The sequence below is a fragment of the Coffea arabica genome, chromosome 7e, assembly GCF_036785885.1.
Source record: "Coffea arabica cultivar ET-39 chromosome 7e, Coffea Arabica ET-39 HiFi, whole genome shotgun sequence".
Lineage (NCBI taxonomy): Eukaryota > Viridiplantae > Streptophyta > Magnoliopsida > Gentianales > Rubiaceae > Coffea > Coffea arabica.
The window spans coordinates 15695615-15837509 of NC_092323.1; the positions used below are offsets into that span (position 1 = coordinate 15695615).

General features: G+C 35.5%; 13 protein-coding genes and 3 non-coding genes across 19 annotated transcripts; 6 read left to right on the forward strand and 10 right to left on the reverse strand.

The window, feature by feature from the left end:
- Nucleotides 1-19057: 19057 nt before the first annotated feature.
- LOC140011252 (putative late blight resistance protein homolog R1B-17) lies at nucleotides 19058-23195 on the forward strand. The gene is made up of 5 exons (XM_072060024.1): nucleotides 19058-19723; nucleotides 21266-21544; nucleotides 21659-21935; nucleotides 22045-22526; nucleotides 23190-23195. The coding sequence occupies exons 1-5, from the start codon at nucleotides 19058-19060 to the stop codon at nucleotides 23193-23195; spliced, it is 1710 nt and encodes a 569-aa protein (XP_071916125.1).
- A 32479-nt stretch (nucleotides 23196-55674) lies between these two features.
- On the reverse strand, nucleotides 55675-68528 carry LOC113701824 (putative lipase C4A8.10). Of its 2 annotated transcripts, XM_027222647.2 has the most exons (11): nucleotides 68214-68503; nucleotides 65816-65960; nucleotides 64934-65001; nucleotides 63585-63655; nucleotides 63006-63233; nucleotides 61161-61324; nucleotides 61027-61082; nucleotides 60881-60933; nucleotides 56341-56509; nucleotides 56157-56254; nucleotides 55675-56070 (listed from the first exon to the last, which is right to left on the reverse strand). In XM_027222647.2, exons 1-11 carry the CDS (start codon nucleotides 68461-68463, stop codon nucleotides 55954-55956), a joined length of 1419 nt encoding a protein of 472 aa, XP_027078448.1. In that variant the 5' UTR covers nucleotides 68464-68503; the 3' UTR covers nucleotides 55675-55953. The 2 variants fall into 2 exon arrangements, with proteins under 2 accessions (XP_027078448.1, XP_027078450.1); XM_027222649.2 differs by lacking the exons at nucleotides 55675-56070; nucleotides 56157-56254; nucleotides 56341-56509 and adding an exon at nucleotides 56516-56723 and having other exon boundaries at nucleotides 68214-68528.
- Nucleotides 57798-57869, reverse strand: TRNAQ-UUG (transfer RNA glutamine (anticodon UUG)). Its single transcript has one exon. It is a non-coding gene; the product is annotated as a tRNA-Gln (tRNA).
- Nucleotides 58140-58211, reverse strand: TRNAQ-CUG (transfer RNA glutamine (anticodon CUG)). The gene has a single exon. It is a non-coding gene; the product is annotated as a tRNA-Gln (tRNA).
- TRNAQ-CUG (transfer RNA glutamine (anticodon CUG)) lies at nucleotides 60481-60552 on the reverse strand. The gene has a single exon. It is a non-coding gene; the product is annotated as a tRNA-Gln (tRNA).
- Nucleotides 68529-70195: 1667 nt separating the features above from the next.
- On the forward strand, nucleotides 70196-72072 carry LOC113701195 (uncharacterized). Its single transcript, XM_027221726.2, has 2 exons — nucleotides 70196-70699; nucleotides 71510-72072. The coding sequence occupies exons 1-2, from the start codon at nucleotides 70445-70447 to the stop codon at nucleotides 71879-71881; spliced, it is 627 nt and encodes a 208-aa protein (XP_027077527.1). The 5' UTR covers nucleotides 70196-70444; the 3' UTR covers nucleotides 71882-72072.
- Nucleotides 72073-77709: 5637 nt separating this feature from the next.
- LOC113701510 (uncharacterized) lies at nucleotides 77710-81013 on the forward strand. Its single transcript, XM_027222216.2, has 2 exons — nucleotides 77710-78212; nucleotides 80548-81013. The coding sequence occupies exons 1-2, from the start codon at nucleotides 77967-77969 to the stop codon at nucleotides 80860-80862; spliced, it is 561 nt and encodes a 186-aa protein (XP_027078017.1). The 5' UTR covers nucleotides 77710-77966; the 3' UTR covers nucleotides 80863-81013.
- Nucleotides 81014-81873: 860 nt separating this feature from the next.
- On the reverse strand, nucleotides 81874-84490 carry LOC113701266 (WAT1-related protein At1g25270). Its single transcript, XM_027221833.2, has 7 exons — nucleotides 84294-84490; nucleotides 83984-84046; nucleotides 83523-83639; nucleotides 82739-82976; nucleotides 82500-82655; nucleotides 82149-82300; nucleotides 81874-82045 (listed from the first exon to the last, which is right to left on the reverse strand). Exons 1-7 carry the CDS (start codon nucleotides 84488-84490, stop codon nucleotides 81874-81876), a joined length of 1095 nt encoding a protein of 364 aa, XP_027077634.2.
- A 4444-nt stretch (nucleotides 84491-88934) lies between these two features.
- On the forward strand, nucleotides 88935-96707 carry LOC113701226 (uncharacterized). Of its 2 annotated transcripts, none has more exons than XM_027221776.2 (7): nucleotides 88935-89397; nucleotides 90626-90655; nucleotides 91395-91493; nucleotides 94083-94209; nucleotides 94749-95049; nucleotides 95151-95205; nucleotides 95308-95781. In XM_027221776.2, exons 1-7 carry the CDS (start codon nucleotides 89230-89232, stop codon nucleotides 95311-95313), a joined length of 786 nt encoding a protein of 261 aa, XP_027077577.1. In that variant the 5' UTR covers nucleotides 88935-89229; the 3' UTR covers nucleotides 95314-95781. The 2 variants fall into 2 exon arrangements, with proteins under 2 accessions (XP_027077577.1, XP_027077576.1); XM_027221775.2 differs by having other exon boundaries at nucleotides 88938-89397; nucleotides 95698-96707.
- Nucleotides 96708-97777: 1070 nt separating this feature from the next.
- LOC113702448 (uncharacterized) lies at nucleotides 97778-98526 on the reverse strand. The gene has a single exon (XM_027223665.2). It carries the CDS (start codon nucleotides 98400-98402, stop codon nucleotides 97815-97817), a length of 588 nt encoding a protein of 195 aa, XP_027079466.2. The 5' UTR covers nucleotides 98403-98526; the 3' UTR covers nucleotides 97778-97814.
- An 8665-nt stretch (nucleotides 98527-107191) lies between these two features.
- LOC113701036 (peroxidase 5-like) lies at nucleotides 107192-108942 on the reverse strand. Its single transcript, XM_027221484.2, has 4 exons — nucleotides 108635-108942; nucleotides 108208-108399; nucleotides 107963-108128; nucleotides 107192-107869 (listed from the first exon to the last, which is right to left on the reverse strand). Exons 1-4 carry the CDS (start codon nucleotides 108851-108853, stop codon nucleotides 107454-107456), a joined length of 993 nt encoding a protein of 330 aa, XP_027077285.1. The 5' UTR covers nucleotides 108854-108942; the 3' UTR covers nucleotides 107192-107453.
- Nucleotides 108943-112194: 3252 nt separating this feature from the next.
- On the reverse strand, nucleotides 112195-113701 carry LOC113700397 (peroxidase 5-like). The gene is made up of 4 exons (XM_027220834.2): nucleotides 113487-113701; nucleotides 113167-113358; nucleotides 112872-113034; nucleotides 112195-112781 (listed from the first exon to the last, which is right to left on the reverse strand). The coding sequence occupies exons 1-4, from the start codon at nucleotides 113685-113687 to the stop codon at nucleotides 112363-112365; spliced, it is 975 nt and encodes a 324-aa protein (XP_027076635.2). The 5' UTR covers nucleotides 113688-113701; the 3' UTR covers nucleotides 112195-112362.
- Nucleotides 113702-115675: 1974 nt separating this feature from the next.
- LOC113702359 (trihelix transcription factor DF1-like) lies at nucleotides 115676-118805 on the reverse strand. The gene is made up of 2 exons (XM_027223529.2): nucleotides 117835-118805; nucleotides 115676-117417 (listed from the first exon to the last, which is right to left on the reverse strand). The coding sequence occupies exons 1-2, from the start codon at nucleotides 118107-118109 to the stop codon at nucleotides 116061-116063; spliced, it is 1632 nt and encodes a 543-aa protein (XP_027079330.2). The 5' UTR covers nucleotides 118110-118805; the 3' UTR covers nucleotides 115676-116060.
- Nucleotides 118806-127849: 9044 nt separating this feature from the next.
- Nucleotides 127850-130818, forward strand: LOC113702424 (protein BOLA2). Its single transcript, XM_027223636.2, has 3 exons — nucleotides 127850-128187; nucleotides 130233-130255; nucleotides 130336-130818. The coding sequence occupies exons 1-3, from the start codon at nucleotides 128125-128127 to the stop codon at nucleotides 130529-130531; spliced, it is 282 nt and encodes a 93-aa protein (XP_027079437.1). The 5' UTR covers nucleotides 127850-128124; the 3' UTR covers nucleotides 130532-130818.
- A 978-nt stretch (nucleotides 130819-131796) lies between these two features.
- Nucleotides 131797-134221, forward strand: LOC113701237 (fibrillin-5, chloroplastic-like). Of its 2 annotated transcripts, XM_027221790.2 has the most exons (7): nucleotides 131802-132221; nucleotides 132331-132446; nucleotides 132549-132671; nucleotides 133224-133322; nucleotides 133615-133659; nucleotides 133795-133868; nucleotides 133992-134221. In XM_027221790.2, exons 1-7 carry the CDS (start codon nucleotides 131954-131956, stop codon nucleotides 134059-134061), a joined length of 795 nt encoding a protein of 264 aa, XP_027077591.2. In that variant the 5' UTR covers nucleotides 131802-131953; the 3' UTR covers nucleotides 134062-134221. The 2 variants fall into 2 exon arrangements, with proteins under 2 accessions (XP_027077590.2, XP_027077591.2); XM_027221789.2 differs by having other exon boundaries at nucleotides 131797-132221; nucleotides 133795-134221.
- A 3245-nt stretch (nucleotides 134222-137466) lies between these two features.
- Nucleotides 137467-139778, reverse strand: LOC113701031 (uncharacterized). The gene is made up of 2 exons (XM_027221481.2): nucleotides 139116-139778; nucleotides 137467-138089 (listed from the first exon to the last, which is right to left on the reverse strand). The coding sequence occupies exons 1-2, from the start codon at nucleotides 139577-139579 to the stop codon at nucleotides 137651-137653; spliced, it is 903 nt and encodes a 300-aa protein (XP_027077282.1). The 5' UTR covers nucleotides 139580-139778; the 3' UTR covers nucleotides 137467-137650.
- Nucleotides 139779-141895: the final 2117 nt, after the last annotated feature.

Genomic DNA, 141895 nt, shown 5'->3' on the forward strand with positions numbered 1-141895 from the left:
TCTGTAGACAGGGATAACTATGACCCTCGTCTATCAAAGGGGTCCTATCTGAAAGACCCGGCCTCTCGCTATATCCACCGTTTTTTGGCTTACAGTTTCTCTGGTAGGCGAGATAGTTCGGGCATTCTGTCAAAGCCCGAATTTTTCTTTATATGGTGCATGCAAAACAACAAAAAGGTTAATCTTGGGTGTTGGCTCGCGTCTCAATTCAAGTCCATTTTGCCTAAAAAGAAACGCCCCTTGATTCTTGGTTCTTACATTACTCACTTGGCAATTAATTTGCATGTACTTGATATTTCTAACCATAACTTGCATATAGCCTGCCAAATGGAGCCTTTGGATATCCCGTGCCTAGAGAAAATGGGCTTAGTTCGGGAGGGCGACAATGGTTGGGAGGTTGTCCCCCCGGGGCCTCTACGCCCTCCCCCTCGGTCATCTTCTGCCCGAGCTTCCACTGAGGGCGGCGATCCTGGACCGTCTTCCTCCGTTCCCCCCCATTCCGGCCATACGGATGAGGAATGGAACCAGCTACGCAACACAGTCGAGCGGCTTGAGATTCGGCAGAAACACATGGACGTTAACATTCACAATATGGCGCAGAATCTAGCGGCATTTATGCAGCAGGCCGGGTTCCCTCCGCAGCTTCCGCCCAACCCCCCCTTGTCTTGACGACGTCAGGGAAGTACCGTTGCCCCTTCCGTTTTCTCTGATATTATATTATCACATTGGGGGCAATGTGCCATTTAGGTGTGGGGGGGGTCTTTGTTTGAGTGCTCGATATTTCCCATTTCCGTTTCTGGGGTGTTTTCCTATGTCTTTAGTTCAGTGTTTTCTGTTTTGTGTTTTCCGTTTTAGGCGTTGTTCCTTTATCCCTTTTGGGTGTTTGTCCCTTACTTTTGTCTTGGTGAATATGTTTGGCAGCTCACTTTTCCATTGCTAGTGGTAGTTTATACTATGAATTGGGTTTTAGTGGCGAGTAAAAGCACGCTGTCTTGGTGAATGCTTTGAGTTTAACGACTGGGTGCAATTTATGGCTAACTTGTCTAGGCAATGCAAATACTTTGCTGGCAGTGTTGTCTGGATTGGTCTCCTGTCGACCTTAGTTCTCCATATTTAGGAAATGACGCAGGCTATGATCTTTAAATACCTGGTATTTTGGTGTTATTGGTGAATAACGTATGGCTTTACTCCGCTAGTGTCGCCACCCAGTAACCGGGGGTCTTCACCACACGTGTCGGTTCTCGCGTCAAACAGTGGCGATATCTATGAGTAAGTGGTCCTGGAGCTGTGAAAAGTTGAGTAACTGGGCTCTTTCATCTAAAAATGTCAGAGTTCACGTCAAAAGACTTGAATAGCTCGGGACTAAGCATTATTCGCGCAATTTATTAATAAAAAAAAAAGAAAAAAAAAAGAAAAAAAAAAGAAAAAACAAAAAGGGAAAAATCAGATGTGGAAAATGTGAGTTTATGATCATGTTGGCCTGCCGATCCTTGGTTCGCACTGTTGAGATTTTGGTTGTCAGTTGACTGAATTGCTGACTGTTGCTAGTTAATATTTGAATTTCTTAGGTGAGTTAACCATGAATTGGACAGGTCTAGGAACTTGGGAGCTAACCGGGAGGGATATGTCTTGACACTTAGCCACTAGATCTTGATTCCGGTATACACACAGCTGGCAATGATATTGTTGAAGCTGGCCATTGTTGGGTTGAATTGTCCTCATGCTTGAGGGCAAGCATGATTCAGGTGTGGGGGGAATTGATAGGGTGTAATTTGTTAGTAATTGTTATTAGTAATTTCCCCTTTTATCCCTGATAAATAGTGTGCTAATTTCTGATATTTACTCATATTTGGTATCTGGACTTCATTTCAGGAATGAAGCAGAAAACCACTAAAAAGGAAGGACTTTATGGAAAATAGGGAGACTTCTAAGGGCTTCAATTCTTGGGCCTTTGAATTGGTGGGGGACCACAAGCTAAAAAGGCATCTACTCCTTTGGGCTCTTAAAAGAAAGCTACGGAAAGAGACTTGGGGGCAAGAAATACTTTGAAGGTTTTGTCCACATGTGTGGGGACCACCTAGAGAGCCTTGAGTCATCTTTCTTTTATTGCTTAAATAGAGAGAACGTAGGGTAGGAGGGACATCTCTAGTTTTAGTCTTTTAGTGTAGCTTTACTTTTTCCTTCTTTTGACTGGCCTCTGACACACGCCAGGTGTTCGACAAAATCCCCCAACGGGAAAAACACTTTTTATTCCTTGCTTCTTAATAGAAAACGCTATGCCTTTGCGATCCATTAATTCGTGTGGTGATTTAATTATGCGGCGTGGCTAAATCTTCCATCTAGTCAAGGGTCAACTCGACGGCGCATTCCCGAAAATCTGTGAGATCTAATTAGTTTTCACGTGTTCCTTTATTTATTAATATTTGCACGTTATCTGCTTGAATTTTCATGGGATTATTTTATTAATTGGATGTCAAGGGCCCGATGTTCAATGTGATTTATTAATCTCGTGCCAATTTAATCAATTAAATCCGTAATTGTTTGATTGATTACTGTTAGTGGCAACTGGTGTGTTTACACATTAGGGGAACGTGCAATCTAATTTAAATAACCCTCGTAGCGTGTTATTGGTTAGAGCTAGGTTTTTCTAGTTATTAATGCAATTAGGAAATTAATTCCTACGGTCGTACCTAGGAGTAACTTTTCTGGTTAGAGGTGATTAATGGTCGTACCTTGGTCATCTATAATTTAAGGAAAAATTGGTCGTCAGACTATAACTAGCCTATTAATACATTAAGTGAACCTCTCTTGCATCAATGATCGGATGATTGGACTGTGCCTGAATAGTTGTACCCTTGGCTAGAACTTATTTATTCTTGATTTAATTCCTGTTTTACTTGTGCTAGTGATTTACTTATTTTTAATTAAATTGTTTAATTATTTTTAGTTTCATTCCGGTGAAATCCCCCCCTTATCAATTGGACTTTAAAAAGAGACAGATATCCCCAGTCCCTGAGGAGACGACCCTACTTGCCACTGTCTACTATTTAGTAATTCTTGTCAATTAATTAATTCTGGTATATCGGGTTAAGCAAACTCTTCGGGAACAGGGTGAATCAAGTAACCCATTGCACACCTAGAGTCCCTGCTCCAGTACTTAGGATTGATTATTGACTGCTTTTAGTGGTATCTAGGTTCTATATTTATTCTTATTATTGCACAGGCCGACGACCTGTCATGAATCCTACTAGTGAATCCACAGGACACCCTCCTCTTTTGCCTGATGATGATGTTTCATTCAGTGACAATTTCTTTGTTAAAGATGAACTTTTGCAGGGTAATGGGCTTTCTTGGGCCTTACATCTTGATATGCAAGTAATAGAAGAGAAAGAAAAGCCTTGCAAGGATAAAACCGATGATTTACATGCTGAAGGAGGTGCAACTGCAAGTGAGCAAGTCAAATCTCCAGAGAAGTTAGCTTCTGAAATTGAAGCTGAATTGTTTAAGTTGTTTGGTGGTGTAAACAAGAAGTACAAAGAAAAGGGAAGGTCTCTTCTTTTTAATTTGAAAGATCGTAATAATCCAGATCTCAGAGAAAGAGTCATGTCTGGCGAAATTACCCCTGATAGACTCTGTTCAATGACTGCTGAAGAGCTTGCTTCAAAGGAGCTCTCAGAGTGGCGGATGGCAAAAGCAGAGGAGCTTGCTCAAATGGTAGTTTTGCCTGAGACAGATCTTAGAAGACGATTGGTTAAGACTCATAAGGGTGAGCATCAAGTGGAAATGGAGGATGATGGTATTTCGGTAGATGTCTCTGGCGGATCTTCTTCACCTTCACGGGCTCCATCTAAAAGCACGGAAACTCGTTCTCCTGAATTAGATGATACGAATGACAAAGAAAACACTGCAAGTCAGAAGAATGCTTCAGAAAACCTGGATCCCTCAGGTAGCTTTATTATTCCAAGTGACGGAAGTGTACGGATTGTAATATTTCTTACCGTATAATGTGTACGGATCAATGAATTCATCCCTTTGCCTTTTCACCCATTTCGCTGCCATCGATGACCGATTCTTCACTGCTAATCTTCGTCTTTTGCCAGTTCTTTGAGTCTTGTCACTGATTACTGTGAGAAGAATGGATCAATTTTGATACTTTTCACTGTCATTGTCCACATTCCAAAAAATTTTACCAACATTCCAAAGCCCCACAGTTAAACCTTTCACTTACCAGATGAAACTCTTCCCACTAAGGCTGTGCAGACGAATTTGCCCCTCAAAAAGTTGATTTCCGTCTCTCTTGACGGCACAAATACACGGAGTGACCAAAACGGTACAGATTTACTAGTTCAGTGACATTTCGCGCTAATAAAAAAGTTTAGTGACCAGAACCGGCACTTTGAAATAATTTAGTGACATTTCGCACAATTCGCTCTATTTAAAATTACTGCAAGAAAAAAGGAGTCTTGTCGGCAATATTTGATTATTCAAGAGGAATTTGTAGATCTTGAACTAAATTCATTCAGCATCATTTGCTGCACTAGACAGAGATCTGTTATCAGAGTGAAAAAGAAGACACCATAATGAAGATGGCCTCCAGGAGAAGCGGCAATAGTGTCTTTGATTCTGTTTTAGAGCGTCTGCACTGGATTGTGAAGATGGGATCTATGGTGAATTCGGGATCCGGGTTGTTTGTCAACACTTGGCCCTGGAGAAGGTGGTAAGCGTATTGATACCCTTTGATCTGTATGTTACAAATTGCAGGAGGAAGCAGGAAATGTGTTAGGAACACGATCTGGAGGAGAAGGGTAATACTGAGTCCGACAGTTTGAGACTTAGTATTATTTTGTCGAAGATTCAAGGTCTGGCTAGGACGATAATGCCTGGTCTTAAGTCTGCTGTTTCAACATATTTTCAGTCCGGTGCACCAAATCTCAGTGACATCACAGCTGAGCTCACCAGAACTGAGGAAAATAACAGGTTATTTTTTGAGACAGAAATCCGACCATCGTGCATCATCAGTTTGTTGCACCACTACTCACTAGGAGATCCACGACTAGTTACAAATTTGATTGACTCTGTTTTAGAGAGTCTAGATTGGCTTACCTGCTTGTTTCACACATATGACAATGCTCTGCGTTTTGTAATGATGACCCTTGAAGCGAAGCTATCGTTTTTGAAGAGTTTCATTTGCTTTGCCACAGCGCAAGGCGTTGTGGGTAACCAATTGATCGATCTGTTGATCCACGCTGAAGTTGTGTCAGTCAAATCTGCACGCCTGATTTCTATATGTTGGTTTGACAAAAAAAGTGCACAAGTTCTCAAGGAAATGGAATTTCAAATTTCCCAACTAATACGCCAGGAGATTGTGTCGGGTTTTAGGGATACTACGCAGTGGAAAAATAAAAATTTTTCCCTAAAACCATCCAGGAATCACCCTAGATTTTACGTATAATGTACTAAAAGAGGGTTTTAGGATTACCTTAATCCAAGCGGCGTCTCCCTGCAGCGTTGTTTGAGGATGGTCAGCCCTTGAGCAGTCCAGTCGTCCTGCCTCTACTGATATCCACGCTAGAGCAACCCTGGATCGTCTCACGAACTATGTATTGAAGAAAAAAAGGTGCTAGCCTTCTTACTCTTTTCAAACGTATATTTTTTCTCTCTCTCGTATGTGACGCTCACAAACTCAATTTTTCTCCCGTTTTTCTTTTTTCCTCATTTCCTGTATCTGTACCTCAGCCCCAAATATCAATTGGAGGGAGAGAGAGATATATGATAAGATAGAATGATGAGTCTTCTTGTCTGATTCAAAATCAAAACAATAAGACTTCTCATCACACAAGACTCTATCTATCATTATCTGATAGATGAGAGATAACCATTTACTCTTATCTGCTCAAATAGGCCTGGGATTAATTTTCTTTTAAAATTAAACCCCGATAATTTACATAGTTTCAATCCAGGATTAAATCTCTATCGGTGTGACCCAATAGGTCTCGAATGCATTGGTAATAATTATGGTTTAATAATTAGATAAAATAAACTACTTTATTTTATCATAACTTATAATAAATAATTAATCCATAATTATAAATCACGAGCGGTGTCTAGCAACACATCGCGATTGCCCAATTATTCGGAATTAGTCAAGGGAATTTGACCTAACCTTTCCGTGAAAAATTACCGTGTAATTATTATCCTTTCACCAAAGATATCCAATTAGTCAGGAATAAGGAATAAGTGCCAATTCCCTGATGACTAATTAAATTTTCTAGTTCCCGAAATTTCCCCTTAATTAGGTTAAATTGAAGACATTCTTCAATTTACCTAATAGTCGACTTTAGGGTTAATTTCTCACTAGTGGCCATCCGGATATCAACTCCTTCTATCAGAGTGGTAAATCCTATCTTGATCACCCATTTTCTTTACGTGCTTCACACTACATCCAACTTCTACACTTTAAGGTACTCTCAAAGAGTAACATGTAATTAGAGTCAAAATGTAGTGATTCCCACTGAAAATTCTATGGTGATCTCAAGTCGTAGGATTACTTACACAATTTTTCACTAGAGATACACCATTGGCACTAGATAGATATCCTAACGGGATCTCTAAACGGATCACTCCAATGCATTTGTACTTTTCAAATCATCTACACATTAGTCTAAGTATCTTCATACCATAGTTGATGAGAACAACCACTAATTACATTAATTAGAGGCTAACTGTGTACTAGTTTTACCGTACTAAAGATGTCCTATTTCATTAGTACAAAAACTAGGAAATTTTAATAATATTACTATAAATGCGATAGATATTTCATAGTCACCAACTCTTGTGACTATCATCACATTAGTAAATATTCTAAGAACTTTATCGGTTGTATCTAATATTTAACAGATAAATAAAAAGTTATTAAAATACAAAACATATAATAAGGAATGTATAAAATAAAAACAAATATATTATTTTAGGGCATACATTCCAACAATCTCCCACTTGCACTAAAACACATTGTCTATGTTTTTCATCCCATAAGATAATACATGACTATCATACTTCTTTTGAGAAAGAACTTTAGTAAGAGGATCAGTTATGTTATCCTCTGTGGAGACTCTCTCTATCTTTACATCATTCCTAGCAACGATTTCTCTAATCAAGTGAAATCTTCTAAGCACATGTTTGGATCGCTGATGAGACCTAGGTTCCTTGGCTTGAGCTATAGCCCCATTGTTATCACAGTATAAAGTGACCGGATCAACAATGGTTGGAACCACACCAAGTTCAGTTACGAACTTCTTGATCCAAACTGCTTCCTTAACTGCTTCCTTAACTGCTTCCGCGGCCGCAATATACTCAGCCTCTGTTGTAGAATCTGCTGTGGTGTCTTGTTTGGAACTCTTTCAACAGACGACACCTCCATTAAGAGTAAAAATGAAACATGACTGCGATTTACAATCATCCTTATCTGATTGAAAACTTGCATCAGTATAGCCTTTGAGTTTTAACTCACCCTTTCCATAAATTAAGAACAAATCTTTGGTCCTTCTTAAGTACTTAATAATGTTCTTAACGGCTATCCAATGACCCTCACCTGGATTAGCCTGAAATCTGCTTGTGACACTCAGAGCATAGGAGACATCAGGTCTTGTACATAACATAGCATACATAATTGATCCAATTGTCGAAACATATGGAACATTGTGCATCTTATCAGTCTCAACTTGTGTCTTTGGACACATGTTTTTAGAAAGGCTTATACCATGAATCATAGGTAAATTACCCCTCTTAGACTGATCCATGCTAAACCTCTTTAGCACTTTATCAATATATGTAGATTGTGAAAGACCTAGTAGCCTATTAGATCTATCCCTATAGATCTTAATTGTAACGACCCCACCTCCCCCTAAGGCGAACCAAAGGGTTTAGCGGACCGCCTGCCCAGCTCTCGCCGGGACTCACTCACTTACTACATTTCTCAAGTAAATTACAAGGTACAACTCAAATAATACATCCAATTCTCCAAAATTACATATCATAAGCGAAGCGGAAACTAGTTCTAAGCGTAAAATGTAGATTTACATCCGATTCAATTCCAAATATTTATACAAGCCCAAAAGTACATAAACCAAAACCAAAACTAAACTATACAAGATGTACGCCATCCAGCCATACAAAGATCCAAAAACAAATTCTTCCTTTACTTCGATCCCTGTGGGGAGAAGAAGATAATAGGGGGTGAGCTAGAAGCTCAGCAAGTGACCAGTAAAATCAACAGCCAAGTATATTTTACAATAAAGCATTGATATGATGTCATGATGCAGTAATCAAATGTTCATTTATTGCTCATGTGAGCCAGTGAAGTTCTTGTACATAAATATTCAATGCTCGTTTAGATCAGGTAACCATGAAACAGAAGTAAGGAGCCATCGGGCTCCAAAGAATGTGTAAACAATAGTGGAGACATTGGTTCTAAGCACAAGACTTTTCAGGAACTCATTGGAGCCAAATTATGTCATGGCACACACCCGAACCCCAAATGATATGCAAAGGAGTAATAAATGCAAGAATTAGTTCAAAAGTAACTTTGGGAACAGTCGAGGGATCACTCACTCAAACTATAGTGCTTCAAGTAGTCACGTTCAATTATACTCCAGGTTTGGAGTCCAGATCTGCGATAGAAATCCAATTTGAGAACTTTGAAACACGAGTAAGATTTGAAACTTAAACGTTCCGTTCATAAGAATCAACCAATTGAAAGGCATTCGTGAAACACTTGCTCGCTTTTCAAATCATAAGGTTTTTGTAGCATATATACTTGGAAACAATACTTGAGTTGAAAGTACAAGGAAATACAAGTTTACATTGGCCATTATATCTTTTCCTCAAGAGTACAAGTTCGTTTAGGTTTTTAACGTATAACCATCGATAACAAAGTAGCAAAAGTTCTCGTTAGTTCAAGTGGTAATCACTTAACCTTCACTCAAGTTGCAAATATAGTTTTCTAGTCCTCGAGTAAAAATTCGGACAGCATGCCCTTTGTGTTTACCTAATTTTTCAGCCATTTAGGCTTCATTATTTTCCTCAGCCACAACCCAACATCACATATATCATCAATTCATGTCAAGAGCCGTTCCATAGGCTCACAATATCATAAGAACAAGAATTACAACAATAACAAGTGCAGAAATTCAATTTAGTAAAAGACAGATTCGGCGTATGAATGCGGAAATAACATATCCGAGGCTACGCTTATCGGATTGAGGTGAAACCTATGCCGTTTCGAAGCTAAGACACAGGGTAACAATGTTCATGAAGGTCACTTAGTCCAGTTCCTAATATAACTTAGTCAAATCCTCAAATTACAGAACCAAAATCCAATTTGTCGGCTACTTAACCAAATTACACTGTAATGGACATATCTCAGGCTACAAAAGTCCAATTCAGGTGTTCTTAGAGGCATTTGAAAGCTAAGTCAGAATACTACAACTTTCATGTTTTGGCCAAGAGCTAAATCAGTACGGATCCTAGTCAAAAAATGTGATAAACTGGACAAACTGATCACACGGACTGCTGGGGAAAAACTTAAAACAGTAAGGGTATTTTGGACTTTTCACGACATTCGTTGCTCCGATTGAGCTGAAATTTTGTAGGCACCTATAAAATACCATTCTATACAACTTTCCTTCTTTGACCTAAGGCCAATTCGGCCTCTAACATACAGTTACAAATTCGGACAGAATGTTGGGGAAAATTTCCAGATTCTGGAATTTCTAGTTTTTAGTGGAACTTTCTTTAATTTCTTGGTCTAATCATTACCAAAGCCTCTCTTATAACCTTAATTTCAACATATATACATCATACCTCAATTTGGGCAGAAATTCCTCAAGCCCTAGTTCATCATATAAAAAGGAGAAAAACTTCCAAAACATGATAATATCCATGATTCCACTACAAAATCAAGTTGCTAAGCTTAATTTAACAAAATTGAAAGTAAAATTTAGAGAGATAAGCTTTCTTACCTTGACTAGAGTTCACTAAGTGTAGCCCAAGCTTTCTCCTTCCAAAGTCTCACCACAAATCACTAACTAATCACTCAAAGACAAGTTTAATCGGTTTGTTTTGTTTGATTTCTCACCTAGTTGTTGGATTGAAGAAGAAATGGAGTGTTTTCCCTTGGTGTTTTTCTTCTCCTTCCTCTCGGCCAGCAGCAGCAGAAATAAGGGGTATAAGATGTGAAAATTGGGTTTAAATGGAAGGACCAAGTCTTGGTCAAGAAGCCTTAAGGTGGCGACAAGTGTCGCCACCACCACCTTTCTTTTTTTCTCTTTTTTTCTTGTTATTTTCTAGCCTCAAATTCGGTCAAGCTTGCTGCCAAGAGAGAAGATATTTTACTCAAGTTCAATAAATTTGTCTGGTAAGAAAAATGGTGGTCAAACGGTGCGTTCAATCGATAGTGCTCGGGACCCGCCGGTTCGCGCCGTTTTTCTTAAAAACTCACGTACTAGGGTTTTTACTTCCCATTCACTAACCTTATATCATTGCTACTACTCACATATTATTTTTCACTTAAGAGTCACTTTTAATCACCAAATTTGATCCTTGCTCCGTACCGAAAATTCATCCGGCGGAAAAATCGCGAAAACCCTAATTTGCTCAAATCTTGAAACCGAAGTGTGAAACCCTATTTTTTAGGCTCATTGACACTTATGGTGGGGTGATTGAGTAGTAGGGCCACTATAAAGTGGTATTTGTCAAAGAAAAGGGAATTTTAAGAAAAATATAAGGAATTTGCACGGCTTCTGGCCGGATTCCCCACAAAACACTATTCACCAGCAATTTTTTCCCTTTTCTTCTGCCTCGGGGCGTTACATTAATGCCTAATATATAGGCCACTTCTCCTAAATCTTTCATGGAAAAGTTCTTCGACAACCAACCCTTTACCGATTGTAACATTGGTATATTGTTTCCCATTATTAATATGTCATCTACATATAAAATAAAGAAAACAATCGAACTCCCACTAACTTTCTTATACACACAAGATTCATCCGGATTCTTGAGAAATCCAAACTCTTTGATCGTCTCATCGAATCGGATGTTCCAACTCCTAGATGCTTGCTTAAATCCATAAATAGACTTTTGTAGCTTACATATTTGACTAGGATTTGTAGATGTAAAGCCTTCAGATTGTGTCATATACACATCCTCATGTAATGTCCCGTTAAGGAACGCGGTCTTTACATCCATCTACCAAATCTCATAGTCATGATATGCTGCTATGGCAAGCAATATCCGAATGGATTTAAGCATAGCTACTGGTGAGAAAGTTTCATCGTAATCGATACCCTCTTTCTGCTTGTAGCCTTTGGCTACCAATCTAGCTTTATAGGTAACCACATTACCATCCATGTCAGTCTTCTTCTTGAAGATCCATTTACACCCTACAGATTTTATCCCTTCAGGTGGATCAACTAAAGTCCACACCTTATTGTCATACATGAAATTTATTTCGGAATTCATTGCTTCTAACCATTTAGAGGAGTCTGGATTACTTATTGCCTCTTGGTAGGTAGTAGGTTCGTCATCTTGAATGACTAGAACATCATTGCTATGGCTCACAAGAAATTGGTATCTCTTGGGAGTTGAGCGTGTTCTTACTAACCTACGAAGCCCTTGTGTATCAACAGCTTCAGTATCTGCTCCATCATTATGTGGTTGAAGCTATTCTTCAGTAGATCGTTCAATGTTTGTTGGATGATCCTGAATTTCTTCAAGATCTATTCTACTCCCACTGTTTCTTTCTAGAATATATTTTTTCTCTAGAAAAATAGCATGTTTTGAGACAAACACCTTTTGCTCTATTGGATTGTAGAAATAGTATTCTATAGACTCTCTTGGATACCCTACAAACAAACATTTGTCAGATCTAGCTTCAAGTTTGTCTGACTCTGCCCTCTTCACATAAGTTGGGCAGCCCCAAACCTTCATATAAGACAGATTTGGTTTCTTTCCTTTCCATATCTCACATGGTATGGAGTCGACAACTTTAGTGGATACTCTATTAAGAGTATAAGAGGCTGCATCTAATGCAAATCCCCAAAACGATTTTGGGGCACTTGAGTGGCTCATCATAGAACGAACCATATTCAATAAGGTTCGGTTTCTCCTTTCAGATACACCATTTAACTGTGGTGTACCTGGAGGAGTCCATTGTGGAACTATTCCATTATCCTTTAAATAAACTCCAAACTCGTCATTTAAGTATTCTCCACCATGATCAGATCGTAGTGTCTTAATATTTTATTGGTTTGTTTTTCTACTTCATTCTTGAATTCCTTAAACTTTTCAAATGATTTAGATTTGTATTTCATTAAATACACGTAACCATATCTCGAATGGTCATCTGTGAAGGTGATGAAGTATGAAAAATCACCTCTAGCAGTGATCGACATTGGGTCGCATACATCAGTATGTACTAGCCCAAGTAAATCACTAGCTCGTTCCCCTTTTCCAGTGAAGGGCATTTTGGTCATTTTGCCAAGTAAACAAGTTTCGCATGTATCATATGATTCATAATCAAATGAATCCAAGTATCCATGTTGGTATAACTTGGAGATGCGTTTTTCATTTACATGACTAAGCCTACAGTGCCAGAGGTAGGTTTTATTTAGTTTATCTGTTCTCATTCTTTTTTCACTCACATTGAGAATTTGATGATCAAGATCTAGAACATATAAACCGTTATTCCAACTTCCAGAACTATAAAACACACCATTTTTAGAAAAAGAACAACATTTATTCTCCTGGGTTATCCGAAACCCATTTAAATCCAAACAGGAAATAGAAATGATATTTGTAGTAAGTGCTGGAACACAATAACAATTTAATAATTCTAAAATCAATCCACTGGCAATGTTTTAAAACCCGGACCGTCAATTGAACCGGTGTGGTGAAAGGGTCGAAGTTCAACCGGTCGGACCGGTTCAACCTCGGTTCAATGATTTTTTTAAAAAATAAATTATATAAATATATATATGCACAAAATAAGACATGCAATAGACTAATTTAAAACTTTATATGATGAAAAGTTCACTATTTTTGAATAATTTGGATTTTCAAAAATAAATTTTTTAAATTATAAGTTAAAACAAATAAATTTCATCTCAATTTTAATTATATCTACCAAAAAAATCTCAAATCCAACCCAAAAATATCACAATATTTTGAAATTATACAAAATTCACGTCTATGAAAATTTGACATTGTGAACTTAAATTTTAATTTACATATTTGAGATTTAAATATTGTAATTTAAAAAAGAAAGTTTGGAATTCGAAAGAAGTCAAGATAATTGAAAATAAAAATGCAAACTTGATAAGAAACAAAAAATGAGATAAAAGTGAGTGGTTGTGGCATTAAATAATTTGGGTTAAAGAAAAATAATTCTTTTTTAACTTTTTTCAATTTAATGGACAAAAACAAAATTAAAAGATAGAAGAAAATATCAATAAATTAAAACTAAAGAGGTTTGATTAAAAAAGGGAGTGACAAAAGAAAAGATGAGAGAGAAAGAGAGAGTTGAAAATTAAAAAGAAAGAGTCACAAGAGAATGAGATTTTGTAAAAAAAATGGAAAAATGAAATATAGATGTTTGTTTTATATAAATAAATTATCAAAAAAAACAAATAAGATGTGATGGTGCAATGGTTATTACATTGGTCTTCTATTGCAAAGGTCTTGAGTTCGAATATTGATAGAAGCATTTTGCAAAAAAAAAAAAAAGGAAAACTTGAAAACCGGTTCAATCCGGTTCAACGGGTTTCACGGTTTTTACCGGGTTTGACCGATTTTCTGGCAAAGTCAACCTAAGCATGGAACCGGACCGGTGCCATGGCCGGTTCGCGGTTCGACCGTCGAACCGGCCGGTCCGGTCCGGTTTTCAAAACACTGTCCACTGGGTAAAGTGATATAATAAGTCCCTACAGCTAAAGCAGCAACTTTTGCTCCATTGCCCACACGTAGGGTGACTTCTCATTTTTCCAACTTTCTACTATCCCTTAGACCCTGCATAGATGTGCAAATGTGAAAATCACATCCGGTATCTAATACCCAAGAATCTGATTTGGAAGTAGACACATTAATCTCAATCATATATGTACCTGATGATGAAGCTTCAGCAAGCTTCTTTTGCTTCAGGCTCTCCAAGTATGGCTTGCAGTTCCTTTTCCAATGTCCAGTTTGATTACAATGGAAGCAGGTTGCTTTGGACTGGTCCGCCTTTGCCTTTTTGGGCTTTTGGGTGGGCTTGTTTTGGGATTTCTTAAATCTCTTTTCTTGCCTCTTCCTCTTCTTAGAGGAAGTAACGACAAGCACACCAGTAGAGCCTTTTTTCCTTTTTGATTTCTTTCTCAGTAGCTTTCAGCACATTCAACAATTGAGGCAAAGTGTGCTGCAGATTATTCATCTGATAGTTCATAACAAACTGTGAGAAAGAATCTGGCAGAGATTGGAGCACTAAATCAACATTCAGCTCCTGATCCATCTTAAAGCCTAATTCGGCCAGTTTTTCAATTAGCCCAATTATTTTTAAGACATGCGGAGCAACAGGTGCTCCCTCTGCCATCTTGCACCTGAACAATTCTTTAGAGGTATCATATATAACCGTCCTTGATTGTTGTTCAAACAACTCTCTCAGGTGTTGTACAATATCATACGCCCCCATGTTCATGTGCTGCTGCTGAAGCTGAGGAGTCATGGAAGCTACCATGATACATGAAGCTTCCCTATTGTCATCCTTATGTTTCTTATAAGCATTTCTAACAGCAGCAGGTGCAGTAGGTTCAGGCTCTTGAGGCATTGGACCATCAAGTACATACTCAATTTTCTCATGAGTGAGAACGATAAGGACATTACGATGCCAATCAAGAAAGTTCGTGTCGTTGAGTTTGTAATCCGTAAGAATAGTACGAAGGCTCAAATTGTTACTCGTTCTACAACAAAATGAAAGATAGAATTTGTTAGAAAAATATTTTGTTTAATAAAATCATAAAAACTTCGAAATTATGATTTTATTTCCACTATTTTTTTTCAAATCAATTACCCTCTAAAATTGAATCGGGAATTTCTAAAATTCCATAGTGGCTAGGATCCTATCTTAATTTATTTCGACCTTGAGTGTGTCCCAACAAATCGAAAATAATTATGAAAGGTAGGTACTTTTACCAATTGCAACTTATTGTAATTCCTAAATCAGTTGGGTGTCAACTCTTGACTTTAAATCTCTATGAATCAACCCAACACTTGCCTCTAAAATTGATGATTTTGAGTGAATCCCAACAAATCATAATTTTAGCTAAATCAAACCCATCATTCTTGAGAACATTTCTCATAGCAAAAACACATAGTAAGTAAGGCAGCCTTGGGTGAATCCCAACAAGCTAACACTTAATAACTACTCTAGTTTTATACTATAATAATGGAAGGCATTTTATTGATTTAATATTATAGTTGAGGGATTTGTCTCTTTTTTTCAAAAATATTTTATAATTAAAATTTTTTGAAAAAATTGCTCATTTGGTCTCATCAATAAACATGCATATAACCATTTCAAACTTATAAACATGAATTTAAATCGTGGATGGTTGTGGATATTCCTAAACTAATTTCCCCGGCCATTGGGAAAATTAGCATGTGACTAAAACCTTTAATATCGAGATGAACTCCTTCGTCGTCGTATGCATCCTTTCTCCTTTTCAAATATAAATTATATAAATTCCTATCATCTATTTCTATCTATTGTACATTACAAATAGTATAGAAGAAACCCCGAGTTACATTCGGGGGGAATTTAGATGACAAAAGAAATTACAATTAGAAAATAAGAAAGGCAGGACACGCAGGCCCTATTTTAAAATTAATCACAACCATTCAAACCTAGAATGATTGTAACCATTCAAAATATCACAATCATATTGCGTACTATATCCACAACCATCCACCATGCATTCTCATAATTTAAACAACTTTAAATAAAAGAAAAGCACGTAAAATAAGCAATCTCAATTCATGGATTAATTGGATTTAATTCCTAAGGTCCCAAACAAATTTTGGGTCCATGCATACGCAAGAAATATTGGTAAAATTAAATTTTATTAGGTCAACTTTATCCTCAACTAATTTGAGGAAAGAATGGGAAAATAATTCAAATTAATCAAATTAGTTCTAAATTAATTCCCAACCTAATAATATATGAAATAAATGATTCCAGAACACATTTTAACAATTAAAATGGGATTTAATTCAGAAGATTGCCAAAAGTTCAAAACTTCAAGTTTTAGGAAGAAAAAAAAAATTTAGTTTCCTAAACCACTCTTGCAATCGTTTTCTAGCATCACTGGCGACCACCACTGGCCACCATTTCTACTGTCACCACCACTGGGTTCTGCACTTATCACCAGTGGCAACGGCTCCCAGCAGTAGCTCCTAGGTGGTCGCAACAATGGAACTCAGCTACAGCAGCAACCTGCTGTAACTTTTTCTTGCATAGGTTGCTGCTGCAATTTGCAGCAGTTTTGATGCATTCTCACGCCTTAAAAACTCTTGGTTTGCTTACGCAGCAACCACCAAGAGCTATAGCAACCTTCCACCACCACCAAGGAAGCCTCCCATGGCCTCACATAGCAGCGGCAGCCCTTGGAAGGTCGCTTGCAGCAATGTCGGCTGTTGCAGCAGCAAAACTGCTGCACTTTGGCTGCAAACCTTTTTTTTTTTTTCATAAAACTAAGAGACCAGCAACTCTTGCAGATCATCAATAGAGATTCAGGTCTGATTCCATCTCATAAGAAAAGGAAAACCTGATAATCACGTTGGACAGCTTGACCCGCAAATGCCCGGCAAAGTGATGATCAAAATTCAAGTTTTGATTGAATGAATAACCAATAAAATCTGTAACTTTTCCAGATTTTAAAGGTTAGTCAGAGGCCTCAAAATTTCAAAAAACCAAACCCATAACGATGCTATAATCAGATTACAGCAAACTTGTTCATTCAAAGCTTTCTTGGCTAATGCAAGGGATTAAGATGGAAGAATATCAGACTAGTCGGAACCGTAACAAGAGTCCAAGGTGCATGAAACCAGTTCCAAGTTTCCATATAGTCCCAATATTTATATTCCTCCGAAACTTATTCTACACACAATTTCATATATCAATTAAATCCAACCAGTAATATTAATCCATGAATCCAAAATTGCTTAAAATCATACGTAAAATTTTTAGGGATGGCTCTGATACCACTGTCGGGTTTTAGGGATACTACGCAGCGAAAAAATAAAAATTTTTCCCTAAAACCATCCAGGAATCACCCTAGATTTTACGTATGATGTACTAAAAGAGAGTTTTAGGATTACCTTAATCCAAGCGGCGTCTCCCTGCAGCGTTGTTTGAGGATGGTCAGCCCTTGAGCAGTCCAGTCGTCCTGCCTCTACTGATATCCACGCTAGAGCAACCCTGGATCGTCTCACGAACTATGTATTGAAGAGAAAAAGGTGCTAGCTTTCTTACTCTTTTCAAACGTATTTTTTTTTCTCTCTCGTATGTGACGCTCACAAACTCAATTTTTCTCCCGTTTTTCTTTTTTCCTCCTTTCCTGTATCTGTACCTCAGCCCCAAATATCAATTGGAGAGAGAGAGATATATGATAAGATAGAATGATGAGTCTTCTTGTCTGATTCAAAATCAAAACAATAACACTTCTCATCACACAAGACTCTATCTATCATTATCTGATAGATGAGAGATAACCATTTACTCTTATCTGCTCAAATAGGCCTGGGATTAATTTTCTTTTAAAATTAAATCCCAATAGTTTACATAGTTTCAATTCAGGAATAAATCTCTATCGCGTGTGACCCAATAGGTCCCGAATGCATTGGTAATAATTATGATTTAATAATTAGATAAAATAAATGACTTTATTTTATCATAACTTATAATAAATAATTAATCCATAATTATAAATCACGAGCGGTGTCTAGCAACACATCGCGATTGCCCAATTATTCGGAATTAGTCAAGGGAATTTGACCTAACCTTTCTGTGAAAAATTACCGTGTAATTATTATCCTTTCACCAAAGATATCCAATTAGTCAGGAATAAGGAATAAGTGCCAATTCCTTGATGACTAATTAAATTTTCTAGTTCCCGAAATTTACCCTTAATTAGGTTAAATTGAAGACATTCTTCAATTTACCTAATAGTCGACTTTAGGGTTAATTTCTCACTAGTGGCCATCCGAATATTAACTCCTTCTATCAGAATGGTAAATCCTATCTTGATCACCCATTTTCTTTACGTGCTTCACACTACATCCAACTTCTACACTTTAAGGTACTCTCAAAGAGTAACATGTAATTAGAGTCAAAATGTAGTGATTCCCACTGAAGATTCTATGGTGATCTCAAGTCGTAGGATCACTTACACAATTTTTCACTAGAGATACACCATTGACACTAGATAGATATCATAACGGGATCTCTAAACGGATCACTCCAATGCATTTGTACTTTTCAAATCATCTACACATTAACCTAAGTATCTTCATACCATAGTTGATGAGAACAACCACTAATTACATTAATTAGAGGCTAACTGTGTACTAGTTTTACCGTACTAAAGATGTCCTATTTCATTAGTACAAAAACTAGGGAATTTTAATAATATTACTATAAATGCGATTGATATCTCATAGTCACCAACTCTTGTGACTATCATCACATTAGCAAATATTCTAAGGATTTTATCGGTTGTATCTAATATTTAACAGATAAATAAGAAGTTATTAAAATACAAAACATATAATAAGGAATGTATAAAATAAAAACAAATATATTGTTTTAAGGCATACATTCCAACAGATTGATACCATTGATCCCCAAGTCCGAGAAACTTATATCGATGTCCTGACTGCTTCGAAGTTATCAAGATCGTCACACAGTTTAGCGTTGGAGAAGAATAAGCATCTATTGGCGAACTTTATTTATTGTCTCCTGTATAATGTTATGGAGATACTAGAACATTTTCCCAGTTTCTCGGTTCTGGTGAAGGATCAAATGCTAATACTCCACGAGGGAGTAAGGTTCCTGCGAAACCTCTTCGAGCAGCAGCAAGAGAAATTCGACGGGCTACACGATCAAATGAAGGATCTTATTGGATTTGTGGCCTGTGATGCAGGAATTGTGATTTTATCCCTTTCCGCAACTGAAATGAAACAAGGTTTGGCCAAGGAAACAGATCTTGCGCTTTTTCATTTGGTCAAAGTGCTTAAGTTTATTATGGCAGAATTTGCACAAATTTATCCACCACCATCATTCAGCTTTCCTTGGACCAATGAGTTGGGTTGCTTTGATTTCCTCCAAGAAAGTCTCCAGGAACAATCGAATTCTGAAGCTGATTCAATTGATTTCCCAAAGGATCATATCCACAAAGTGCAAGAGGATCTTACATTCTTAAGATCTTTCCTGGAGAATATTGTCACGCAGCGCAACCAGAACGAAAAACTTCAAGCTCTTTGGGATCGTGGTATGGAGGTGGCCTATAAGGCAAAGTTACTCGTCAACTCTATTGTATATGGGGATAAATCTGAATGTTTGGATACCCTTGCTGGAGACATAAAGCTGATGAGGACTGATAGAGCCGTTATTTGGCACATTTTGCATTGTCATCTGGTCCTAATTTTGGCTATTCATGGTGCTAAGAAATGGAATTTCACTCATATTTGATATTTGTGTGAATTGTAGGTGGTTAGCATTAAAAATGATATCTTGAGGTAAATTTTCAGAAGACTTCTCATTTCAGGGCGTGGCCACGCCAGACAAGGTGGACGTTACTGAAAAACCGGACCCCGGTTAACGTGAACCTGAAGCATGAGATCAGCGCCCCTTAGGCAAAAGCCTCCTCCTGAGAGGAATACTACTTACAGCGGCTATAAAAAAGAGGAAAAAAGGAAGATTCGGGAATCACTTCTTTTAGCTTTAGTTTTTACTTTTTGCAATTTTCGGGTTAGACGCTTTTCTTTTGTTTCTTCTGCGGCTTTGGGTCAGACATTGGAGACTTTCTTCTTTTCCGTAGTTTTTGCTTTATGCGATTCTGACTCTTGAATTCGTTCCTTTCGCCTTTGACAATTCTCCGTTGGCTTTTGCTTTGTAATTGCGGCTCCAATACAAGACGAAGCCAGGTTTTTCGTTGATTGTTTCTTCGATTAATTCATCCTCCCCAATTTTTGGGCAATTGATTCTTGGGTAATTATGCGGATGAAGTCAATTGAATCACGTGAAATTGATACGATAAGGAGCGGCTAATTTCCTCCTCTACCCAAAGGTTGACGCGAGGGCGCGATCCATAATATTTGTGAGATCTAATCGAATCTTCATTATCTCTTCCAATTTATTGCTATTCGTGCGTTTCCTGAATTAATTGTTCATGGGTATTTTATTAATTGAATATCAACGGCCGGGTATTTGATTTAATTTAATAGCCTACTGCCACGTTAATTAAATAGAATCCGTAATTGTTCATTTAGTTAACATCTCGTGGCAACCACCATAATTGGCTTTATGATGGGGAAGCGTAAGATCTAGCTTAAATAAACCCGCTTAGCGTGTTTATTGGTTAGGGTTGGGTTCTTCTAGCTTTAATGCAATTGGGTAATTAAATTCCTACGGTCGTACCTAGGGTTGTTATCTGGTTAGGGAAGCAGTCAATGGTCGTACCTTGACTGCCAAAAAAGTAAGGAAGAACTGGTTGTCAGAGGTTATTGATAACTATAACCAACCTAGTGACGAATGGATGAAATATCTTTGCATCGATGATCATTTAATTGGACCGTGCCTGAGCAGTTGATCTTTTGGGTAGAATTTTATTAATTGCTACTTTTAGTAACTTGTGCTTTGTGAATTAGTTTCGAATTTAGTTTGCTTTATTTTTATTCTTATTTTTCATTTACCTCCCATTAAAAATCCCCCAATTTATTCTATTGGTTTGGAAAGAAATAATTTCCTACCCATTCCCTGTGGAATCGACCCTACTTGCCATTGTACGCAAAATTAATATTTGTATAGACAAATCTGGTATATCGGATCAAGCAAACTCTTCGGGAATATGGTGAATCAAGTAACCCATTGCACACCTAGGGTCCCTGCTCCAGTACTTGGATTTGCTCTATTAATTGTGGTTGTAATTAGGACTTTTTAGTAATTATTATTGCACAGGTTCGGCACCTGTCAAGAACTGAGGCCCTTGGAATCTTTGCCAACTACAGCAATGGCACTGATGCTCAGAGAGTCGCCAACAATTCAGCTCATACGTCATCAAAACTCAGTAGCCCAGCATTGAATGAAGCTACGGTGGGTCTTGATGAAGCAGTGAAGACAATCACCTATAGACTTACCGGGGGTTTAAAGCGGCTAGATATTGTTTCAATTGTTGGGATGGCTGGACTTGGTAAGACAACATTAGCAAACACAGTTTACCACTGTATGCAAGATTCTGTTTGTCGCCACTTTCATATTCATGCTTGGTGTACTGTTTCTTAAGCATATAGCAAGCACAATTTGTTAGCTCAGATTTTGTGTAGTATTAATCATAGTAGTCCTGATAAATAGCTTAACAAAGATGAAGATCATTTGGCTGAAGAGCTAAGGAGGGTTTTGTTGAAAAATAGGTATCTCATAGTTTTGGATGACTTGTGGGACATTGAGGCGTGGAATTTGTTGGAGAGATCATTTCCAAATGATGCAATTGGAAGCAGAATTCTCTTAACCAGTAGAATTCACAGTTTGGCATTGCAATTGAAACATGATAGTGAACCTTACCATCTTCGCCAACTTGCTGACAAAGAGAGTTGGGCATTGCTGCAAAATAAGCTATTTGGCAAAGAAGGTTGTCCTCCAACACTAACTGAAGTTGGATTCCAAATTGCAAAAAAACTGTAAGGGACTACCTCTCACGATTGTCCTTGTTGCTGGAATTCTTGTAACTACTGAGCAAGATTGCTGGAAAGAAGTTGCAAAAACTCTAAGTTCTTTAAGTATTGTTGAGATTGAACAATGCAAGAGGACACTGGAGTTGAGTTACAGTAATTTACCAGGTCATCTGAAGCCATGCCTTCTTTACTTCGGAGCATTCCCGGAAGATGAAGACGTCCCTGTTCGAAAATTGATCTGGCTTTGGACCTCTGAAGGATTTCTGCAAAAGACTGAAGGAAAGAGCTTAGAGGATGTGGTGGATGAGTACTTGACCGATCTGGTCCAAAGAAGTTTAGTTATGGTCACCCAACAAAGATCTATAGGTGGAGCCAAAGCTTGCCGAATTCATGATTTGATACATGAATTTTGTGTGGAAAAAGCCAAAGAAGAATGTTTTCTACAGATTTCTAATGGGGAAAATGATATTTTTACTCTGACTGGACCGCATAACCTTCATCGTTTATGTATTCACAATACCGAGCCAGAGAAGCTTAAAAATTCAAAGGTATTTTTTCCCAATTTACGTTCTTTGCTCTTCTTTGCTGAGCGGAAAGTGGTGCCTTATTGTCCAACTGGGGTTCTGTTATTCAAACTTCTTAGAGTGTTGGATTTGGGAAACTTTAATCTTGGGAATAAATTTCCGATGGAAGTAGTATTGCTTATTCACTTGAGATACTTGGCGATTTTGCACGTTACGTCCGTGCCATCTAAAATAGCTAACCTCTCAAGTAGAGCTGGCAATTATACCCAAAACCCAACAACCCACCCAATCAACCCACTAATTTCAGAAGTTGGGTTGGGTAAATTGGGTGTTGGGTTAATTTTGGGTTGGGTAATAAAAACCCATACATATTTTGGGCGGGTTTGGGTAATTAAGTTGGGTACCCATTACCCAACTTAAAAAGCAAATAAACCTCCACCACCGCCAACTTCGCACCTTTACTCTTTAGCAAATTAACAATCCTCTCCACGAAGAGTTCTTTTTTTCTTGCTAACAACGATTTGAACCAAAATAAACAAATTTTCAATTCCACTTTGGGTTCATTTTTGCTACCCTTTTGCAATTCTATCATCTCAAATCCAAGCAGAAGTCACAACATCTCAGATTAAAACTGTCGAACCTTAATCCCATTTGCTCCTGTGGTGTCCTTGGCTATTGTTCCTACAGGTATAAAGCCTTTATTTGTTTCTCCATAAACTGACCAGTTTCAATATTTCCTTAAGGATTATATCATGTGTTAGCCGGCTGCAAGAATGAATCGATTATGTCCGTAGTAGTATACTGGTTCAGGTTTGCAGCTCTATTATTTGGCCTGTTATAATCTGTTTTTTGTAATTTTTATGATCATTATCTATTAGTATTTTTAAATATATATATATTTGTGGGCTTTTTGTGACTTGGTTTCCAGACTTTCGTTTTTAGCCTAGTTCAAGTTTTTTTGTTTTCTTAAAAAAAAAAAAAGATTAATGGCTAAAGTCACAATCCAAGTTCTCAGATATCAGACTTTGTGTCACAAATAATAGTTACTTATTTTGGTTTCAGCTAAACGCTTAAAGCAAGACTAACACTGGTATGATTATGGGTATTTCCTTTTGGAGTTTGATTCATTGATCCAACTTTTGTTTGTATGACTTATTTCTCAAAATTTAATACTTTCATTCATTCTCACAATACACCAAACAATGTATATAGGTTATAACCAAATTAGTTCATCACATTAAATTACTATGCTATAATTAATTATATTTCTAGTGCTTACCTTATTATATATATAACTGCTTGTGTTTGTGATCTGTTTGTTGGGGCTTTAAATAACTAGCTTCCTATCTCATCATACTGTTTGTAAACTGATGACAGGATATGTCAGTTGCTTGTGATCTTGATGATGATGTCGATGATTGCAGTCATAGGAGTAATACGGGGACATATAAGAGATCCCATTCAGCAGTTTGGCCTCATTTTCATAGATTAGAACCTGATGAGCATGGTAGACGGAAAGCTATATGCAAAACATGTGGTAAGAAGTACTTAGCAGATAATGTGAGTGGCACATCTAATTTATTACGCCATTTGGCAAGTCATGCTCATAATGAGGAGCAGCCTACTGGATTAACCACGGTTGATCATGAGTTATATCGTGATAAGGTGGCTATTGCAATTGTTAAACATAATTACCCTTTCCAATTTGTGGAACACATTGGAATTAGAGAATTGCATTTATTTTTAAATCCCTCTGTGAAAAGCATTTCACGAAATACAGCTAAATCTGATGTGTTAAAGATTTATAGAAGAGAAAGAGAAAAGGTGAAAAAAGAGTTTGAACTTGTACAAGGCCGAATTTGTTTGACATCTGATCTATGGTCTTCTATTACTAGTGATGGATACATGTCACTTACAGTACATTATGTTGATCAGAATTGGAATTTACAGAAGAGAATAGTTGTGTTTCGTCATGTACCCCCTCCTCATAATGGTCCAAATTTATCCGAGAAGCTGATTAATTTTCTAAAAGAATGGGGAATTGATAAAAAAGTTTTCACCATCACTCTAGATAATGCAAAATACAATGATAGAGTGACTAGATTATTGCAAAATTATTTTTTATTTAATGGTTCTTCTATTTGTGGAAGTGAATTTCTTCATGTTCGTTGTGGTGCACATGTGTTGAATTTAATTGTGAAGGCTGGATTGGATGTGATTGATGAAGCAATTTATAAAATTAGAGAAAGTGTAAAGTATGTGAAAGGATCTGAAAGTAGGGTCATAAAGTTTGCCGAATTGGTGAAACAACTGTCATTGGAGACAAATAAAAAATTGCGACAAGATATAGTAACTAGATGGAATTCTACCTATCTGATGCTTGAGAGGGCCTTACTTTTTAGACATGCATGTTCTCGACTTCAAGATGTAGATGATGACTACAAGTTGTGTCCTTTAGAAGAGGAATGGCAGAGGGTCGAAAAGATTGCGGAGTTTTTGAGGCCTTTCTATGATATGACACTTTTGTTCTCAAGAAGTAAATACCCCACAGCTAACTTATACTTTCCCAATGTTTGGAAGATTCAATGTCTCTTAAATAAAGAGGCCAATAGTCCAGATTTTTTTGATTAGTGAAATGGCTTCTAATATGAAGACCAAATTTCAAAAGTATTGGGACTGCTATAGTGTTATCTTATCATTTGCCATTATCTTGGATCCTCGTTACAAACTCCAGTTTGTGGAATATTGTTTTTTTGTGTTGGATCCTCAATCACGGGATGAAAAGGCTCTTAGTATTAAACAAAAGTTGTTTCGTTTGTTCGAAGAATACTCTAAGACCAACACTGGTAGTACTGCCGCACCAATGGAGAGTACTTTTAATGGTGATGATGGACAAACTGGAGATCTCATGGATGTGAGTAAAATTAATTCATATGTTTTTGTATTTTGTTTCAATTTATATAACCTAAACGTGCAATATTTATGATATTTGCAGGGTTTTGATGTGTACCAATCTCAACAAGGGGCAAGTGGTAACAAATCTGAGTTGTAGTTGTATCTTGAGGAGCGACTAGTCGATCGTAAGCAACAACCAGATTTGAATGTTTTGACTTATTGGAAGGAGAGTAGAATTAGATATCCTGAACTTTCACTTATGGCTCTAGATATCTTAAGTATTCCTATTACCACTGTAGCATCTGAGTCTGCTTTTAGTCATGGTGGACGAATTCTTGGAAAATTTCGAACTTCTATGTTGCCGGATAATGTGGAGGCACTATTGTGTTCTCAAGATTGTTTGTGTAATAGTGAAGGTAAATTAGATATTTAGTTGCATTGACTGTTAATTTTCAGTAGCTTATGATCTCTTCAATTATTTTCTTCATTGGTTGATTAAATCTGCTAAATTTTAGAGAGTCCTGATAAAGATTTTGAAGTTGAACAAGAAGACGAGGAGCAAGATCTTGGAATTGATATTAGTAGATTTATTGCTGAACAAGATGCATCTACAAATGTTGATACGTAGTAAGTATTGTCAAACTTGCTTTACTATATCTTTAGCCCTGATGAGGCTGTTTCTCTGAGGAAACAATTCCTTCCTATGTGTTAACAAATGGCCTTCTTGAAGACAATGCAAATTATACAGCTCCTGAATGTTATTTAATTCGATCTTGTGAGTTAACACTTTTGACCTTCTTGAATTCTTCAACGTGGGAATTGATGCTTTTCCATGCTTAAAGTTTTTTAAGACAGAATATGAGTTATTCACATGCTTTTCAGATTGGTCTTAGCAACTAATTTGACTTTCATAACAGCATAATCTTTGACTCCACTATGGACTGTTGACTGAGAAGTCTTAACAATGTGCTACCCTCTGTGGAGTGCCTAGTTGGTTTGGAAAATTGATTTAGGATAACATGTTGTTTTCTCCTGTACGCATTTTAAGTGTTCTCAAGTGGATATCTGCATAAGCATATGATTGCTATGCTTTCTAGTTACACGGAAAGTAGTAACATGAGTTCTATGTGTTTATCCTGAATGTGGTTGTCTTTTGTGTGTCCAATTCTTCCATTGCTTCTGCTTATTTGTTGGTTGCTAATACTTGCAATCTTATTTTTGCTGCAGCTGTTCCAGTATATGTCCATTTGTTATATCACTGGGTTGAATGCTGCTCAAGTGCCATGAGCATAGTATTTTGAGTGTGTGTCTGTGTGTGAAAAGTGACAAAGATTCTTTAAGAGCTGAGGTGAACAGAGGTGAGGAAGTGATGGATGAAATGATGATGATAATGAACTAGTTGTGGAGTGAGTAATTGAAGGGGTTCATGAAGGTGGCGGAAGGATTTAATAGAGGGGAGAAGTGTGGTAGTTTAGGGGTAGTAAATGGATTCACCTGTATGTTGTCTATTGGAGTAACTCCTGGATAGATTGTCAGTGTTGTGAAAACTTTGCTTTAGCAAATTTAGATCTTAGACAAATTGCTTTTATCCTGCAAACAATTTTGTACGTATTCTATGTCTTTTTGGGTAATTTTCGTATGTACTTTTAGCCTTTTACGTTTGGTGATCTTGAGCTCCTAAGCCTCGAGGAGTACTTCTCTCTAATGTCCAAAAATCCCGGATTGAAATATTGAGTATTTAGGCAGCTTCAGTTCTCAGTTCAACAGATTTTTTCTTTTTCGTTCATTGCTTTAATTTGGAAGCTACAACTTGTATGGATAATTCTAAATATGTGCCATATGAACATGATTGTTCGAATATTTTCGTGATTAGGTATTCTTCTTGTTGCTTTTAAAAAATTTTTGTATGTAAAAATATATTTAAGAGAATTTATGTATCAAAATCTATTAATTAATATATTGGGTCATGTTTGGGTCATGGGTTTGAGATGATCCAATGTGACCCAATCCAAAAGTAACCCAATTTAAAATTGGACGGGTTGAATATAACCCATTTAAATAAAAACCCAATATCAACCCGCCCAAAATCGCCCAACCCGCCCAATTGCCAGGTCTACTCTCAAGATCAGAAGCTTTTTTGTTGATAGAAACCTGGGGAAATGTTGCGCTGCCGACCACTATCTGGAACATTCAGCCGTTGAGGCATCTATGCCTTACAAGATCCTCCCTGTATGGTTTTAGTTTTCCTGCTGACAGTCTTGCGGGCTCCCCGGATTTAAAACATTTAGAGACTTTAAGCCTTGCAATTGATTCCTCTTCTCAACGCTTGCAGAAGATATTGAGAAAGTTACCAAGCATCCGCAGGCTAAAATGCGTGCCACGAGAGCATTCTAGTTCTTCCAATCCCAGAGGCGGTTTTCTCCTGCTGGATCGTCTGAGTCGACTAGAGTCACTTAAGTTGAGTAATTTTGTCCCATTGGGGTTTAAATTCCCACTGTGTTTGAAAAAGTTGACTCTCTCACGCACTTATATGCCATGGATTGAAATTTCAACGATTGGAAAGCTGCCTGAGTCTTGAAGTGCTTAAATTACGGCATGAAGCCTTTGATGGGGAAAAATGGGAAATGAAAGCAGGGGAGTTCCTTAACCTCCGATTCTTAGAATTGTCACAATTGGACCTCCGAAGTTGGACCGCCACTTCTGATAATTTTTCCCATCTCGAGAAATTAGTTGTGCACCTTGCTGAATGATAATTATGTAAAATTTGAATTTAAAATTTAATTTTTGCACAAAAATTATAAATTCAACGGTGATAGTATGTACACTTTCAGTGTATATAAGATGTGTATATAAGATTTACTCTATTTTTATGTAAAAAGATATAGATATATATATATATATATTATTCAATAATTTAAAGCATGATAGAAAACTGTATTGTTGTATACTTGTACTTATGATTTAACATATTTCCCGGTCACATACTCATAAAATTAGTTTTTATATTTACAAGATTAATTACCATATTAAAACACAATATGGTTATATAAAACAGTACGATACTATCTAAACACAATAAATAGTTCATGCCAACTAGTTACTATATTAACACACTAAATTGCTTATATTTTTCCTTAAATAAAGAACCGCACGCTAAATTGCCATATGTTTTTCCTTAAATAATGAACGGTATACTAAATTGCTTATGTTTTTCCTTAAATATTGATAATTGAGGTTCCCAAATCTTAGGCTTGAACAGTAATTGACATAATCAGAATCTAAAATGTTTTTCATGCACTTTTCTCGTTCAAGTTTTGTAGTAGCACTCCATCATCCACTGGGATTCTCAAACTTTTTTTTTTTTGTCCACTGGGATTCTCCAACTTTGTACCTTAAGACTTCCACTAGATGTTTATAAAACTTTTCATGTGTATATAATCCATCTCTTTCCTCTGCGCTTACAAGATTTCAAATATTAATCCTACATTTTAACGTATTTTAGCACAATAGAAAAGGAGAATTTAAGTTTTTTTTGGTGTACATGATTTTCTACAATGCTCAAATGAATGCATTCTACATTTTTCAAATAAGTTGTGCCTCTGTCACAATTGAATCAGAGTTTCTTGTTAATTTATGCTATCTGCAACATCAGCAATTGCAACAACCCCAGTGAATATGAATCCCTTCGTGTTTCATTTGTGCTCAAATGACAGATTTATTTTGAAAACTAAAAGCTAGCAACCATGAATAAAAAACGTTCATATCATATCCGTGCAGAGAGCATTAATGCGTGTGTTTGGATAGGAGATTATTTGAAATTTTATTTAAAATAATTACTGTAACACTTTTTGCGATTTTATGCATGTGAGATAAAAAGGTGATTGAAAATATAAAAAAATAATGTGTTAAAAATGTGTTTATAAGGCAAGTAAATAATTTTTTGCCAAATAATTCTTATCCGAGCACATTATCAATGAAAAAAAGAAATCAATTTTTTCTGTCTTGTTTTGGACTGCTTGCTTGTGTTTTCTTTGGGCTTTTCTTTTACTGTCTATTTTACTTTGTTTGATTTTGGGCTTTGGCTGACGTCTTGGTGTTTATCATTGCTTTTGGGTTTTCTTTTTCTTTAATTTTGCGCTTTGGTTTATTGCTGATTATTTCTTTGGTTTTCATTTCTTTTCTCTTTTTTTTTGGTGTTTTCTATTTTTTGATTCTATGTCATTTTTTGTCCTTCCTATCTTTCTTTCTTTTTTCTTTGTTATTTAAAATAGAAGAAAACCAACAAAATTAATAACTTGAAGCACTAGGTAAAAATAAATAAAATTAGAATATTTAAAGTAAATAAGATTTTAGTGAAAATTTTGGTGTACATGCATGTAAAAAAGCATCCTATACGGCTTCATTATGGATTGATACTCTGGTTTCACAAAACAGTATGTTTCGATAGTTATTATTTGCTTATATTATAAATATATTTTTGACTCACATTTATATTTTTTTCAATAACCTTTTTATCTCACATACATCACATCACAAAAGTGCTATAATAATTACTCCAAATAAACTCCTATTTTTCTTTTTATGAGTCACTACATCAGTTTTTTCAAGTCTCATCTCGCATCTGTGGACCATCATTCCTCTACCTAGCTTGGACGTTGACTAAAATTCAAAGGCAAGTCTTCTAATTGTACAGTCACTCGGCATTGAACTTTCTAATTGGTTTTTATTTCTACAACTTCGAAATTCCTTTAATTCTAAAGTTCCTAAAATGATTTTTGATTGGTGCAAAGGATGTATTTCACTTTGCGTCCCTAATATTCTTTTTGTCTTTACTTTGCTCCTTAAACTTTGCTCCCTAATATTTCACTTTATGAATTCAAATTAAAGACTTTATGATTTCTTATTAATGTCACTACCAATTGAATTGGAGTTTGAAACTACATTCTTAAAAATACATGGGAATCAAATATTATTTGGGTGCTGTTGTTATACCGAGTCCATGTTTCATTTGCATCGAGAGACTTGAAGTAGGTTAAAACCCCAAAAAAATACTCTCAAAACATGCATGGGAAATGTTTTCTTGTATGTGTGTCTTTTTTCTTTTGTAGTAGCATAAGCTTTTTGATTCTTCAATGTGTAGGTTTCGGAAGTCTAAAGAAAGTAACTTTTCTTTTGTTATTTCATCTTTCCTTTCCCATTTTAAGTGATTAATTGTCCCAAACTCATCAAAGTTACATACCAAAGAAACGACATGTGTACTGTCATTAATGAATCCTTGTACTTTTATTGAGAAATTAACAGCAAACGAATTAAAATCTTAAACAAGAAGAAGAACAGGGCCTATTTCTTAATCTAATTAGCATGAGCTTGCGATTTACATATTAGTTTTATAGTTGCTCCAAGTTCCCGCGGTTAAACCAAACACGTTCCAAAAATAAGTGTGATGGAATTATAGTATTCATTTAATTTCCTTATAATTTGCATGAATTTCTACTTTACTCCCTCGTGGTTCTGACATTTATTCTTTATAATCTCATCATAGTTTTATGTAAGATGGTTAGACCGGTGCTCGATTCAGTAATCAAGTAAGAATAATATTAGTATTTCAACTAGTGACAATATGTAAGCTATTTTTCCTTAAGTTTCTACTTTACATGAAACTACAAGAGGGGTTATGTGTACATTTTAAGGTATTAGGAAAGTTCTGAATCTACATAGAGTTATACGTATGATTTGCTATTTTTGTCATGTGCCATTTAACATTAACAAGAGAAAGTGAGAAAGCCAGAATTAATTATATTTCACTACATGACTAGTTATTATTGCAAGTCATTTCTTAATTAATTCAATCCTTTATGTGTACATTTGCCATTGATCTAGGATGTAGAAATGCACTACTGATGATAAACAAATGTTTTCCTTTTCGAATTCTATACATGTACTCTCTGTTCTTCTATGACAACTGTCCCTTCAGCCTTGAAAGACACATTTAAGCCTTGTTTCTTTTTGTTTTATCTTTGGTCCTTCATCCGTCAATCATCAGCCTTCTTTACAATTCCTAAGGGTTTTTTTGCCATGGTTGGGATACTCAAGATTGTTTGCTTTGGCTCAACATTGACCTTGGGAAACTATGAGCAACCCTTCGCTCTCTCCTTTTTTCCCCTTCTTTTTTTTGGAGTGTAACTTTGAATTTCCACTTATTATGTTTCCATAGGCTGCATCATGTTGGCTTCTTAAAGATTTTATTTTTTTGGTAGGCTAACTAGCAACTTAGAACTTGGCATTAACTAGCTAGCTATGGTTCTCAGATTGCTGCTTTTCCTTTCCTTCTCTTTCATGTTTCTGCGATACAATATTGATCCACGTTAATCCCATGCTGGCTCCACATGAAAGCAAGAGCGAAGCACTGACCTCCAGCAAAATTAATCAAAAATAAAAGAAAAAGTATGAGAATGCAGGAAAGCGTCTCTGGCCACATAGTTGATCCACCTATTAATTAGTTGAAGGAATCCAATAATTAAGTTTGGCAATGATGAAATAATACGCGGATGCAACCATGTGTCTGTGCCTTAAGATTAGTTAAAACCCATTAAAGACGCAGCTATCTGCCATAATGCATAAGCTTTATGGAAAAAAGCACACAGCCTGGTGTGGAATCATGAAATTTATCAAAGGAAAAAAATAGTTTCATAAACCTCTTCAATTTTCTACTATTTGAAGAAAGAAAAGTAATGGGACAAAATAACTTTTTAATGAAGTTGGATCCAAAAACCTATCAAATCTCCTAGCAAATTTCAACAAAAGATACTTGTAATTGATCAAAACAACGTGAATTAGTCAAAAGACACCAAATGTGAAACGGCTCCTAATAATTAGATTTATTTAATAATTAATTCATTTATTCTAGTACTGCTAAAAATCTGCGGTGAAGTTGCATAATTCCAACACAACTCTTTGTCTAACCAAAAAAAAAAATGTAAGGAAAAAACTTTATACCAAAGTGCTCAGTTTTTTTTTTTCTTTGAAGCCTTTTTTTTTTCAAAGTTAGAAACACTTTTTTTTTTCCTTCTACATGTATTGTTTGTATGAAGCTAATATTCAATTTGTAAATATCATAATCAATACATTGAGGTGGGAAACAAAGAAATTTGATGCAGAATGGTTTCACATTTTCATATTGTAACGCCTTGATATTGACTTTGTTCTGAGCAGTGAAAATTCAGCCATATCGTTGTTCTTGAGAGTTAAGAAGATCAAAGTCATCTGTTCTTTCAGTCCATCATGTTCAATTATTATCCATTATCCCAGGATTAAGACCATGTGCTAACAGAAGTTAACCAAATTAATGCCATTTACGAAGTCTGCTGCATATGTTCCCTCTGTTCTTTTCCAAAGAATAGCATCTTCAGACTTGAAAGACATTTCGGAGCACCTCAAGGATTGGTTCTTTAATTTTCAGAAAAAGCATGGGCACATATGGTCCAATTAATTTACAGTTAGCTAGGTCATTTGTTAAAAGTTTTACTGATTGCCCAAATTTAAGGTTTTTGTGAATTTTACTTGTTTTGTTTTGTTGCCTTGCAAACCTGATAGAAAACAAATACATAAATCCTGTTCCCTTTTTCAGGTCCTTCAAAAATTGAATACTGATTAATAGAAAGAGCATCTGAAAATGAAATAGAAAAAGAAAGCGAAAACAAGAAATGGAGGAATAGGATTCGCAACTCAAAATCATGGTAAAAGGTATAAAAATTTGAAGTTTAACAAACTTCATTAGCTAATGGCATAGAAAATGTAGTTCAGATTCTGTGTGTGGCATCTCAGAGAATTTTATACAGTTAGGATTTATTTCTTTCTCCAAGATTTGGTAATGTAGGAGAAAAAGCATTTGGAAAAATGAAAGAAGTGAGAAAATTGATTGCACTTCTGCTCTAAATTCTAATTTAACCAGCTGCTGTAACTCATGTACTTCGACTAAATTCCCTCAAATGTTCTGTCCAAAGTTGTCATAAAATTAGCACCAAAAATTAGTACGTGATAACTGTTAAAGAACCAGCTTGGTCAATACCTTATTAGGGACATAAACGATAACTTTCCCCTTGACAGAGTGATTCCTTGACGATAAAAGAACAAAAAGAATGACTTAATCATATCCTTTCCGTTGTTAACTTTGACAAATTCTGCGCTTATCTATCTGTATTACGTGTAGTCACATGTCTTACATAAAAATCTGTCATATAATTGATGAGAAACACAATTAATTGTTCAGAACATCTTATCATATGGTAATGAGATGTTCACCATAATATTCTAACATAATTTGATGGCTCATTTTCAAATGCAAATCCAATTTCCATCACCGACCATCATGTTGCCTGAGCATTGCAAGTTACATCTCAACACCATTGATGCCGTTCACATTTTCTTTTTCTTTTTTTTTTTTTGGGCTGTGTGGTCGACATTGACTTTCTTGCAACGTGGTATTGAAGATGCAGTTTTCAGTAATTGAGCCATCCGGTCTGTGCTTGTTAAGCAAGATTTACGAGAAGTAATTTCTATCTTTAACAAAATTAAAAAGGAAAGTATAAAGGGCTATGGATCAGTTGAATCATGTAAAGTATAAAAATCAGGTAGGCATTTAACTCAACAGATGGAGAATTTAAGGATGTTGTGAAACTTCATTGTTTTGTTCTGATGCCGTGCAAAGCTGAGAAATAACATATATAGAAATCCTGTTCTTTTTTTCCAGGTCCTTCAAATATAGACTAATAGAAAGAGCATCTGAAATAGAAAAAGAAAGAGAAATCAAGAAATGGAGAAATAGGATTCACAACTCAAAATTTTTGGTAAAAACACGTAAAATTTGAAGTTTGACAAGGTTCATTCGCAAATGGCATAGAAAATGCAGTTTGCATGTTGTGTGTGGCATCTCGGAGAATTTTATATGGTTAAGATTTATTTCCCCAGTAACTGGTAATGTAGGAGAAAAAGCATTTGGAAAAATGAACAAAGTGAGAAAATTGGCTGCACTTCTGCTATATATTCTAACTTAACCAGTGGTGTAACTCCTGTGGTGTCTTCCACTGAATTTCTCAAATTTTCTATCAGAAGTTGTCATAAAATTAGCACCAAAAATTAGTACGTCATGACTGATAAAGAACCAGCTTCGTCAAATACCTTATGAGGGAAAAAACGATAACTTTTCCCTTGACAGAGTGATTTCTTGATGATAAAACTTAAGTCTTGGTCTTTGTTTGCCACAACAAAAATTGCTGGGAACTGTGGTCTCACTTACTTGAGTTTTTTTATTACTACTTCTGCAGCCTGCACCGTATCTTTTGTCAACAAGATAGCCTATTGCAATATGCACCCTCAAAAAGAGAGAGTAAAAAAAATCTAGCCTGTAGTATTGGCTAAACCAGGTAGATATCTGATATCATAGTGAAGATACCGTTATGGAGATCTCCTTTAGCAGTAGCACTAGTTGTTTTGATCTTGCTTTAGATGATTATTGATGGGTGTTAATTGTCGGTTATTTTATTATTAATTTTTCCCTTGTTCCTGTCAAATATTGTCTTAATTGTTAATATCTACTTATATTTGGTATCTGGACTTAATTTCAGGAAATGGAGCAAAAAATTACAAAAAAGGAGGGACTTTCTGAAGCAAATTATTTCACACGTGGGAGTCTTCTGCAAAGCTCCATCAACGTAGCCCACAAGAGGGAAGAAACGGATTTCCGTTTGCTCTTGCTTATGAGGAGTGGCTGGTACAAGGAGTCCTACTATCAATAGGAAACAAGGAGGAATTTCGGCGGAGCTCCAATTCTTTGGCTCTTTGACTCCCAATTCGGCAGGGACCACAGGGATAGCATTAGTCATCTTTCTTTTGGCTTTAAAAAGAGACAATCGTACAGAGGCTTGGGGGCTTAGTTTTTAGAATAGTTTTAGTCTTTTTCTTTGTCAGGCGCACGCCTACTGTTCGACAATATTTTCCAACGGAGAAAACATCTTTTATTTCTCGCTTCCTAATGAAAAATGTGATGCCTTTGCAATCAATTAATTTGCATAGAGATTTATTTATGTGGCGTGGCTAAGCCTTTCATCTAGTCAAGGATCAACTCGACGGCGCAGTCCCAAATATCTGTGAGATCTAATTAGTTTTCACGCGTTTCTTAATTTGTTAATATTTGCGCGTTGCCTATTTGAATTTCCATGGGATTATTTTGTTAATTGGATGTCAAGGGCCCGATGTTCAATGTGACTTATTAATTTCCTGCCAAATTAGTTAATTAAATTCGTAATTGTTTGATTGATTAATATTAGTGGCAACTGACGTGTTTACACACTAGGGGAACGTGCGATCTAATTTAAATAACCCTCGTAGCGTGTTATTGATTGGAGTTAGGTTTTTCTAGATTTTAATGCAATTGAAAAATTAATTCCTATGGTCGTACCTAGGAGTATTTTCTGGTTAGGGGTAATCAATGGTCGTACCTTGGTTATCAATAAATTAAGGAAAAATTGGTCGTTAGAGTTCGTCGGCGACTATAACTAGCCTATTAATAAGTTAAGCGAATCTCTCTTGCATCAATGATCGGGTAAGTGGACTGTGTCTGAATAGTTGTATCCTTGGTTAAAATTTATCTATTCTTGATTTAATTCCTGCTACATTCGTGCTAGTTAATTATTCATTTTTAGTTTAATTGCTTAATTATTTTTAGTTTCATTCCGATAAAATTTCCCTTTACCAATTGAAATTTAAAAGAGACAAATATCCCCAATCCCTGAAGAGACGACCCTACTTGCCACTGTCTACTATTTTAGTAATTTTTGTCAACTAATTAATTCTGGTATATTGGATTAAGCAAACTCTTCGGGAACAGGGTGAATCAAGTAACCCACTGCACATCTAGAGTTCTTGCTCCAGTACCTAGGATTAATTATTGAATGCTTTTAGTGGTAGTTAGGTTTTTATTATTATTATTACACAGGCTCGACACCTGTCAATTTTTGGCGCCGTTACCAGGGACTGGTGCCTGATTAATTTGTTTCTTTTTTGAGTTCATCTTGTTTTATTTTATTTTTTTTCTCTCTTTTTTTTTATATAGTTTATGACTGCTAACATTCCGTATTTTGGTGATAGACTGGATTTTATTTCTAGAAGGGGTTATGAGACTCATGCTTTTCTAATGATCAATTGGCTGTTGCAAATTGTGGAAGTTATTTTGCCGCAAATCATTCAACCGACATATACCGTGCATTTCAAGATGGCCTAAGTGCTCCAATCGATACTTTTGGAGATTTTTCACCTCAATATCAAACGTGGTATAATTCTTATTTAAACGGGTATGATCAAAAATGGTGGGATGATTCCAATTTTAATTATGCGACCAGGCCAATGAATTTTCAACAACCATCATCCATGCCAGGTCCGTCTCTAGAAGAAATGATGAAGCAGTTAATTGCTAATCAACAAAAGACGGATTCTGACATACAAAGTATGAGGAATCAACTGGGACAGGTGCAAGTAATGCAGAGTCAGGTGAGTCAGATGGTGATAGCAATTAACCGTCTAAAATCCCAAGTCCAAGGAAGACTTTCATCTCAGCCTGAAGTTAGCCCAAAGAACGTGAGTGCCATGACCCTCTGAAGTGGAAAAGAAATTAAAGGGCCTACGGTTCGGGAGAATAGGAGTCAAGATCAAATTCAAAAAGAGATGGAAGATGAAAGACGTGAATTGGCATCTACACTGAGCAAAGTGAATTCTTAAAATTATGAAGAATTGCCCTCACAGACCATCCTCAACGTTAAGAAAGATGAGAATGTATTTATCCGGACAAATGACATGGAGCTACAAGAGTCTCAAGAAAATGGATCTAAAGAGGCAATTAAAAAGGAAATTGAAGTGCAAGAAATGAGACCCCAACATCAACTCGTTCAAGTGAATGAATCCAGTGAACAATCTCCAAATGCGGTGACATCTCTTCCATTCCTTAATCAATATTCTCCTGACTCTTATTTTTCAATTCCTGTTAATGAGATTGACTTTATTATACCAAAAAATTTTGAATTTCATGACAGGAATAAGTTAAGAGCGGTAATGGCAAAATATGTTGAACCAATAAATGCACTTGATGGAGGGGTGAGTGGAGAATTCAAATTATTGTTGACTTGTTTGGCGCTATCTACTAGTCCACGGAAGACCGTAACTCATGTGCTCAAGGATGACTCTATTTACGAGGGCTATCAGGACTATACAGAGGATAAAGCACTGAAACGAGTCACAAGATTTTATCCTCCCTAAACAAATATGACAATGTCTAGCCAAAGACATTAAAAAAAGGCGTTTTTTGGGAGACAACCCAAATATTGGTTTTATCATTTTTCGTTGTTTAATTCTTTCGTTTTGTCGTTTCTCATTTGGGTGGTAGTCGGTTTTAATATTTTCCTCCACTGTGGTCAGGATAGGAATCTTGGCGTGCCCACACGGTGTCAGTGTCTCTCGAGATCAGTGGACGTTTTATAATTTTGGTGTGCCCACGCCGTGTTTGAAGACCCAAAAACAAAAGAAAATTTTTTATTTTTATTTTTGTTTCTCTTTATTTTTTTATTGAAAAAAATATTTTTTTAGAAAAATAAAAAAAAATACTTTCCATTGTAACCTGCGATTTTGTTTTGAAAAATTCAAATTTTAAACTTTAAAAAAAAATCCCCAAAAACTATTTTTCTTTTTTTTTCTCTTTTCTTTTCTTCGTTTTCTTTTCTTCTTTTTCTTTCTTCTTCCCCAATTCCCTTTTCCTTCTCTTTGTCCGCCGCCCCTGTCCACGCCACCACCATAAACCTCCATCTCCACCGCGCTCTCCCCCTCGTCCAAGCGCCGCTCGCGGCCACAGCGCTACCACCACCCCTGTGCGACCACAGCGCAGCCCAACTTTCCTTCCATCGCGCGACAAGCACGCGGTCACCCATCTCGAGCGTCGCCTCCATCTCCTTTCACGCGCCACGCGTCGGCAGCCCGCGGCCTCATAGTACGCGCTCACCAACGCGCACCGCCGCTGCCCTTTTTAGTCCAATTCCGGTGTCCGATTCCTTCTTACCTTTGTGGTTCTTACATAGCCTTTTGCTACTTGGTATTTCTCGAGTCACTGTGGGCACTTGCTTTTGTTTGACTGGTATCCGGTCTCTTGAATACTTGCTGTTGATTGAATTTGGGTGCCCTTGCTATCGATTGATTCAATTTGAATTGGCTCTTCCCTGTGTGTGCACCAGTGGTACTGGTTGGGGTATTTTGACTACCTTTGTTGATTTTATTTGGTTGGCTGCCTGGTTGAATGCTAAATAAACAAACCTTGTGCTTTAGTTATTGTCCAACTTTTGAACTACTATGGCTCGAATTGTTGGTTTCTTGGGACACTTGCTAATTTCAGTCGACTGAGTTGTATAGTTGATTGTCCAATTAGGGACATTTGCTGAGATTTTGGGTGGTCAAGTTTGGTCATTCTCTGTTGCTATTTGGGAGGCACCTCTGACCGTATTTTACTTATTCAAATTGGCTGAATTCACTACTTCGTTGGGGTCATTTTTGGTATCACTTGAGTCCTATTTTGCTGATTTCTGTATTGAGTCCATTGACGTGATCTGTTGGAATATTTTGGGCTGTGACGAAGTGCTACTTTGCTTGGAATTTTTGTTGTGCCGTTGGTAGGATAACTGCTGCGTTTGTCTATTGACTCTCGCGGCACCTATGTCCCTTGTTTGGTTATTGCCATTGGTTGATTTTCATTGACTAGTTGGGAACAATTTGCTATTGTTGGGAGAAATTGACTGGTGGGACATCTGTCGAGTACTTGGGTGGACGCATTTTGCATTTAATTGTCCGATTGCGGGATAATATTGTTTACTTACTTGATTGTTGCCTTACCCTTAGTTGTGACTTCTGCTTTACTAGTTTAATACATTTGCTGGAACACCAGTTTCTGTTGTTGGTCGGATTGTTAAGTGAGACGCATTGGTGGATATTGACTTGCTTATTGCCCTTACTGGTGGCTGTAGTTGTTATTGATTTGTAATTGTTGATCCCTCTACCTGTTGGAGCTTTTATCTCTTGTTGATTGATTTATCTGTTAGTGACCATGGTGAGACCCAAATCTTCTTCTAGGTCTAGGATCCCTCGACCCACATCATTGTTGGAGTGTTTATGTATCATGCGGGTCTCGCACCTCAATTTCCACCTCAACCGCCGCTGTGACCTTGCCACGGTCCCTGTGATTTCGGGGAAGTACCGTTGCTCTTTTGCTCACTTTTGCTGTTAAATTATCACATTGAGGGCAATGTGTGATTTAGGTGTGGGGGGGATCAGTTATGGTGCTAGTTTTTCCGGTTTTTAGTTCTAGAGGTTTTCCCTTTATTTTTAGTTTGTCCATCTTATATGAATACCAAGTTTTGATGCTGGATTGTTGTTTCTAATTCTGCTATTGCCAAGTTTTATTAATAAAAGGGTGTCAAGTTAATGTGGTTGAGTCCAGGAATATCTCCTTGGTGAATATCGGTAATTGCTTGACTTTTCCAATTTTTGATTAACTTTTCTAGGCATAGGGAATGATTATTGGCATTTTTCATGTGAATTGGTCCAACTATTAACTTTAGTTCTCTATGTTTGGAAATTTGAGGCTGGCTGCCGTTATTTTTGTGTTATTTTTAGTTATTGTGCTATATGATTGTAAATAAGAGTTGACTGTACTCCACTAGTTGTTACTACTGAGTAACCGGGGATTTTCACTTAAAATGTCGATTCTCGCGTCAAAAGATAGTAGTTACTATGAGTGCGTGGTCCCGTAGCGATTGGAGCTGAGTAACCGGACTCCTCAATCTAACAAATGTTGGAGTTCGCTTCAAAAGACTCTAAGGGTTATAGACTAAGTCTTTGCTTAATAAAAAAAAAGCAGAAAATGAAAAAGAAAAAAGAAAGAAAAAAAAAGGAGTAAAGTAAAGAGTGTGTTAGTATATGAAAAAGTCAGCTCGCCGATTTGTGATCTTAATGTCGAGATTTTGGTTAATAGTTGGACCGTTTGCTGATAAATGTGAGCAACCATTCCTTTTTCTTGGATTAGTTTACTTTAAATTGGAGGAGTTGGTGATTAAGAGGCTAACCGGGTGATTTTTCTTTGATCTTAACCTGTGATGTTTGATATATGTTTTTCTGGGTATCTTGGCAATATGGTAGTTGGAGCAATGGCCAGTGTCAAATTTTGGTGTTCAATTGCTGTTCTCATGCTTGAAGGCAAGCATGGTTCAGGTGTGGGGGGAATTGATGGGGTGTTAATTGTCGGTTATTTTATTATTAATTTTCCCCTTGCCCCTGCCAAATATTGTCTTAATTGTTAATATCTACTTATATTTGGTATCTGGATTTAATTTCAGGGAATGGAGTAGAAAATTACAAAAAAGAAAGGACTTTCTGAATCAAATTATTTCACACGTGGGAGTCTTCTGTAAAGCTCTATCAACGTGGCCCAAAAGAGGGAAGAAACGGATTTCCGTTTGCTCTTGCTGATGAGGAGTGGCTGGTATAAAGAGTCCTACTATCAATAGGAAACAAGGAGGAATTTCAGCAGAGCTCCAATTCTTTGGCTCTTTGACTCCCAATTCGGCGGGGACCACAGGGATAGCATTAGTCATCTTTCTTTTGGCTTTAAAAAGGGACAATCATACAGAGGCTTGGGGGCTTAGTTTTTAGAATAGTTTTAGTCTTTTTCTTTCTTTTTCTTTGTCAAGCGCACGCCTACTGTTCGACAATATTTTTCAACGGAGAAAACATCTTTTATTTCTCGCTTTCTAGTGAAAAACGTGATGCCTTTGCAATCAATTAATTTGCATGGAGATTTATTTGTGTGGCGTGGCTAACCCTTTCATCTAGTCAAGGATCAACTCAACGGTGCAGTCCCAAATATCTGTGAGATCTAATTAGTTTTCACACATTTCTTAATTTGTTAATATTTGCGCGTTGCCTATTTGAATTTTCATGGGATTATTTTGTTAATTGGATGTCAAGGGCCCGATGTTCAATGTGACTTATTAATTTCCTGCCAAATTAGTCAATTAAATCCGTAATTGTTTGATTGATTAATATTAGTGGCAATTGGCGGGTTTACACACTAGGGGAACGTGCGATCTAATTTAAATAACCCTCGTAGCGTGTTATTGATTGGAGTTAGATTTTTCTAGATTTTAGTGCAATTAAAAAATTAATTCCTATGGTCGTACCTAGGAGTATTTTCTGGTTAGGGGTAATCAATGGTCGTACCTTGATTATCAATAAATTAAGAAAAATTGGTCGTTAGAGTTTGCCGGCGCCTATAACTAGTCTATTAATAAGTTAAGTGAATTTCTCTTGCACCAATGATCAAGTAAGTGGACTGTGTCTGAGTAGTTGTATCTTTGGCTAGAATTTATCTATTCTTGATTTAATTCCTGTTACATTCGTGCTAGTTAATTATTCATTTTTAGTTTAATAGTTTAATTATTTTTAGTTTCATTCCGATAAAATCTCTCTTTACCAATTAGAATTTGAAAGAAACAAATATCCCCAGTCCCTGAGGAGACGACCCTACTTGCCACTGTCTACTATTTTAGTAATTTTTATCAACTAATTAATTCTGGTATATCGGATTAAGCAAACTCTTCGGGAACAAGATAAATCAAGTAACCCACTGCACACCTAGAGTCCCTGTTTCAGTACCTAGGATTAATTATTGACTGATTTTAGTGGTAGTTAGGTTTTTATTATTATTATTGCACAGGCTCGACACCTGTCAATTATCTGCACTTGTATCACATCTCCTCCAGCAGTAGCATTAGATGCTTTGATCTTGCTTTAGATTATCTAGCCAAGTTTGAGAACCCCTATTTCTCCTGGAATTGAGACATTGAGTTGCTAAAGGCGAAGGAAAAATTATTGAAAACCATTTTTCTGTGTATCAGACAGTGTAAGAGGAGGAGGAGGAACCATGAAGCGCTTCTGGAGCACGATCAGGAAAGCAACTGAAATACTATGTGTGAAAGTTTGAGACCTAGCATTATTTGCTTTAGAATTCAAGATTTGGTTACCATAATAATCAATGATCTTCACCCTGCTTCTCTTAGATATGAGCATTCTTGTAAGTCAGACAGTGACATCATCGAAAGTGTGGTCACCAGATCCCAGAAAAATATCATGTTGTTTCTTGAGACAGATATCAAGAGATCATGCACCAGAATGTTGTTAGACTACTACTCACCGGGAGATCAACAACTAGTTATGGATCTTACTTCGTCCATTTGTGTGGTTCTGAAGTATCTTCTCTACCAAAACGGAAGAAGCTAGTAGAAACCCTTAGAAAAAAACTAATGCTCTTAAAAGATCTCATTGGCTTTGCAACAATGCGAGGTGTTGAGGGTATACAATTGATTGATCTCCTGACTCACACAACAATTGTGGCTGCAAGCTTGATTTCTGTATGTTGGTTTGACAGAGATGAGGAGCAAGTGTTGAATGATATGGAATTCAAAATTTCTCAGCAGATACACAATAAGATTAATCCTCTCGATCCCCCAAGTCCGAGAAATTTATATCCATGCCCTAACAGTCTCAAAGCTACAAAGATCATCAAATGGTTTAGCTGCGAAGGGGAATAAGTATGCTGTGCTTGACTTTATTGCTTCTATCACAAAATATCTTGTGGATCTACTAAATTCATATACAAGTATATGATATCCGGTGAAGGATCAAATGCATAAACTCCATCAGGGAGTAATGTTCCTGAATATCCTCCTGAACAAGGAAAAGGAAGAGCTAGGTGATGAAATGATGGATCTCATTGGAGTTGTAGTATGTGATGCAGGAATTGTGATCTTCTCCCTTTCTGTGAATGAAATGAAAGAAGGTTTATCCATGAAACAAATTTAGTGCTTTTTCATTTGCTTAAAGTGCTCAAGCATATCAAGGCAGAAGTTGCATACATTTATCCACTAACATCACCATCTTTATTTGGTTTTCCAAGGACCAATGAGTTGGGCTCTATGGATTTTTTCCCAGAATCTCTAAAGGAACTAGTAAGGTAATAAGGTGGATGATTCAATTGTTTTCCCATTGGATACATTCCCATTGGATACAATCCAAAAAGTCCAAATTGATCTCAATTGCTTAAGATCTTTCCTGGAGAAAATCAAGGAGCAGCACAATCAGAATGAAAAACTCCGAGCTTTCTGGGATCGTGTTATGGAGGTTGCATGTAAAGCAGAGTCAATCATTGACTTGACACTTGCTGGCATTAAACATGAATACTATTTGGATGTTGTTGCTAAAGATATCAATCTTATGAATTTCGAGGCCCAAGAGATCAATGATAGCATAACATACGATGGGAAAATATAGAGAGCTACCAAGACTTTGATTCACATGCCATCACAAGTCACTCCTGCCATATACAATGAAGATCTAGTGGGACTCACTGATGAGGTGAAAACTATCACTCATAGACTTACGAGAGGATCAAAGCAGTTGGATGTTGTTCCCATCGTGGGTATGCCTGGGCTTGGTAAGACAACATTAGCCAATAAAATTTATAGTTCTCCTTCAGTAATCTCACACTTCTATGTTTGTGCCTGTTGTTGTGTTTCTCAAACATATAGCAAGAACAACTTGTTAGTTCAGATCTTGTGTAGTATCGATTCTAGGAGTCCCAACCAATATCTTGGGATGGATGAAGATGATTTGATTGAAAAGCTAGAAAAAGTTTTGCTAAGAAATAAGTATCTCCTAGTTTTGGACGACTTGTGGGATGTTAAGGCCTGGAACTTGTTGGAAAGATCGTTGCCAGATGATGCCAATGGAAGCAGGATTCTCTTCATTAGCAGATATCAGAATTTGTCTTTGCAATTCATGCCCAATAGCAGGCCTTTCCATCTCCACCAACTTACTGACGAGGAGAGTTGGAAGTTGCTACAGAATAAGCTATTTGGTAAGGAAGGTTGTCCACCAGCACTGAGTGGAGTTGGATCTCAAATAGCAAAAATTTGTAGGGGCTTACCCCTAGCAATTGTCATTGTTGCTGGAATTCTTTCTACTACTGCACAAGATTGCTGGAAATAAGTTGCAAAATGTCTAAGTTCCAGTATTGTCCTTGACGATGAATACTGCATGAAGACACTCGAGTTGAGTTATAGTCATTTACTAGATTATTTGAAGCCTGCCCAGTTCATGATTTGGTGCACGAGTTTTGTGTAGAAAAAGCCAACGAAGAAAGGTTTCTAAATATCATTCATAGTTGGAAAGACCCTTTTAGTCTCACTGGACAGAGCAACCCCCACCGACTGTGTGTTCATGATACCAGGTTATGGAAGCTTGAGGAGTCGTGGCTACTTTTTCCCGATTTACCCTGTTTGCTATTGTTTGAAACTTATTTCTTCGTAAGAGTTGGGGCTTTTGTTACCTAAACTTCTTAGAGTGTTGGTTTGGGGGCCTTGGTGTTTAGCGAATCTTTTCCTATGGAAGTAGTATTGCTTGTTCACTTGAGATACTTGGCACTTCAGCTTGCAATAAGATCCATCCCATCTGCAGTAGCCAACCTCTCAAGGTTAGAAACGCTTCTGGTAAAGCCACGGGATGGTGATATTGTGTTGTCGAATACTGTTTGGAACATAAAGACATCAAGGCATCTATCTGCCAGATTCGGTCATGGCTTTATTTTTCCGATTGAAAATCTTGAAGTGTCCCCAGATTTAGATCATTTAGAAACTCTATGCCTTGCAATTGACCCCTCCTCTCAAAGCTTGCAAGGGATACTGACAAAGTTACCAAGCATCCGTATACTAAAATGTATGGGCCGCTGTATCAAGAGAATCTACTAGAGATTGCAATGGTATTCTCGTGTTTGACTGTTTGAATAAACAAGAATCACTTAATTTGAGTAATTTTCATGGATATGGATTTACATTTCCATTGCAATTGAAGAAGTTGACTCTCTCAGATAATCTTCAGCCATGGAGTAAAATCTCAAAAGTCGGAAAGCTTCCCAATCTTGAAGTGCTTAAATTACGCAGGCACTCCTTTAAAGAAAAAAGTTGGGAAATGAAAGAAGGGAGTTTCCTAAGCTCCGATTCTTAAAGTTTTCATGGTTGAGCATTCACAAATCACAATTGGACTACCTCTTCTGATAATTTTTTCCGTCTTGAGAAATTGGTGTTGCATCTCTGTGAGAAGCTGAAAGAGGTGCCTTCTTGTTTAGGGGAATGTCCGACTCTTGAAATGATTGAGGTAAAAGGATGTGATGAGTCTGTTGAAAGTTCCATAGAACAAATGCAACAAGAACAATAGGATATGGGAAATGAGGATCTAAAGATCGTTATTCTAGATGGGCCTGCATGGTTTAACTCAAAAGACGTGTCAAGTTCCTCAGAAGATGAATCCAGTTCCTCAGGAGAACATTCAATTACCTCAGAAGACGAGTCCAGTTCCTGAGAAGCAGAGTAGATTTCCTCAGAAAGAGAGTCTATTTCCTCTCATCACACTTGATCTGTATATGTTGAATGAGTTCATTGACACAGTAATTCATGTTTCTTCAACCAATTTCTGATGCTTCCAAATTCTTTGGTTTGAACTTGATGTGGTTATATTACTTTGTGATTGCAGAGGCAAAAGTGTCATGCATTAATCGATCCAAAATTATACATTATAATTTGTTTCTAAAATTTTCTCCATGTTCTTTTCTCGTTTGATGTTTAACAAAGTTTATACTTGTATCATCCCAATTTGTGAGATCTTCTTTGGTGCTGCTATAGATTAATATGATCCTTAAGCCAACAATCACCAGTTTTTGCAGAGAGGGTTATATTAAATTTTGTTACTGATAGAGCTAGTACAATATAGGAAAGAATAAATACAAACTGGAAAGAAAGAAATGATTGAAAATAACAATCCGAGACTTGTGAGCACAATTTCCTTAAAACAGATTCGCCCCCTACAGGTTGAGTGCTTGAGGTTCAGTAGGCGTCTGTCTCCCAAGATACAACAGATTAAAGGTGAAAATGTTAGCACCAAACTTCTTTACCACAGCGAACTCGAACTAGAGCAATATGGAACACTATAAAAGATGAAGATGCAAGAAGGAAAAATAGAGAGAGCGATTGTTTTTGAAACAAAAAGAGAGTTATCTATTTATAGGTGCTGGTCAAGGGTGATTGTAGAAATTGGAAACAAATGTTAAATTCCACTTAATTATCTTTTCATGTACATACATGTATTCTTGATAAGAAAGCTCCAAATTCATGTATCAATAATTAAGTACATGAATACTTAATTCCTAAGTACATGAATCCTTTCTCGAGAAGAAAACTCCAAATTCATGTATCAATAATTAAGTACATAAATACTTAATTTCTAAGTACATGAATCTTCAGGTACATGAATGATAGATAATTATCCTTGGATTCCATCAAGAGTGCCATTATGAGAACGATTTTCTCATTCACTCTACAATGGATTTTTCCATTTTTCCAACAATCCCCCGCATGAATGAAAAAATGTTTTGAATTTGACTCTACAGTAGTGTTCCACAACTGAAACCTGCATAAGATAGGTTGATGTTACCCTTTGAACCTTCTCTTGTGAAATACACTTACTTTACTAGCAATCCAGTAGACATGATGTCTTTGAACTGTCCTGCTTTCCAATGTAAATGAACCATATATTTCACACAGGAATCATGCTCCATTAGTTCAGTTCTCATAGTTATGATCGTTTTGGCCATGAACATCTACCTGGTTCAGCAAGAGTTTTTCAAGAATTGAGCCCTAAACAATTCTCTTTTGAAGCGGCCCCACTTCACTCTCACATAGGTTATTTTCTTAAGTCTCCAGTAATTAATTACTTCACTTAAGAATCATTAAAGCACACCATTGTGCTATCCTTAATTCTCCTTTTGCGTCATTGTTTCATTATGGAATGGGTTTAGGGATATCCCTCCACAATGACTATGCTAAGTCTTTATAATTAGGTTGTCCCTTTGAACCTAGATATTGGGATCTCCAGTCAGCGAGGTTGGGTTTCCTTTATAACACTTAGCCTTCCATGGGCTTTAGTCTCATTCCCGTTGCCATTTTTGCAACCAACTCTCTATTCAATCCTTTGGTTAGCGGATCCGCTATGTTATCCTTTGATTTCACATAATCAATAGAGATAACTCCTGTTGAGAGTAGTTGTTTAATGGTATTGTGCCTACGACGTATATGTCTAGACTTACCATTATATATGTGACTCTGTGCTCTTCCAATTGCTGATTGACTATCACAATGAATACATATTGGTGGCACAAGTTTTTCCCATGTTGGAATGTCCTCAAGGAAATGGTGTAGCCATTCAGTTTCTTCTCCACATTTGTCCAAGGCAATGAACTCAGATTCCATTGTAGATCTAGCTACAATAGTTTGTTTAGAAGACTTCCAGGATATTGCCCCACTGGCAAGTGTGAACACATATCCACTTGTGGATTTTGAATCTTTTATATCAGATATCCAATTTGCATCCGCGTACCCTTCTAGAACAGCAGGATATCTAGTGTAATGCAGTCCATAGTTTCGAGTGTACCGTAGGTATTTAAGTACACTTAAAATTGTTTTCCAATGATCAGCACTCGAATTGCTTGTAAATCTGCTCAATTTGCTCATTGCATATGCAATGTCAGGTCTAGTACAACTCATTAAATACATTAGACTGCCAATGATTCTTGAGTATTCTACTTGAGAAATACTCTCTCCTCTATTCTTAGATAGATGGAAACTATTGTCTAATGGAGTTCTTGCAATTCCAGAATCATCCTTATTGAATTTTTCCAGAATCTTGTCCACATAATGAGTTTGGCTCAAGACCAACCTGTCTGATATTCTTGTAATTTTAACTCCTAAAATTACATCAGCATGCCCCATATCTTTCATGTTAAATTTTGAATTCAACATGTCTTTGGTAGACTTGACCATTTTGTCATTACTACCAACAATAAGTATGTCATCTACATAAAGACATAAGATGACATAGCCATGTTCTGTTTCTTTAGTGTAGACACATTTGTCACACTCATTTATTTTGTATCCATTAGTTATCATTGCATTGTCGAACTTTTCATGTCATTTCTTTGGCGCTTGTTTTAGTCAATACAATGATTTTACTAATTTATAGACTTTATTTCCTTTTCCCGGAGTTAGGAAACCCTCAGGTTGCTCCATGTAAATTTCTTCATCTAAATCACCATTTAAGAAAGCCGTCTTTACATCCATTTGATGTATCTCTAGATTTCTCAATGCAGCGGTAGCAAGAATCATTCTGATAGAATTTATTCTCGTAACAGGAGAATAAGTATCAAAATAATCCAAACCTTCTTGTTACTTGTATCCTTTGATTACAAGTCTGGCTTCATACTTATCGATAGAGCCATCAGGTTTCATTTTCCTTTTAAAGATCCATTTGGATCCTAAAGGTTTACAACCAGGAGGAAGATCCACTAACTCCCATGTGTGATTCTGTAAAATAGAATCAACCTCACTTTTTATTGCTTCTTTCCACAAAAATCTTTCAGAAGAACTTACAGCTTCTGTATAGGTTTGTGGTTCCTTTTCTAATAGAAAAGTTGTAAAATCATCTCGAAATGATTTTTTCACTCTAGCCCTTTTGCTATGTCTCGGTTCATCTTGTTGAATCAAGTTATGATCATGTTTTTCTTGATTCATAACTTCATGTGTTCGTTTTGATGAACTTGATGCACCATTCGATTTACAAGGAAACACATCTTCAAAGAATGAAGCATTCCTTGATTCCATTATCGTATTTTTGTGTATATCCGAAATTTCTGAATTATACACAAGAAATCGATAAGCAGCACTATTATGTGCATAGCCTATAAAGATACAGTCCACAGTTCTAGGACCTATCTTTATTCTCTTTGGTGTTGGAGTAGCCACTTTTGCAAGACACCCCCACACTTTCAAGTATTTGTAGGATGGTCTCCTACCTTTCTATAACTCATAAGGAGTTTTATCTTATTTTTTCCGGGGTACCCTATTTAAAAGGTAATTGCTTGACAAAATAGTTTCACCCCACATATTTTGAGGTAATCCTGAACTTATTAACATCGCATTCATCATTTCCTTTAATGTGCGATTTTTCCGTTCAGCAACACCATTTGATTGTGGTGAGTAAGATGCAGTTACTTCATAAACAATTTCATATTTTGCACAATAATCACCAATAGGTGTTTCATATTCACCACCTCGATCACTTCTTAACCTTTTAATTCTCCGGTTAAGTTGATTTTCAACTTCATTCTTGTAGAGAATGGATTTTTCCAAGGCTTCATCTTTACTTTTGAGCAAATACACATAACAGTATTTTGTGCAATCATCAATGAAAGTGATAAAATATTTATTACCACCTTTTGTTTGAACAAATTTCAAATCACAGACATCTGTGTGAATCAATTCAAGGGGTTCGGTGTTTCTTTCAATTGTTTGAAAGGATGACCTTGTTAATTTTGCTTCTACGCAAATCTCGCATTTATGGTTTGAATTGATTTGAAAGGAAGGAATATGATCCAAGTTAATTAGTCTACGCAAAGTATCGTAATTAACATGACCTAGTCTACCATGCCATAAATTGGAAGACTCAAGCAAATAAGCAGAAAACTTATTCTTATTATTCACAATAGTCATTACATTCAATTTGAACAACCCATCGGTTGTATATCCTTTCCCTACATACATTCCAGATTTGGATAATATAACTTTATCCGATTCAAAAATCATGTGAAAGCCATGCTTGTTCAGCAACGATCCAGAAACAAGGTTCTTGCGGATTTCTGGCACATACAGAACATCGTTCAAAGTCAATGTTTTGCCAGAGGTCATCTTTAGCAACACCTTACCTTGACCTTCAATAGCAGATGAGGCAGAGTTCCCCATGAACATTTTTTCCCCTTCAATTTTTTCGAAGGTAGTGAACAGGTCTTTGTTTGTGCAAACATGTCTTGTGGCTCCAGTGTCAATCCACCATTCTTTCGGATTTGACCCCATCATATTCACTTCAGAAACCATAGCAGTCAGGTTCATGTTTTCCATGTCTCCCTCGATTCTATCAAGCAAGTTTGCTTCATGCTTCTTCTTCTTTGGAAGTTTACATTCAGTGGACTTGTGACCTTTTTTGTCACAGTTGAAGCACTTCCCTTGGAATTTTTGCTTAGAGATTTTCCCTTTTGCCCCAAAATTTCGATTTGGCCTTTTGCCTTTGGAGTTTTGCTCTTGCTTATATTCCACAATATTTGCTTTAGCATCAAAAGAATTTATTGCCTTGCAATCAGAACCCCTGTTGTCTTCTTCACTTCGAAGTCTAACAATAAGGTCCTCCATACTCATCTCTTTGCGCTTGTGCTTGAGATAGTTCTTGAAATCCTTCCACCCAGGAGGTAGCTTTTCAATAACAGCAGCTACTTGAAAGGTTTCACTCAAAATCATGCCTTCAGCTAGAATTTCATGCAAGATAATCTGAATTTCTTGCACCTAACTGATAACAGTCTTGGAATCCACTATTTTATAGTCTAGAAATTTTCTGACGACAAATTTCTTTGCCCCGGCATCTTCGGTTTTTTATTTCCGATCCAAGGATTCCCACAATGCCTTCGCCGTCTTGTGTGCTTGATACACGTTATACAGCGAGTCATGCAAGCAGTTCATGACATAATTTCGACAAAGGAAATCGGAGTGCTTCCAAGCATCAACAGCACTGACAGCTTGTGCATTAGTTAAGCCTTCAGGCAGTTTTGGAGCATCCTCACTTAAGAATCTCGAGAGATTCAATGTTGTCAAATAGAACAACATCTTTTGTTGCCATGTCTTGAAGTTCAGGCCATGGAACTTCTCAAGTTTCTCACTATGGTTGGTAGAAACCATAGGAGTAATCATACCTTCAGGTCGTTTCACAATAGTGCCAGAGGCAGAGGCATCAGAAGTAGAATTGTTGGTTTCTCTTCCTGTATTGTCAGCCATTGAGAACAGAATCTGTTTTAAGACTGTTAGTGATAGAGGCTAGTACAATATAGGAAAGAATAAATACAAACTGGAAAGAAATAAATGATTGAAAATAACAATCCGAGGCTTGTGAGCACAATTTCCTTAAAACAGATTCGCCCCCTACAGGTTGAGTGCTTGAGGTTCAGTAGGCGTCTGTCTCCCAGGATACAAAGGTGAAAATGTTAGCACCAAACTTCTTCACCACAGCGAACTCGAACTAGAGCAATATGGAACACTATAAAAGATGAAGATGCAAGAAGGAAAAATAGAGAGAGCGATTGTTTTTTAAACAAAAAGAGAGTTATCTATTTATAGATGCTGGTCAAGGGTGATTGTAGACATTGGAAACAAATGTTAAATTCCACTTAGTTATCTTTTCACGTACATACATGTATTCTTGATAAGAAAGCTCCAAATTCATGTATCAATAATTAAGTACATGAATACTTAATTCCTAAGTACATGAATCCTTTCTCGAGAAGAAAACTCCAAATTCATGTATCAATAATTAAGTACATAAATACTTAATTTCTAAGTACATAAATCTTCAGGTACATGAATGATAGATAATTATCGTTGGATTCTATCAAGAGTGCTATTATGAGAACGATTTTCTCATTCACTCTACAATGGATTTTTCCATTTTTCCAACAAATTTTTCAATGCTTGATTACTTCACATATCAAAATTCTCACTTCACGAAAATACTTTTTACGAAAGTGCCCATCTTTCGTTAAAACAGTTTTTTTTTTTATTTCTGTTACGCAAAAACTTATATGAAGCTAACATCTAAATTGTGGAAGCTGCTTTTGTATCGCTTTTAAACATCCAATTGAGGTTCTTGACACTCTTGTAATTTTGATGTTCTATCCAATGTAACTTAACACAAGAAGATTCAGAAAAATGAGAACATGGCATTCTTTGATTCCAATTTTTTTTTCAAGAAATACTACAGAATCATTCAAATGAGATATCAAATTTAATGAGCAGAAATATTCAATACTTAATAAGCACAAACGATGCTTAATTGCACCCTTTGGCCGCTCCTTTTCCATAGTATAGTGTGGGGATCGAATCCTCCTCCGACTTGCATTAAATTCAAAAGGTGCTCAAATGTACTCTTTTGGCCATATTTTCCCCATAGTACATGATAAGGATTAGAAATAGATTAGCAAATATCATATTAACCAAAAAAAAAAGAGAAACTCCTTTGGGTCCACAGTCTCCAAAGTAGGAGTAGGAGTAGAATGCACATTTCTAATCATCGCTTCCTTATATCATGCAAGAGTGCATTAGCAAATATCATGTCAACCAAAAAAGAAAAGGGTGGGGAGGGGGGTGGGGGGTGGGGGAGGCGGGAACATAGACAACCATAACTCCTTGGAATCCATCCGTGCCAAAATGTAAGAGTAGGAGTAGATTAGCAAATAAGTATCGACAAAAATGGGAAAAAAAAGAAAGAAAGAAAAAGACATTCATCTGACCGTCACACAATGTCCAAACTTTTAAGACTATCCCCTTTTATTTTTTTTCTAGAATATTAAATTTTTAGAATCTGTAAGTTTCTAAACTATCCCTCCAATAAAAAGACATCTTCATCTGACCATCACACCACGTCTAAACGTGCATAGATTTTTTTTTTTTATCTTAGCAATGATAATTGTTCCACGTAGAACAATGGTCACACATATGGATATAGAGATAATTTCACATGTTAATTTTGTATAACTGATAGTATATACACTAACAATAATGGATGCATGCCACCTAAATGCAATATGAATTTGAACTCCACTTTTTACATAAGTAGTTTGCATTTGCGTTCATTAGTATAGATAAGATTAATCTGAATTTTATTGCAGTTCTTCAAGTTTGGAAGCATACAAGCTTTGAGACAAAATATGTGCCCAAATTAAAAAAAAATCTAATTTTATAGTGTTATATTACAAAATGAAATTTGAGGTACAACTTCAAGTACATACAAATGTTATAATTGTTTGAGATTTTTGTGAATTTCATTCGCAATTTACCATCTATATCACTGAAAAGGTTGAAATTTGTCTATTCTCCTTTAATTTGGTGGTGGTGTTTTGCCCCGTGGTGATTTATTGTGTTGTCTGTGACTTTTACCGTTACTGTGACTATGACACTAGCATTGTTCAAGTAGAGAACATTAAAACAACCGCCTGGCCTCGGCTATAAACCCCGCTTAATAACCTGTTTTAACTAACTTTCAAATTGTGTAAAGCTACCCAACTAATTAACAGCCAAATCAAGCTTCATGACACATTTTTGGTATTAGTTCGAAAATGAGCTAGATTTAGAGAGATTCTAAAGTTCAATTATGCCTAGCTTGCTCGAAAATCGCTATTTGTGCGTGTGTTGTCCCCACTTGGGCATTTTTGATAAATTCGTATTCTTTTTCTCAGTTTTAATTTAGAAAGCATAACTGTCCGGCATCAAAGCACAAATTTAATCAACACCAAGAAAATTCTTGACTGTCTGAATTTCTACTATATGGAGAAGAAAAGGTAGAGGACTAAAATGCATGGAGGACTAAAATGCATGGAGGACTAAAATATCCGAAAAGCTTTGTTCTGTGGGCAGGGATGTAGAGGCTTGTATATCTTCTTCTCTTTTTCTCTTTTTTGTAGCATTTTTGTGAGGCTGGACATTCAATCACCCACAAATCCATGAGTTTTGTGCATTAGATTCTTACAGGAGTTAGGGACCAGGTCATTGATCATTTCTGAGAAAAATATCGAAGGGATATTACTTAAGGGTGACTGTCAATTACATTTAGAGCTCATTGAAACAGGTTTCCTAATGTGGATATTATAAAAGGTGGAAAAGATTGCTAGGCCAACACTCATGGCAATGGTCGCTGCCTGATATAAACGCAACTAGTTGGAGTATCACCTCAGCTACCTAGGATGATGTGATCTATTTTCTGAACATGTAAAAGAAGACCTTATACAGAAGCTAAAATTCTACGAAAATCTCCTTTTCTTTGCCACAACGCAAGGTGTTAAGCAGATGCAGTTGATAGATGTACATTTGTCTGGTATTAAAGGTAAGTGCAACAAAGTTCAATTTGAATTTTCTCAACTTAAACAGAAGATTAAGCTTCTTGATCCCCAATTCCTTGTAGCTTCTGTTCTTGTCTCGAAAGCTTCAAAAGTGCTGTCAATATCATCAGTTCCTTCTACTCTGGAGGACGAAAAGCAAATAATGGCAGAGTTTGTTGATTCTGTGCTAGGAGGTCCTATGCCCCTATTACTAGGATGTTCTTGTATCACTTTCACGCTTCCTGTGCAGGATCAAATGGTAAAACTTCACGAGGGAGTGAGATTCGCGAGTATCCTTCTCACTGTGAACACTCATAATATATAATTATTTTCTAAAATGCTTTCCATGTTCTTTTTCTAGTTCATGCTTTATAGTAATTCTTTGTCATATATCATCTCAACTTCTGAAATCTACGCCTATAGTCTATGTTACCCGGACTTGGCTATCAAGTCCCTACCGGCATGGCTACTCTAGTGCAAAATGACAAGTCAAGTATGGGTAGAATAGAGCAAAATAGAGTCCGAGTAATATAGCTTGTAGTAAAATCTGAAGAGTGTGTAATAGTACGTCCCTTGAGTAGAGTCTAGAGGTGGAATTCTCTCCAATCTAGCCCGATTGGATCCTCCCCTAGTGCAAGTTAGAGTAGGAGCCGATTGACCCAAAAAAATTTACCCGAAAAAGCTGAGAATTTGGTTTTACATTAGTCTCTTCTTTTTGACAATAGTTCTGAGTTTTGGTTAATGTTAATTGCATCTGACATCTAGAAAGCAGAGATGGGAACCTGCTATGTCTTTGCAGGTATAAATATGCTCTACGCCAGAATCTTGTGCCTTTACCCGTCAAATATGAAGACCCTGATTCTCCAAATTTTATCGTATTGTAGTTTCTTCGATCAAATCGAGTAACGAAAGGAGCAGAATGCTATGTTGAGGATTCAAAGGCAAACAAAGTTAATCCACAAAATACTGGAAAATGCTTTAAGAACTTAGTAGTTGTCTTGCTGGATGATGCGAAAAGATCAAGGCTATAGCTTTCTCATTTGATGCCTAATTCTATAATTCGAGTTCAAGCATCCAATACAGCTAAACGATGTAAAGCTTTTCTGATGCTAAAAGATGTATTGACAAATTGCCATAACAGATTATATTTGGAAGTGGTGCTGGCTTCCAATATGCCACCATCATAATCAATACCTGATAGCAATCTGGAATCAGGAGTGAGGAGGAGCAGATACCATCATGGAGATCTGCTCCAGCAGTAAGAATTAGGCCAATTCAATAGAACATGATTCTATTGTTTTTTTCTTTCTGAAGTACAACATAGCTTTTCCACGAGGGAGTGCTCGAATGGTTCATTGTACATTTGTCGAATAAGTTGTTCCTTTGCAAGAATTAGAGCTACAAGCTAGCAGTAATATAGGCGCAAGACTCTTGCTGCTTCTCTTGTTGATTTATGGCATCCGCAACATGAGCAATGACTCCAGCCCCAGCATTATGAAACCATTCATTTTTCACCTGCGCCCAAATAACGGATTTACAGTGAAAAACAGCAGCTGGCAATCATGAATAATGATTTTCGAATAATGCACAGAAACCATTACATGAATGTTGTTATGAGCGAAGAAGGGCCAGAATGCCGAGTGAAAGCTGACATCAACTTTCTTCCACCCCAATTGTTGTAGTCCACGTATCATTTCCTCTGCGACAAAATAAACAATAATGTCATTTGGTCTGACGCTGTAGCGTGTCTTATAACTAACAGCAGCTGTTAACACTTTAGAGTACCTTCCACAATTTCATGATATTCCAATGTATTCTGCATGGTCGGTGCATTTTGAGCTGCCTCTTTTGCTTTAGCAGCTTCTGGAGGAAAATGGGGACTGCTGGACGAAACAGGTGGACAATATTCAACATCTACTACATGTTGGTAACCATCCAGCGAACGCTGAGGGGGCTGCCAGATTAAGTAGAAACCTCAGAGAGACGGAAGAACATAAACATGTAACAAATCATTTTATCATTCTTAAAAAGGTGGTCAACGCAGTCATGTTATTGCTTCTACATTTTTTGAAAAAAGACTTGCATTTAAAATATCGAACATAAACATGTAGAACGCTGTTGGTAAACATGGTTACATGTTGGTAACCATCCAGCGAACGCTGAGGGGGCTGCCAGATTAAGTAGAAACCTCAGAGAGACGGAAGAACATAAACATGTAACAAATCATTTTATCATTCTTAAAAAGGTGGTCAACGCAGTCATGTTATTGCTTCTACATTTTTTGAAAAAAGACTTGCATTTAAAATATCGAGCTGCTAATCAAGAATCTAGGCACAAAAATCTTGATCAGTTGCAGATTCACTATCCACGGAATGTTATAGTGCGAAACCCAGAACAAACAAGTGGAAAAGAAATTGGTGGATGCTACAAATTAACTATAAAGATAAGAAAAGCAATGAAGACACATAAGCAGGGTCTCTTTCTGTTTCAAATTACACCATAAAAATGCTCGACGGAATTGCAAAAATGAATCTAACAAGATTGTATTATTTGAAATACAAAGATAACATATGCAGATTCAAACGCCGTGTATATAGTCATTCCAATTCTGTAAGCAAACACCATCTTAATTCCAGCTTATCAATAAGGAGCTTAACAAATAAGTTGCACCCAAAGAAAAATAAAACGATGACAAGGAAGTGCAAAGCCTCAAAGTTTCACCATAAAGACTTAATAGCAGATAAGAAAAGCATGTTAATATTTGACAAAAAGGTTAATTTTCAGAGGATGATCTTAACGAGGAAACTCCATAGAAAGAAAGAAAGCAGATTTAATGTTCCCAAAGAGGCAACATTTTACCTCAGCAGATTCTCACAAAAAAGTAACTTCATATTGATGGGCTGAATTAACTTTAAAAATCATTTAATACAAGCTAACACCAAAGTGCTTTATTTTTTTTTTAATTTAGCGGAGGGAGAGTTGGTATTTAAGAAGCAGGGAGGGAGGCCCAGGACCACTAATTCCTCGTTCCTCGAGCCTTAACCTTAGCCACTAGACCAAGTCCTCCACAGCAACCAAAAAAGTACTTGATATTTGATGTACATGCATTATGTAAAGATAATATCATACATAAACAACTGTCTGCTCAGTAGTTAATGGTTTTGAGATTCTGATTAAGAAATTGAACAACTTAAACTGATCACCACCATTCTTCAGATTCTGATACACACCCCAAAAAAAAAAGGTCCCACCAAGATTTGAACTCGGGCCATTGGATTCAAAGTCCAATGTCCTAACCGCGAGACCATGGCACCATTTGCTAAGAGATGGGTCCACCATGGAATTACTTAGCTTTCTAAAGTTCATTTCACAATTATATTGTGCAAGAACTAAAAATGTAAAAGATCGCATCAAGATTAAACTCGACTATTGGAATCAGTGTCCAATGTCCTGGTAGCCAGACCATGGAACCTTCTCTTAAGATATGGGTTCCATCAACTGAACCCATATCCAACAACAGCAGTTTTTAGGCAAAAACTTGCAAACATCCTTGTTTACACCAACTTAGGAATAAAAAGGATAAAAGGTTCCACCGAGATTTGAACTTGGGCTATTGGATTCAGAGTCCAATGTCCTAACCCCTAGACCATGGAACCTTCTGTTGTGTTATACACCCTACTATCAATTCATTTTGACAACAGCAAGCATTCTCAAGTCCAATGAAGTGAAATTAGCTGTACTTTCTACATTAAACATCGCTAATATGTTCTGCAGGATACAAGGAACCAAAAAGGTAAAAGGTTCCATCAAGATTGGATTCAGAACCCAATGCACCAGACAAGGAACCAATCTGTACTATACAATCTCAGTAAGGTTAATATAGATGAAGCAATCTTAATGTCAAGAACTTAAAATTTACATCTCTTCCCAAACTAATCTATGAATTTATTCTACGGGAGAAAAGAGAGAGAAGGTTCCATCAAAATCTTTACTAGTCCATGACTCATCTGACAAATAACATTTCTATCAGTTTTCTTTACTGGACATTATTTTGCAGTCAACAACTTAGAATTTCTTAGGCATATGACTAGCAATTAGTTTATTCCAAAGACCAAAACAAAAAGGTCCCACCAAGATTCGAACTCGGGCTATTGGATTCAAAGTCCAATGTCCTAACCCCTAGACATGGAACCATTCTTGGGATAGAGTTCCATCAGTTATTAATTTATAGCAGTAGTTGGGATCCAAATATACGAGATTAATTGATCTTCCATGCTAAAAAAGTATATAAATGTTCCACTCGTAAAAGTACCACGAGTCGTGTACGTCACATAAGTTTCACGACTATCCCTACCAGAACATCAAAATTCCACAAACACGATGGTCCCAAAATTCATGCTTAGCATTCTTGCAATAAAAAAAACCTTTATGTTTGGCATGTATATTACAGCAGGATGGCAGACAAATTTCTCAATAGAAACTAAGATTCAAGGTGAAATCAGTACATGCAGACTTGTTATCAAAATTAGTCCCTAGACAAGGTATACATGCACAATGCACTTGACTTGTCACCATGGAAAAGGTCATCTACTTCTGTAATCTAAGCTATGTACTTGCAATTGTATTAATCTCTACTCGACTTATATAACCAACTAAATACCTAGAATCACTATATATCATGTCTAACTATACTAGCACTGCTGAGCAAAAATCTATTTCTTATCTTTTAAACCATGAAAATAATTAGATAAATCATTGAAAATAACTAATGCTTTAGATCCTTACGAAATGCTGCAATTATTTTTCATGGATAGACCATCAAGTATCAAAAGACTGCATAACATGTCTATACCTAGTTCAAGATATTGTCCTTTCAAATACATTAAAATGACAAAACAGGTAAACACTTCAAGTAGAAGACCCAAAAGCAAATGTTCCACCAGCATTTGAGCTCAGCTACTGCATTCTGTCTAGTAATAACAGCTGGACCACAGCACTAAAGAAAACTTCCAATCAACTTCTGTTAGTGAAAACAAATATCCAATTCAAATTCCTCAAGTTTATAGCAAGATAGCTGAATACCTACCCTATTGAGCCAACATAGAAAAGGCTCTACCAAAAGCTAAACTCAAGCTGCAGGATTAGTATCACATTGTAAAGTAGAAAGATTCATCTTTATGCTAACAAGCAGATCTCACAATATCGACCAAAAAACAGTTAAGGTGGTACCAAAATCTGAATTCAGGCTACTAGAGTCAAAGTTCGAGATCCCACTAACTAGGCCAGAGGACTTTCTCGAGAACTTCTATGGTACGTAACAACATCAATGCTTGAACTCACATCAGTTTCCAACCTAAACTAATAAAAATCACTCCCTCCGTCCCATTGAAATTGTCATGCTTTCCATTTTGGTCTGTCCCAAAATGTTCGTCATCGCCAAAAAATGGTTGTGAACTTTATCAATAATTTCCAATGTTTACCCCTGCCTCACCTAACTAAAAAGTAAGTATTATTGGGGCCAGAAAGTCTTACATCAATACTTGCACTTTGTTGTTCAGTTGATTGATATGCACGCACCAACCATTTTGAAATGATTGCCTTGTGTGCCTTCACGCTCTAATTCTAACTGGAGTAAGCCATGTGCCAACCAATACATATGTAGACCCAGCTGTCATGTTTTGTCCACCCATTGTCCACTTTTGTATTCAAACAAAGGGCAAAACGGAAAACGAAGATGAATTCTTCAAAAGTCTGGCACTATTGATAATAAGTTGGAGTCCCAAAAAGCGTCGAACTTTTCACAATTAAAAAAGGCAAGCTGTTTACGTGGCCAGTTTAACCAAGATCTGAACTCTACAATAAAATCAGGAAACTACTCTTTTAATGACTGCTGACATCAACTTTATCCTAAGGAACCAAAAAGAAAGGTTCCACCGAGATTTGAACTCGGGTTATTGGATTCAGAGTCCAATGTCCTAGCCACTAGACCATGGAACCAATTGACCATGCTTTTCGTCAAGATTGCATTAGTAAGAAGGGAAGAAAAGGCAGTTGTCTGCAGACAAAAACTTAATCAATTTGAGCTGAAGAGAAGCATTCCCTATTATTGTATTCACATGCCTTATTGGCATTTAAACTTTGATCAAATCATTAATGGCCAATCATTCCCAAAAGTATTCCATAACCATTAATTAGAACACTTACTAGTTGCCATTCAATTAGGCCCCAAATGTTAATGAGCTCATCCATTCACACTTTATGCACACATCTTTATTAAATGTGTATCATGAGAGGAAGAGTACTCAGGAGTAAATCAGCAAATTACCTTCACAAGTTCTGTCTCCCTTCTGATTGAAGATGTACGCCAACCAACCATATCTAAATTATGCTAAGAAAATTTTCATCAGAAAACAGGAAAAAGTCATATCAGCTTGGTAGAAAATGTTAGATATGAAATATATGGCTGGATACGGTCATAAGAAACATTAGCATAGAGGACACGGCATCTGAAAGCACCAAGGGCAGATCTGCAAGAGAAAAGCAGCTTAGAAGCTTTAGAAAGGAGTTCCAACCAGAATGTACTTTCAAACATTATCTTTACTCACATAAATTTCCCATCCTCACAATCAGATGCCATTCGCAACAGCAAAGGAGGTTTGTTGGGCTTGCCATCAGTAAGGAAGAGCTGACTACCAGTTCGGCCAATGAAAATGGGGGCGAGTGGTGCAGCAATCTTCTCCAAGAAGGGGACTCCAAGAAGAAATGGAAGCTAAATCAGACAACAAAAACTGTCTGGAAGTCAGGTTCCAGATCAGAAGTCAATGTTCATAGATGAGAAAGTTGATCATGCTTTAACCAGAAATATTCCTGAAAAGAACACTTTATCACACACTACGCATTAGTCAGTAAGCTTATCTACCCAAATTTTAGTCAGATAGGACCTCAATGACTATATTAAATTCTCATAGAAGTAGGAAAAAGGGGAAAAAAGTCTCTCTCTCTCTCTCTCTGAAATTCCTCTTTCTTTTACTAAGAGTTCCAACACCAAACTTTAAAATATCGTTTCTTTAGAAATATGAATCTACTTTTTCCCTTGCAGAACTCCAAGAAGGCCAAAAAATGAAAGCACTGCATGCATCTTATCAGCCACTTTAGTAAACAAACCCCAAATTTTGCTAGATGGCCACCAAGGCAATGACTACATTTCTTTCTTTTTACATTCCTATCTTCATCTACCAAAACCAGTGCAATTATTTCCATTATTCTTCTCTTGTCAGGCACTTAACTTCAGGTATGCAGTAAAATACCAGAGACAAGAAATTTTACTAATTATTACAATGAAAACTTTACAAAAGCCCAAGTGAAAGAAAATCAGGAAAACTGCAGGACTTTGTTTGTTGATGCGGCTGCAGACAAGCTTTTGCTGATTCACAGGACTATTTAGTGAAACTAGAAATGAATGAATGTGATCAAGCATAACCCCAAATCAATAGCAACAAGCTTGGTTTATCATCAAGCAAAGCACTTCAAGAAGATGACACAATCGGTGAGTTGACGTAAAATTATTGTGTCCTGCTGAACTGTCCAGGAAATTCAAACTTCCAGTCAAACAAACTTGATAACTGGCAATAGTGTTTTGGGTATCAATTCCAGAGGAACAGCACTACCCTTTTTAGTGAAAAAGATAGTTGAAAAATTGCAGGGAAAGCTGCATCGATATTATGTCCACCGACCAATGTAACAATGAAATTAGAAAGAGAGAGTAAATAGCAAGTTAAAGCTTCTACAGAATTCTTTACCCACACTTATTGTAGTAGATACATCAGTGAGTGGTTTTTGTGTTAACTACGGAAAAGGTGTACAAGTATCATGCTTGAATAAAGAGCAACACGGATTTAGAGGCCTTGCAGCCCCAGAAGAGGAGGAGAAAATATCAAAAGCTAAGCATCAAATAAAGCTTTATGGAACTAGAAAGATTTGGAACTCAGAAAGATTTACAGCAGAATCAAATAAACCAGAATAAAGTTTCAACAGAGAAGACTGTGGGCACTTTCATTTGCTGAACCATATATAGTTGCAATTAACCAACCTACAGCAGGGCAAAGCAACTACAGTCCACTATAGTGGAAATATTTCATCTCTGTTTCTTAAGTAGGAAGATCACCAAGCCATCAACCGGTGTTTTCAAGATTACTGGTAGAAGAATAGAAACTTTGAAAAAGAAAAACACAGATTTTTGGACTTTAGGATCTTTTTCTTTTTCCTCCAATTCCTACCTCTTCCTCTTGTGAAAGGACAAGGAAAATAAGCCACCACAAGGCAGAGATATTGTAAATTATAACAGTATACAAGTATAACAGGGGACCCTCCAAGTCAACATCCTCATGATGACATGCACAGAGTCTCACTTTGCCATCAATTCAAAATTTAAGATATTTCTTACAACAAACCTGTTTATTCCCTCTCACTCCGAGATGCGGTGTAGCCAAGGTAATAAAATTGATAGGTTCAAGCCCAGCAATTAATCCTTTTGTAGAAGCAGAAAGATCATAGGGATGACCTGAGTTATTTGGCGTATAAAGGACAGAAATTGCATATCTTGCAAACAATCCACCAAGCGAATGGGCTAAGAATGATATCTTTTTCAGGGTTTCTTGTTTTCTAACAACCTGCATTACCTGTTCATAGTTGAATTATGGTGAAGACAATGCAATGCTACTTAAAGCTGATGCTCAAACGCTGCTGGAGAAACACAAAATATTAAGAAAGATTTCTGAACATATATATACCAGCAAAGACGAGATATTGCTCATAAATTAACTGGGAAGATGTCATTGATCAAATCAAAGTAACTAAGCATGTTAATCCAACTTGTAGTACTGTCTATAAAATGGAAACAACCTGCCTATATCTAGAAAGCACACACAAGTGCAAATGCATATTAACCACTTTCAAGTTCCAGCTAGCCTATAAGTTCAGACATGGCATTAACAGCAAAAACATTTGGCAACAAAGAAAAGAAAACTCACTTCATCTGCTAATCTCTTGCCAGCTCCATCAATCCCAGTGAATGTTTTGGTATAACTGTTACAAGAACTTGCTGCAAATTGGGGGAAAGGGAAAAGAAGAAGAAGAAAAAATTAATCTTGGGGCAAGAAATCAGCATGCACACATAGTTAATCGCAGAAACATAGAATACCCAATTAGAAATTAAATGGAGCACTCAGGAAAATCGATTCATTTAAGAAGAAAACATATTCTGCAGCAAACACCATTAAATGACTTGAATAATTATCCTTCACAGTCACCAAATTAGGTGCATCAGTTTGGACTCAACAACTTTGCCTTAAATATAGATGTAAAATTTTCAACATTTGCCTTCCGTTCTTTTTCACCACAGCAAGCAAGCAAGGATGCTTCATGTTATGAATTTCGCTAACTCGGTTCTCTCTCGATATCCTTAAATTTCAATAGTCCATTTGACTATTATTATATACAAAGGTCTGGCATCAATCTCAAGCATGCTGCTTACATGGTACCCATCACTTTTAAAACATTTATTTGAGCATAAAAGTTATAGAAGCAAGAGAGTCAAAGATCCAGAAGATAAAAAATGACACTGCTTTTAGTTATTATTGAATCCTGAGCTAGGAAAAAGAATTTCAAGTAAAGTTGCCACAGCCTGATCAATCAAACATATAGGTCAGGTAGGTATCTGCATAATACCAATAATTTCCGATCAGGGTGTGAGAGAGAGAGGTTCATAGATTGGTCTCCCTCAATTGCCATAATTTATTTCATTATATATGAACAGCTAGAATAACTAAAGGGTAGCAACAAAATCCAGAGCAGAGTAGATGGTAACAAATTCCAACTTTTCACCAACTCCTACACCATGCAAAATGCTTTTGGAGCTTGTGTGGTCGTGAAATTCATCGACTTTCATCCACCTAGGTTTTTCACATTTTTCTCTTGAATTGCACCAAGAATGATATGAATTTTGATTGTCAACAATGAGCCCACTTTTTCTAGGTTGCTATCACATTACTCCACCCTTCTTAGAATCTCTATATAAGGAAACAAGAAAAACATAATAGAAAATACAAGGGATAAGATGATGGTATATGCTCTTCTTTCCAAGAAAATATGGTAAATAATGGTGAACAAAGCCCAATTATCAAGTTCCCAGCCTGCTAGAAGAACAAAAGATAGTCTCTAGTTCTATTCACACAAAGTAATTGCTGTCATGGTCAAACCCAGAATCCTGTCAATACAAGTCAAACAAAAGATTGCTATTACTACATGTAACCACCTTCACTAAACTAAAAAATGAAATCCATAAGTTTCATAAATTTTATACATACACTATAAAGCATACCGTATATCAAAAAGTTTCTTCCCACCCGCTTCTTCAACTCTGCTTCTACATATGTCCAGTCACTAGGGCTGCACTAATCATAAAAATCAATCAAAGTTGCTTATATACCTGCAGCTTAAAAGTGCATTAAACTTGTCACTATTATGCGCAATTTGTCTTGGGCATACAAATGAAATGATCAATTCGCCTGAAGCATGCTAATAACAGACAAGCAAAAAACAAGCTTAATACATTCCTTCCTGTCTTAAGATTTGCAAAATAAACAGAAGGAATATATATCTATATGAGAAGCATATCATCTGCTGGTGACTGCTCCAAGAGGTTCAGAAAAAGCAAAGATGTTGTAGCAGCACCAAGATTCTAAAAGCGTGACAAGTTAAAAGCTACAAGTAATGGAAAAGACGCAGAATACCGAGTAGGTGCTAAGGATAACCATCACATGCACGAAATACCAATGGCTTTCTTCCACCAAGAAATACTAATAAAGCTATCCACAATGACTTCTGTATAAACATCATACATGCAGGACATGCAATGGTATAACCATCATAAGTTCTTTAATCATGAACCTCGGATGCTGCTGCATGCATCAGGAATTTTCTTATGCTCAGGATCCATGACACAAATGTGAAGTTAGAGCAATATATAATAGCATATACAGTTTAAAGATGCAAATTTACACTCCTCAAAAAAATAAAAATACTCTGCTACTTTTAATCATCTTTTCTTGTTCTTACCTTACATTTACCTGTAAATTTAACTCAATTATTAACATCCAAGTACAACTACGCTCCAGATTGTTATCAGACAACCAAATCAAATGTCAGTTTGAAGGCACTATTCCCCTATTTTTGACATGTAAAACTCAAGAAACACACATACCTTGCCAAGATCCCATGAACAAGGACAAGCAGATGATCTGGCTCATCTTTCAAATTATAAATGCCCTTTGGTGATGCAACATTACTCTGGGTTGAACTCATAGCGTGAGCTCTAAAGCCTTGATGTTTCCAGATCTTCTTTGTGCCTGAAAATTTATGCTACTCTCAAACTTATGGAAAGGTAACTCCAAGATTACTAAGAAGAAAATATTTCCACTATATGATGTTTGCATCACTTGTAAATTCAGGAATGGAAAATCTATAAAGTGTAAGCATCAAAAGCAGATCAAAGATGCACAAAGTCCTCAAATTTAAACCACAATGTGGTCCACACCAATTATCTAACACTGAATGGACAACATAAATATCAAAGGCGACAGGACAAATTCTTGAAATTCTGCATGCTTAGGAAAGACTGTAGTAATGGTTCAGCTCAGATGATTTCACTTATTTTCAAAGATAATACTAATGAAAGAAACTTACTCGAACTATCACTTTTCTAGAAAGTAACTTTTGTAAAATGGGTTCAATACTTTTCTGCATTGAATGTACATAACTGCTTCCATAAAAAGTTTCGAGCTCACTATCAAGTATCAACCGAGAGAGAGAGAGAAAGAGAGATTATTATGTGGCAAGGCAAGGCACAACCTCCCTGGAAGTAAGAGCCTACATACAATGCCTAAGAAGCCATAGTCCCAAGTCTTGTTCTTTATGCATATGCTTTTGGGATCAAATAAGAAAAAAATAAATTCAGACAAAATATAGTATTTTTGTGTTTAAGTTGTATGTGTAAAGAATGTGCACATATTATTACCACTGTCCTCTTTAATTATCTTAAACCCAAGAGTCTCTACAACTATGAACTCCAACCATCTTATTAACTAGCCTTTTAGTATTGCTCAAAATTACCTCCGTTGCAAAACACAACTTTTTTCACCAGATCAGATGCTTAACCTACTCTGCAAAGGTGCAAGTCCCTCAGATCTTTTCTTCAATAACCATGCCTAAGAACTGTATAATCACACATTTAGTGTAACAAACAGAAAATGCAATTTGTTTGTTAAAATTATGAATGCTTTAGCAAGCCATTTAACAGAAATGCTGCCGCGTAACTAGGCAAGTCAAATTACATAAAATTAAGCGCGAGACAATGATCCTTAAAAGTAGAACTGGTAATTGACACTTTATTAGGGCCATCCCTAAATTTGGAAGGATCCCATAGGCGTCAGATATTAACTTATGTATTAGCCAAATATATTTGTGTCTAATATTAGCAACCATCACAGGAAAGTGAGTGATTGACTGAGAAACGACATTGGGTTCTCATTTATCTTGGAAACATGTAACTTCTTCCACCAACATGTACATCATCTAGTACCAGCTAATTGTCAAAATTCAACTTTTCCCTCAACTTTAGAGTCATAAAAGAGATTAAGTAGTCACATTTAATTGTCAAATTCGGAGAAATGTTTTAACAAGCTTTAATACAAAAACTCTGCATGCCGACAAACCAAGCCTCCATGCATACGTTTCCCCACAAACGATAAAATCCAAATGCTTATGTGACCAAAGTCATTTAGGGGTGTCAGACGCTACATAATCAGATTTTCAGCACCTTAATGAATTATTAAACCATTGCCATAAGATGAAACTCAAGAGTCAAAGTATCATATATTACTAATCATACAAAAGCAAAAACAAAGCACATATTCCCTGATATTCGATAAACTACTTGGTCTTATTCCTAGTATAGACAAGTGTCAAAGCACATATTCCCTGATATTCGATAAATTACTTGGTCTTATTCCTAGTATAGACAAGTGTGCCGACACGCAGACACTTCCCAAGCTACAACCTGAAGATACTTTCTAGCTGCTTTCCAACACTGTAAACAAACGGTAGCGTGCAATTACAAGTGCTACACTGTAATAATGGCAACAAAATTCTCATTCTTTCTGTCAATTAAAATTCAATCAAATTGTTACACATGGCTGAATATCTCCCAAATAATAGATCTGAAGATTCTGTGTCTGAATCTAATCTACGTCTACAAACAGCACGCAAACTTAGTCCAAACACACCTTAATTCTCATGTATTCATTCTTTCTCGATCTACAATTTAGGCAAGACTCTTCATTTCTAACAACACATAATTCACCAAACAAAACAAACCAAAAGACAATAAGATCTGAGCTATCCTTCGCATGAAATGAAAGGTATCATGAACTAAACCAAAAAATTCCAACTTCCGCACTAATTTCCGTCGGAAAAAAAACCATAAAAATAGATAGAATGACGAGCTTCAAAAAACAAATAGTTATAAATATCAAATTGTGAACATGAACGAGAGCAAAAAAAGAACAAATACTAAAGCAGAAACTTCTTTCTATATCATTTACCGGAAAAAGCGATGAAATCCGAATTACTCTGTTGCCGATTATCCGCCGACGACGACGAAGAAGAAGAGCAGGAACAATACGGCGAAGAAGAACAGGAATTACTAATATTATTCTGATTATGATTATTATTATTACTACTATTATTGCTACTATTTTTACCGGTATAATTAGTATTGATAAAATTGGAATTGGAGCTTGGGAGGCTAAGCATCCGAGGGGAATGGTGAATCAAAGGCGCCGGATAAGCCATGGGTAAATATACACGATTTACTATTTATACTTTATAGTAATAAATAATTGACAATTATACTTTGGAGAGGTGGACACGGAATTGACAAATGCTGGTTGCTAGGAAGGCATGGGTGGAGTGTCCAATTTGCTAATACGGCACGGTGTCGTTTCGTTAGGTATCGGAATGGGCGATGGAAATGGGAATTATTTTCTCTTGTCAGCCAGCTGCCTCGTTTTTCGTGTGGACTTAGATTTTGTCATATGCTGTCCCGTGGTAAGGGGATTAAGAATCCCTGTCCTTGGGAATCGCAATAGGGTCGGGCTAGAATTAGTTGATGAAGTCACTCTTGTATGGATTTTAAATCTCTTGTTTTTTGGTTGGGCAGTTGAAAAGTTTATTTTTTAGATATGAAGGTGAGAGTTTGGCGAATAAAGGGCCAGGACTCCAATAAAGTTGATGGTTATGATTTAGTCAAAAAAAAAAAAAGTATAATTCAATTAATTTACCTTACTTTTAACCCACTATGTATAAGGTCCATAAAAATTTATTAGATAAAATATCAAAAACTCTCTGTGATTTGTGAAATGTTCAATTTAATTCTATCTAGTTTGAACATTACAAAAATTAATTTTTGCGATTCATTAGTCTCAAAAAAAGTTGGATCTCTAAAAGACAAAATTTGGGATGGTTCAGAATTAGCCAATTAGGCCTAGTTTGTGAGTTTATGAGAGGAAGAAAAGACGGGAAGTGAAATGGTTTCTTTCTATGTTGTTTGGGAAGTAAAGGGGATTCCAATCTTTTAAAATGCAAGGAAAAGAGTTTTCACAACTGTATCCATTGAAGTTTTTGACCCCACGTCCCTAGCTTTTTAGTTCAGTAGCATTGAACTTACGGTTTCTTTACGTGTTTTGTAGCCTATACTTTCAAATGCTGCGGTTCGTTGGACAAGAACAAATTTTACAATAGTATATTTCTTTAAAAAAATGCATGTAGATCATAATAGTGATCTTATTTGTGCAAAATCTTGAGACAGCACTAAGAATTAGTTCTCTACAATCACAAAAGAAAATGCTTCGACTAAATCTTTGGCTTGGTTAGAAATAAAAATCAAAGCAAGTTAACAAGTACGGACCTACTTTTGAACACTTAAGAAACTTGAATTGAATTCCAGAAAATATAAATGGTAAGTTTAGGCTAGAGACTAGACTTTTGAATGGCTGAAGAAATAAATTTTTGGAATTTGATGTATTTTTGTTAAGTAAAAATGAGATTTATTAGCCACCTAAATAGTCGGTGTCAAAAAATAGTAAAAAGTAACGGCTTTTAAAAGTGGACGGTTTCTCTCAAAATTTATTCCCATAAAATACAAAAGGAATTTTATTTATTCTTGCCGAATAAAAATGAAGTTTACACCTCCTTGAATAGTATTTAATCTGTGATTTTTTTTGTTTAATTGTATAGAAATTATATTCGTAACTTCTTCTGCCTATCTTTGTGGGAGGACATTACTTTCACCAAAAATTTTTAAAAAAAAATTGTGAGAGAGTATTATATTATTGCATGTATCACAGCAACCATATTGACCAAAAAAAATTCCATTTCGAAAAATTATAAAAGGGATTTAGCTAGTAAATTACTTAAGAAAACAATAATTTTTCTTAAAAGAAAAAGTACTAAATGTCTAACTTTCTGCCAATGTACTTGTTAAAATTGTGAAGTGACACAGGAATCTCTCCAAGCCACAGAACGAATGTCGGAACAAACTAAGAAGTTTGAGTTGAGGCGTTCCCTAATAAGTACTATCCGAAAAACCCTTTTCCTCAGGCCTTTTCTTCATCAAGAAGTGTCTCTCCTCTTTCCATCTCCTAGCAACAAAAAACTAGAAAGCCTCTCCATCTTCTCTCTGGCTTTGGCAAAGCCAGCTCTTCTATGCAATATATTGTTCGCAATATATAGAAAGAAGGGCAAGAATTTCAATTCATAAATTCAAGGAGAGAAAATGGGAGGTTGTACAAGCAAGCCAAAAGTGTTGAAGGATGATGGGGTTGAGGCACCTGAGCCAGCACCTGAGAAGGTGAGTGTGGAGGAGAAGGGGACTCTCGCCGCCGAGCTGGCACCTCAACAGGAACCCGAAAAGGCGGTGGAAGAGGACAAGGAGGTTGTGGCTGAGGCTCCTGAACCGGTGGCATCCGAAAAGGTGGAAAAGGAGGAGGAGGAGGCTCTCAATGCGGTGGTTGATGGAGTTGAAAATAAGGTACTCAACATCACAATTAAAACAAAACTTTGATATACGTACAAATGCATGACACTCGGTGTCGTGGCATTCATTTAAATCTGTTAGTGTAAATAAATATTTAAATTTATGATGTATCAAAATTAATCTCGTTAAGTTATGTTATCACGTTTCTATTATTAAGAATTGGCATACACTTTCATATACGATATATAAACACATTGAATTGCTTGTCAACGAGTAAACATGTCGAACATGGTTGATTTCTTAAGAATTTGCCCACTCTATATATATAGAAATTCTTTTATTTGGGAGTTATAACTAATAAGAAGCTATATTTGCAATGTTTATTTATCGATATTTTTCAAAATAATTAGAGGCAATGCCCCCATGGTTGCCTAGTCACTCTCATGTTCGTGTTAATGCATTTAATTTTTCACGAATTTTTTTTTAAGGTTTTTGACAGGAGATCTAATATGCAGATCTAGATTCTCTATGATTGTAGGCGCAATAATAAAGAACTTTTAAAGGATTTAACGGTCAAGATCAACTCATTTGAGTTGAGACGGCTGATCTAGATCATTGATTTAAAATTCAAATCAACCCCTAATTACTTTCTATAGTTGCACCTGCAACCTTAGAGAATCCGCAATCCTTAAAATGCCAATATTTGGGGATGGCATCCCCCGTTGCTCCCCAATTTGTTGCATATGCATGAATGCAGCCATAGACACAAACATGATCTTTTGCTATTTTCCTTCTTTTTTTTTAAGCTACTAATTTCGGAGAAACTACAAATTAAAAGAATTTTACGTTCATATTGTATTGCAGAATGGAGAAGTAAAAGATTCCGAAGATCAAAAGGTAAAATCTGAAGAAGAGGTAAACTCCAAAGAAGATGACAAGGTAGAATCTGGAGAAGTAAACTCTAAAGAAGATGAAAAGGTAAAATCTGTAGAAGAAGAAAACTCTACGGAAGATGAAAAGGTGAAAGCTGAAGTGGAAGAAACTGCTGGTCCTGAAAAGCTTGAAAAAGAAGAGGTAAAACCAGCAACGGAGGCCGAATGCCATGAAAGATTGGACAAAAAAGTAGAAGAGAAAACTGAAACTTCGGAAGAGAAGAAAAAAGAAGCAGCAAAACCAGAGGCTGACAATGTTCCAATAATATCATTCTTCACATCATTTATGGGTCAGAAACACTAATAATTCGTAACGCTTTTCCAATCTATAAAAGGAGTGCATACAAATTAAAGGGTCATATGTCATGTTTCCACTTGCTGCTTCTAGTATGCCAAATGAAAGCGTGAACATTGTTGTGCGGTATATATATCACGCTTTCATTGTTACCTTTAACCTTAACGATGAAATTTTGTACTCATTACTCATTAGTATTAGAGCATGATCCCCAATTCTTAAATTCTTCAAGGTATGAATTGTGTCATAATACACAAATTACGTTTTTGACTAGATCCAATGTAGATGGCAAGTGATGTGAAATATGTCGCATTCTATTCCTTCATATTATGATTTTAATTAACTAGGTTGTTTACTTTCTTGACACATTTATTCAATAGAACCAAAAAAAAAAAACCAGGAATCAAGAGCTACTAAGGGCTAGGGGCTCATGAATTTTTGAAGGCGTGAAAGAACCATTGCCCTTCACATATTTGCCTTAACGATTTTGGATTTCTAAATGTGAGATCTAGTGGCTTATTCTATTGTATATTATCCTTCCAAAAGTGGTTCTTGCAGGACCATGATCCGCCTGTTACGCAAGAATGACTGCTCCTAATACTTTGGAAAGTAAAGGTGTGCATTTAAGAAGGAACCCTTATATGTTGGAAAATTTTTGGGGGCAAGCCCTAAGATTTACATAGAGAATTTTTAAAGTTTTTAAAGGGATGTTAAAGGACTCGTAAAATTTTGGGGAAACAAAATCTAATATTTATTAAGATATAAGTAAAATTTTTTATTATTTTAAATGGTTATAAAAAGATTTTTGAAAGCTTGGGAGTTCTCCCCGTATTTGGGTCAAGCAACCGTTCCAGAAGGTTAATGACAAAAAAAAAAAATGTAAGATCCAAATTTCATCTTGTACATCGTTTTTCACACCATGTGTGGGGCCCACAAAATATTGTTCTATAATTAGACGTTATGCAAAGTGAGTTATATCGTGTATAAATTAAGTTACATCTTATACAAAATGTACAAAATCAGTTCGGATAATTTTTCTGTTGACTATTCCTGCCCCATATCCGCTCTCCCCGCTCCCACTAGATCTGCCATTGATTCCTAGGAGCCTGTAGGGGTTTTTTTTCCAAAAAAAAAAAAGAGAGGATATTTTCGAATATTATTAGCCAGTTCCCTGGGCGTTAGATTACAGACGGTACAACAGATCAAGCCTTCCAAAGCACCATTCTCACACCTCTGAAGACGTGGAGTCTAGCGAGATAAGGTATCACGCCTTCGTCGGATGCCCAATTATAAACCATAAATTGGAATTGGCGTACCTCTTTTCGTTTGCTGCTTTAGTAGCTATATTTCATTAACTTTTGTAAATGTTAGTTTAATATCATCATTGGTTTGGAATAATTCATGCAGACAAGCTTATCGTTTAACATGAGTATAACAATTGTAATTGAAGACCAAGAACAAATGATTAGTCGCCAGAATAGCAAATTGATAATGTCATTATTTACTTAAGTATCCCGTTTAACATGGTTCAAGTAATGCAATAAACATTGAGAAAGAAAGAAAAAAAAAAAAGAAATGAAGTAATGTCACTGACAAACATATGAAACCAGGAAACAATATATATCACATGAAAGAAAAATAGGCAAATTAAAATAATAAAAAAAAGATAATTATGAGGACCATCTATAGGCACATATATGCATATTAAACAGGTTGCAGGAATGTTCAGTACTACTCATGAGTAATCAAAATCATAGGAAAAATATGATGTTTACAGCACAAATCAAGATATTTATAAAGTAACATCACTTAGATGGTTTGCTACTGAGATGGTTTGCCACTTAGTTTTTTTTTTTTATCTCATTCTATTCCATTCGCCTCAACCACAAGAACTCCATTATGAAATATTAGTTATCTTATAGTATATCTTGTTTAGTAAGTTGAATTAATAAGAAAATTAAAAAAAAGAAGAAAGATCACAAAAAATAGCACAGCATAACCAGATGTTTTTTTTAACCTTCAGATATTAGTTTCACGCAGGGAAAGAAGAGCCTTCCAAGTCATCTTCAGTGGCTAATTTCATACATAGGATCCTAGTTCTTTACCTTTGTGATTTATGTACTATTGTTTTATTGCAGAAGATAAAAACATTTTCCTACTTGGGAAGGAAGAAAAAAGAAAAATTTGAACTTAAATTATGTGGTGCCCTTAATCGTCTCTATCAAATATGTCCTATTTGTTTATTTTATTTTATTTTATTTTTATGCATGTCACGAATCTAGACTTCTCGTGTAAAGCATTTTCTAAATATTCAAGAAAAATCAATCCTTACTAAAATGCCTTTCCCAAATCATATAAGACACGTAGCATCAATCACACTTGTTAGCCATTTCAAGGATTCTTCAAATCCGGTTATATATGAAATAGGATAGTCTTATAAATTCTGAATTTTTTAGTTCTTTTTTTTCAGCATTTTAAAGTGATAGATGATGCACACACGTAGTTCTATTCGACATAGATATACTAGGCATATAGAAATTGTATCAAGTAGAAAATTTTCAGAATATATGATTGGATTACTTAGAGATGCAAATATTTCAAATATACAAATTGTGTTACTCAATTCATAGGTCTGAAATGCTAAATAACTTGTCCATATTAGTACGAAAAGGAGGAGATGGTCATGGACAATACTCCTTTTACTTATACAGTAATTAGGTACATTACATAAACTATGGCATATGTGATATCACAACAATGTTCTATTCAGTTTGTCTAACGGGGCACCCGTTAAAATATATTTTAGGTGTTATATTTTTTAAAATATATTAAATTTAATACTTAACAATTCAATGACTAAATGGATTCAAATTTCAAATTTTAAATTTCAGACTTTAGTTTTTAAATTTTAATTTTATCAAACGCACCCTAAGTGTATTAACGAGTGCCCTATGACACCCATTAGAAAAACCCTTTATCTATTTACCTTTGTGTAATTAGATGTTGAGTCCTAAAATTAAGCTAAATTTCTTCAATCTATAGGAGCGTTTTGGTTTGTGTTTTGGAGTCCTAAAGGATGAGTTTCATTTGTTCCTCGTTTCTCGGTTGTTCCAATTTAAAAAATTTTCACACACGACAAAAAAAAAAACAAAAACAATAAGGTACTAGTTTCAGTTTCAGTTTTACTTTGGGTCCTCACCTGATCCATTCTACGACTTTAGACAAGGACTAATCCATAATATATGTATAAAGGTTAATTATTGGATACGCCCGGATCTTTGTGGAATATTCATGAAAAAAAATCTTGCTAATAAATTTATTATACTATGGGAAAAGAATTGATAATGGAACCGTGGCGGAAAAATCTTTGTAACTTACTTATTCAAAACTCTTGGATTTTTTAACATATGTAGGAGGCATAATTGGAGTTTGATGAGATGAGCTACTTTGGCTTCTTCAAGAACCCTTGTTTCTAAATTAATTCGGTTTCACCCATACATAAAATTTGGCATTTAACTTAGGATTTGTCTAACTGGTACCCTTAAGGCACTCGTTCAGATATATTTCAAATGTTATATTTTTAAACTATAAAATTAATTTAAAAAAAGTAAATAAATACATGAGAGGGTAGGCAAGATTAAATAGAAAAAGTATATAAATATAAGAGAAGATAATAATTGTTAATATGTATATGTATGTATGTGTGTGTATATATATATATAATAGGTTAGGTGAATACTATGTGTGTTAATAAGTACCCTAAGGGCATCCCTTAGAAAAACCCTTTAACTTAAATTTATCTACAATAATTAGAGGTCCAATATCAAATTTTTAAAATCCCACACGAAGTTTTACAATACCTCAAATGCGAGTTTTAAAACATAACAGACGAAATGACAACGAATGCAAAGTATGAGGCTACAATATTAAATTCCCAAATTTTCCAACACGTACATTTCATGTGTTGTAATGATGCAGGCTTGTTTGGACCAAAATTTATGTCAATGGACCAATCAAATAAGACGTGGTTTCGATAACCACAACATGGCCAGCTCATTACGCGTTGTGCTGTTCTTTGCTGTTTCTGCTTTAATTTCAATCATCAAAATCTGCTATCATTCCTGATCTCATTTTCCTACTGAATGTGTTTCATTCCAAATGTGGTTTGAGATATTCTTATGCACGTGCATGCACAAACATGTTGGACCCTTTCAGTTTTTGATTTGTTAATTATTTATGGTATCTACTAATTGACTCTTAGTAGGAAGTTCGACAGGCAACAGCTTACTGTACTAGATATTTTTGGGTACAATTACAGATTGACTGGATATGATTTTGGTTGTAAACTAAATGCTTTTAGGGACAATTTTAGAGACCTCCCCTAAGGTTTCTAACCATTTCACTAGCCTCCATGCAAGTTTTGAAAATTATACTAACTTTTCTTGAAATTTATTATCTTGTAACATTTAGGTTCAACCAATAATTAAAAAGTAATATTAAAAGAGAAAAGATAATATGGTTCTACCATTGCCCCTCTTCTACTAAATTATTTAATTAATCTAATTCCAGTCCAAACAGTTAAAAAAAACATTCGAATTTACTATTTGTCATCAGGAATTAAATTACATATGGCATCAAAAATAGTATATCATTCTATATTATTCACTTAATGTAATATTCAAATTACTTTTTTCAATTACAAACCCATTGTCAAATATGATCAACAACAAATAATCAAAAAAATATGTAACCAAAATATTACAAAGAGTGAATTTTAATACCATAAAAATCTGAACAACTAATCTTAATATGTCGACGAGAAATGGTATACTTTTTATTAGCTGGCCAATTATAACATGCTAGCCAATTATAATTGGCTGGCAACTAACCTTAAAAAAAAAAAAGCAAGTTATAATTTGCCAGCTACTCTAGGGTTCTTCTCGAAGTATTTTCAAAATATTTGAAGTCTAAATGCGTCGAATTTGAACATGTTCAAGGCTAAAACTTATGCTTTTGTTTTAATAAATAGACTACTCAATTTCACAAATTTTTTTTTTGGAGTGAAGATTATGTTGCATCCATGATTGCATCAATTTGATCGCTGACAAAATGGAAAGGAACTAATTTTGTCAAGGAAAAATGCAAATTATGTCAAGGAACTAATTATGTCAAGGAAAAATGCAAAAATGAAAACATGTGCATGCCATAGAGCCAAAATTTGAATAGCATTTACTTTCCAACTATGACTGTTTAAATATGATTGATCCCTTGTGTGCTCCCCATATAAACGCAACATATGATATTTGTGCAAGAGTTTTCTTCCCTATGCCTAATTAAGAATAACACAGACTTGTTTATAAACTTGCACCTTTAACCTTTAATCTACTTGGATATTGGCTAATTAATTGGAGATATATACTATATCGGTAAATTCTAACGAAATGTATTTATGTGTCAATCATGTTTGGTCATCCTATGCTCGTGAAAGAGGGCAAGTGCTACCAGCATTAAAGATTGATTAAGAAGAACGAATGAACTTTTTGAACAATCAATCCTTCTTGAACTTGATTATCTTCAATGTTTTTGTATCAACCTTGGTCAAAATCTTGATTCAATTCTACATGGAATTCTGCAATTACATGTAATAGTTTGATTATTGAGAACTTTACATTTATATACCTATAGATAAACATATGGTTAGAAGAAAACCAAGAAAAAAAAAATCATATGAATTACTTTATGGTTTTAAGGAAACAATGCTAATGTCGGCCAATTGTCTAGTCGTCTACAAATAGGTCAAAATCGTGAAGCGACACAAAAATCTCTCCAAACCGCATATTGAATGTCGGAACTACGCAGTCTGTGTTGGCTTTCATATTTCGATCCCTCTCTATAAATCTCTCAAATTCGCACAACTTCCTCTTCCACTACCTTTCCTTTCTCTAAAAATTTCTCCTCTCTCTACTAACGCCAGAAAAAACAAAAAGAAAAAGCTTGCCCTCTCCTCTCACCCTTCTCCCATAGTATTCCTTCCAAAAAAAAATCCCATCATACATTTCTACACCAAAAATTTTTTTAAAAAAAATTAAGAAGGATGGGAGCATGTACAAGCAAGCCTAAAGTGTTGAAGGGTGATGTGCCTGAGGAGAAGGTCAAGGCTCCAGAGCCGGCACCCAAGAAGGTGGTGGTAGAGGAGGAGGAGAAGAAGGACGACGCCGTGGAGAAGGCGGCCGCGGTGGTGGTGGTGGAAGAAGAGGTAAAGAAAGATGAAGATGTAGGCGCTGCTGCTGGTGATGAGAAAGTTACTAGGAGCCGTTCTCTTGGTAACTTGTTTAAGGAGGTATGTCTTCATGAAAATTATAACGTTAATGCATCTGTATAATGCCTGTGTATACTTTTACCATGCAAACATGGTTTTTTTATTTAATTGTGTAGCCATTAATGTAGAGTCAGAAAAAAAGAATTTGACAATTACGTCAAAAAGTGAAAAAAAAATCATGTTTGTATCTTTTTAATTTAAATTCTTCTGATTGTATATTTTGTAGCAATGGAAATTTTAATGTCACATATGAATGAATTTAGCATCTCTAAAGACTATAATGTTATTTTGAAAAATTATACATGTATACTGAATTTCGAAAGAAATCCACGTTTCGAAATTATGTTTTTCATGTCTCTTTGTTTTTTAAGTCTTGTTCGAATAAGAGATATCGAATTTTCCTTTCTTTTTCTTTGATTTTTGAAAAATCATGGAAAAGTCGACAATTGATTGTAGGGGAAATGGAAGATGTGGGTTATTTTAAATTTCTATTTCTCAGCAATTTAATGTATGGAGACTTTAATCTTTCTTTTCCCTTCGTACAAATTGAGAGGTAAAAATACATTTAACCCGTTGGCTTTGTTACCTTTTCTTTGTCTGTTAAATTTAGTAAGTAAATGCCTTTACAATCAAGAATTTTAAATTTTATCTACTTACTCTATTAAAGTTTGGAAGATTTTTTTTCCCACGTTAATACATATTCTTTCCTATTTTGGCGGTGGAAAATTAGATGTCTTTTTTTCCCCCAAAGCCATAGAAAATACACATAAATCTAGTTAGTATAGAATACAACCAATTGCACATGATTAGACTAGCACAGCCAAATTCTTTTCTTTTTTTTTTTTTTTTTGCTTTTAGTTTCATTTGACTAATAATTGACATACTTTGGTAATTATGACCTTTGATAGTGCGTTGGGTCGACTATCTTTTCTCCGAGAGGATACCAATTGGTTTTCATCACCTTTTCCCTATTGTGGTTAATTATACCACAAGTTCTTGGAATTTGAACCTAATCATTTCATTAGGATAGTGTAATTATTTGATTAATAATGGCTTAACGACTATTATTCACAGAAAATGGCTCTTAAGGTCTTTTAAGATCTTTTTTGCTTTTCAAGTTTAGGGTTCAGATTTTACGCCTTGAAAAATAATAATAGGAAACGGATGGAAAGGATTAGAAAAAAAAAAAAAAGACCATTATTCAAGGTGGCCCATCTATTTCTTTAGCCTTTGTTGAATGGTGTGAGATTCTGTCTGGTTCATGCACCCTTACCAAAGACTCTCAACATCCAACTTGATTTTGCAACTTTATCACTGTAAATTGTTTCTTTTTCGTTGTTTGGCTATGGCCCATCAATTTTTTTAATCTACATATAACTATTAATTCCAAGAATCCTTTTGATCTGTAAAATCTTGATTGATATGTTCCTGTTTAAGCAATATGTTACTTACATACATCTTCATACGTATGAAATCATTAGACTATCTCATACTTCCATAATTTTTTCTGAAAATTGGAGTAATTGCCAAGCAATATACTACAAGTTCTTCAAAGTGTCAAAAATCTGTTTGGATTGGTCATTTTTTCAAAAACAAAATTTTCAAATACAATACTGTAGAATACACAATAATTCAAAAAACATCTCATCTATACAATATATCAAATACTTCAAAAGAATTTTATGGTAAAAATTTTTCATATACACTGTTACAATAAAATTTTTCAAAAACACCCCCAAAAACAGCTAATCTAAACGAAAATTTTCTACATTTTTTTGTGGGCAAAGTTTGATTAGCCTATTTTTACTATCGGGTCTTTCTAAAATTCAATAAACATGATTAATACCATGAGATCACAATATATAATAGTAGGATTTTCATTACTCAATATGTGTAATAGTTTTTTTTTTTAATTTTTGATGGTAAGATATTCATTCCCCCTTTACAAGATCACGGAGAATTTCCTGTACTGAAAGGAATGCTGCTAGGACCCACTATTGGTCTCTTCTCCTTTGTTGCCCAATGAATATTCACTTGTGAAAAGAATTAATGTTCCTAGGATTATCTGTCTTTTGTTGCTTTATTTCCCTTAATGTTCCCTATGTCTTTGGCCATGTTGGACAGATCCTATTTGTCTTGTTTCTAATTTTGAGTAATTTCAAGATCCCACTTGGTCAATTCTTCAATAGCAAAAGTACAATTGATCCACTTACATTCCATAGTACAGTAAAAAAAAATTAAGATTTTTTGGCTAAATTTTTGTACATGAGGATAGTATTAGGACAATTGCGCTTGGAATAATAATTAATAAATGGAATTTGAAAATTTTATTGTAACTCTGAAATTTTATTTGCAGAACCAAGAGAGGAAAGAATCATCTGAGAATGAAGCTGTAAAAGAATCTGTTGGGTCTGAAGTCAAGCCAACAGAAGCTGAAACAGTCGAAGAGGTCCAGCCTGAGGAGGTAAAACCAGCTGCAACAGAGCAAGTTGCTGCTCCAGTGGTTGATGCCCCTGCAAAGGAGGTCCAACCTGAGGAGGTAAATCCAACTGCAGAGGCCAAAGATGCTGTAAAATCAGATGAGACGCCTGAAGAGAAATCTGAAAAATCAGAGGAGAAGAAACAAGAAGAATCTCAGCCTGCTATCGTGACAGGAAAGGATGAGAAGTGAAATGGAGCAGTCTGCTGTTGTGATGAATGTTAGAATATGATTAGGAAAGCCTTGATGAAAAGTACTTCAAGGTAACAGGATAAAACAATGAATGTTTTTCGGAGTTTGTGGTGGAAAATAGTTTTGCTCAATGAACCTCATTTTCATTTTACTTTTCTGATGCAAGTTTTTGTGAATGTTCTTCGCTGTGATTGCAACTTGAAGATACTGTAGGATTAGAGATTTGTTCTCCCTGGTTACCGACTAAGCAGCCATAAACCCCAACTTTCTTTCCAGTGACGCGGCATTTTCGGGGACCAGCCTCCTTCCTTTTCCTCATGCTGACAATGAGGTTTCCCTATTTTTCTTATGTTAAACCCAAGAATACATAAGACCAAGGTGTTAGAGTAACATTGAGCAGGATAAGACACCAATAAAATAATAAGTCCAATCTGTTAGATAGCGAATTGATATCCAAGAATTTTAGCAGGCTAGAGTGTTTTCTCTGACCTCATCGATGAGATTTCTACATAACTTCTAGTTAGGCCAGAGTGAGGAGCGATTGAGGAGGCATTAAATCCTAAAAGCTGCTGTTTATCCCTCATTACCTAGGATGTATTTCAAGAATTAATCAGGGGTTTTTCCTTTTCTTCCATACATAAGTCAAGAGTTGATAAAAGTTTAAGAGGCATCGATAAGGATAACTTTGTGGCCTTCAATGAGATTTTGTAGCTCAGTGCTTGAGCTGAAAGAAGGAAGAACGCAAAAGCAAAACACTTAAAGCAATTGCGCAAATTCCGCAATCAAGGGCAATGATAAGTCTTCAGGATAGTTTACATTGAGAAGCTAAGAAATGTGCTGATAAGTGGCTCTTCATCTTTCGAATAACAGAAGCAGAATTCAGACCCGTTTGCTTACTGTTTTAACAGAAAATGCTAAGACAAAAAGAGGAAAAAGAAAAGGATACAGTGGCACAGCAATGTTCAATCAATTCCTGGCAATGATGACTGAGCTTGTAAAACATGTTCATGCTTAAATTGTTGATGAACCCCATTTGTTTGATATGGGAGGAGCAGCCTGGCTACCATCGGTTACTTCATCCCTCCTGCTTTCAGTTTCTCCATCTTGAGATGCAGTTGCCTCCTTGCCTTTACCCCAGATCACAAGGCAAAGGCCTATTGTGATGATGATGGATCCTATCAAGCTGTTATACAAGATTATCGAGGATTAATTCAAGTCGGATATAACAGTTTGATTAAAACATAAAAATGTTTCAATGGAAAGATAGATGTGCTATAGATCATCACCTTCCCAGACACAGCTCCTCTTTTAGAAAGAGGGATCCAGCAAGGGCAGTGAATACTAGTCCCAAAGGACTGAAAGAAGACACGAATAAAGGGCCTTTCATCATTGAGCTCCAGAAAACTGCAGCCACACATAGTCCAGAACTAACAATTCCCTGCCAGAAAGATTGTACAATGAAGATTTCAGAAAGATTTCAGGTGACAAACAGTAAGACGAACTGACATTCGAAAGCCATTGCTTGCTAAGGCAGGAATACCAAAGCCATTATTGAGATGTTAGGTTGTTCAAGTATGTATTTTATGACAGTGACAATCAAGTGCCTCATCAAGAAGCTTCAAAACTAGAAACCATACCAAATAAGCAACAGCTAGGAGTCTACAATCCCATCCAAGCATCCATGAAGACAATTCCCTCTCAGTACATATTGCAAGAACACCAGTCAGGATTGATCCAGTGAAACACATCACTGCAATACTTGAATAGCATGGGTAACTATGGCTCATCTTAGTCTAATCACAATAGGAAAAGCCTTGCCGTTAGAGATGTTTTAGCTGATGAATTATTGTGCTCTATGTAATTGGAGCATAATTACCTGAATAACTAACCAAATTGCAAATGACAAACAACTCAATAAGGCCAGCAAAGAGCCTACGACATTATTAGATGGAACTGATGCATGATTGTGGAGAGGAATTATGTCAACATGCTGTGACAATATTTTGATCTTCTTCCCTTTAACAAAAGTCAGAATCATTGCTCCACCACTGCCCAAGACAGTCCCAAGAACTTTGGCTTTTCCAGCAGAGTTTCTAACATCCAATTTCTCCAACCTAAGGATTAATGATGAATAGGTGATTATGATATTATCTTGTTAACCATAGCAGAAGAAGGATCCACATATTTGAAATTCAATTATGATCAATCTCAACACTTTTATAAGATATGACTCTGTAAAGCTCAGTTAGTGCATATTTGAATTCTGACTAACTTCCCTAGGAGTTTCTGTGAAGAGTTTACTTAAAAAGTTTTATATCTCAGGCTGAGAAAATGGTAAGGAATGAGACTTTACTAGGGTTCTGAAATTAAATAAAACATTGAGATCTTCAATTCACGTTCTATTTGAATGGGTTCCAAAAGCTATATACTGCCAGTTCAAACGCTACGAGAGAAAACTAATCAAGAGCTTATATATGCAGAACCTGGCAATAAATACAAGTCTGGATAAGATCAATGTGATCAATTGATGAAGAAGGTGCAAGAAGAAGAAAACAAATCTCTGCAAGTGTGACTGGAGATAGGCCAATCACTACATAAACTGTAGTGCAGTCCTTTCTGAATAACATATGAGCATTTTTAACAACTCAAGGCAGAAATACCTGAATATTAGGGCCAACACTAATGTGAAGCCTGGAATGAGGTTGAACATTGCTGTCACAAAAGTTGCTGATGTTAGCGACATGCTTTTAACGTATAAATAGTTGCCTAGCGTTGCTCTGCAGTCAGCACAGAGTAAAATTCTCAGTAAATTCTACTACTTGGAAATGAGTTTGTTCTTCAAATCTTATCAGATGCAAATGCACTTTATTAGATATAAATGGAAGGAAATCAAAAAAATCATTTTCAGAATCAATAAGGAAACCAGGCCTATTAGGACGTAGAAATGGTAATCTGGGAAATTCTTGATTACTTTGTTCTCAAATAAATCACCAAGGAACTAATGTTAGATATGCACAGAATTCTGTACTTGATCCAAATTTTTCATTGTTTTCTTGAGAAGTTCAGTGTGCATGCAAGAAGATAATGTGCTCATATTCTGCAAAAGCTTTGTGACTGTTACCCAAATAAAGCACTCAGGAATCCATCAAGAGCTATCATCCAGGTGAACCTTGGTCTACAATTTCTGTAAAATAAACATAGAGCTTATCAGTGAAGAAACTTCTTTCCTGTTTAATCTAGATTACTGTTTACAAAACACTGAATGCTACATATTTCTGCACTGCATGCACTAGACAGGGTCCTAATCTATGGAATGCATCCCATCAACTACTTTTCAACTATCACAGATGGAAAAGGAAACTTGAAATCTGTTGCCACCACGAAAACAAAGCACTTACATCAATTAGGGAAGAAAAGAGATCATTTTGTACCTCTCAGTGAAAAAAGCAATAGGAGCCATGAAAACTGTGGCAAACAGCAATTTGTAAAGGATTATAGTCTGGATACCCATACCATTAGCCATTGCAATTTTGTACATGAAATTAGAACCTGTAGATGCTACTTGAACTATGACCATCACCACTGCTGGTTTTAGCTCTTCTGAGATGAAGCATACATTCCTTGCCATTCTTTCTACCACAGCGTGCACTCCAAACAGAAATTGTTAGGAAATACGAAACGAGATCAGTAAAATACTTTTCATCTTTTTCTAAGCCTACTTATTGGCTCCAGTTGTTTTTATCTATCAAGAAACGTACAAATATGATCTCTGCAACTAGGATATAGGTGGCAAATGCAAAAGGTAGACTTTAACATAATGATCAAAAGTCCTCATTTTGGATAACTTGGATGAAAAAGTAGAATTTCTCTAACTGATATTTACTTATTCCACTAAATATCACTAATTTACTTTTAGGCAAATTAATCACTTTCTTGAGCAAAGCAATAAGCCTAGGCAGTTGCCTTCTAATGACCCTTTTGAGTTCACTTCTCATGGTTGTTTCAAGACATCAAACGTCCATGTAAAACAAGGTGCATCAAAAATGAAATGGTAACTTCTTATTCTAGAAATTTTACACAACATTTCCTCTTTTTCAAGATTCTGCGTAAACGGGTCGTAACCAAGGTACTTTGTTTTTAGAAAATTATAAATAAAATACGTAGGCAATTGCAAACATTTTCACATTTCAGATGTATAGCTAGGAAAAGGCAAATTTTTACGTGAAAGTAAAAAACATTCTGATAAATAGGAGTTGTAATTGCTTATACTTAGTATGTTGATTGAGGTGTTTCAGGAAAGGTTGCTTAGCAGAATGCCTCTGGAGTGAACGTCTCATCATAACTCAACTCCACAAATATACACTAAATGCTGACTATAATTTAAATTAACAAATTAATAACATGCAAAATATTAAAAGTAAATGGAAATTAAGCTTGTTCATTATCTGCAGATTCATGCAGAGTGGCAGCATTAGTCTTACGTCCATCAAAAACCAGGCGCAGTTACGATCCCACATATTCAGAGAGAGCCCAAGTCTATAATTCTAATGGGTAGCTGTTAACTAGTTCATGTATTCTGGGCACCATAAACCAGGCGAGGTGAAGTAAGATCCTTCTGTTCAGCAAAAGCCCAATTCTATGATTCTACGTGCCGTAGCTGCATGGCATCCTAGTGACAATAATTCTGCTTTGCAATTTTTAAGCTTTACAAATAGGCAAGGGAAGGTAAGAAATTGTGCCTTTTTTTTTTTCTCCTAATAAGGGAGAGATGTAATTTAAGAAACGGAGAGGAAAAATGAAGATTAAACCCCAAAACCTTTATATCCTGAAGTCTAACCTTAGCCACTAGAATAAAATTTCTTCGTTGGAAGGGTAAGGGATCGAGTGGTACCAAGTATACCAAATTGATGTCTTGACTATTTACATGTTTGTTCTTACTTAGAAATTTGTCGATGGATATTTCACTATGAATTTGCATTTTGCTTATAGTAATTAATGTTGTTTTCCTAAATAAGCTACATAATGATTTCATTATGTGCAAGAATAAATATAATGGCAAGTAGTTTAAATTAAGGTAAATTATTATTTACCATCCCGTGATTTTGTCTTTTATGACATAATCCCAGTACTGGTCAATAATATTCATTTAATTCCAATGTGGTTTGGTGCAAAGTTGAAAATGCAGAAAGCGTGTTAAAGTTTCAGTTATATCCTTACTTAAATAAAACACAATTAGGATCTAACCACTTTACCTAAAATGATAGGGGAATTATATAGTCAAATGCAAAATTGTAAGGGTATAAGTGGATATTTCACATTTTAGCTATTCCCTGTTTCATGCTTCACACCCGTTTCCAAAATGAGTTGGAATTTGTAACTCGAAATGCTTTCACTCAAATATTCCCATGAAGGGCTTCGTGTATTCCTTGAATCTAAAACAAGTCATTGATAGTTGGGCCGTTTACTGGATCCTTTCAACCCTAACTAAAAAGGTTGTCCATTCTAATGTAATTTCGGATTCTTCAATTTACCAAAATCATACAATGCTCAGAAAGGCAATCTCTAACTTTTTTATTATCTTGTGCACACTGGTTATAATTCACATCAAATGGGAATCAAATACTAAAACGATGGCTGAGAGGTTATAATTCACATCAAATGGGAATTAAGTGCTAATAGAATTATCGATGAGGTCTTGGTCTAGTGGCTAAAGTTCAGATCTCAAGAATTAAAAGTTTTAGATTCAAATCTCCTACCCCCCTCGTCACTTCTTGAGTTCCATCATTCCCTTAGAAAATTTTTTTAAAAAGATTACTAATAGGACATAATGCTTCTTAAAGGTTCTTCGTTTTATGGTATAACTACATAAAAGAAAAATTTTATAGTATAACTATACTGGCACAAATTACGTAAATATATTTGAACTAATTAGAAATATTTGATTGGAAGAATATATGTGGTTAATTTAACATTCTTGATTAACCTTATAATCGTTCAAAAATAAGCTTTACTTGAAAGTTATATTATGCCAATGAATATGATTTGGAAAGTTAAAGGTTCACCAAATACGAATTTTGATGGGGTAGATAGATCGCTCTAATTCAAGAAAAAGCAAAGAAAATTTTGTGAAAAAATTCGTTTATCATTTATAACATATTGGATAAGTAACTTCAATTGTCCCTCAACTTTTACCAATGGTATTATTTGGCCCTTCAGCTTTTAAAAGTATCTTTTTGGTCCTTAAACTTTGAATTTGGTTTTAATTAGTTTTTTTCTTTTTGTAAGTGGGGAAGGGATGGGTTATAATTAGTTCCTAAGGCCAAATCTAATTAATATATTTTTACTACTAAGATTTAATTTAAAATTAGGTTGGCCCATTCAAAGTTTATAGAGTGATCAAATTTCTCCACATTAGTGATCTGGATGGATATAGATTAGTTACTAACTTGTTTGACAGAAAAAAATGATAAAGCAACTCGAAATCTGTTTGTTCATATTGTGATATAATTGTCATGAATGTGTGCTCTTTTACTATGGGGTTAACTGAATTATTAAAATTCTCGTGATGCTTTTCGCGAAAAAGGATTAATGATGTAGAATTTATCTATCTAAAACCAAAGAGCAAACAACGAAGAAAAATGGAACAAATCAAAATAAGGAAATTCCTATTTAATTTTATTATTTGTCATCTTTTGCTTGTTGAAATTTGTTATATTCTCTGTAGCATTATTAAACAATGAATTGATAAAAAGTAAAAAAAAAAAAATATCTCTCTTTTATTAATTTCCCTTGAAAATAATCAAATTCATGTTGAATTAGTTTTATGTTTCTATATATTGCTTTCGATTTATTACATTTGAAATCAACTATTCATGATGATAGTTATAGTGACAATTGGGAAAAAAAAAAAAAAGGCACCAAAATTTTGCAAAGATTAGGTAATACTGAACTGGTTATCAATAAAAGAACAAATGTGATTGAGAAAGTTTGACTCGCGTGAGAGACACAAATATAAAAGCGCCAATAACGCTGTCAATTGAAAAAAAAAAGTATATTCAATAATAATAAATCGAAAACACACAATTTTAGTCCTTAGTGTTAGGGAGTTTTTTTTTTTTGGGCAAATTGGTCCTCAAAACTTTTGCCTAACAAATATAATGTTCATGAGGCATTCAACTTTGGTCAAATTTGTATATATTGTTTGAGACCTCTAAAATTAGAGATTTTGCCTCGCTAGAAAAAAAGTTTAAAAGAAGACTATCACCTTCACACGTTGATTATTTCTCTATCATTTACAATTTCCATATTGTCAAAAAATATCAAAAAATTGTCGAAACATTTTTACTACATGAGAATAATAATTGCTTGAGGAATAATAATTGATATTGACAATTTAATTTCAACTTGCATAAATAAGAGGGGAAGGATTTATATGAGAATAAATTTGTAAAAGAATTTGATTTGTTTAATATCAAGCCGATAGAAGCTAAAACAGTTAAAAAGGTCCAAGCAAAGGAAGTAAAAACCAATTGTAATAGAGCTTGCTGCTTTTGTGCCTGCATAAGAGCTCCAATCAAAAGTGGTAAATGTATATACATGTACATGCGTGTATATATATACATATATATATACATATATGTGTGTATTATATACACACACATATGTATATGTATATATATGTGTCTGTATATATATGTATGTATATATACACCTTGTACAATCATATAAGTTTTCTTTTATTATAATTTCATTTAATATTTTGCATCCTAAAACCTAATATCTTTGTATATCTCGTATGGTTATCTATGACATCTAGGGACAAAACCAGAAAATATACTTTGACGAAGCTATTTTTATACACATGCAAACTTTGCAGTCAAGAAATGAGTTTTTGAAAGTTTTTTTTGGTCTTGAGGGAAGGGGAGTTCAATTTATAAGGGATAGTGTTGAAAATTTTCAAAACTTAAGGGGAAAAACATATGATTGGGAAGGACTTTGGTTTGGTGGGCGGTTTTCATAGTAGATGTGCGATAATCTGCGTCTTCCAATGTCCAACCTATTGCACTTTTTCCTTCCACACCCGTCTACTATTTGGTAACCAATCCATTAGGGAATAGGGAGTCCATTTCGAAGTTTACTAGGCCAGGATTTCCCATTCCCTAGTTTCCCGCTGGAGAATAAAATAGTAGTAAAAGAAAAGAGACGGAGTGATGGACCCTATATCCACGCTGCAGCATCGCTTTGGCGAAACAGCAGCTCAATAGTCTCCCTTCACACGCAATACTATACTGCTAGGACTAAAATTTTCTCGTTTCTTTCACGTCTAACAACTCTCTTTCCCAAATCTCCTGTTATCTTGGAGAGGAAATGCAAGTGATACCCAGATGGAGAAGTATATTGATTTTGAGGAATTCAGTGATTCAGTCAACAGCAATTGCATCGACATCAAGAACCCAGCTGGCTGATTTTCATTCTACAACAGTTAGCCTTGAGAGATGGAACAACAAATGGCCTTCTGCCGGTAAAAAGACCCCTGTGAGTATATTTCTTTAGCACCCAGAATATAAGAATCCCATTTCATATATGAGGAAAGCCCTGTTCGTTTTTCATGTTCAGAATCAAAACTTTGCTTCTTCTTATCTGATTACTTACTAATGATGGTTCTTAGGTGGTGATGTGCTAAGATATCTTGGTTGCTTGAATATTGGAATTTTGTTGAATGTGTGCTGTTGTATTGTACATATGGAATGACAGTTATGCTGTGGTGGTAAATTGTCTTTTTTGGACTAGAACCATAAAAGGGGATGAAGGTCTCAAAATAGATTTTCAATTTTACATGTTAAAGTCTGAAATCTAGAGGTGCCAACTTGCTTGGTGTAATGGCCAATTTTAGGTGACACTGGATGCTGCTTAGTTGTTTGAGTCAATTTCAGTGGCCTGAGTAATGTCCAATGAGAATTTCTTTCTGTTATTTGAGTTGCACTGACAAAAAGATTTGAACTTGTTCACATTTTTCGTATTTCTTTCATCTTCCTTGATTTCCAGGCGTGTATCAGAAAATGAAATGAATCTTGGTGTTTAAAAATGTTTCAGGGAAATAGTTAGCCTATTAGTATTCTTTTCAATTTTCTAGTCCATTGTGCATAGGTAGATGAATAACAAATCTCCAATTTTTTCTTTCTTATCATCATCTTGCAAATTTGATAATCAGTGATTAGGATGGTGGCAGATTGTTATCCTGGCTCTTCTTTTTGTTTCCACAGATGAAACTACCTTATCCATAATCACTTGTTTCATGAACTAATTTCTACAAAGCCTTTGATACTTTTTGAAACGCTTTTCCGAAGATGCACTAGATTCTGTTTACAATGATCAGGATTGCAGCAATTATTCCTAATTATTGGACCAAGATTAATGGATTTATCTTTAGGATGTCTAATTTCATATGTGTTTGTTGTGGGGGGGGGGGGGGGAGGATACTTCATTACGTTAAGAAATGGCAGAGAAATGTGGTTGTACTTAGTAAGACAAGGCAAAAGACAATTAAACTTTTTGGGTGCGAAGCCGTTAATACTAATGACCATCTATTTGTCATGTATGAGCTAAGTCCATTTATCTGTTGTATGTGCTTGTGTCCCTTGGTTGATTTTAGTTGCCTTGTTTTGATGTCTATCAAGCATTCTCCACTTACCTGTTATAGGTTAGTCCTTTTTATTTGGTTAGTTTATTACTAATTTAGAAGTTTGACAAATAATGTCTGCAGGATGTGAGAAGTGGCCAGAAACCATCTAAGGTAAACTCCTAAATATAACGTTTTAAAATTTCTAGCTGCTTCTCTGAACATTCAAACTGATTATCAAGTTAACTGTTCCACCCCCTCAAAAGAAGTCTATATTTATTGGAAAATCTAAAATTTGGAATGACCGCTTTGATGGTGGGTAATTTTAGTGGGGTGTCCAACTTGTTTGTTAATACCATGTCAAAGTCAAAAGGAACACCTCAAACTTTAGTTCTGTTGTTGATAAGGAAATCTTTGATCCATTCTTTTCATGTGCAAAATGTTGTATGATGTCCTTTGACTTACCTGAAATTCCAAAAGGTGATAAATTCGATCTAATAAATTAAAATATAAAGATCCATATTCTTTTCCTTTCAAGTTTTCTACCTAGGGATTAGGTATACAGCAAACTCAAAAGGGGGAGAATTCGCTTCTTGTTTAGGGTAAGTTACATTGAAAGTGGTGAGTCTTAACTAAACTAGTTGTACAGCTGCTGAAATTTGGTTGTAAGAGAATGTGCAAAAAGACAGTAAATGAAAGAAAAACAAGGGTGTACAAGTGTATATCTGCTTAAGCAACACTCTTTCTCCTCCCCTCTTGCATTTCCTGTTAATAGCCGTTCTCCATTTTCCTGGAAATTGATTCTAGTCCTTCACTGTTCTAACTTCATTCATCAGTTTTTTCAGTTGTGGCGAGAAACCGTTTCTAGTTCTCTACTGTTCTTCCTTTTCTTTGACTTTGTAAATTTCAACAGGATTATATAAAATACAAAATTCGTCAGAAGCGTGCTGATACCAAGAAAGCACTGAAAAGTCTACTCTTCAATAGTGGAGCCTCCAGTTCTGTATTTGAGGTAGATCCTTGGACACATGAATGAGATTTCTAACTTTTCTGGTAACTAGAAATCCCTCTCCATTGACTTGTTCTGTTTTTATGCATGTGAATCCACACTATTTTGACTTTTGTGTCAGTTTTTCGTGAACACTGTGCTTGATGAATCTTATTGTTGTATGTTTACTTCCATTCAAATCATTAATGTATCCCCTTTCTCTGTGCTACATTTGTGACTGCCTTAAGGTGGAGGATACACATTTTTTAGGTCTAAAATCCATTTTTCTTGTAGCATACACTGAAATGTTGAGTTGTAAAATTATCAGGGAGTTATACATATCTTTCAGTGTTGGCTTATCCTATACTTGTAGAATAGACTAAAATGCAAGTTGTTTTTTTCATTCACTTTTAAAAGTAGACATGTATTTGGTGCTGAGATTGCAAGGAATTATTTACATACTAGGGAGTAATTTAGTTACTTCTTAGCTCTTGGCTAATCAGACTGTTTTTGGGGATTCATCTTTTTCTTTTCATATCAGACTAGCATAGTGGTAATCCGGTTTAAATCTAAGAGCTGAAGGGTTCAGGTCATTCTGGGTTACTGAAAGAGTTGCCGGATTGCTCTGTGAACTGACCCCCGAGTAAGGTATCGTGGATGCCAGCAACTTTCAGTTGTTAAGAGTAGTGTCTGCTCGGTGCCTTGTGTAGGATAGATTGGTTTTTGTTTGTGGTAAAGAGCTTTGCTTTTTCTGGACACTCTTGAAAGAAGGTTATGCCAACAATCTGGTAACCCATGTAAACAATCTATTTAGATTTTATTTTCATTTTTTACAAGGAATAGCTTTAAGATAATCTTAGAACTCTCATCCACATTAGAAGCATTTGAGGATTTAGCTTTTTCCTATACGACACACAAGATGTATTCTGAGCATATAATCTGATGATAGTTCTGGTGAGAAGATCGTGTCCTTTCCTGCTCTTGTGTCCATGCTTCACCTTTGTTATGGATCATTCCTTCCACCTACTTCAACATTGACTGCATGGAGCAGGTTTTTAGATTTTGCTACAAACCATACTCAGAATTATGGGTCAGCCAATTAAATGAGAGTAGAAGATATATATAATCATATTCTTGCTTCCTTCTGCACTTAGAGTATAACTCTTTCCAATCAAATCCTATATCATATGACACCAGGATGAAACCAAATGTCGTCTTCTTCAATGCACAAGAAGGAAGATGGGGAAATTTACATTCATCTTTCTCTTCTTTACATCATTGCTGAAGAGAGCTATAAATATTTTAATACTGGTTAACTATGAAGACCATCTCTTGTAGTTCAAAAGCTGGTGAAACTGATTCATTCCTCATCATAGATTGCAGACTGAAGAAGTTTCTGTGAAGAACATGTGGGGTACTATTAGAATTACAAGAGGGGGTTAGCTTCAGGTTAACTTTGACATTTGCCCGACTGCATCAGTGTTTGCTAAAGGTGATATATCATCGCCAATTGATAAAGAGAGGGGGTTATCTTCCTTGTCTTTTTTCATCTAGATGGCATAGTAGGAACCAACATGAAATAAAGAAACTAGAATTTGCAAAAGCACAAAAAATTCCTTGTGTAGAACCCATTTTTAAGTTCATTAGACTCCCCATTTTTAAGTTCATTAGACTCCGTTACTAGCTTCAAAAGGGGCTAATTATACCACCACCAATTTTGAATCTACACATTTTATCACCGAATTTTAATTTTACTATGGCTGCTGGAAAAGGTCGTACAGCTTGTATTTCAACTCATCTGCCTTGGAAAGTGGGGTTGTTTATCCAAATATTGATATTTTTATTGGAAATTATTGAAATATTGTTGGTTTTATTGATCTTTATAAAATCTCTTAGAAATCAATTTCCTAGCAATTGACTTCTTCTTTCCCCATGTCATTTGTTCTTTTTCAGCAAATCTTCCTCTCCTCAATTTCGAGGAAATTGACTTCAAAGTTCATTCCTAGAAGTTGTTTTTCCTATCTTGTGAGAATACCAATTAAACCAGCTATACTTGTTTAATTTACGTAAAGAAAAAATAGCATGATCGAGGTAAATGAACCTTGGATATGTATTTAAATATTTATATATGGTCTCAATAGTGCAAATTTTGGTAAAGTTACTTTTTATTTTTATTGCCTAGCCAAAAACCTTATAGCAGACATGAAAATATTGCATGACCATGAAATCTGGATTTCCTTTCAAACAAAAAAATATCTTGGGTGTATTATGCGTACATGGCACAACAGAGATGTTTAAGGCCAGATTGCTTGCTTAGAGAATTTACAAAGTTGCTAAAATGAGTTCTCTTGTTCACCTCTTACTTCAGGAATGGAAATCTATCACATTATTGATGTTCTGAATTATCCTCTTCACTTGTCTCTGTTCTCTTCTTTCTTTTCATAGTAGTACTCAAACTTGTCAATTTTCCCTCTTTGTAAAGCCCAAAAGCTATCTTTTTGCTAACCTTTACAGTATTGTTTTTCATTTTAATGTGTTAGTTTTTACACTAGTGATTATAGATACTCATTACCAATGGTCAATTGCTTCTATGATTTTCTCTTAACAACCCAGGAGACATTTGCCGAAACAGATACAACATGGGATGTGGATGAGGAAGAACCTTTGGACAAGAAAGACCAATCTAAGTCTTCTCATGCTGCACGTCGTGCTGCTAGAGCTCATCATAGGAGAATGAAGCGTGAGTTTCTATTTTATGGCCTACTTTTTGATGCCATGCGGGGCATTTGGTCTTAATAGAGTCCTCTATCTCTCTTTCATTGTGTTGCTCTGGAGCATACATACATCATAGACATCTTATTAGATGTGATGAAAAAGAGCTGTTGTTTGTACAAAAACATGCTCTGTATTATCAACGAGTTTCACTTTGGATACATTTTCCCCATCTTGAGTGACTCTTGCATTTCCTTGCATTTGTATTTTGTTTAGTTCTTCTTTTTTAGGAACGGCGTTGCTTACAGGAAGTGTATTGACATTCCGACAAACTAACAACGTGCTGCTGTATAAGTAATTTTATAATATTGTAAACACGAAACCAGCAGACTAGTATTTTATTGCTTGTTTATCACAATGGGTTTAAGGTGATTGTCCTAATGAAAGCATGATAGACCATGATATTTACAGAAAAATTTCGTAGTATCTATTCATTCCTTTCTTGTTTAAAATGAAGACCAAGCCCTTTCCATTTTCTCATGCTTAACAATTTTCCTGCATCTTCAGGTAAGTTAAGAAGAGAGAGAAAGCATGACGATGTTGATGATCCAGAAAATATTTTCCAGGCATCTTTTGGGAAAAGGTGGTGTAGCTGGTATTTTTGGAGAGAGCCCTCTTATCAGAGTTCGACAACTGGATTTGACTTTAGAGAACATTCCAACTGGAGTTCTAGAAGACCCAGAGAATCAGATATTGAAAGTGAGGCAGAGTCTGATACTGAGCCTTGCATTGACAGCACAAATTCTGATAGAAAAGTTCTTGGTTTGCCCCTGAAAGGTCCTCTGCAGATTCAGGATGTTAAGAATGCGTGAGTTCTTCAAGAGAGAAGTACTCTATGTTCAGTATAATTTACGATTAGTATAAATGTATGTACAACTTGTTAAATTGTTGAAAATTTTCTTGATGTAGTTTTCGCTTGTCAGCTCTCAAATGGCATCCCGATAAGCATCAAGGCCCTTCACAGGTAAGTTTATTTCTTGTCTATTGATTGTCTATTATCACCCGAAATATGCACATGCATTACTTGTGTTTATCGTGAAAGAAACATGTCATACTTGTGTGACAGATTTAGCATTGCTGTAAATCAGAAACTGGAACAAATTCAATGAAATACAAATTGGAAGAAGGTTGAGATATTCCCCTTTAGGTTTTTAGAAAGGGAGGGCTAGAGAGTGGGAGGAAAGAGGAAGCAACAAAGGGTAATTGGGCTGCGAGAATCTAAGCTAATGCTAAGAAGAGGAAATTGTACTTTTACCTTGGGCTATATATTTCTCAAGTTACTGCTATGAGTAATGAAACTCTGTTCAATCATTTTAGATTGTTGTTGGTTTTGTCATTTTAGAGTATTATTTCTTCTGTGGTTGTTAATCTGGAAGAGAAGTTCCTTTAAGCCCTTCTTTACCCTTGTTGTGTGCAATATGGGCTCCCTGCAACATGATTATCTACTCTGTTGCAGGTAGCGGCAGAAGAGAAGTTTAAACAGTGTGTAGACGCATACAAGTCATTGTGCAGCTCACTCTCAACAGCTTGAGCTTCAAAATTTTCAGTCCATTTTCCTCTCAATTATTGGGGATGATAGGTGGAAGAGATAGGTGGGTTCTTCCTTGTGTTTAGTTCCGACTGCCCTTTAAAGAAAGCCAATTAAATATAGAAAATAGGCAATTACTATTTTAGTTCACCCACGATACAAAGCTTCATGGCTAGCATTGTAACTTTTGTTTCTCACTAGAGTAATAAAGATGGTTGGCCATTTTTGTGTCAACAATATTGTTAGGTGGAGTAAAGGTTGTATCATTAATCTTTTGCTAGAAACCAACCAATCCAATCAAAAGTCAATTGGTGTCAATCCACAAAATATAAAGTGCTTTTCTTCTCCTCTCTAGAGCAACTGCAACTAATTCATGGTTGGATAAGATATTGAGGGCTCTTGATGGAGAAAAATGACATATTGGTTATGTTTTACATTGACAAGTTCATATGAATAACTCCCAAAGTAAATGGTACAGATTGCCTGATTAGGTCTTAAACTCTTGAGGGAATGAGAAAATGTGGGTATAAAATGGACTGGTGAAGCAAATGTACAGCTCAAGATGTATAATATCAGCATGGGAGAATGTTTTGTCTTCTTCAGTCCAAAATGTTCAGTGTGACAGCAGCTTGAAAGAGAGTCTACACATTCTGTCCAAGTTCAACTTTATTGGTTCAGAACATGAATATGTTGCTTTCTTAATGTTTATCATTTATTACAACAGCATACATTATACCTTTCCTCAGCTATTGAAGCCTTTGGGCATCATGTTCCTCTGTTGAGGTGTTGCAACTTTATGCAGCTGCATTATATACCTAATATATAAGCTGCAATAGGCAGTGAAATGTGTACAACATATGAATAAATTTGAACCTGCTTTAGAGTTGAGATATATTCAACTCTTATGGGAGGCAAGTATCTGTTGTAAAACCTCAAAACTGAATCTCTACTTGGTAATCTTATTCCACATGTCCTGGCACCTTTGGTATTTGGTGTTAAAAAAAAAATTCAGCAGATGACAGAAAATGTTAATCCATATTTGATCTTTGCAGAAGTCAGAAACTTGTCTACGCTGCTCAGCAATTTACTGTCAACTCATAGAAGATGACAGGATGTTGTATATATTGAAGTAATTTTGAACTTATCAAAGAGAAATAAATGGGATGCTTGTATCAAGAAAATCTGAGATGGGCATTGATACTTGGTAGCGCGAAAACATGTGTAATTAATATCATATTTACGTGGGAAAATGGCCATTTAAAAATGCATCTCATATTTACAGTGAAATAGTTTCATTTTGTCGTCAACCTTTTTATTTTAACTGTGCCAATGACATTGATGTTATCATATATGTTTCTTGAAGTTTTGGTATTGAGACTCCGCTATCCAAACCTGAACATTTCCATCTGACTCGAAACATTTTTGATGTTGCCATTCAAAATTTACACCAAAACCACACATTTTTTTTTGATATATATATATACAAGTAAAAGTTTGGATGAATTCGACTTAGGTGTCAAACAGATATCCGAAAGCACAAGTCACTTATGGGGGGATTTTATTTAGATCATCAATTAACATAGTTTTCATATTGGTAGTGAAATTCTCGAACACCACTCCCACCTTTTTATAAGAAATGAGAAAATAATCCGTCCTTACTAAATTGAACAAACTTGTGTTCGCAGTGCAAAAGTAATAAGGTCTGGTTTAAACTTGCACCTTTGGTTCATTTATGCTGCACCCAGACATCAATGAGCCATTACAGATGAATGGCCCATCAAACCAAACCCCATTTTTCAGTAATTTCTCCTTCTACCCCACCAAAAAAAGTTTTTTCTTTTTCCAAGTAATCATTTTTTAGCACAGATGATATGAACAAAAATTTTCATAGCACTAAGCAATATAAATGTGTATTTATAAAACAAAATATTTCCATAGAACCAGCCAAAGGAGGAAAAAAAAAGTAATAACCAAAATCCTAAAACAGATAAATAATAATAATAATAATAATAATAAAGGAAAGTTAATTTTAGGCTCTACTGAAGCTAGAAGCAAAGAAGAACAACAGAGGAAGACACCATAAACCCATAAATCAAGATCAAGAACCCAAAATGCAGAGCCCAGTTTCTCTTAAACTTGCCAAAATAATTCTCCGGTGGTTCTTGATAAGGCACTTCCAATTCATCTCCATACTCATCAATCACCCCACCACCACCTCCGCCGCCGGCGCAGCTGCTGATTTTCATCCTGAGCTGCCTGAGCCTGTCAGTAGCCAAGCCAAGAGTCAGCTTGTGACACCTCCTCTGATACTTGAACCCATTGATGCACCTAAGAGTCTGAGCCACGGAAACATAGAAGATCAGATGAGCCAAAGAAAGCAGCCCAATGGGTACCCAACAATGCCGGCATTGGAGCCTTGGGGACTGGGATTGAGCAAGGAAGACAAGACCCAAGAAAAGGAAGAAAAGTTGGAATAGTTTCCAAAGCTCCTTTTTCTGGACGTCTACTGCTCTTTTCTTCTCGAGGGTCTTCTCGAAATGGAGTTGGATTATGGTGTTTAGTGCTTGCAGGGCTGTTTCTTTTGGGATGAGATTGTGGTGGTGTGCGGCAGCTGTGGGGTCGTATTCCGCCATTGCTGGTGGAGCTGAGTGGTAGTAAATTGGTTGTTTGCGGGAAGGTTGGGAGATTTGTGGGCTGTGGCCAGTGGGGCTGTTTTGGGGTACGAACCAACTTGGCTGGAATATCAAAGGATGCCATGCTACGTGCAAATATATTATGTTATTGTTTATCATTATTATTATTTGGAAAAACCTCCCACATACTATTACTCCAATTCCAGTTTACACCCTTAAAGATTTTTGTAGGAACATTTATATTGGTTGACATCTTTTTCTATGAATTAAATTAGCAATTGACTTGAAGCGTGTGAGGTGCAAATTCAATCTCTGAAAAACAATTTGAGCATAATGTGCCTCGTTTTTTACGGTTCTCTTTTTTCTTCTTCAACAAAATAAGTTACCGTTGCATTCTTTGTGTTTGCTTTAACGAAATAACCTATTCATCTCTCCCTTCCACACAGACATAAAATTTACGACTAAATCTCACAAATATTTAGAAAAAGAAAAGGCAAAACAATAAAAATAAAAATAAAAACCAAATATAAAAACCTGCTAACCTCTCTCTTTTTCCAATTTACTTTCTTATTTGGACAACAACAATACAACCGACAAACTCTATCAATACACATATAGAATCATCCTTTCTCATTCGTGTTTGGTTGAGGCCTTTTTTCAAAAAAAAATTAGTAGCCACACAATTAAGGAATAGTTTTGATGTCCTAAACAAATTATACCTTGCCCATTTTTAGTCAAAAAATTCACAGAGGAATATTAATCACAAAATCATAGGAAAATGACTACAATGGGAAATAAACAACTTCAATAAAACTAAGAAGAACAAGTGGTAAAACATCCATAAATTGTTCTTAGATTCTCAAAACTACATATTGGAAGAATAAACAATATTAAAAGACAACCTCCAAGGCAATCTTATCCTACTAAATCCTCTTCCACTCTTTCTATTTTGGTTTTCTTCCATTTCTTTTCTTTTTTTATGGGGTTTTTTTTTGTCATGAAGAGAGATAGTTTGATGATTTAGCGTAAGTTAGTTATTTCCTTGATTCATGATGGATGGTGGTCACGTTTGTGGAGGAAGGAAATGACTAGAGGCTTTGAATTAAGGTGATGAAAATGATGAGAAAAGTGTTGTAATATGTCATTGGAGTAGTTTTTGATTGTTTATGAGAAGAAAGAAGAATGATCAAATGATGCATTTTAACTAGCCATTCAACCAATAACATAGAGGCCACACACCGGCAATTTCATCAACAAAATGCACGGTCAAATTAACACATTATTACTATTATTTTTTAAACTGAGTTTAGGGTGTAAACTGTAAAGTGCGTATAAAATCTTTGAAGGGATAATCTGTAACTTTGGTAACAGTCTGTGGGTTCTTTTGCAATTAACTCCTGTACATTTTTTCCATAGACTCCTGTACATTGAGTTATAAATTTTTGAAAAATGTATTGAATTGATTTTTTCAACGGTAGGGAAAGGAATGTGGGCCATACTGCATTGGGAGTGGGTGTCAGTGTCAGGCGAAAGAACTGTACTGAAACGCAGATCAAACCAAATGAGGAGAGGAGACCAAAAAAAAAAAAAAAAAAAAGAGAGAATGGTGCTGGATTAAGGTGAATGTGGCATATGGGACAAAATCTGGATAAAAGAATGGCGCTGGTGCAGTCAAAGAAACATGCATGAATTTCAAAAATTTCTTTATCGTTTTCTTCTTTTGATACCAGTCCAACGAGTCAAGTTCTTATGGTTATAGACCATAGGGACAAAAGACATGTGATAATCATTAAATTTTTATCCGCTTGTTGGACGGGTGCTCATAGCTGCTTGTTATTGATATAATTTTAAAACTATATTATTAATTAAAAATTAATAAATATGAGTAAGGATAGATAAAATTCAATAAGAAAAATATATACATATAAAAGAGAATAATAATTATTAATATGTGTATAAAGAGTACTCGTTAGAAAAATTCACATTCTTGGAGAAGTGGAGAGTGTCAGGATAGAAATGAAATAGTGAGATTTAAACTGCCAATTTAGGATGAGAAAATCGAACACAAATCTGAACACAGTTGTCAGTAATAATCGTTCGAAACAATGTAACATTTTTTGAACAAGGTATAATTCTCCGTGAACTACTTATAAAACTTAATGACAGAGATTTAATTATTACATATAAGATACATATGAACAGTAATAGAATATCCATATGAACAGTAATAGAATATTGCACCTCTATTATATATAATAGATATATAAAAAATTTATATAAAATTACAAAATATACAAAAAAAAATATTACAGTATTCAAGTCCTTCCCGGCCTATGAGAAAATCAGTTGGATTCTTGATTATGCAAGTCATAGTTATCATTACTTTTGGCACGTTTTCACAGTTGCATCGTACACTTTCATCATTGCAAAGTCCATTGGAAGTATATTCGCATTTACAACGAATTTTGACTATTTGTGCCGCAGCCCGTATCCGTTGGCTTTTTCTAATGTTCAAATTTTGAGTAAGGAGAAGATACTAAGGTACATGTCATGCATTATATAACAAATTATACTTGATATGGAAGATATTCTTAGAGTTTCAATATTGTGATTAAGTTTATCATTTATTAGATTTGTTGTTTCAAATCTATGTATGTACGTTAAGTTGATTTTAAAATATATGTTTCAATATATTGTTTGATGTACTTACTGTCATGAGTGCAGATATTGGAATGAAATCATCCTTTTTATCTAAAAAAAAAAAAAAATTATGCAAACAGTTCGTTTTAACTAATTAGTCATGTTATTAATTAAAACTAATCCTTTTTTCAACGAAAAAAGGTGATGTTTATTAAAATTTGACATGATAACTAGCATCCAATTTTACTTTGGATGCAAAATTAATATGAGGTTTCTTGGCCCCTTGAAATGATGAACCGGAAGTGAATAAGGATTCTTTCCTAAGTGACCCGAAAAAAGTTTTTTTTTTTTTGGTGATCTGATTTTGAAAAGCAGTGAAAGTGTAAAAAATGTTCATCATTGCTTGGCCGAACCTCCAACTTTGCCGAGGCAGGGTTATAGGAATCCTATCGTTATAGGAGTCCCCTCCTTCTCCCCTAGATTAGATTAGATTAGGTTATATAAATCCTATCGTTGCGATAAAAAAAAAAAAAGTAAACAACGGGTGAAACTCGGGCCGTTATATCCGGCTTCGGAGTGAACTCTATTGCTTAAGCCTTAAAGTATCTACTGGATCCATTCAAATCCGGGTCACATTATTGCATTCTCAAACTGGCAAACTTTTTTTTTGGGGTAAGTAAGAATTTATTAGCAACTAAGAACCAAAATAACATACAAAATACGTTTCAAATCAATAACTCTTACTTACACAACTTATATATGATGCTGATGCTAATTCCACAACGGTCTGAGATACTTTGTGTACTGAATGCAAATGGAGTAGCAGCAACTAACACTAAAATTTCAACTTGAATAAATGTTCGTTGGTAACAACCCAAAAACCTTTGTAATCATCTATTAGTATCTGTCTTCTTGACTTTTTTGAAAGAGGACAATCTGCATTTGACTGCCTCAAGGATCTCTTCTTGAATAACTTTTTGTATCCCTGCATTCATTTTCGAATTGCCTTGCATTCCTTTCTTTCCAAATGCAATAAACAACAGCTACTAACAAAACTCTGCCTTGGGTTTTAGCAAGAGATTTGCCTTTTAAGTTAATTCCAATCCAGTCAATCAATTTGCTCCAATTGGTCTGAGGCCATTGGACAGCACATTTGGATTTGAAAAAACTCCAAATACTATTAGTCACAGAGCAATCAAAAGACAAATGACTTGGTTTTTGAGGACGACCATCCCAGCTCGGCTATACCGAGTTCAATCCTTTATTATTTGAGACGGGTCGCCACCAGTTTTGGTCACCCCGACTAGATATCACGTGTGGGTAATTGAGGTGACTCCCACACCCACTGGTACCTCGAATTGGTGTTGTGCTTGACACGACATCCGAGGTCTTATTTAAGAACCTAACACTTGCATGGCGGGCAAGATATCTGACGAGACTTGTCTACTGCTCCGTCCTGTCAAATCAGACTGGACACGCTCAATCCCTGCCAGGTCTTAGGGAGTTGGAGCCTATTATTCTTCCTCCAACTTGTCCCCTATAAATACCACTCTCCCTCATTCAGAAAAGGAAGAAAGAGAAAGATAGCAAGAACTCTATTATTTTCATTCACATTACTCATTTACCAGTAAACTAACTTAATCATTGGAGTTATTCCGGGGGAAAAAAGCCCCGTTTAGTGTGTGTATCAGGAAGAGTACATCACCAAGTCCCTTCGTTCAAGAAGAGGACGTATTAGGTCAGTTCGACTTGACCGTCCAAAAATCACCTCTTCAGTTTTCAATGTGAAGTCTACAGAACGTGCAACTCACATTGGAGACAATTCCCCAACTAATTAGTCTATCTTGAGTTGAGAATCTTTGCTGGATAATCAACCATAGTATGAATGCATATCTTGGTATGGTATTTGCCCACACAACCTTTGCCCAAGAAGAACAAGGCCGTCTAATTCTCAATGTTTCCCAAGTTTGCTGGATAGAAAACTCAGACTTGCCCCACAAACTTTTATCTTTCCTGACGAGGTTTAGCTTCAGACTAGGTGGAATAGAGGAAATTACCTCATGACATAGCCAATAATGCCTACCATGGCAATTCAGCCATCTCCAATGTTCCCCGAAAATAATATCACTGACCATGAATGCATCACTTATAGATAGATTTCTTACACAAACTTGATAGCTGAATGAATGCATCACTCTTAGACATACATATTGAACCTCCGGGAAGCCAATTATCATACCATAGTGATGTATCTCTACTATCTCCAATCACATGAAAAAAGTGATTTGTCACTCTATCTCTCAGTTTTAATAATTTCCTCCATATCCAAGAACAATCATAGGATATTTTTATGGTCCAAATACTCCTACCTTTCAAGAGATAAGAAAAAACCCAGGTTATCCAAAAAGACGAATTGTCTCTCTTCAAGATCTCCACAGCAATTTGCAAATAGCTGCAGGATTCCATTCTTCAATTCTCTTCAACCCCAGGTCGCCTTCTTTTTTTGGGGTGCAAATATCTTCCAAATCTACCTTAGCACCAGAATGCTTAAGATCCTTGCCCTTCCAAGGGAAAGATCTCAACACACTCTCCATTTGTTTAATGATATTTTCTGGAAGGATAAAAGTACTTGACCAATAAACTTGCATGGAAAACAGAACAGAATTGATAAGCTGGACTCTACCTGACCAACATACTCTTGCCATTTAAGTATCGTGTTTGAGCAGAGAATATAATTGACATTCATTGCTTTCTAAGGCTATTTGCAGTATATTTATATTCAATTCCTGATCGAATTCGAAGAGAAAAGTCTTGATTTGACTCATTTGCTATATCGAATAAGTAGATCCGGGTCCAATCCGGGTAATCAGAATTGAGGGAACGCCATGAAAGTCCATCCACTTAGATATTATACTTTTAGCTTTTGACTTACTTTCTTTTGTGTCCCAGCAACAAAATTAAAATGCCTATTTTTTTTTTAAAAATAAAGTTACGACTAACTCAATGCTGACCGTTTAAGCTGGTTTAATTTGATGTTTTAAGGGAGTAAAACTGACCAACCTCATAAGCTTGTTTTCAGTTGTTTTCGATTCTTAATATTTTTTTTTTTTCATCACAGTGGGTATCTGGGGCCGAGGACTGGTTACCGTACGCCCCAACTAATCCCACTGCGTGACTTGTTTAATTTCGATTCTTAATAGCAGAGTCAAAATTCGAAAGTAACTATTTGGTACTTATGATTTTCAATTTTTTGGATTAAAAAGAAAAACTAAAATCGAGTTTTGGGAAACAATTGAGAGTAGAAATTAGTTGACATTTTTGGAATAAAAAAAAACTAAAATCAAGTGTGCAAAATGATTGGAGAACAGTGTAGCTATATTTATGTGCACTTCTTTAGCTGGCTCCACACCTTGGAAGTCACCCTACTCACAACATATTAAGGGCAAAACTTTGAGAAAAGAAATGCATTCGTTTACGATTGCGTACGAGTTGAATGAAGTCAAGTTTTGATTAAGCGAGCCGAAATGAACCCATTTTACTATGTTCAACATGGAAATTAAATACTATCATCAATAAGCACCTTGTAGAACTTCGAAGAAATCAAGAGTAATACTGATCAAGAAAGTTTCGACTTACTTCACTGCTATTGAAACAGAAATCAATTACTAAATCCAAAAGACAAAAATTGAAATATACCATTCTACTACCAAAGCTTATATATATGTGTGTGTGTAGCCTTATTCTGCAGATCTATTGGTGTTCGGTAGAAATTGCCTCGAGAGTTTGAGCTCTCAACTACCATTTTCAGCAAACTCAAGAAACCTCTTCCTATGTTCAAGTGTTAATAAACACTAATTCAATGTATGAAAACACTTATATCCATAAGTGCGCACCACAACAATCATACTAATTATATCAAAAGTTACCGGAAGGCGCCCCAATCCCAACAAATATAAGGCAAAGTGAAAGAGAAAGGATGCAACATCTTATACCATTCATCATATGGGTATTCTGGATTTTGAGGTGATATTGAGATGGCCCAATATTTGAACTTGAATTATTATATAGTCCATCATTAACAACTTGTACATGATTTTCAATGCAATATGTAGGTTCCGCAATATAGTGATCTATATTTACACTACTATCTTCAGTATGATTTACATTAGGCAGCAAAACTCATGAATTGGCCCGGTCTGCTTGAGCTCCATCAACGTCAAGCTCAAGCAGCTTGAACTAGCACTTAAAGTTGAGTTTGAATCCAAATATACTTGATTTGAAGGTTTGTCGAACCTAATAATATACAATTAGGCGTGAACTTGACTAGGTCCAAACTTGGATTCGGATTCAAGTTGAAATTTTACTAGGAGTTGACTCAAGTTTAAGCCTAGTAAAATTAAGTTGAGTTTATCCGATTAGCCAAAACTTGATTAACCAGATTCATTAGCAACTCTAAGCAATAGTGTTTCAATTCTTTAAAACAAGCATGACAGTTCAACCTCTCTGCACTCTGTGCCGGTTGACTTAGGGGTTTTTTTTTTTTTTTTTTCTTGGGTGGAAAAGGAGGAGACTCAATTGACTTCGGGTCTTGGCACTTTGTGCCCGTTGACTTGGGTCTCTATTGTTCTGTTCTAAAGCAATTCAGTTTGATGCTGTCAGACTGTTTTTCTTCTTTGACGAACCCCTATCTAGAAATCAAAATTGTGATTGGTTGTAACTATCGTTGTGGGGCTTTTTTTAAAAAAAAGCTAACTGTCGTTGTGGGTTTAAAAGGAATGAGAAAAATAAACGCACTATACTATTAATCTATAGATTTTTTGAATTCAAATTTCTTTTTTCCTTCTCATTTTTAAATCTCACCTCTCATTGCTAAAACAATTAAGTAAATTTTTGTATTCTCTTGTTTACTACCTGTATTTACTATTGTCTCCTTCAGACAAAGAAACTAGTAGTAAAATAAACTCCAGCACGTTATGTCGTGCTTAAGAGCGTTATCATGGATTGATTTTGGTCCAGCCTTCTTAATAGAAACTGGAGACATTGTGGTAGATGGTAGATGATGATGAAAGAAATGCACCCAAAGATGTAACATTACAACCGAAGATACCTAAACGAGAACAAGGGGATCCACCTTCTTCTCTTTCATGAGGCTGAGATTGCAGGAATAGGTCAATCCTAACTGGATTAGACTTTGTGTGATCCCAATTTCGGAAGGTCCAGTTGTATCGTCCCCACTGATGTGTGAAAGTCAAAGTTTTCGGGCATTTGATCTTTGTTGCAGAACATGCTTAGCAAACAAATTGTGGTTGTTTACTTGTTGCATGTGCATGATCAAGATGTATCGTGATTGTGTTGTTGTTTAGCACATTTTTTCAAGCCTTGGTAACTTTTTGTGTTTTCTTGATGCAGTTAGTAAAGAGAACAAGCAAATTTTCTTTATTTAAGTTGTCTTTTTTTTTAATAACAATAGAATGAATTTACATTACTTCAAACACTAGAATCATTATGTAAGTTGCTGTCCTTTGAGTTCCAGTTTTTAATTTGAATTGCAAAAGCTTTTTTAGTTTGTGTTTTTATTCTTATTGCATCCACGACAATCTCTTCTAGTTATAACTTATAACCACTCCTGATTTAAAGATTATAAACCAGTTCAGTCGAGTTGAAATTTAATCTAATCGAGTTGAGCTCAATTTAATTTTATCAAACTCGAATTCGATGAGCTTTCAGTGTAAAGGTCGAGTTCGAGTTTGAACTCAGTTTCAATCTAGTCGAGTTTTAAAAATTATTATTTTTATGTTTTAAAAATAGATAGAAATGGACATCTCACGCTAATAAATAATAGAAATATTAGGGACATGAATGTAATTTCACTACTAATAAAGTAAGAATAAAAAATTAAAAATATATTCAAGTCGGCTCAACTCAATAAGCTTGTCCAACTAGTTCAAGTAGTTTTGATCAAACCGGCTCGATTGTTTTGCGGCCCTACTCTTATAGTAGCATCATGTTTAGTGTCTGATGTCTTGGGAGTCACATGGATAAAATTTTGATATGTTACCTTCAAATATTTGAGATCTGATTGAAGCGAGAGTTCGATATGTCTAAAATCTAGATAAGCAAAGATGTTTGATATGTCTAAAATCTAGAAATAAGCAAAGATGTTAAGTAGGCAGTTTACTTACTCACATCCAAATACAATTAGTGATTGACAATTACATGTAAATTTCAAAATTACAGCGTTTGTGACTTCGCTAAAACCCAAAGATAGAATAGAAGCAACTCCCATTGTCCCCTATCTAGAGCATCACCCATGTGGTTTTCCCCTGATCAGGGGAAATTGTAACATTGTTGAGTAGAAAGACATAAACTATACTGAATGGTCCATTTCCTCTTCGGTTTGGATATACACATTCAGTTGTTGATCACCCTACAGTTGGCCCGAATCTCTCCAGCATCTCCAGTCAGGACACCAATCTGACCCATTCTGACCATTGCATCAGCAAACTTATTTTGCCAAAGAAGAGGGTTTTGAGCATTTTGAATCACTTGATTTGCAGTTGAGGGATTTGCCAAAAGAGTTTGGTCGGAAGTGAACAAGCCTCTGTTGGCTAGAATGTTATCATAGTAACATGTATCCATAATGGTTGGGGTGGAAGGGTCCATTGGCACCACTAAGTTAGGATTGCTTATGCTCCCTTGAGGGCACTGCTGTGCTAGCTGAGCTGCATATGATGGATCCATACTCGGATCCTGTGTCGTCGTGGTGTTGAAGTTGAATAGTCTGTTGCTGAATGAAATGCAATGTGATCGCCCAATGGTGTGTGCTCCTGATCAAGTAAAAGTTAAACTTTCAAATCATATACCTCAATTATACATCGTGTGCTTTTCGGTTATGTTGAAATTGATGTCCCATGTCTTACCTGAAAGCGTTACCATTTCATCAGGCCGAAGTCCCTTATTTGCAAATGCTTGAATGAGTTGGTTGACACCAAGGGCAGGAGATGGCAAGTTTGCTGATGCCTCTCTGGATGATGAGATTCTGCCGTCTCTTCTTCCTGCAGGAACATCGTAGCCAGGCCCTCCTGTCTGCAGGAAAATACAAATTTCATGTTCTGTGCTTTAGGATGACCAAATATGAAAGCTGAAGAAGAATTATAGGTCTCACTATTTCCACACTGTCCCTTGCTGCATAAGCAAGTATATCAGCACATGAGACGATTCCTGGACATAAGAATTCGAGTCTACTTTTTGCATCGTCAATGACTTCAAAGCCTCGAAGACTAGGATTATTTGCTGGTGCATCTTTCTCTGCTTGATTTGAAGGAGTGGAATCAATAAGCACCGATCCGTCACATCCCTGTAGAACAACAAAGAAGACAGACTAAAGGTTATGAATCCGGGATCCAAAACATGATCACTGTCATTAGCTGAGGAGATAATTCGCTTTCTAACAATCCAAGTATCTTGCGAAAGTAAAGTTCAAGTTAGCGATCATTGATCAACTTACTAATTCAAACAGCTCTAGTTTGTCAAATGCCGAATTTTGAAACTTAAATGCTGGAAAGGATTAAGTGACAATCAGCTCTACTCACCCGAACAAAACAATCGTGGAAATGCATCCTAACTAGGCCTGCAGCGACTCCCCTGTCAAGAATGAACGCATCCCTTACCTCTTCTTTGATCATAATTTCTACAAAGTCACACACTCCATTATAAAACCCCACTTGGAGCTGAGCATTTAAGGGAATTACACATTGGTATACCACTAGAATAAAAGTTGACAATATAAAACTTAGCTTATTTGAGGCCATTATTGCTGTGTCTGCAGGGTTATTGGTCTCATAATTCAGATACTTATAGGGAATTTAGTACAGTATCATGCTAATTACTATTTACGTAATTTGGGCTAATCAACCTATAGTATTTTTAATCTTATAATGCGATGTTAAAAGGCAGTAAGCTGTAAAGTCGCTTTTCCTTGGTTACATGAAAATCAGCAAAAGTGTTCTTATTGAGAAGAAGATGCAAAACAACTGGAGTGGGGTCTGACCACAATTACTCGTATATCTTCCTGTTAATACTATGCTAGATCCTGAAGGCCCTGTAAAGGGGGCTGTTTAAAAAGGTTTATGCATCAGCTATTTATCAAGTCCAATTGTGTTGACTTCCATGAGAAAAATCCAAGGATAGTGGTTAAAGATGGAAAGTTCTTATCCATTCAAGATCCTGAGTACGTACATTGTTTAAAGCTCACTGATTAAATCGCATTTTGGATTTTGTGCTTTCTATCTAGCATGCAACAGGACTTGATTGTGCATTCTATGATCTCATTTACAACTTTGTGGTGTCAAGTGGTCCTATCTTGTTGACTTTTTCCTTCTTCTTCTGAAGTATTAAATTGAGCAATTGTTGGTGGGATTTAGTTGAGCAGGTTAATTTATCTTTTATTGAAGATAAATAGCCTTGCTCTGATTCCTGATGAACAACGCAAATCTGCAGAGATCTGCTGGAGGCAAAAATCATGCAGGATAATGACGCTTGCTTATGTGAAAATAATGATCACATGCATAATACAACTGCACAATGAAGGCTACTTGATTGAAAAGGATGAGTCGTATTGTTAATTCAATTTGATAGACCATTAACATGAATGCTGTGTAACGCGAGTTCGTGATTAGATCTTCTGAAGACCACCATCCCTAAGTTTATCATCTACAAACGACCAGACCAAAAGAATGAAGTCTGCGAATTTCTTTTTCAATTTCCACAAGGGGGACTGTTGAGATATGCCACTTCTTTGCACAACCCTCTAAATTCTTTTGATACGAGAATAATTCAGTTAGTTGTTGAATAAATATTAGTTGTTAGAATATTTATTAACAGAAAATCATGTTGAGTTATTAACAAATATTTTTGCTAAGATTTGTTAAGTAGAAGATTATCTTAATTTGCTGGTAAGTAGTTTTGTTGAGATTTTTATGAAGAATTGTTAACTAAAAATTATGTTAGTTTGTTGTTTGTAAACACTATAAATGGTGATTTGATGAATGAGGAACAAAAGCTCAATTTCACCCCACAATGCAAGTGTTACTCAACTATTGTGTTGCAACACTAAGTCTAAGACTTAGTGTTGTTTCTACCCTAAATTCCAATAAAGTAGAATCAAGAGTCTAAGCCTTAAGGGATTGTGTGTGTCTTTCTTGAGAGTGAGTGAAGGATCCCTTTTCCGGTGTAAAACTAAATACTTATGGCTTGTGAAAATTGCAAAGAAAGCTTGAGATGCTTTCAAAGTGACTTTCTAAGGCAATAATAGAACAAGGCAAATGCAAATCTTGAATTTTAGGAGGACACATAAGCTTGGATGGTTGTCAACAAAAGGAGGACCAATTTTTTGTGGCTACTTATTTTGCAAGCAACAATTCCAGTGCTAAAGCTTGGTTAATAGTTGGTGGTTAGTGGTTACACTCATTGCATGGGATATGATGAATCGATATTTTGAAATCTTGACAAATCACATATCTCCAAAAACAGAATTGGAAGAAAAGGTTATATTGATGTGAAAGGCAGATGTAGTGTTGCTGTTAATTATGGTTCATGTACCAAAATTATTTTTGATGTATGTTTTATGTATATCTAAAATTAATCAAAATTTGTTGAATATTGGACAGTTGTTGGAGAGGAATTATTCTATCATCATCAAAAATAGAACTTGTGTTATCTATGATCCATGAGCTTCTCTCAGTAAAAATGAGAGGAAGAAATTTTTCTTTGAATTTGTCAAAAATTGACAATTCTAAGGTATAGTACGGTGACCCCAAAAATTTAGAAATTGATAAAATTCAGAAAGTGATCATTGATAAGCCAGTCAAAAGAGTTTATGTTGTGAAGATTCATGAAAAGATATCTAAAGATGAAGGTGGTGACAAATTATCGAATAGCCATAAAAAAATTTCAAGGATTGTTTTGTCTCTCATAATAATTATTTTGTAGGCTGCGAATTTCTTATTCAAACTATATACATAGAAATTATTTAGATACGTCAAGGATATTATCACTGATTTTGAAGTTTGGTCCAATAAATCCAAAGAATAGTTCATTAGCTTGCAAACATTTTTACAAAGGATTCGTCAAAAAAAATAATATTGGGGACCTATTGCAAAAGTAGCAAGGAGTAATGCTAAGACATGTCACTTCTTAGCTTTTTCCAGATTCTTTTATTATTAGAATAATTTAGGTAGTTGTTGAATAAATATAGTTGTTAAGATATTTGTTAATAGAAAATCATGTTGAATTGTTAACAAATATTTTTGTTAGTAAAATTTATTAAGTATAAGACTATGATAATTTGTTAGCAAGTAGTTTTATTGAGATTTTTATGGAGAATTGTTAGTTGGAGATTATGTTAGTTTGTTACTTGTGAACATTATAAATAGTTACTCAATGAATGAAGAATAAAAGCTGATTTCCACCCCTCAATACAAATCTTAGTGAGCTATTTTTTTCAACCCTAAGTATTGTCTAGTAGTCTATGCTGTAAAACCCAACAGGCATTTTGTTTAAGGACTGATTACTCAGTTCCACTGTTGTTACATTTTTGGCCATAAGTCACTTCCACTGTTGTTACAATTTTGCAATGCATGGCTGACTTCTTTGTTTTCCATTTCCATTGGCAAATAGCTGAAGTTCTTCTAAGAAGTCAAAATTGTATAGCAAGTTCAAAATTTTATAGGCAAGTTACAATTTGGCAGTCAAATCACTTTCATCTTTGCCATTTCAGCCCTATGCTCTGCAAGTGACAGAGTTCCCTGAATGGTTGCATCAGTACAAAGGAGCCTAAGAATTTAGATCAATTAACTGAGATGATGATGAATGGGACTTTTTTCATCTTTCCAGGGGGATCTGTTAATGAAAGATTACCTGATACAGCATGATTTTGATGCCAGATGCAGTCGAGATTTCATGAAATGAAAAAAAAAAAAAAAAAAATCAATGAGTGGGAGGAATGGTAGGGGAGAAGAAAAAGCACTCTTGTTACTTGGAGAAATGAAATGAACTAGGAAGCAGGCTGCAGTTGGAGGCGCAATTCAGAATATAACAAAGTATAGAAACTTCTTTTTTTTTATTCTCATTATGTTTTCTCCCTCCTGAAGGCTCCAAGAAACACACCTTCTTCTCCTTGCTATGTGAAATGATAGTAATTCAATCAAACAAAAGGGTCCAATTAGAAATGAAAATAACTTCTTGCTAAATCCTGATAAATGGATATCCCCTGACATGTTTACGGTGGAGGGTTTTGGCAGTTGAGGTCAAGATCAAAGCTTTAAGGATTTATGACCCTGCAGTTGGATCGAATTTCTCCAGCAGTTCCAGTAAGAACCTCAATCTGACTCATCTTTACCATTGCATCAGCAAAATCTTCCTGCCATTCTCGCTCGTTGAATGCATATTCTCTGACTTCTGAAAGACTCTCTGGACTGGTGATGAGGGTCTGGTCGGATGTGAGAACAACACGGTGTGCCAAGATGTCCCTGTAATAGCTATTCTCGAAAAGAGCTGGACTCCTGTTCATCGGCACCACCAAGTTAGGATCAACATCTCCTTGAGGGCCTTGAGGGCATTGTATCTTCAGTAGTGCAGCCAAGAAGCGGTCCAAGCTCGGATCTTGACTGTTTGCTGGGCTGAAATCGTATAACCTATTGCTGAATGATGTGCAATGAGAGCGACCAATTGTATGTGCCCCTGTACACAAACAAAATTCTTAGCATGTTACTTATGAACAAATAGATTATGCAAAACCAAAATAAATCAGAATTCAGACTTCAGCTTCACCTGAAAGTGCAATCATCTCATCTTGGGTCATATTCTTCTTAGCAAAAGCCTGAGTGATTTGATCTAAATTCTGAAAGGGTCCAGGAATGTCTATAGTCTCTGCAGCACGTGAGATACGTCCATCTCGCCTGCCTGCTGGAACACCCCATCCGCGGCCTCCAGTCTGCATAATATTCCCAGACAAAACAAGAAGTGCTTTTCATTTTCTAGTCGAACAAATCAGTATGTGGTAGCATCCAATTTAACAATTTTCTCATGTATCAACTTCTTCAGACATTATTGGTGTTTCACTCACAATCACTACAGAGTCGCTGGCTGCATATGCTAATATATCAGCACAGGACACAACTCCTTTGCATTCTGCTTCAAGTCTGGCCTTGGCATTGTCAACTACTTCCAGACCGCGAAGAGTGATGCCATTTGGAGGACCGTCCTTCTCTGCTACGTTTGTTGGTGTTGAATCAATGAATAAGGAGCCATCGCAACCCTGAAAGCCTTATTAAATTAGTACTAATTGCTTGTTTATGTCATACACTTCGCATACTTTTGTGACAAGATGAAAACCTGAAACAAACTAGTTTCCTTGAAAAAAACTTATCACTTGGGAGGCATTACCCGAACAAAGCAATCGTGGAAATGAGCTCTGACGAGACCAGGAGCAATTCCTTTATCTTTGAGAAAGGCTTTGAGGACTTCTTCCCATATGATTGATTCTGCGCGAGGACATCTACTGTTGTAGAATCCCACTACTAGTTGTGCCTTAATTTGAGAACTCAGGCATAAAACAGTTGCTAACAGTGCAGCCAGCAGTGCCATTTTTTGTTCTTGATAGTGATATGGACCTATGTAACTACAAGAGTTATATATAGAAATCCATCTCCATCACCAGGAAAACTAGCAATTTCCAAGGCCATAACGGCTTCAAAACAGATAGCACTGGAAACAAGAGGAAATGCCAAATTTCGAGTTAAGTCCATTCTTCACTCACGGTTAGCAGGTGTGGCCTAGATCCCTATTTCATGCTTGCTTAGAAAGGAGATTCATTTCCCATGACAATAAAGAATGATTTGCAAATGATCTTAAATGACTCTCATTTACTAGTTACTGGACTGGCCAATTCCTTGTTTTTATCACAGACATGCAGAAATCCTAGTTGTATAAGCTCTAACCCCAGTTTTTAAAGCTGCTATTTCTTTATTTAATTTCTTGTTTGCTACTTAGATGTTTATCATTCAACTTTTCTTAGTTTCAACTGAAATGCAAGAATTATGGCAAAGAATGACTGTCTTCTTTTTCTCTTTTTCCCTGCGAGAAAAGAAGGATTTTATAGGGTAATTTAACGTAACATATATAGTGGTTGACTGAATTTGTTTCTAAAATGCATGTAAGCAATAGACTATTGCTGCAATAGTATGATGAAGATGAAGAACTTTTCATTCAAGCACTTTATCTTCAATTCTCAATTCTCCTGTCACCATTAATCAAATTTTGCATATACACACTTGATTGGCAGTATAACAGTCCAATAGTTGATGGATTTTTATTCTTGTATAATAATTCATTTTCCACTTCCTTTCCTCTCCACTTTCTTGCTTTCTCATACTAAATGGAGGTGATGTTAGCACTCTCTTTGACCCTTTTTCATTTATATGAAAAGACAAGCATAGCTCTATATTTCATCGAATTGTAACATGGAGAAAGTGGATGGTTTTAAGTTTAACTAAAATTATGGCTATTTGTGAAATTTTTCACCTGACTACAAAAATTGATAAAAGTGTTATTGACAAATATAACAGTGCCACTAACAATTTCTTTGTTCTATTTTTATATGTTATTATCTTAGTCCATATATTGCTATTTTAAGGGTTTTTAACATGTCTGTGATGTCCTTAAATGTCCTGAGCCGCACAAAAAGAAAAAATATTGTTATCTTAATGTTTACACCTTGTGAATACATTCGCAATCCACATGATTTGACCGCATAATTCAGCAAATCTGAAAAAGAAAATCGATCTGGTCACGAAGGGCTGCCGATTTTTGGGGAATGGGACATCCAAGTTGTTGAACTTTAAATTCATCAAGTATATTTTATGACCCATATGATTTTTTTGTCTCCATGACTCCATGCTGTTCGTTTCTTTTGATACAATTGCATCAACAGATAGCTAAAACCAAATTCAAAGTTTTTTTTTTTTTCTTTCTCCCTATCTTTCGTGTGAACCTCTAATTTGTCGACTGATTGCGTTTTATTCTTGCAATGGAAGAAAATCATTGATTTCAAACTTCATACCAGAAATTTCAATGAAGAATTTATTTCAATTTTAATTCCATTCATGTGAAAGTTTTGGCCGAGTAGTAAAATAACAAAACTTGATAGCTCACACATTCAATTTCAAAAACCAAATGTAGAATGTAGCACTCATTTTTTCATTCAACCCCACTAATTTCAGATGGTTTTTAGCTCCCCACTTCATCAGATAGGCTTGAGACACTCAATGGAATCATATGTTGCTGGAATCTTTTTTTAACATTGCTGTAACTCTCCAAGAACCACCTCTCTAGGTCCTGTAATTGCTGTCCAATCTACTTCTTTGATACAGACATCAAAAGCCCAACCTTCTCAAATTCCCAGTCTACTCTTCAGGTAACAAGAGTGTAATTTCTGATATTCTTGCTCCTTGCTTCATACTCTTATCTCCAAAATCATACTACTGTTTGTATATTTATAGCAACTTGAGATACACATGAGCGGACAAAGTAATACACAGCATGCTTGAACAAAAGATGGGGTACCACATCAACCATTGACTGAAACATGTATTAACCAATGATGCTTGGCCACCTAGTTTATTAAATAGTAGAAAGAAACATCAACAATCAACTCTCAACTTCTCTATTACAAGACATACAATGTAAAATTCAGGAACAAAACTGCATTAGCACTCAGTGAAATACTGATGATTGTAGCTCCTAATCATATTCTCAGCTGTGTCACTATTTACGCTAAAGAAAATGACACAAATATACATATCTATAAAGAAGTAATTCCCCATAATGGGCATTGGAGTAGGCATGATTTACACACTGTGTCTCAAAAAAGAGTGGAGAACAACTCATTATGTGACCCGCCCCTCAACTTATGCACGCCTACTTCAGCTTTAATGAGAAAAGCTAAATCATCTTTCTCGTTCACTCCATTGATGCAACTGAGGATGGATGATTAGCCACAAGCTCGTAACCATCTCCATTGTCATTCTCTTCTTCCTCTTCCATAGCATCATCTTCTCTATTTTCATCGGCATTCTCGCTCCCACCATCTTCTGTTAATTGTTGATGCTGCTGAGGCTGCTGCTCTTGCTGCCCCATCATTTGCATTAAGATGTGTTCTGGTTCTAGATTATTACCAGACCACTCGGAATTCTGTTCAACTCCTTTAGACTTTTTTTCATAGATAGACTCGAGCAAATGGAAATAGGGACATGTTTTTGAACTTTCTGGCCTCCGCTTATGGCTCTCCCTTACCCTCTTGTAATATTTATTTATATTCTCCCACTTTTCTTTGCATCTCTTGGCACTTCTATCATATCCAAGCTTCTTCATAGCAGAAGAGATCTCCTCCCACAGAGGCCCTTTGAGTCCATTATCTTGGAATTGCATGCCAAGATTGGTTCTAAGCCTAACCAAAGCTTCAACTTCTGCTTTAGGCCATCTTGATGTAGTTGCCTGAATGGAACTTTCACCAAAACCATTCCCTCGTTTGTCAACATCGAACATATCCTCTTGTCTGCCAATACTAGTGCCTAACTCTTGATTCTCAATGGTCCCAGGTGTAAAAGGACCTGGAGTCTGCACTTGCTGTTTGTCCGGATGTTTCTCAGATATTGGAGTTGCGGCCTCAGCAAACTGCCCAGGAATTGCTTGCTCCGAGATCTTTTGCAAGAAAGCCATGACAGTTGCATCTCTTGCTGCAGAAATTGCTCGCTCATTGGCTAAATATTCTTGTTCTTTTCTTATTCGATCCATCTGTTGCAGCCTCCATGCTTCTTCCCTTGCTATCCGATCCCTCTCACACTTTTCCAGTGCCGCTAGAAGCTGGTTCTGTAAATTCTCTTGCTTCTCCAATATTTCTTTCATTAACTTCTCAAAATAATCAGATAATTTCCTCTTTTTCTTAACGCTTCCTTCTGACTCCCTCCCTGATGAGGAGGTTGTTGACGTTGACGGAGTCACGAATTCCATATTCGGATTTTCGCTTGGATGAGGCACCATAGAATCAAGACTTCCACTTGTGACTTTTATGATTGTTGGCGCTGCTATGGTGGTTGTCTTTGTTGTTTCCGCCACATGAGTTTGGATTTGGCTTAAAGGAGGCGATGGAAGTGAGGGTTGGTTATCAAACCTCTCTAATTGCTCAAAGAATCTATAATTTTTCCCGTTCTGCCGGCCAGATCGACATTCTTTCGTTCTTTTATGGTACTTAAATATATTCTCAAACTTCTCCTTGCATTTCCTAGCACTTCGATGATATCCAAGCTCACCTAATTTCCTGTCCACCAAAAGATCCATAAATCCATTTGGACACGCAATCCAACTTCTAATTCAATAATCAAACTCAAGCCAAAAAAAACTCTTCCACCATCAAAGTACATGTTAAAATAACAAACATCCAATTCAGTCAGGCACTTTCACACACTGATAAACCCCAGAACAATTCAATGATTAAATTAACACGTTTTAAGCAGCAAAACACCAACCCAATTATCAAAATCAAACAAAAACATCGAATCTAACAAAACCCAATTGAATTTGAACCATAAACTCTCCCATCCCATTCAAAAGTTCACAGCTTTTCAGCTGGCGAAATGAGGAAAGCATCCCATCTAAAACTAAGCTTCTACCAATCCAACACATCAAACAAATCCAAAAATCTTGAAACCAGTGACGGAAGATTACAGTAGCATACCTGGAAACTTCATCCCAAAGAGGAGCTTTGACAGTGGAGTCCCGAAATGCAAGGTCCATATCAGCCCTTATCTTCAGCAAAGCTAAAGTTTCTTCACGTGGCCACCTATTTCCTCCTTCCCCTTTTCCTCTCTCCTCCTCCTCTCCTCCTCCTCCTCCTCCTTCTCCTGCTCCACCGCCATTTTCCGCCCCAACCATCACCTCCGCCGCAGCCTCCAAAAGGGCTGCCCCACTCCCACCCCCACCGCCACCGGCTCCGCCAGAATTATCTAGCATGACTTCACTTGAGATGGGTAGTTTTATGAAAGGTAAAAACTTTAGGTTGTTTTTCTCTAATGGGCTTTGTTTTGATATTTATGGGTTTAGTAAAGTTTTAAGCTTCTCACCCAATTTACTATTTAGCCACTTTTTCCCCCTTTTGCTCTTTAAAAAAAAATTCCCTTTTTTTTTTCTTTTTTTTCTGGTGAAGTGAAAGTGAAGGAGAGATGATTTTATTAGGGTTTGGGAAAAGAGATAAAGACTCAAGAGGCAAGGTTCACGTGTGGGGTCATGGTAGATAGGATTGATGATATGTCAAGAAATGGTTGGTTGGAGTGGTAAAAAGTTGAATTTTTCATTTTCACTTTTACTTTGACTTTTCTTACTAAGCAATTAAATATTGACGGCTAGGCAATTTGCAATTTGCAATTTTTTTTTTTGGTGGGGTGGGGCGGTAATTGGGATATTGTTGGTGGAGTCCATTCAAATCAATCTATTACTATTAGGGGGAAGACAACTAGGAATATAAAGTTATGGAGTGTTGGGAAAGGGTGTGAGGTCAAAAAGGGTGGAAAGGGAAAGAAAGAAAGAAAGAAAGATGAAAAGAAGAAGTTGGAATGAAGATAATTTTGCTTTGATTTTAACACTTGGGGTCATTGTGGAGGCATCTAATCTAATCTACATGTGGAAGATAGAGATGAGATGATGAGAGGGAGATTTGTCATACATATCTTCTTACATTGTAGTAGTTGTAATAAAAATTGGTGTGTCATGAAACTTTGAGAGTATTTTATGTCAAGTTGAGATTTGTAGGATTGTCATTGTTTGGGGTGGGAGATAATAACTTGGCCCACATGGCCGCAATTTTGCCTTTGGAGCTTTGCTTCTTTTCACACTTTTGGTTTGCCAATTACCATAATAGTCTTTGATCTATTTTGGTATGGCATCCGATAGAGACTAATTTGTTTACATTTTTATTCTAAATTGCCTTTTATACGGACAAGGGATAATATCAGGTCCCTCTTAATATCACCGGACAGTTTTAAGGTTTTAAAAACATCATTTACCTTCTTTACTCTTGTTGTTTGTCTAATAAAATTTTTAAAATTTCTAAATTATCCTTTCGCTCATTTTGCTAAATAAAAATACTTCATAACCACTAATGCTCCAAGAAAATCCACCACCTGAAAAACAATCTCTAGCAGTACCACTATATCACAAATCTATAGACCATGACAATATAAATTTGAAAAATAAAATAGATATTTGTAAATAAATACACTAGCATAATTTTAATTGTATATGCTCAAAGTTGATTTGTTATGAACCTTATGTTTTTTTTCTCAATTTCGTCTCAACTCGTGACCCAAGCCTTTAAGTTGTAGTAATCATTATAAAAATCAACTCAAAATAAACCAAAAAATCATACTTCACTCTATCACAATCAGAAAAAGTAAAAAGATAAATAAAATTGAATTTACTATAATTTAAAAATAAATAATTGCATAGTCATCTAAAAAAATTGAGTAAGAGAGAATGTCGGAGAAAGAGAAGAAAGTGACCTTTTTTTGAACTCCATTTATTTGTCACTTGAATTATTTATCAAATGAGGGTTAACATAGTCATTTTGCAACTACTAGGGAAGGTAATTAATATTTTCAAAATCTCAAGAGTTCTAACTGATATTAGAAGATACCTCAAGGGGGGTTTCTGATATCATTCCTTTATATGGACTAGTTTAGATCTATAATAGTACTTACCGTTTGAATGAAAAAATCATATTACAAGCTTTAGTTAAGCAGGAGTAGCTTTGTTTGAAGAACCTTTTGAACTAACAGCATGTACAAGTTATTTCATCAACAAAAATTGTAGCGTGTACAATTTACCATCTCCAGCGCTCTTAATTTAAAAAAAAAAAAAAAAGAAACGACAAATTATCTATTTGGCTCTCAAACTATTGAATTGGTATATTTTTAGCCCTCGAACTATTATTTGTGTATTTTTTGGCCCTCCAATTCTTAAAAGCATACACCTTTGACCTTTTTATCCATTTGAGTCATTAAAAACAATAAAAACTACACCATGCACAATATACAAGCAGAAATGTACTCATAACTAGTGAAATTCATAGAAATCTAAGTTCAAATTTGGAATACAAGTGAAAAATAGAGTCTAGAAGTGTAATTTTATCTAAATTTGACAACACTAACATAGTGATCAGTCATTAGTCAACGACAATCAAAGTCCATTGAAGGGCGGTTAGTAATTATAGAGGTGATTAAACATGATTAGAGGACTGAAGATAATAAAAACTACATCATTTTGAGATGGATTTTGATAGAAATAATGGTTGAAATTGACGAAAGGATTAGAAATATACATTATCATAAATTAAAGGATTAAAAAATGTACGAATATTAGTTGGAGGGTTGAAAGCGTTCGAGCTTAGTAGTTCGGGACTTTCTAGATTTTTTGTCCAAAAAGAAATGTTATTTACATACCTCTATTTGATAACCACAGATCCTCACTACATTAAATTGTCCAAAGACGCAATAAAAATTAAGATGACAAGAGTACGTGAATATCATTTTATCGGAGAAAAAAAAGGTAAAGGCTGCACATTAATTTTTCTTGCGTCTTTTTTTAGAATTAATATTCTATACACTAACAATATATATACTTACTCAATTGGATGAATGATATATAATCTGAATTTGAATTTGAAATCCAAATTTATACATGTATCGTGCATTTAACCGTCACAGTGTATACACTGTTAGTGTATATAAGATTTACTCTTTTTTTAACGCGTTCATGTATTATGCTTGGAGGCCCGAAGCAGCTGGTATTTGGGTCCAATGAATTTGATCAAATCCAACCATTGACTTTAACAAATTCTCCAAAAGCCATCATAGCCTGGACAGAAAAAGGGCTGGACTAATCATTTGAGCTATCTTTATAGAAATGGTTTTGGAAATTCATAATCTAAAGCCTTAAGGTGTCATTTTCAATTTCCATGTTGCCAAACAGTGAAGTAATTATCTTTGGCCCCTTCTTTTCTACCACCAGAAGTGCAACTTGTGATGGCTGTCCTTAGATATTTCCAACACGGTACAATTTCAATTTGTGAGGGCTGTTTTGATTGTGACCAGCCAATTTGTGAGGCTTCTTTACCTCACTTTTCCTTTTGACAACTATAATAGGGATTTTGACATTCCCATTGAAAGTGCCAAGGAAATTATTACATGATAATTGTGATTGTTGTTCATTCTTCTGAAGCATGATTTTTTTTTAACTTTGGTCAAGGATAAGGACAAAGAAAGAAAGGCATAAAGTGTGAGGTAAAGAGAATTGAACACTCTTAATCAATCAAGAAAACCATATACTTTTACAAAAAAAAAAAACCCTATTTTCATTGGCAATTCCTATATCACACAATGCCTTTAAAGTCACTACTTCAATTAGCAACTTTAAAGTTGTTACTCCACTTAGTGACTTTAAAGTTCCACCTTCCTAGTGCAATGCTATTTAGCAATACTTAAGACCACATAACTCACAAGCAGTTATAAAATTGAACATGGATTCTGGGATAACTTACAATAGTGTTGTGAGGAAGAAGCCAATTGTCCAAATTTAGCTTTATACTTTTGTCGGAGTAGGTGTATATTTTTTGAAAGAAAATACTCGTATATGTTATTTTATATACATTTATCTACGTTATTGCAAACCCATAAAAATTGAGCAAAGAAACTCAGAGAATTTGAGGGATTTGGAAATTTTAATGTCTCATCAGCTTTTAAGGTGTTAAGTGCAATGTGATGGGAAAAAATTGGCATTAATATGATGAATCTAAGTGATTTAAAATGGCCATCTGAAGAGCAACTCCGGAGTTGCTACTTGAAATGATAAATTTAAAGTCACCATTTTCAGATACAGAATTTTTTTTTTGTTTTACTAAGTAAATCTTGTTTGAATTGAAATAGGATTATAAACAATAAGTCCTCATAAGATTGATCATTGAATTTTGATCCAAGTTTTCTCATGGCCCTTTCTGAAGTATGGCGAAGCTGATGTAAGATCTTAATTTCTAAGAAGTGAAAAGATAGGGCAAAATATCTTTCCCAACAATATTTTCTACAATTTCCATCCGTGTAACTAATCTGTAAGGATTGATGGAAAAAATAAATGAGAAAATGATGTATGGCACTGTCATATTATACCAAAGACTTTTTTTTTTTCTTCATTTTTTGGTATTATTAACAATACATGCTGCTTCTTTTGGTTTTTAACTTCTTAAAACCCCTTGTAGTTATTGAATGTGATTTGTCAACTAAAGATTGAACTAATTACCTTCATTGATCTAAGTGTCACATGTAATTATGGCAATAAATATACACTGTGAAGCTAAATTGGTTCAAACTTTGCCCCTAACACAAATTTTCAATATGTTTGGTGAAAATTTGGTAGCACAATCACGGATCCAAAAGTGTTTAATAACCTTTAGACAACCTTTTAGGTATAGTGATTAACCTTTTGATGAGGGGTTTAAGGATTTAATTTTCAAGAACCATACTCTGATGTTACAAGAGCTTATTTTTTAGTCTGAATTTCATTGGAAGTTTATTTATTTATTTATTTATTTTTACATTAATTTCATTTGAAGTTTTGATGCTCCCCCTTGAATCTACCATAACCCGTTGTATTTTTTAATTTATACTTTTTCAAATTTGAAATTTAATTTTGCTTCAATGCATTAAAAATCCCATGAAAATTGCACTTTTCAATCACTAGAATGAATGTAAAGCCCCTTTGCTTGCATAAATAGATTCCCTCAAACTTTGGTAAAACTCAATCCATGATATTATATCTTCAATTTACAAAAGGAAAAAATTCAGCAAGTTTCCCTTGAGGTTTTTTTTACAATTTCAATTGGTACCCTTAAGGCTTCAAATATCATCATGTTTGCTTTCTTTTATATTGAGTTTCAATATAACAAATTCAACCCATCGACACAAAAAACTTCATGCAAAATGGTAACAAATACTTGTCCAAATTACCTTTGCGTGTGACGCACGTTAAATTCGATATAACAGAATTAACTAAGAAAAAGATTTGTGAGGCAAAAAAAAAGAATAAAAAGTTAATCACTTGCCATGGACAAAATCACTTTTTCTTTTTACCTTGTTGAAAGAAAAATTTTTAGGTGCTAAAAAATTTTAAACCTTGGGAGGGAGAAAATGAGAATCGGACCTGTTAAAGCAAGTCTCAAAAAGGAGCACACACAGGTTAAATTAAACAGCAACAGAATTGGTGCCCGTTGGGCTGTAGTGCATGTAAAATTGGTTGGCCAAGACACCCCCAAGACCCATGAAGAATATGGGCTTAAATCATCCCACCACGCTTTCTAAACCCATTCACTCTGAGTCAAAACCAGTCCATCTGCAACCGTTATTCATTACTCCTTTCGTCCCAACTATTTTGTTACATTTCAAGAATTTAACTGTTTAAAAATAGCGATTTGATTGTGATGTTTGTATTTTTCTTTTTAATTTTACTCTCACATATTCAAATTTTGAATTTAAATGATGACATGTATATGATTAAAGGAAGGAACTATATTAAAAGAAAAAAATTAAAAATTGTTAACTTTCTCAATGTGACAAATATTTTGGAACATTTCAAAATAGAAAATATAACACTTTCAATGGGATGAAGGGAATAATATCTTAAAGGCTTGGCTAATGGATACTCAAAATTGCAACTGAGAGGAGTCTCAAATTAACAATACAACTAAGGCACCGATTTTTTTTTTCCGTAGCACCAGTAAGAAAAAATGATCCTTTTTTTAGTAGAAATAAGAAAACCCTCAAAATTCAATTATTTGGATTATTTACTCCTTCTGTTCCACAAAGACAGGCCTACTTCTACTTTGTACAGTTGAAGTAGTTAAAACATTCATTATTGCTTCTTAATTTCTTGATATACCTCTCGAGTAGTACTAGTTTAAGTGTTATATTTACGGATTTTTCTAACAAGTGTCCTTAGAGGGTTCGGTAACACACTTATCATTCACCTAATCTATTATATATATATAGACACACACATACAAACAATTGTTATTCTCCCTTACATTTATATAATTTTTCTATTTAATCTTATCTACCCTCTTTTGTATTTATTTATTTTTTCTAATTTATCTTATATTTTTAAATAATATAACACCTGAAATATATCTTTGACCGACCTTATATTTATTATTGCAACTAGAATACCTGACTCATGGAGTAGCATATATCTCTAACTACATAAAGCGCCGAAGGGTTGGCAACAGTGATTTCCACTGGTTATTTTGTAATTTGAGGGTTGATTTTGTCCTCATTTGTCTTTGTAGGTGTGATGGAACTCATTGTGGGGTCATCTCTGTTTCATGCTTGTCGGCCATAGGTTCTAAATTTTGGTCGCCTTATTCCAATTTTACCCTTTTACACTGGTTTCGTTGTTGTTTCTCTATAGATTTTGGCCTTTTTTGTCTTTTTATTGCAAATAATATTTTTAGTGGTTGGCCCGTTGCCTGCTGCATATGTCTGCCCAGATTTATTGGACCTCTCACGGTTTTTGCGAAATCTTTTCTGGTCTGCCACCTTATTATGTTGGTCCACTATGTTTGGGTTTCGGACATAAGAAAAATACCACTATATCCATCCATATATAGCAAAAAATATATATATGATATGCAAACAAAATCAGCAACTTTGGCTGCCAAATTACTCTTCACAGGTTAAATAGTACCAGCAACAAACAATTAAAAAATTTATACAATTTACACATTACTAATCAATACTAAATATTACAAAAATCAACACAACCTAGAATAATACACCTCAAATTATACCATCATACACATTAAGAAATCCTTCAATTAATCCACTCTCACAACTTTCACTAGCATAAAATTAATTAGAACCAATAATCAAATCACAATTAGACAAAACATAAATATACTGTAAACAATAAAATACCAAAAAAAATTAAAAAGTGCAAAACAATTACTTACTTTACCAATAGAAAAACATATCAAAATCATAATCATTCAAAATAATATAAAATATGACAAATCCATACTACATTACAAAATTATATTACAAATCTTTACACATGTTCCAATATAAAATACACGTACATATAATTAATAAACAAATGGAAGATATTGCCTATAACATACCAGCTCTTTATGGATTTTTTGCATTAATTTGGCGGTTCGATTTGTCCATCTTTGTCCTATGGTCCAATATGTAGCCGTCAATGGCCTCTGCTCCCAATATGTTAAATACAAAAGAGAATCATTTAATTTATGTTAAATACATAAATATTTATAACTAAAATTGAAAAAGTGTTACACTCATATTTTTAAGAAAAGGAAACTGATAGATTTTGTGCTTAACATAAATTAAATGTGTGAAAGTAAAAAAGATATTGCCTATAACATACTAGCTTTTTATGGGTTTTTTGCATTACATGAACAAAATATTAGTTATTTATGGGCATTTTACTCTAAATTATTTAATTTGTGTAAAATACATAAATGTTTGTAACTAAAATTGGAAAAGTGTTACACTAATATTTTTACGAAAGGGAAACTCATAGGTTTTGTATTTAACATAAATTAAATATGTAAAAGTAAAAAAAGAAATTGCCCATAGCATATCGGCTCTTTATTGGTTTTCTCCATTACATGAACAAAGTACTAGCTATTTATGGACATTTTACTTTGAATCATTTAATTTATGTTAAAAACATAAATGTTTGTAAGTAAAATTCAAAAAATATTACACTAAAATACTCAATTATTAAATTAAAGCTTTTGCGTTTTAAGATTGAGTAGTTACATCGATAATATATGTTAACTGCTCAATTATTAAATTAAAGCTAATTAAAGCTTTTGCGTTTAAGATTGATAATATTTGTATGTGCATGTTCGGCAAAATATATATATGGACACAAATTCTGTGTGTATCTAATATTATTAATTTAAAGCTGTTGTGTTTTAATATTAACTACTCAATTGTTAATTTAAAGCTTGCCGTCAAGCTCCAGTTACAAGTTAATTGTCTCCTTTTGCTGTTGTGCTCATATTCTATTTTCTCATCTTATTCTCTCATCTTATTCCAATATGTGCATATCTAATAAATATAAATCAATTGTCCCGTTTTGTATTAGGTTCCATTAATACAATCAATTGTTTTTAAAAATATCGGATAATTTCCCTCTACTTCAAAAATGTTACTTCGATAATATTTGTTAACTACTCAATTACCAAATTAAAGCTCTTGCGTTTTAAGTTTGAATAGCATAACATAAATGTGTTTAGGACAAAGTGATAATTAGTTGTGTGCCTTTTTATATATGTGCATGTTCAGCAAAATATATATGTTAAAAAAAATATTGATTTTTCTGAAAAAAAATATATCGAGACAAATTTTTTGTGTATCTAATATTATTAATTTAAAGCTTTTGCATTTTAATATTAACTACTCAATTATTAATTTAAAGCTTTTGCGTTTTAAGATATTTTTAGCAAAATATATAGCAATTATTCTACGATGCCACCGCATGCTATCAAATTTTACGTGGTTGTTCCCTGGTGATTAAAGGTTACGTGGCGCAAAATTTATCTTACGTGGTTACAGATTAGAAGTTACATCTGTAGTTACAGTTCATGTCATGCACTTAAAGATAGAGATATGCTTGTTTCGTTCGGTTCTTTCACAGATTACACTGTCATAGTGGACTTGCAATCATTAGTCATATTTAATGCATGCACGTGCTTCCTTCTACCAAACCACAAACTCTTTGTATAGTTGAAGACTATGCGTTCTATCTTTTTTTTTTTTTTTTTTTGTCGACGAAGTGGGTGTCCGGGTCAATTCCGTAAAGGCGGCCCGACTAATCCCACTCCGGCCCGGCCCGACGCCCCAATCAGACCTAGCACGTTAGATGCACGGCTATGCGTTCTATCTACATTAACCTTTTCACCGTCAGTTTCTTTGGTTTGGTTTTCTTTATCTACGGACTACCAACTATTATAATGCTTTAGAGATGTTTCTCTTTTCTCTTGCGCCTTTCTGTTAGCTCTTTATTTTCTATTGGCTTTTCCTTATCCCTGTTTCAAATTCTCAGCTTCGCGCCGGCTTCAGTCAGGTATGTCCTTGTTTTTCTTTACTGCATTTCTTCATTGACCTTTTCCTCGTTTACTCTTAATCAATCTGCAGTTACTTATTTTCTTTCCTTGTGATTGAAGTTATGTTTCTATCATTTTCTCCTCCCTATTAATTACCTAAGAATATCTGTTTTGTTCCCATGATTTTTGCCAAAAAACTTACTACTTCGCACAGAATCATTTTTCTTTGTTGCAGCTTTTTAGTCTGCATTAACTCCGAATTTTCTTACGTTTGACTCCATAAACTATTAGCAAATTTAAAAAATCTCCTTACTTTTTTCCATTTTTGTGTATTTTGCTCATGCTCACTGTGTATACTATCTCATATTTGCTTATTCTACAATCACTATTATAATATTCAACAAAACAATAACCCTCTATTTCTAATTTCTTCTACTTTATTTTACATTATTCATCACTCAATAACACCATAATATGGGCACCCCGCGACAGCCGCGGGGTCGAATGCCTAGTACCAATAAAGATGCGCATTAAATATGGATATAATAGTAAAATGATAGACTACCTGCCTTTCTGAAAGAAAGAAAGTGAGTATAAAATAAAGGGAAAAGGAAAGTGAAGCTATATTCGATGAAGGGCGCATCTAGCAGGGAAACCAGTAAAATTTATGCTCCACTCGTTTCTTTTTGATTCTTTCTATATTCTTTACGTTTTCTATGTTTTCCATCTTTTGGATTTCTTCCCCTGCCTTAGGCCCTTAGCCGGTTAGCCCTATAAACCCTTAAAAAAAGAAAGAAAAAGTAGGCAGTGTAGCAAATATTAAGCTAAAGCTTATTATTGACAGAGAAGACGAAGATGGGGGTCACGAAAGAGCAGGTTGAATCTTCCCTCAAATCCAAACTCAGCCCTTCTCATCTTGTAAGCCTCTCCGTTTATATCTCTATTTTATTTATGCTATACTGTATTTGCATGCATCTGTTTATATGCCTGTCCAAGTTTCAATCTTTTTTTAGTTAACATGTATTAAATTTCATCATGGCGTAGTGTAATTTTTTTTTGTTGTAAATGGTTATTGCTTAAATGGGGGTTTTTTGGCTTTTTGATAGAATGTTAATAGAGTATTTCAGGCAAGCATCCAAAAGGGTTTTTAGTTTTGATGCTTTAATCTTGAAAAGCGGAGAGAGATTTGGAACTGGTTGGTCTTTGGGCTGATTTTTAAATGAGTTTTTAGTTTGATTAAAAGGGCATGTTGATTTGTGCAATTTTCTCTTTGGTTTAATCGAGTTTGATTCGTGGTATGAGAAATTAGGATGCAATTTAATATGATTGTTAAAGGATAGGTGGTGCTGATTATCGAACTATTCCACTAACTTTTTGCAATCAATTACAGAAGGATGTAGCTCTGTTCTTGCATACGTTTCTTATCGTGTTTAATACGAGGTTCATTTTGCTTGGATATAGTGGTAAATGTGTAAGGAGCCGGTCTTTCATATGTTGTGAAAAACTCTCAAATCATAGCTTGGCAATTGTTTCTGAAGAACTTTCTGAAAAGGTATTTTGTTCAGCACATTAGTGCTTTAGGACCAGTGATGTGGGGATTAGGGTGACATTCTCAGTTTTTATCCATTCATCATAAATGGATTTGGTTGACTGAAAAACCTGAATGCATGTGAATTGGTCACCAGTTGCAGTGCAGTGGATTTGTGGATTTTGAATTGTGATCTAGCTAAGTCCTTTTTAGCACAACAAAAGCTTGTAAAACCAAAAAGATTAACTTGACTGGGAAGAAAATGTGTATAAACAACAATAGAAAGACGAAACTTCTCCAACTCATCACTGCACTATCTAATGCTGCTCTATCATCTTTGTCCCCTTCTTCTTAGATAAAACTGATGAGGGGAAAATATGTGGTTCTTAGAACTTGTCTTTGACTCCAATGGGAGACATATGGTTGAGGTGTGGATGAAGCACTTGAATTTTAACTGTTCTATTGAGGGGATGGATGAATGAAGTTTGGATAATCAGGTTCACTTGAATAGGATTTGACTAATACAGAATTAGACAAAGAAAATAACTAGAAAAGATCCTGAAGTTATATAACTTCGACGCATGATATTTGATAACCCTTTGTAGTGTATAGCTCCATTCTGAACCAGGCTATTTCTTGTCATTAGCATCTGAAGCTGAATTCATTGCAAAGCATGGGATTTTGAGGCTTTCTTTATGATGTAGTTATTTGATGTCTCCCTCACTCTCACATGAGTGCCAAGTAAATGGGATGCAGCCAAAATGCCAGTAGCCCTTGAAAGATGTTAAATTTTCTGGTCATATATTTTAAGAAAGGTGATAAAGAAATTTTCAATAAAAAGCTACAAGACTTTTATGAATTTCATTTCCAATTCCCAAGTCACGCTTTACTGCATATATGTGCTCCTTGATGCCCAAATTCTGATATTTAGGGGTATTTGACTTATACTTTGGACCACCATTTTCATGCTGCCTACTGGAACTTTCAGATTTGTTACTTAAATAGGTCACAATTAGCTCTTACTTTTTTTTTCTTGGTTGCTACAGTTCTGTGTTTATCCTGATCTTTATGGTTTTAAATTGTGGGAGTCCAGTTTTAAGCCACTCCAGCAGTTAAGGTTTTGCTTATTTTGACCATTTTTATCACCTTAACCATGGAATGGCCATCATGAGTAATAGTGCATGTCTGCTGAAATAAATATTTATTCTTGGCTAGGCTTCTTCACTACAAACACAATTTCCCATGCATTTCCTAATAAAAGGGCTAAGTTGGTAAGAGTTGCCGTGTTCAAGCGCACAAAGCATGATTCTCTCCCATTGTCTAGTTAAAAACTTCATTTAGTAGCTTTGTTTGTCCTTTTTTCCACCTTTCTTCTTTGCCTAGATGTGAATTATATTGTTTCTCTAACTTAATTTGTCTGACAATTTAATTTCAGGAAGTAGTTGATGTCTCTGGTGGGTAAGTTTCTTTCTTTTGAAAAATTTCATGAGATATGTTTATGAATTAGTTATTCAGTGACAAAATTGTTTATTCATCAGATGTGGTGCGAAGTTTACCGTTGAGATTGTGTCTGAACAATTTGAAGGGAAAAGGCTACTCGAGAGGCACAGAATGGTGAATGCTGCATTGTCTGAGGAGTTGAAAGATATTCATGCTCTCTCTATAACAAAAGCTCTCACTCCAAATCAGTGGGAACAGCAGCAAGAATCTGAAAAATCTCAAGCAGCAGTTTGAAGTTTGCTTCTGACGGCATTTGCCAGCTAGAAAAACCTGATGTCTCGTGTGTTACACTACAGCTTCTTTCGTGAAAAAGACTGCACCTTTAGATCCTTCCTACAAATCTTAGCATGATGCTCCTCAATTTAAATCTTGAATACCGTTTGTCATTTTGGTAGTAAATCCTCTAGCAGCGATAAAGCTTCGTTTGATCGGAATAAACTTGGCTTAGTGCATAAATTTAACAGTCTGGTCTTTGAGTTATGACGAAGACTTGAATAAATTCAATGACATTTGACAGGTGATGATGATCTTTTGGCTTGCATTAATTGATGGTCTGGATTTCCTCCTTTTCAGATTATGGAGTCTAACAGCAAATTAGCAGTTGCAACTTGTGTAGCACTTTCAATTCAGAGTCAGACGTTAAAAAAATATCAATTCTCAAATTTGGCACCTTAAAAGTCATAATATAATCGGTCAAAGCCCTATGAGTTTCGAAATTTCTTTTCCTTGAGAACACAACTTCAAATGCAGGGTAAAACTTGCCTGATCAAAAGTAAAATTTGCTTGGTGGGCCAATTGTTACATTACGTGGCTCTCCAAAAAAAAAAAAATTCAGACGGGTGTGTAGTGCACCTGTCTGGTTCGATGATGCTTCAGTTCCCGTCGGTCTCCCTATATGTCCAGTTGGACCCTCTCTTAGAATAGACTAAAGTAGGAGTAGAAGTAGGTGTAAAGTAGAATATTGCCAATAGTCAGATTATGAAGTCTAACAGCAAATTAGCAATTGCAACTTGTGTAGCATTTTCAATTAGGGTTAATCTTTTCTATACTAACAGGAGTAATCTTATGCTATACACTGTTAGTTTTAAATGAATGACAATTATACAAAATTTAAATTTGAAATTTAATTTTTACACATGAGTCATGAATTTAACGATGAGAGTGTATACACTATCAGTTTATATAAAATTTACCCTTTCATCAATTAAGAGTCAGAAGTTCAAAAAAATTATCAATGCTCAAATTCGCCACCTTAAAAGTCATAGTATAATCAGCCAAAGGTCCATTTGAGTTTCGAAATTTCTTTTCCTTAAGAACGCAACCTCAAATGCAGAGGTATGAAAATCAGCCTGATCAAGAGGTACATTGGTGTGGGCTGTGGCGTGCATGAAATCCAACTACCCAAGTACATGTTGTACAAAAGCCTTCAAAGCCCGTGAAAACTTGTCCATCAAAATAAGGGTCAGAATTTTCTAATGGTACAATCTGAAAGTAATAGTCCTCAAATTTTGAGCAGATGGATAGAAAAGTCAGAGTTGGGACGGTGGCACACCGTGCAAGATAAAACTCTCCTGCCAAAGGTTCTACTTCCTCAAACCATCCAGTGTCTCAAAAGGTTCGGGAAGCTAAAACGAAGATTCAAACTGATTTGGAGCAATGGCCACAAAGCTTATCCACCCTCCAAAATCTGCTCCAAATTTGTTTCATCCAATAGCAAGCAGTGCCGTAAAGATAATGAGAGCTCACAAAGCTCTCTCAGCCACTCACTCAAGTCACAAAAACTGCAGTAGATTTAGTGAATATCCCTTTGGACTAAGAACCATTGTTTCAACCAAAGCTACTGAAAAAAGTTTTGGAGTTGAAGTTCAGGATGAGAAGCAGACAATTCAGCAAACTAAACAATCCCTTTATGATGCACTACAAGGTATGCTCTCCTGTTTTGAGACTTCTAGTTGAATCTTGAAATCCCTTAGTTGTCGATTGTTTTCTTCGCTGCGTTGCCTACCTTCTGAAATGAATGTATGTCACTCAAGGCATCAACAGAGGGATTTTCGGAGTTTCATCGGAAAAGAAAGCCGAGATTACAAGACTGATAGAGCTGCTGGAGTCTCAAAATCCAAGTCCAGAACCAACTATGAATATAGAGAAGGTGAGGTCTGTACTAGTTGGAATCATGTAGGAATCGCACTTGTTGCTGGTCTAACTTTGTATTCAAGAATCTTAAGTTGGTGATATTGTCATCGTTTGGAAGATGGGAGGAACTTGGAAGCTTGTTTACAGCACCATCACCATCCTGGGGTCAAAAAGAACCAAACTAGGATTGAGAGACTTCATTAGCTTGGGAGATTTCTTCCAGGACATTGATACAGTTGAGGTATATCTACATTATTTATCAGTAAGAACTTTTTTTTCATTTTTAAACTATATCAATTAATTGAACTACGAGAAGAGGAATACCTTGATCAAATGCAAGATAATCCAACTTGTTGAGGGGTTGCCTTAATCGCTAGGTAATGTTTTGTTCATCTATTCCTGTTTTTGGTGGTTCATTAGTTTATTTCTTAAAGGTAAGGCTGTCAACATGCATCGCCCGTATGTTTATGCAAGCGCTCAGAAACCAATACGATAAACCAAATAAGCTTTTGTCAGACCCATAATATCTTTGGCCTTTGAACTTGTACTGCTGGTCTTTGAGCCAGAAATAGTGCGATGAGGAAATCATGTTCGTAGATTGTCCATCAATAGAATTATCCAGTTCTGGGCTTGTATCAAATTTTCACTCATCTTCCATAAAATTATATAGACCAGAAACAAGTACAATTCATCTTTTAGCCTCCAATACTGTTCAGTATTGCTCAGGCAGTCGGGCTTATTCTCTCACTTTAGAATCTTATTAAACTCTTTCATCTTCTGGTTGCAAATGGAGGGGAAAGCAGTCAATGTGATTGAGTTCAGCGCTAAAGGTCTCAATTTGTTCCGGGGGCAGCTAAAAGTTGAAGCAACTTTCAAGATTGCTTCTAAATCAGTTAAGCTTTCGTTCTGCTCTTCTGGCTGCTTTGTACTGCTGAAACGTTCATTTTCTTGAAGCCTCATTTTAGATCTTGAAATTTCGTTTACTGACAAAATGCAAACCAGTTCTCCATGAATTCAAGTAATTAGCTCTTGTGATTGTTGTTTATAAATCATTTTTGGACTTGCTTTTATTTCCCAAAAATAAATAAAATAAAATAAAATCCTTTTCCATAGTGAATTGCAGGCCTTCAATCAGGAACTTTGCATTAAAGATGCTAACCACATTTATTATGTTTTGCTCACAGAGGGTTGATATACGGTATGAAAATTCTACAATCACTCCTGAACAGGTAAATGTAGTTCTAGTCCACCATTAAATTCAAAAGACCGAGCAGTAAAGAAATGCTGTTACTTGAATCTGCCTTTCAACCCGAAACTGTACTTACAATGGATGACTTATCAGTGGCTTATTTTCCATGCAACAGCTGATGAATCTATTTGAGAAAAACTACGATCTTCTTCTCAGCATTTTCAACCCAGAAGGCTGGTTGAATATAACGTATCCTTTCATATTGGATTCAATAGAAATAAAGACAAAATATTTCTTTTTTGGGTTCTGTAATATTTTGCAAATGAGGAAAAACCATATGCTAAAATGCTTCATCCTTGACTGTTTTACTAGATATGTAGATGATAATTTAAGAATAGGAAGGGATGACAAGGGCAATATCTTTGTATTAGAGAGATCATGAAAAGGGCAGTCTAAGTATCAAGAATTCTTGGATTAACCTCCATGTAACCAATTTATATTTTTTTTCCCACAGAATGGAGTGATTTTACTGTTAAAATATCAAAGCAGTTACAAATGATTAAAAAGTATTGTAGCTTTAGCAGAAAGGATTGATTTAAACAGCTACCTTTTCTCACCATCCGTCAACCCTGTTGTCACAATCTGTGGCAAGATATAAACAGATGTCTACTGCGACAAATTTCAATCAAATCACCTGAAAACTTTTTAAAGCTAAAGGATCAAAGTCATGGAGATGCTTTCAGATCCTTGTGTTGTTTTTGCCTAAAAAAGGCATAGATAACAATTCCTTTAGAACAACAGAAAAACAAATTATGCTGGCTATTCTTTTAATTGCCTGTAGATAATCGACAAGGTAAAAGAGAGAGGGAAGGAAAAAGAAAAATTTAGTTTTGTGCACATCATTAAAAAATCAGCAATGCAGCTTACAGATAGAGTAAATAGCTGCCCATCAAGTAACCATACATTGCTCAACACTAAACACTGTACATGCTGTGTGCTTGCCCCTTCTCGTCTTGTTTCTGATGACTAATGAGCACTGACTCCAGTCTTTCGTGTAATTGATATATGACAATATCAAGACGCTAATAGAGTGTTGGACCAAAGTGAACAGTTTGAAAACCAAATTAGATAAGAACAGAGGAGCTCCTAAGAAGTTCTTGAACCAAAATAAAAGGAGGGACTGGCCAACAAACTCTCACTACCTTGGGCATTTTGAAGCGACTATCAGTTTTATATCTTGCCTTGAATTAGATTGTTAAAAGACAGCACAGCAGCAGCAAAAATGCAAGATGCAGTTCTTCTAGGTATCTAAAGATCAATATTGGATCCCTAGAGTACTCGGGCACCATAAGAGAGGGCTTACTTAGAAAGGCCTTAGAAGACTGACGAGGAGACTGCTCTACAGGGTACTGCAGTTGATGCAATTAGGAAAATATTAAGACTCGCTGGAACTAATCATTTAAGCGGGGAGAGATACGAAGAAGGCTCCTACAAAAAGGGCTCCAACACCCCCCCCCCCCCCCCAACAAAAGGAGCGCCTTGTTCAATTCAAGTAGTTCAAAAGCTGGTTTCATTTTTAAGGTAAGGCATTGAGAATCACTTTCTTTTGTCCACAGTGAGATTGAATTCTTATCTTTATCTTGTAGACATAGTCTAAGATTAAAATTCTGCAACCTCCTCCCCCTTAATGTTGGATGAAGCTATTGTCTCAAAAAATAAAATCCCAAAACCCAAATCCCACCAGTTTTTACCGCCAGCATTTCATTTGCACCCTCATTCGTCTCAATTTCCCTCTCTCTTATGTATTCCAACTCACTGTTCTGTGACTTCTCCCATGAACACAGGAACTAACAAATAATTCCAGACATACACAATACAAATAATATCTCCTCTCCAGCCCAAATTTCCTAAGCCTATCACATCCACAGAGCACAAAGACTAAAAGTTCATTCAATCAAATCTGGACCATAAAAATATAGCACATGAACAACCATACCAGGCACCATTGTCAACTGCTTCCACATCAAATTCGAGGTGGTGATGTAACTGAACCCAGCAAGAACCCACAGATGGGAAAAAGAAGGGGGGGGGGGGGGAGGCAAAGGCCTGATGAGTGACAGGCAGGGAGCTCACATGAAGGTAGGAGACAGGAATAAAGGTTTCAAGCCAAGAAGTAACTTGTGGGTTTGAAGATGCTGCTTCTCTAACTTGTCTGCATGCCAAGGATTGTGTTTTTGTATGAACCCTCTCTGAGTATGCTCGAAAGAGAAGATAAACAGAATATAATGGAGAGAAGAGGGAGGGAGGGGGAGAGAGAGAACGTAAAGTAAGGTGGTTGGCTGTTAGGGAGATCGAGGATGGAGCAGCTGGTAACAGTATGAGGCTTGGAGGAATTAGTCGTGGTGGTAATCCTGGTGGACAAGGCAATGGGAGGTGCAGTTGAGTTTTGGGTTTTTCAGTGTTTGAGAAAATTGATTGTTGAAGTGGCCAAATTTACAATAGGAAAGATGATAGATAATTGAAAAACAAAAAGAAAGGTACTAAACAATTTTGCAAACTAATAATGGTGGTTGTAGATCTTCTTAGTTTTTTCGAATCAATCATAAGCTTTGCATTGGTCTCTATAAGAACCTCAGCCTTGCAACAAGGGAGGAAAAAAAGGCAAAAGATCAATGAGATAAACAGTGAAAAAATATTATCATGTGGTTGGTTGTTCACTCTAAGCTTATATGCAAATATTATCATGTGAAAAAACATGAAGACTGGAGAGGAGGTAAGGATCCTCAATCTGGATTCAAGGAAAACAATATCATGGACAGATTCCAACAGCAAACCAATATACAGATTCAGGACAAGCTGTTGTTAAGTTACACTTGAATGTTACAGGTTACCTCAATTTGGTCAGGATACAATGTTTACCTGTAAACAACTCGAGCTACCAAACAGCTTAAAAACAGCGAAATTCTTGGGACCAAAAAACCAAAGTAATGCCATAACATTACCAAAAAAAAAAAAAAGGAACCCATAAACGCAAGTACATGGAGTAGAAAAAAATTGGAACTATGCTTAGGATATTGGCAAGTAAAGCACCTACGCATTGCAAAAACATTAAGGTTCCCCAGAATAAAACTAGATGCTTGAGAAGTTTGTACTTCACTATTGGGAGACCATCCCCCCATGCTTCTCTTACTCTATTAAGAATCAAATTCAAATGCCGTGGCGGTGATAAACTGATTACCATGCAGTTGTATTATTTTAACCAATCATCAGGCTCAGTTCTCGGACCTTTTGACATAGCAACAGTTTTTACATAGCAAATAATTTCTTTTGTTTGTTATCGAGCCAAACTTAGAGCTATTTTAAGGAAAGGAACAGCCATTTAAAAAAAATGGGGAACAGCCACGAATTTCAAAATCTTGAAAAAAAGAAATGAAACTTGATGGAAAGCAGTAGTTGGATAAACTTCATATTGAATTTTCCTACCAGGTTACTCATAGTAAAACCAATTTAGATGTCTTACACTTTACAAATTCTAAATTGCGAAAAAAAAGGCAGTAAAAAATGCTTATGAAGCCACACTCCTACCACTTCCAAACCAGAGCAGCTAAATAAATTTCATATATTTAGCCAAGACAGACAAATCTTATTATGCCAAATTAACAATTAACATTAATCCTTTTTTGCAAGCTTTCTAAAATGTCAAATAAAACAAATATATATGCAGCTATCTCATTGTCAAACCCCTCTCAACAACTTATAACATGAAAAATTCCTCCTCTAATACAGCAAGAATGCTAAAGCAAGCATGGTATTATTAGAAGGCTCATATGACTCCAACAAGAGAAGATAAAGAACCAACCCCAAATCAAGGGAACTCTTGTTACATATATCATTTCTGATGTACTATAACAAGTTAAGATTGCAGTGATAACAAGAAATCCATGAGCTACTAAGATTTGCTATACCAATCCTTTACAAAATGTTGCCTCGGCTAACTATGTTAAAGGAAGAGGCATGGCAAAACATACCATCTACCGTTGAATATTAAGCATAGCCTTTGCTTCACTCTGCTCCTCGACTAAATCATCACTTGCATACTTACTCAAGAGCTCCATCTTCTTCTTTTCTAGCACCATTCTCTCAATCATCTTGTCATCCGGTAATGGCACATGTACCACAAATTCCTTCTCCTTCTCTTTTTCCTCTCTTTCCCTCTCCATCCTCCTTTCCTCCTCAATTACATCTTCCACCTCCTCATACAAGATCTTAGATGCCAACCCAGCTTCTGCAACTTCCCCGCTCTTTACTCCTCTCCTCGCTTCCTTCTTTTTCTCTAAATCTGCATTCCAATCTGCCAAGGCCGCAGCCCTCATCTTCTCCTCTGCTGGCCCCTCTAACTTCTCCAAAATCCCATCCTCATCATCCCTATACCCATAATAACTTGCATCAATCCTCTTGTAAATGTCATACCTGCAAAAGGTTAATACTCATCATCAGCCACAAAAAAAAAAATCCACAAACACAAAAGAAAACCAGATATTTCAATCCTGTTGCTTAAGAAATCCAAGCTGTAAAGAACAATATAATCAACAAACTCATATGCTCAGCCTAGGAATATACAGATCCGATATGCACGTTCTCAGGCACATATATTTTACAAATCATATAGATAATGAACAACACATACATGATAATAATAAATGAAAACTTAAATTAAGTTGGACAATCAAATAAGGAAACTTTCAAGTCAACAATACATGAAACATCTCTTCTTTATAGCGGAAAGTCTCCTGAATTTACAGACTTTCCAAACTCAACAAATAATTCTTCCAAACCCCATTGAGTCATAATTCACCAAGGAAAAAAAAAGGCCAAATCATCATTCCGTTCATGTGAGAACATTAGGTCTGTAAAGAAATTTCAACATGTTTTGTTAATTATGAAAAAATGTATGCACTTCCCAACTTACCATCTAGCAACTCAAAAGCATCTGATTTTTCCATCTTAACATAACATATCGATTTTTCGCATGCTATCTAGGTTCAATTACACAGTTCCACTAATCCTATTTTGCTTCAATTAAAATTGAATGTCCCTCTCAGCAACATACCAAAAAATAAAATAAAATAAAAAGCACATATAAGCTTATGTTCACAATTATCCATATCCACACAGCCACCTCATGACCATCTGCATCATCAGACAACAAATAACCAGACACGCAGGTATGTTCCCACACAATTCATCATTCACTAACAGACTAGTGATTGCTCAAGGACTAGCCCAGTAACAAAAGTAACCCTTCAACTGGTTTTCAACTTTGATCTAGGCCTTCTACTAGTTACTCGAATATATTTGATTGCTCAAACTAACTCTCTGAGTACAATTTGATCCAAAAATTTGAGCTTCAAAGAAGTTTGTTAACATTTTTCCCGCACAACTGCATGTAACTAGAATAAAACCAAAAGAAGAAAACAAAACCTCGATATTTTTTACCTCGTTCGCCTTTTACGCAACTCAGGTGGCTTCTCAAACAACTCCCTAACACCAGGTAGCTTCTTTGCTGCCCCAAAATACCTATATCCAGGGCCACGTCCACCAGGGTTCGGAACATCAACGATATTCCCATCTAAATCCGTCATCTTTGCCGAATTCTTTATGTAATTTGGTCCACCAAGCTCAATTATCCTTCGTTCCCAATGCCCTTTTTCTCTAATCAACTTATTAATCTCATCATTAAGGTCCCTCAACCTATGTTCCCCTAACCCTTCGTTCTGAATCTCCGCGACCTTCCGCCCAATTTCCCGCATAATTTGCTGCCTCCATTTATCTGCTTCGGCTAAATCCCGGCACTCTGAGGCTAGAAATGGACGCCGTTCCTTGGGCTTCTTCTTCTCATCGGCTTTCATTGCTATGAACCTGTTTAGCATCGATTGAGCTTTCTCTTCGTTTCTCGCCATGGTTGCTGCTGAATTGGTGGTCCTGCTGCTAGGGTTTCTAGGGTTTTAGGGTTTCAAATTGGAGACAAATTTTGTGGCTTCTTCCGGACTTGCTATTGAAGTGATTCACTGATTTATTTGCTTTTGGATTAGTTTGGTTTAGGATTTCCGAAACTAACAGATGACGTCGTCCAATCGGCAACTTTTGTAGTACTGCTTCAAGTCAATTCAGGGGGAATCGATTTTTCATAAGTTGTAGTACTCCACTATTAGCAATCGACTTATTTGTGATAATTATAGATCCACCCCCCACACTGTTGGAAATTACGACAACGGATGTTATGTTTGTAATAGAATTAATTAAGATTATTTAGGGTTTCAAATATGGCTAGTCAAGACTGTCAAGTCATTTTGGTTTAATTGAGCTTAGATTCATAGATGGAACCAGGGTTCTAGTTTAGAGGGAGGTGAATGATCGTACATATTTTGGTGAGAAAATTTATAGCAAATAATGAAGTTTGGGGTAAGATCAATCAGGTAAACCACAATGATAGCGTTTGAAAGAGAGTCAATGAGTGAAAGCATAATAATAGAGTTTAGATAAATTCTCTGTGTCATTTTTTTACTAGTACTATTCTGTGTTTTAATCCAATAAGGAAGTTGAAACTATTATTCAAACTTGTTTATTAATTTTCACAAGTATGTTCAAATTTGGTTTGTTTGTAAATTGAGTCAAAATGTGAACGAACTTCTATCGAGTCAGCATTTTAAATTATTTGCACACAAATTTACAAGTTTAATGCTAATTGAGCCAAATTTGAAATTAAATTGAACACAAAATTTTGCTCATGTTTAGTTTGATTAGTTTAGTGAACCAAATCCATTGAAACTCTTATAAGTCCAAACTCTTTAGTGAACCAAACTCTTATAGTTTGATTTATCTTCCAATCCTTAATTCAAGTCAATTTAGCATAAATAGATTGTAATTATAAACAAATCTTTCTTATCCCGTCTTTGTTTCCTTTTATATAATTTCCTTATTAATATGTTGTACTAATCTTATATAGATTAGAAATTATTTGTTAAAGGAAATTTGTAAAGGAAATATTATAAGGAACAAAAAATAACTTTAAATAAATATTTGAGGGGGAGGTAATAAAATGCTGGTGAAAAATCCTAAATACCTAATGCAATTTTGCAAAGTGTTTCAAGGAGCGGCTGCCTTGCCCGTCCCTCCTAATTTCTCCCTGGATAGGTTTTAATTTAGAGTTCAAAATCAAATCTTAATTTGAGCGCCGAAGAGAATTTGAATAGCAACTATATTACATTTTCAAGTAAATCAAATTGACACTTTACCAAAACAAGTACTTGGTGATGGGAGTTGATTAGAGAATGTTTTTGAACAAGCTTGCTGCTAAGTAATGCATGAATGGACAAAACACTTGTTTAAAGAACCATATTTGCTTACTTGGTCGTAATTGCCAACAAAAATGATGGAATGTTTATATATCTAACCACAAGTTCATGAAAAATGTATTTGATGCCTTATACATAATAACCGTAACACTATGAATGTATTAAAAATGAAAAATGTACTAAATAATTCATATTATTGAGTTCAATTGAGGTTACTAGCCTTCAAAGTCAATTAAGTATTTTATATTCAAGATTGTTTTTATAAACCTCAAATCTCCCTTCTCTTCCATCTCTCACTTCTTAAATCTTATCTTTTCCCTATTAGGAAAAAGAATAAAACATAAAGCAAAAAATCAATTTTATAAACCTCAATAGGAACTCAATCAATGTAGACTTATGTTACGCCAGTAATCAGATTAGCTTTAAGACCTAAACAATTTTGAGCCAGTTCAATTGGTTAGTCACTCGAATCGGGTCAAATTTTTTGCAACATTTATCAAACTATATATAGCTTCCCTAAAATTTGACCACTCTTATGGTGTGTTTGGATTGCAATTTTTCTTTGAAAAATTACTACGTTTTTTGTGGACACATTTTTCAATTACTTTTTTATCTCATATATATCGAATCACTACAGTAATTTTTTTTACAAAAAGTTCAGAAAAATGCAATCCAAACAAGTTTTTGCCATATTGTGAAACCAATCTCATAGTTCATTGCAAAGTTTTAAAAGGTAGGGGTGATTGAGTAATGCATTTTTCATTGCTCTAAGTGTGGGCGAAAGCCTCAAGGCATTAGGCATAACCCCTATAGATTTCTAAGTTTTAACCAATAAAAAAAGAAAAAAATACATATAATTTTGTCAATAAATTGTATACAATTATAAGTTTCAGCTTTCAAATAAATTTTGTTGGTTAAATA

Bases quoted from the DNA above. Each gene is read 5' to 3' on its own strand.
- LOC113701031 (XM_027221481.2), bottom strand. From the start codon at position 139,579: ATGGCGAGAAACGAAGAGAAAGCTCAATCGATGCTAAACAGGTTCATA. The intron at 138,090-139,115 runs GTAAAAAATATC...AACCTTTTGCAG, and splicing joins TTGCGTAAAAGGCGAACGAG to GTATGACATTTACAAGAGGA.
- LOC113702448 (XM_027223665.2), bottom strand. From the start codon at position 98,402: ATGGCGGAATACGACCCCACAGCTGCCGCACACCACCACAATCTCATC.
- LOC113701226 (XM_027221775.2), top strand. From the start codon at position 89,230: ATGCAAGTGATACCCAGATGGAGAAGTATATTGATTTTGAGGAATTCA. The intron at 94,210-94,748 runs GTGAGTTTCTAT...CTGCATCTTCAG, and splicing joins TCATCATAGGAGAATGAAGC to GTAAGTTAAGAAGAGAGAGA. The intron at 95,206-95,697 runs GTAAGTTTATTT...ACTCTGTTGCAG, and splicing joins AGCATCAAGGCCCTTCACAG to GTAGCGGCAGAAGAGAAGTT.
- LOC113701036 (XM_027221484.2), bottom strand. From the start codon at position 108,853: ATGGCCTCAAATAAGCTAAGTTTTATATTGTCAACTTTTATTCTAGTG. The intron at 108,400-108,634 runs GTGAGTAGAGCT...GTTGTTCTACAG, and splicing joins TCCACGATTGTTTTGTTCGG to GGATGTGACGGATCGGTGCT. The intron at 108,129-108,207 runs GTGAGACCTATA...ATTTTCCTGCAG, and splicing joins CAAGGGACAGTGTGGAAATA to ACAGGAGGGCCTGGCTACGA.
- LOC140011252 (XM_072060024.1), top strand. From the start codon at position 19,058: ATGGAGATACTAGAACATTTTCCCAGTTTCTCGGTTCTGGTGAAGGAT. The intron at 21,545-21,658 runs GTTTGTCGCCAC...CCTGATAAATAG, and splicing joins ACCACTGTATGCAAGATTCT to CTTAACAAAGATGAAGATCA. The intron at 21,936-22,044 runs GTTGTCCTCCAA...CTACTGAGCAAG, and splicing joins TAAGCTATTTGGCAAAGAAG to ATTGCTGGAAAGAAGTTGCA.
- LOC113701237 (XM_027221789.2), top strand. From the start codon at position 131,954: ATGGCCACAAAGCTTATCCACCCTCCAAAATCTGCTCCAAATTTGTTT. The intron at 132,447-132,548 runs GTGAGGTCTGTA...ATCGTTTGGAAG, and splicing joins CAACTATGAATATAGAGAAG to ATGGGAGGAACTTGGAAGCT. The intron at 133,660-133,794 runs GTAAATGTAGTT...TCCATGCAACAG, and splicing joins CTACAATCACTCCTGAACAG to CTGATGAATCTATTTGAGAA.
- LOC113701824 (XM_027222647.2), bottom strand. From the start codon at position 68,463: ATGGCTTATCCGGCGCCTTTGATTCACCATTCCCCTCGGATGCTTAGC. The intron at 65,002-65,815 runs GTATGTGTGTTT...TGATTAGTGCAG, and splicing joins GTTCATGGGATCTTGGCAAG to CCCTAGTGACTGGACATATG. The intron at 56,510-60,880 runs GTAATTTGCTGA...TTAATCTGGCAG, and splicing joins GGGAGACAGAACTTGTGAAG to CCCCCTCAGCGTTCGCTGGA.
- LOC113701195 (XM_027221726.2), top strand. From the start codon at position 70,445: ATGGGAGGTTGTACAAGCAAGCCAAAAGTGTTGAAGGATGATGGGGTT. The intron at 70,700-71,509 runs GTACTCAACATC...ATTGTATTGCAG, and splicing joins TTGATGGAGTTGAAAATAAG to AATGGAGAAGTAAAAGATTC.
- LOC113701510 (XM_027222216.2), top strand. From the start codon at position 77,967: ATGGGAGCATGTACAAGCAAGCCTAAAGTGTTGAAGGGTGATGTGCCT. The intron at 78,213-80,547 runs GTATGTCTTCAT...TTTTATTTGCAG, and splicing joins TTGGTAACTTGTTTAAGGAG to AACCAAGAGAGGAAAGAATC.
- LOC113702359 (XM_027223529.2), bottom strand. From the start codon at position 118,109: ATGCTAGATAATTCTGGCGGAGCCGGTGGCGGTGGGGGTGGGAGTGGG. The intron at 117,418-117,834 runs GTATGCTACTGT...TTTGGTGGACAG, and splicing joins CTTTGGGATGAAGTTTCCAG to GAAATTAGGTGAGCTTGGAT.
- LOC113701266 (XM_027221833.2), bottom strand. From the start codon at position 84,490: ATGGCAAGGAATGTATGCTTCATCTCAGAAGAGCTAAAACCAGCAGTG. The intron at 83,640-83,983 runs GTAACAGTCACA...TGCTGACTGCAG, and splicing joins TTCCTGAGTGCTTTATTTGG to AGCAACGCTAGGCAACTATT. The intron at 82,046-82,148 runs GTGATGATCTAT...CTTGTATAACAG, and splicing joins GAGGAGCTGTGTCTGGGAAG to CTTGATAGGATCCATCATCA.
- LOC113700397 (XM_027220834.2), bottom strand. From the start codon at position 113,687: ATGGCACTGCTGGCTGCACTGTTAGCAACTGTTTTATGCCTGAGTTCT. The intron at 113,359-113,486 runs GTAATGCCTCCC...TAAGGCTTTCAG, and splicing joins TCCACGATTGCTTTGTTCGG to GGTTGCGATGGCTCCTTATT. The intron at 112,782-112,871 runs GTGAAGCTGAAG...GTTTGTGTACAG, and splicing joins TGAGATGATTGCACTTTCAG to GGGCACATACAATTGGTCGC.
- LOC113702424 (XM_027223636.2), top strand. From the start codon at position 128,125: ATGGGGGTCACGAAAGAGCAGGTTGAATCTTCCCTCAAATCCAAACTC. The intron at 128,188-130,232 runs GTAAGCCTCTCC...ATTTAATTTCAG, and splicing joins AACTCAGCCCTTCTCATCTT to GAAGTAGTTGATGTCTCTGG. The intron at 130,256-130,335 runs GTAAGTTTCTTT...TTTATTCATCAG, and splicing joins GTAGTTGATGTCTCTGGTGG to ATGTGGTGCGAAGTTTACCG.